The 144,179-nt window shown below is 40.2% G+C and overlaps 1 protein-coding gene across 2 annotated transcripts; it reads right to left on the bottom strand.

Annotated features, from left to right (window-relative positions):
* Window positions 1-32,649: 32,649 nt before the first annotated feature.
* On the bottom strand, window positions 32,650-82,831 carry MTPN (myotrophin). Of its 2 annotated transcripts, none has more exons than XM_090287556.1 (4): window positions 82,483-82,828; window positions 52,317-52,430; window positions 50,917-51,000; window positions 32,650-35,828 (listed from the first exon to the last, which is right to left on the bottom strand). In XM_090287556.1, the coding sequence occupies exons 1-4, from the start codon at window positions 82,552-82,554 to the stop codon at window positions 35,742-35,744; spliced, it is 357 nt and encodes a 118-aa protein (XP_090143682.1). In that variant the 5' UTR covers window positions 82,555-82,828; the 3' UTR covers window positions 32,650-35,741. The 2 variants fall into 2 exon arrangements, with proteins under 2 accessions (XP_090143682.1, XP_090143683.1); XM_090287557.1 differs by lacking the exon at window positions 32,650-35,828 and adding an exon at window positions 49,273-49,838 and having other exon boundaries at window positions 82,483-82,831.
* Window positions 82,832-144,179: the final 61,348 nt, after the last annotated feature.

A 144,179-nucleotide genomic window follows, 5' to 3' on the forward strand; every position in this document is an offset into this window, starting at 1 on the left:
CTGTCCAAGAAGATGCCATGAGCTGAGACATGATAGTGACAAAGAGCCAACCTCTGGAAGATCTGAAGGAAGAACACTCTGGGCAGGGTGAATAGGAAGTAGAAGGGTGCTGAGGCAGGCTCATGTTTGGTGTGGCTGGATGGAGCATGTCAGGTGAAGGGAAGAATAGTCTGGATGGGGCCAGATTGTGTTGGACCTTTATAGGCCATGGAATGGGATTGGGAATGGACAATGTAACGAGGACCCTTTGAGGGACTTTTGTCAGAAGAGGGACATGATCTGATTTACCTTCTAAGCAGGTAGCTCCAGCTGCTGCATGAAAAACGGGTTGCAGGAGTATAGTTGAAGGTGGTTAGGTGGTGAATGAATGATCCCAGGTAAGAAATGATGATGGTTGGCCTAAGGGGGTAGCAGTGGAGATGGAAAGAAGTGGATGGAATTGTGATATAATCTGATGCAGAATCAATAGGACTTGAAAGGAAAGGATCAAGGATGTCTTCTCCAGCCTCCATCACTGGCTCCTGAGTGATCTTCTAAACACAACGCAAGCCATATTGCTTCCATGATTCCACAGTAATCCTTGGTGGTTCCTTACTGCTTATCAAGAAAATTCTAAACACTGTAGCCAGAGGTACAAGGCCACCCCTGGTTTGTTCCTGCTTTTCTCTGCAGAAGACTTCCTTGGCACCCCTTCATCCCTAGCTGTTCTCTGTCTCTTCTGTGGGCCTTTGGTGCATCATAGCACTAACATTGTATTGAAATTCTCTCTGTATATGTGTACATATAAGATCCTAAGGAATGATGACTTGGTCTTGTTGATCATTTTATTTCCATTGTCTAGCTCCTTGCTACTCGAAGTGTGGTTCTCAGAGCAGCAGAATAGGCATCACCTGGGAGCATGTTTGAATATGGTTTTTAGCAAAGAGATCTCCATGGGACTCACCTTATGTCTGAGAAGCTGGTTCGTTTCCTGGATGCAGTAGGCACTCACTGAATATTGAAGTGAATGGAACCAGCAATCCAATCTAGACTCCCTCAGAGCACAATGATTTCCTTTCACTGAAATAGAGCCAGGTCATGACATTAGCTTCTTTGAGGTGGATTAAACTCTACTAGATGCTGTGGATGCATTGAAAGCATGTGCCACCACATGGCTGGTGACATTAGTTTAAAGTAACATAGAACCAATGGTTACATTTACTTCAAGCATAAAAACTAGAATATTAGTCATTTCAGACTGGATTGACTCAAATGTACTTTTCTTATAGAATACACTGTAATTTTTTGTAAAGTCACCAAATAACCTAACACCTAACTTTTTCCTTTGAATAGTCAATTATTAAGTTAAACTGTTGAGAACAAATTTCTAAGTACCAAAGGCAGGTACTCCATTCATATTTGAACTATTAGCAAAGAATGCACAAGTGCTAATTAGCTCATTAACACTTCACTGTTATTCTTCGAAATGCTCTCATGATTTTGCAGCCCAAGTTACATCCATAAAGTCCAAAGTTCCCAGTTTTGTCTTGTCTTTCTTATAAACCTGGATAACTTGCTGTACCTTCTCTGTCATAAACCACAAAATGGGACCAAATGTCATTCCCTACCAAGTGCCCCGGGCCCTCAGGGTTTGAAGGTTTAAGGTTCTCCCCCATGGGAATTCTGCTGTGCTTCCCACCCTCAGTCACTCAGAGTCCAGGCACCAGTGGTCAACACCAGACCTGAGGACAGCTGCCAGGTCACCTTGGAGTAGAAGGGGATGTTGTATTAAATGTGGTCGAGGACGCAGAAGTAATTCCAGCAAGGAGAATGAGTCGGTTGGAGGGCTGCCGCACGCTCTGGCAGGTCAGCGAGGAGCTGTGCAGAGACCTCTCCTTTTATTGAGTTTTGCAAGTATAGAAATCAATAGGGAGGGTAAAGAATGAGCTCACAGGCCCATTCTAATATTGATTACAATATACAATTACTTACTTGGGATTACAACAAAAGGAGGTTAATATATAAACTATAAAGAATGATTTCTATCAAAAACAAAAAATAGGAATTCAATCATCTATTCTTTTAAGACTATGGGAATGGCCACACTGTTCCTTGAACATTAACAGAAAGCACGCAGGGTTAAGCACTACCTGTGCTACCTGTGCTCGGCTTTGTTTGGTTTCCTTGTCAACATCAGGGAAGATAAAGTACTCAGCAAGATTCTTTTTAAGTCACAGGATGTCTTGAAATCCTGAGGCCTGATCAGTCAAAGACTGTCAGCGCCAGTGAGTCCAGCTCACCAGCTTGGGTCGTAGAACAACTGGACCGAGAGACAAGAGAACATGCCTCGGTTTAGGAACCTTGATTTCCAGCATCAAGGGGAAGGATAATATCCCCTTGGGGAATTCAGTGTTGCTTGAACTCATGGGTGTCTCTTTGATATTAACTCTTATGGCTCCAGCAACCTTAACTAGCCCTGCAATGGACTGAACATATGTGTCCTCCAAAATTCATATGTTGAAATCCTAACCCTCAAATGTGATTGTATTAGGAGGTGGGACCTTTGGGAGGTGATTAGGTCATGATGGTGGAGCCCTCATGAATGGGATTAGTGCCCTTATAAAATGACCCCAGAGAACTCTCCCCTCCCTTTGGGAAGTCAGAGGTCTACAACCAGGGAGAGGGTCCTCACCAGAACCCGATCATGCTGGCATCTTGGTTGTGAATTTCCAGCCTCCAGAACAATAGGGAATAAATGTCTGTTGTTTGTTAGCCCCCCAGCCCGTGGTGCTTTGTCACAGTAGCCCGACCGTCTTTTGTTGTTAGTGGTTTTGTAGAGTTTGTGTAGGATGTGGCAAAGAGCATTGACCTGGAGACAAGGGATCTGGGTTTTGTCCTCCTTGTCTGTAACTGGCAGTGTGACATTCTTGTCACCTGTCCTGGCCACAGTATTCTCACTAGATGTCCTCCAGCACCCCTTCTAATCCCAACATTTTAAGACTCTCTCTTTCTATTTTTCCCAGTTTTCTCTAGGGAGAATTATAAAATGAAATACTCAAGGTCTAACCCTTTCTGAATGTCTGCAAAATCCCAGGGGGTTAATAACAAGCAGTGGCTTCCCGATTTGTAGTAATTGCCAATTTCCATGGTGTAAATAACCTCACCACGGCTGATTCCTAGCAATCAAGGTTGAAATTTAACAATCAGCTGCTATGAGCTGACTTCAGCGCACCATGGGGACCCAGCCTCCTTGTCGAGGGACAGAGTTGCTCACTCGTTACCTTGGCTCTGTGCCTGGCTATTGGGAAAGGTCATTGTGGACATCAGAAAATTACAGAAGATTAGCATTGAAATGTGTGGTTGAACACTGAGAATAGGGTTGATTCCTCTTTATCAGGATGTCTGATAACTCTCTTGGGGCTTTCTGCCAGAAAGGTGTCATTCCCTTATGCTTGTAGAAGGGCACGCAATGACACGAAGAAATTAGATTGCCAGTAAGAAGTGTTCCAAGGAGAGAGACAATCATTCCCCATGTGCCAGATGGAAGACAGTTCGTGAGTGGGGGTAGGGTTTAAGATTATGTTCAGAGGAGTCTCTCTTATTTAGTTTTATGCTTATTAACTAAGATCGACCTTTTATTCTGGGCTGGTATCTCTTTCCTACAGGTATGTCTTCTTCTCTTCTGCAGTTTCTGAGGGCTAGTACTCAAATTTTTTCTGCTTCTGTTAAAAAAATTAATCCCCAGGATATGCTCAGAGAGGGACTCATATTTCACTCTTCTTTCACCAATAATTGAAAGCATAATGGAAGGTCATAGGTCCAGTTCTGCAGCAGCCAGTGAGTTATAATGAGAACAGTCTTATGCCCTGGCCATGGGCTGTGTACTAACTGTAAGAATCTGAAGTAGAAATGGTGTTCTGTACATATTCTGTTTCTGAAGGGGGACACCAGGGCCACGTGGGGCCCAGTCTTCAGTGAACTTGAAATATCAATAGACCCAGGGCTTAGCAGAGCTGCAATGTCAAGCTAGAGTTCAATTTGCAGATGCCAAGTGCCAAAGACTACGCAGGAAGTCTGCTATAATGCACAGCCCTGCAGTTCTTTGTTCCTTTACCAGGACAGCATTGAGCAGCCGCTAAGGTTTTGTCACCTGGAAACTATGCAGGTGAATTATGGGTCTGTATGTGGGTCGACTAGGAGGCAAGGGACAGGGACCCTTACCCAAAGGTAAGTAACCCTTGACATAACCTCAGCCATCCATCTTCTATGTGAATGTTGTTGGGCTCATGGGAAATCTGGCAAGACTAGGTCAACTAGCTCAATGAGCCTCATCGTCTTAATGGACAGACACACCTCTCCCTCAGATGAAAGCACTCATTCCATCTTTTCTGGATTGTGGATGAGGATGCCAGGAATAATTGGTGCCATAAGGATTTGCCTGAAAGGTGGAGATGAAAATTAGCTAGTGTGTGAAGAAGTGTTTTAATGAGAAGGGGAGCCTACAAAATGCTGCCTATGCTGGGATTATGCTCGTTGCAAATATTTATACCAACAGATAAAATCTGAAAGTGGGTAGAGAGAAATGAAATTTAAGGTAGGCTGGCAGGATTGCAAGTGGACATTTTACAAACTTTCCTGATTTTGTAATGTTGTTTGAATATATTTAAATCTTTTGTGAAAAGGATTTTCAATCTTCACAGAGAACAAAATGAGCTGGATTTTCCCTGGAAAAATTGAAATCAAATATAAGGACGAATTTCCCTGTGGAATACATAGATCCTGAGAGTGCGTATAGCAGAACGGAGAAACCACCTTGAAGAATGAGATCCCCACATCACCAAGTGGAGAGTGCTGGCCTCTGGCAGGGGTGGGGTGCAGGGGGAGGGTAAACCAGATGGCCGCTGATGAATTCTCCCATCTGGAGATAGTGGTTCTGACACACTGTATTAACTGAGATGCAAATGTGACTCAGTCACTTGGTGGCAGAGCCGTAAACAGGCAAGTTTATAAAGTAGGGAAAGACCAACTCTGATGGCTGCCTCAGATGTCAAGGTGCGTTTCCCCCATTCCTGTAACTGCTCTAGCCACAGTGGTTAGAAACCAGATTAATCAGTCCTTCCCCAGGGTTAGCCTACCGTGAGAACTTTGCAGAGACTCTTGCAGTCATAAGCATCTTAAATAACCCAAAAGAACACCTCTTGAGCACAGAGAAAGACATTCTAAGCAGCTTTCTAGAGTGGCAAAGAGTTTTCTTTCTCCCTTCATCCCTCCCTCTCTTTCCTTTCTTCCTTCCTTCCTTCCTTCCTTCCTTCCTTCCTTCCCTCCTTCCTTCCTTTCTCCTTACCCAAGGACATTTTTTTCATTGCTTTTAAAGAGAGAGGAATGGAGAGAGAGAAAGAAAGAGAGAGTGAGAAGAAAACATCAATTGGCTGCCTTCTCATATGCAGTTTGAACAGAGATAGAACCTGCAACCTGGGTATGTTCCCTGACTAGGAATCGAACTCATGACCTTTAGGTCTATAGGATGATGCTCCCACCAACTGAGCCACCTGACCGGGTGGAAAGAGTTTTTTTTTTTTTTGCCACCATGGGGTATCACCCCGGCCATTCTTCTGTTCCAATGTTCTCCAGTGTATACTGTTTTGTTTTGGTTTTTGTTTTTTTACAGATAGGAAAGTTATTTTTGTAACTTGGATAATACTGTGGCCATATCCAGTTAGCAAGATGTTATTTTTCTGAGATATAAAGTTCTCCCAGAACTTTTCCCAGAAGGCACAGTTGTGCAGCGGGAAGTTCATACTGAGCTGGAAATGCAGACAAGGCTCCGTTTGAGCCCGGGCCTCAGTTGCAAGCTCGAAGGACCTCAGTTTTCTCATTTGCAAAGCGAAGCTCTCACCAGGGCACCTCACAACGTTATGGAGGTGAAGTGCCCCAACAAAGGACCTGGCACATTACAGGCCCTCATGAAACATTAGTTCCCTTTAAAATGTTAAGAATCAGCAGCGATAAAACACAAGTTTGTTGCTCTTGCACTGTTTCCTGTACCCAGGCATGACTCATTGTCACTGCTGACCACCACACAGAAGGTGTCAAACAACAGACCTCGCTGGCTCCGAAAGGCACACTTCTTTGGTGACTGGCACCACTTGCCATGACACATGGGTTTAGCCACAGATATTAGCAAAGACTGTTTCAAAATAACTGTGGGGGCCTCCTCCCCTAGAGCCACTGTGGAATCCTATGAATGCCTCTGTTCCTGGCTCCCACTCTCTGCCAGGACTTGGTGTCGGCGCTGAGGGTTTGGCACGGCCTTGAGACAAGACGGCTGCTCCAGACGTGACCTTGGGCAAGCAATGTAACCTTCCTCTCTCAGCCTGGCTCCTTCTGTGTGAAAGGGAACAATGATAATGATAACAAACAACTTCAGTAAGGAATAAATTGAGATGATATCCAAGCATGCAGCCCAGTGTACAGCACGCATGTAGCCCATTCTTGATCAATGTTATCTGTTCCCATCAGAAGCAGAGACGAAGCTCCTTATTTCTATGTCAATAGCTGTTGCTCGATGTACTGATTCATTCTTCTTACCAAATCATGGCCACCTTCTACCTCAAGTTAAAATGCCCATCTTCCAAGAAGGGGATGCTCAGCAAACCTTGTAAAATCCACAGCCAACGTCTGCCTTCTTCTCCACCCCCAGGGTGGCCCAGCAGTTCATGGACATGCCTCTGTCCACATGGCAAACACACGCTCATATTTACAGGGTGCAGGCAGCAGCGGAAAGTTATTTATTCAACTAACAGTTACAGAGTGCCTACTGCATCCCAGGCTCCATTCTGGTTTTAGAGATACGGTGATGAAGAGAACAGACAAAAATCCCCATCTTCCTGGAGTGCCCACATTCCAATGTGAAAATAGATAGCAAACAAATGAAGTAAGAAAAATCTACAGTGTACCTAATAGTAACAAATACGAGGGAGAAGACATAAAGCAGGGGAGGGGAGCATGAAAGGCTCTGGGGGCATTTGACCTTGACCTTGTAGGTAGGGTGATGTATTAGGTTGCTAGGGCTGCTGGAACAAAGCATCACAGACTGCAGAGCTTAAACAACAGACATTTATTTTCTCACCAATCTGGAGGCTGCAGGTCTGTGATCAGGCTGGCAGGGCGGTTTCCTCTGAGGCCTCTCTCCTTGCTTGGAGATGGGCACCTTCTCCCTCTGTTCCTTTTTTTTGTTTTTTTTTTTTTTTTAACATACTTAGAGCCTCAAATACTGTGAGTTAACCTGAGCCTTTCTTTCTTTCTTTTTCTTTTTAAAGATTTTATTTATTTATTTTTAGAGAGAGGGGAAGGGAAGGAGAAAGAGAGGGAGAGAAACATCACTGTGTGGTTGCCTCTCACGTGCTCCCAACTGAGAACCTGGCCCGCAACCCAGGCATGTGCCCTGACTGGGAATCGAACTGGTGACCCTTCAGTTCGCAGGCCAGCGCTCAATCCACTGAGCCATACCAGCCAGGGCTCCCTGTGTCTTCACGTGGTCTTTCCTCTGTATGTGTCTACGTCCTAATCTCATCTTATGAGAACACTAGTCCTATTGGGCTAGGGCCTTCACGGATGACCTCATTTAACCTTATTACCTCTTTAAAGACCCTGTTTCCAAATACAGTCACACTCTGAGCTATTGGGGGTTAGGGTTTGAACATATGAACTTTGGGAGGGGACACAGTTCAGCCTATAACACGTGGCAAGGTAAAGTCTTATTGACATGTCACTTTTGAGTAAAGGCTTGAAGGAGGCAAGGAAACCGGCATGCGACTGTCTGGGAGAAGAGCGTTCTAGGTAGAGGGAACAGCAGGTGCAAAGGCCCTGAGGTGAGAGCATGCCTGGCTTATTTCACGAATAGTAAGGAAGCTGGTGTGGCTGGAGCCAAGTGGAAAGGGGAACAGGGGTAGGAAATAAAGTCAGAGGCACCAGGGCAGACAGTGTGGGGCTTGCAGGCCCTAGCGAGGACTTTGTCCCCTCCCAGGGAGAAGAAGCCGGAGGAGTGATGTGGTCTAACTCACAGGACCTCTCTGCTGCGTTGACACAGATGGAGTGGGACTGGAGCAGAAGCAGAGGCTGCTGCGATAACCATGAGGACCAGGGTGGTAGCAGTGGGGGTGGTCAGATGTGCTCAGGCTCTGGATAGATTTTGGAAGAAGAGGACAAGATTTGCTGCTGGGTGAGATGGAGGAAGAAGTGTGAGAGAAAAAAAGTCAAAGCTAACTGCAAGGTTTGGGGCCTGAGCACGGGGAACAAAGGAGTGGTCGTTATTGAGATGGGAAGCCTGGAGGAGAGTTCTTGGGGGGAAACGAGAAGCCCAGTTTGGGGTGTGTGAGGTTTGAGATGCCTGAACAATTCTCGACGGAGTGTGTGAAGATGTGATGTGCAAGCCTGGCTGTCAGGGAAGAGGCTCTGGGATGGAGATACCAGGCTGGGGGCTCTCGGCACACGCATTTCAATTGAACCACGAGACTGGATGGTATGACGTGAGAGAGGGTAACTGCAAAAGCAGAGATTATCTTAGGACAGATTCCAGGGTTCTCCAACATTTACAGAAAGCTATCCAGATGAAAGAGAGTTCTAGGGCTCCTCTGGGGCCTCCAAGTGATAATCTTAGCTGAGGCGGTTATTGTTCACAGTCAGACCAGGAGGCGTTTCTTTGGCTTCTCAGTGGCTTAATGGAAGCACAGCTTCAGAACCTCTCCTCGGTCTCTTGACCACCAGACCTTCCGTGCACCTGTGTCGCGGCTGGAGTCGGTCACGGAAGGCAGACCGTCTTGGAGACTGAGACCTGGCTTACTTAACCTCGCCGGGGCGTGAGCTGAGCACTCTGAGCACACGCCTCTCTGAGGCTGCCTGTCTTAGTCAGGGACCAGCAAGTCTTGGTGTCTCTGGAGACCAGCCTCAGTGGTTGTGTGAACACAGTGTTGCTGGAGAGGACTGTGGAGCTGCCACTTACGTTAGCAGGGGGAGAGCCTGAAGAGGCCACTGTAAGTGGCAGATTGACATGATTTAAATAAACTTGTAGCCGCAGACAGAGGGTTGGTTGAAGCAAGCCCCAGCGTGGGCCTGCAAGGTGAAACCTGCATTTTGGCAGGAAAGGCCCCTTTGGTGTCAGAGCTTTGAAAAACAGACACAGACAGGTTTTTAAAAATCGGACCAAGGTTTAGTGTTCTTGTCTGACCTTAGCCATGGAGTGGGCGGGGCCTAAAGGCCCTTAGTGGTTCTCTATGCATAGGCACAGGCCACCTCGTCATTCCTGACTTTTAAAAAAAAAGATTTTATTTATTTATTTTTTAGAGAGAGAGGAAGGGAGGGAGAAAGAGAGGGAGAGAAACATCGATGTCTGGGAGAAACATTGATCTGTTGCCTCTCGCACGCCCCTAATTGGGGACCTGGCCCACAACCCAGGCATGTGTACCACCAGGACTCGAACCAGTGACCCTTCAGTTTGCAGGATAACACCCGACCCACTGAGCCACACCAGTCTGAACAATCATTCCTAAGACTTGCTTGTAAGCAAGAGGGGACCTCTGTGTTCCTTCTATGCAGAATTTCCAAGAGGAGCTGGTGGAACGGTCAGGAGTGTGGGGTGTAGCTGGTGCACTGAGGCCACATTATATAATGCTGAGTCATAGAGATAATTAGTTCTTTCAAATCTCTTTCAATCTCCTCGATTATGTCAAAAGACACTCCAGGGTGCTGGTCTTTAACACCTCTAATATGGCTTCTCCTGCAGAGAAAAACTCCAGGCTCAGAGTCGTGGGAAGGCAGTGGGAGCCAGTCAGAACTTGAAATCATGGCTTTTATTATATTTATCTTATTTTTATATTTACTTTTTATTTATCATGAGTGACAGCTGGTTTTCCATAATGAATTCCCTAAGTAATTTAAGTTTAAGAAGTGACTCAATTTAAGAAACAGATTAATAAAAGATAGTACAAGCCGTTTGTGGTGATGGAAAAAAAATCATGACAGTGGTAGGTGAATGACTGATTTTTTGCAAAAATACTGCCACGGTGAAATCTCGTGTCTGGGTACATGGAGTGTAAGTGCCTTTAATAACAGTGGAGATCTAGGTTAGAAATCATTGTTCCCAAGAACTTTGAAGATATTATATTCTACTTTCTAGTGTTGCTGGGGAGAAGTCTGAAGTCACCCTGACTTCCCTGGCCAGTGGCTGGAGTATCATCCCATACACCATAAAGGCTGCAGGTTCAATTCCTGATCAGGGCACATATCTAGGTTGTGGGTTCTATCCCCAATCTGGGCACGTGCAGGAGGCAACTGATTGATATTTCTCTCTCACATCAGTTTCTCTGTCTCTCCCCGGTCTTCCTCTCCCTTTAAAATCAATACACATATCATCAGGCGAGGATTAAAGGAAAAAGAAGCCACCTTGACTCCAGATCCCTTTAAAGTGATTTTGTTTTCTTCTCTCCGAAGCTTGCAGGACCTCCTGCTAGTCCTTAGTGTTCTGAAGTTTCAGGAGGGCATGCCTGGGGGGGGGGGGGGTCAGTTTTCATCCTTTGTGCTGAACCCTCGCTCACTTGCGTCAGCTCTGGGAAATTGTCTTTACTTTTTTCTTTTTCTTTTCTTTTCTTTTTAAAATTGAGATGTATTTGACATTCAACATTGGATAAGTTGAAGGTGTACAGTGTATTGATTTGATACATTTATATTGCACTATGATTGCCATTGTAATGTTAGCTAATGCCTCTGTGGTGTCAAATAATTGTCATTTCTTCTAATGTTGAGAATGATTCGGATCTAGTCCCTTAGCAAGTTTAATGATTACAATGTATTTTTGTTGTCTATAATCACTGTACTGTGGAACTAGATCTCTAGGACTTATATATAATACCTACTAGTTGAAAATAGTTACCTTTAAACATCATCAATCCATTCCTCCATCCCTCAGCCCCTGGTAACCACCATTTTGTTCTCTGCTTTTACAATTTCAGTATTTTTTCAGATTCCACATGTAAGAGATATCCATACAGTATTTGTATTTGTCTATCTCACTTAGCATAATGTTCTCAAGGCTCCTCCATGTTGTTGCAAGTGGCAAAATTTCCTTTTTCTCATGGCTGAATAATATTCCATTATTTATATAAAGAAGATGTGATATTTACATCTCCTTTATACATTTATCCACTGATGGACATTCAGGTTGTTTCCATATCTTGGCTACTGTGAATAACACTGCAATAAATGTGGGAGTGTAGATATCTCTCTCCAGTACCCTGTTTTCATTTCCTTTGGACATATACCCCGAAGTGGGGTTGCTGGATTGTACAGTAGTTTCTTAAAAAAAAATTTTTTTTTGAGAAACCTCCATACTGTTCTCCATGGTGGCTGAAGCAGTTTAGAATCTTGCCAATAGTACGCAAGGGTCTGGGATCTTTACTTGAGTATAATGATAATTTATTTTCTATTATGTTATTAATTTTATTATTTTATTATTATTTCTGTTATTTTGTTACTTTCTGTTTTCTCTCTTTACTGTTGAGCTTCGATTTGTTCAGATGCTAAAGCTCTTCAGGTTTTCTGTTTTTCTTCTGTTTTCCTGCCTATTTTTTACCTGTCTTTCTATTTGGGAGGTTGGTTTTCTTAACTTTTAACATGTTTATTTATTTTTTATTTCTGCTCTCATACATTTGTTTTCTAAGAATTACCTTTTTCTTCTTTGAAAGCTCCATTTTTAGAGCATATTTTTCTTATTTTATAGATGCAACATCTTTTTATCTTTCTTAGGATATTCATTATCTTTTGTTTCCTCCAAGTTGATTTTTTTTTTTTTTTTCCTGATTGTGTTTTGCCTTTCATTATAAGTCTGGTGATCCTTAATTATGAGGAACTACAAAGTGATTGGAATACCCCAAACTGAAAAGAAGGACTCAGATACTTGTATGACAATGGTCACAGCAGTGTTATTCACAATAGCCGGAAGGCGGGAAAAAGTCAAGTGTCTGTCAACAGACGAATGGATAAACGAAGTGTGGTATTTGAAGACAATGGTATATTATTTAGTCATTAAAGAAGTGACATTTTGATACATGCTACAACTTGGATGAATCTTGAAAATATTATACTGAGTGAAATAAGCCAGATACAAAAGGACAAATATGGTATGATTCTACTTCTATGAAATATTTAGAATAAGCAAATTCATAGAGACAGAAAGTAGACTAGAGGTTACCAGGAACTGGGGGGCGAGGGAGGATTATTGCTTAATAAGTATAGAGTTTCACTTTGGGGTGAAGAAAAGTAGAAATAGTGGTGGCAATTGCAGAACACTGTGAATGTACTTCATGCCACTGAACTATAAACTTAAGCATGGTTAAAGTGGCATATTTTATGTAATATATATCTTACCATAACAGGGGGAAAAAGGCATTTGGGAAGTCCTGAGCCCATTGGTAGTGCATATTAACTGTGGGGGCCACTGTGAGGAGTTCTGGGGGACCCTGGATTTCAGAACCCTTAGATTGAGGTTCCCCAGTGAAGCCTCTTTCCAGGTCTTGTCTGACACACACACACCTGACTGCTAGTTCTGAGAGTGAGTGAGGGGAGAACTCTGGGACGAGATCACGTCAGTAGTCAGTGTAAGTTTCCCCTGGATCGGCTGCTTTCAGTAGGTGAAAACTTCAGCCATGCCTCGTGTTCCCTGGTGACTGTCTCCAGATAATGCACGTCCAGGCTGCCCAGAGGGGAGGACAGGGGAGGGGTGGGTGCCTGGCTGTGCAGAGGGGAAGGAGCCCTGGGGTCTAAGTGCCACTGCTATTTTTAGACCTTTCTCCATCCTCACTTCCAGAGCCTCCTGATTTCTATCACATCCTGATTTCTGATCTGTTGAGAGTCCCGAAGTAAAAAAGTAGGCTGCTTCTCAGTTTTCCCCACGGCAGCTTAGGAATTTAATTTTGTGGATTTATATCTTTAAAAAAAATTACTTTGCTGTTTTAATGACTTACTTTTTATAACTTATGACTTATTTATGAGTATATTAGTTTAAAACAAGTTTCAAATATCTTTTTCTAATAGCTGATTTCTGATTTAGCTGCATTATGGCCAAAGATGTGGTCTCTCTATAGAGTCCGTGAAATTTTAGGGAAAGTTTTCTTTGTGATCCACCCAGTGTTCAATGTGCATGAATGTTGTCTTGTGTAATGGACCCTCTGAAGCAGGCAAAATGGGATTGTTATGCCTGTATTATAGGCAGGTAATGAGCAGCCCAGAGTATCTTGAAGACCTCCTCCAAGTCCCGCTGTGAGGCAGGACCAGAACGGAGAGCTGTAAAAGGACATGAGCATGAATGAAGGCTAAGGGTGTGGGTGGACTCCTGTCCAGTTACCTGGGCTGCATCTGGGCTCTGCCATATACCAGCCATCTGTCCACTGGGCGTTATAACCGTTACTACTCCATGGGACTGTCGGGAGGTTTACAAATACGGCACATGCTAAATGCCCAGTAAAAGCTGACTACCATTAATATTTCTATTTTTACTTTTAATCCAAGGTTCGTGGTACATTTTGGGTAGAAGAGTCATTCCATGGAAGAGTATGTCTTCAGAAATGTTTTCAGCTACTTCTCAGTCCAGTAATTTATATTGTATTCTAGGCACTGTGCTCGAGAGAAATTAGTGATAATCAGAAATCCCAGAATCTAAATGTAGAAAAGCTTTCTGGATATAATCCATAAAGGACACTCAAATCAATTCAGCAAGCTGTTTTTTTTTTTTTTTTTAATCTTCACATGAAGATATATTTATTGACTTTAGAGAGAAAGAGATAGGAAGAAACATTGATATGAGAGAGAAACATGGATTGGTTGCCTCCCGCATGTGCCCTGACCAGTAATGGAACCCGCAACCTTTTGGTGCATGGGATGATGCTCCAATCAAGTGAGCCACCGGCCCGGGCAATTCAGCAAGCTCTTTATTGAACATCTACTATGTGTCAGTGCTCCATTCCTAACCAAGAACCATTTCCTATCTTCTATAGCTCATTTATGCCTTAAACCAAATAAATACTGAAAAAAAAAACCTTTATAAAATGAACAGCAATAAAATGTTTAGAACCACAAGATTGAAAGATGGTTGGATCTGCCCACCACCAAAAGCATAACTCTCAATACCAGTTTGGTGAAAAGAAAAAGAATTGTTTATTTAAAGGTTAAACACATTTAGATTATTGGCAGATTTCTGCCATTAAGTCTTATTTTCTTTAAAACACCCACAAACACCTAGTTCTGCCTCCCTCTGCCAAACCAGGCTATTTTTAGAAAAGTCAGAGATACTGTGTTTTTCTCCTTCCCAGACACAGGTCAGCATTACCAGCAGCTCCCAATCATTCGAGCCTGATTGGGGAGGTTTTGCCTGTGTTGCGGTGCTCTTCAGCCCTTAATGCAGAACCATGTGGAGCTCCCAGCCTCCTCGTAAACCGCATGGAGCTTTCCCTTCCCTTTCAAAGCCGCATGGGACTCTCCTAGCCAAAGTGCCTGCTGCCTTATTTTTAAGTCCCTGACTGCGTCCTGTGATGCAGTGGGCAGGGTGACCATCCACGTTATGGTAGATCATCTAAATAGGAGACACTCTTGGGGCTGCCCAGACTCTCAGGTGCTAATCCTGACAATAATCAGCCTCGAAGCCCTCAGAGCCTCAGGACCACTTAGCAGAGAGAATGTCCATTGGGCTGTTCTGTGGGAGCAGAGTCTTCTCTCTCTTCCGTGGACACGGACAGCTGAAAGCCTTCTAAATGAAGGCACCTGGCCTGCCTCTTAGCCGGACACGTGGGAATAGGCCAACCCCCACCTCCTTTACCGCAGGTCCTGTGTCCCGCATCTGTCTCCATGAAACCAGCTTTCAAAATCTGCCTTTCACTTTGAAACGTACCAACCCCTGCCCCCTCTTTCTTCCTGTCGGTGGAGAAATCCTGCAGTCACTTCCTTCTGCCCCCTCTCTCCCCATCCCCCAAGGAAAATGTGGTTGATTATATATTTCTTCACTTCACCACTATTGCAAGGCATGTGACACGCAGGGACATGTTTTAATGTCCTTTCTCCGTTACAGGATGCAATCCCAGACCCCAGCTTGCATTTAATTGTCATGCCTCCTAGTGTCCTCTAATCTATGACAGTTCCCAGGTTTTCTTTGTCTTTTATGGCCTTCACACTTTTGAAGAGTACTGGTCAATTTTGTGGATAATTGGGGATGGTTTAATGTTTTTCCATGATTAGATTGTGGTCATGTAGTTTTGGCAAGTGCTAAGGATTAAACTGTGTTCCTTGCTCCCAATTTATATATTGAAGCCCTAAACCCGGAGGTGACTATCAGAAGAACTTTTAGAAGGTAATAAAATTCAAATGAGGTCAGAAGGCTGGGATGGTAATCTGATAGCAGGAGGTACAGGATGTCAATAGGTCTTATTACTGGTGCTTTGAGGGTTTTTTTCCACTGTAAAGTTATACTATGTTTCCTTGTATAATTAATAAATATTTGGGGGGAGATACTTTTAGAGTATTCAATTATTCTGTCTTCCCTCAAACTTTTGCACACTAATTTTAGCATGCTTGGTGGGTTTCTGTCCACAGTAGTCATAGCATGTTGATTTTGTATTTCCTTCTTTCTTTCTACATTCATTAATTGGCGTTCTTCTTGCCAACTTACTTATTTGTTCAATTATTTTTAAATATCAGAGTAGACTCATGTACGTCTATTTTATTCTAGGATTACAGTTAAGTATTGTTACTTATTTTATTGCTCAAATTGTTCCAGCTTTGGCCATTGGGAACTCTTTTAGGTTGATTTCTTTGCTCTGTCATCCGTTTTGAGCAGTTCCTTGCTTTCTGGTGCCAAAAAATGCTCCAGAATCACCTCTTCTTGCCCAGACCTGGAATCAAGCCCTTCAAGGAGCTCTGGCCCCTTTTGTTGGAGAGTGGTATTGACAAAGCAAGATCTGAGTGCGGGGTATGCTCATTGCTACCGGGGTGCCAGTGATAAAGGCACGATTTTTCTTTCTAAAAGTATTTTCTTTGTTTGCATCTGCTGTAGTGCCTGAAATTCTGAGTCTTCTAGAAGCCTGTGTGATTGAAAATAAGATGTCCCACTACACTCCAGCCACCTTAGTGATGGACTGTTATGTCTGGGAGGTTTTTCCAGTTCCCAGTTAAATTGCAAGCATCCCTGGACTGTAGGATGATGTGAAGGGGGCCCAGGAGCAGCCCAAGCCCAAGCACAGCCAGGACACAGTGACAGGGAGGGACATGGGAGAGGAAGTGACTGTTAGGGCTTCCTCCCCGGCTTTCCGAAGGCCTAATCTACCCCGCATCCCAGCTTTTCACATCCCTAAAGCAGAGAATAGTCCTTCTTCGCTCTCCATTTTGAGTATATAAAAAGTATTTTGAGTGTTTTGAGTCTGAAAATCGCTGAGAACTGGAAAAAATACCTAGGAAATAACTTACTTTAATAACTTATTTTAAGCCACCAAAGGCCTAGATATCTACTTTCTAAAATGTGTTCCTGCCCTGGCCAGCTGGCTCAGTTGGTTGGAGCATCGTCTTGTACACCCAAAAGGTTGTGGGTTCGATTCCCGGTCAGAAAGCAACCAATCAATGTTTTTCTCTCTCTCTCTCTTTGGTCTCTCTCTCTCTTTCTCTCTCTCTCTCTTTAAAAAAATCAGTGGAAACGTATCCTTCGGTAAAGATTTAATAAATAATAAAATAAAATAATATGTCTTTCTTTGCCAAATTCTGTCCCTTATTTGCCCTACTCATATAATTCCAGTCCTTTAATTGGTCTCAACTGCTTTCTTCTCTTTCAAGTGCATTTGCTCATCTATAAACTCTTCTGATGACCTGTACTTCCTTTCTTCTTAATGTCAGCATGGTATAGTTCCCTCCATTCATTTACTATTCGTCGGCAGCCGTCCGTCTCGAGAGACGATGGTGTAGCTTCTTAAGAGTCTATCTGCACCGCCGAGAATGGCTGTGCAGTCCGACTCGGGAGTGACATGGTATCTGTCTCCTCCCGTGTTGAATCGACATCTTGTGATGACGCTGAAGCTACAGAGCCTGGGCAGGGTAATATGGAGGGTCTGCTGTTGCCCATGCAGCAGACCCCCCCTCTCTTCGCAGCTGAAGGGTCCAAGGGAAAGACGGAGTCGATACAGCTTGGGTTCAGGTGCGCTGCAGGAGTTGCCGGTGTTGACTACAACGTCAAACCGCCTTAGGGACTCCGGCTCCGGATTTTCTGTCGGGGTTTACTCCCTTAGCCTTTCCCCTGAAGAGGTATGCCGCAAGGCAGCGGAGGTTTTTTGGAGTCAGAGTTTTCCTTCTCTGATGTACCCTGACTGGAAGATCGAACCAGCGACACTTAGCTCGCAGGCCGACGCTCAATCCACTGAGCTAAACCAGCCAGGGCTGGTTTACACATATACTATTACTATATGTGTATTCACAGGTCAAGTGGGTTTCTTAGACAATACATAATTGGGTCATATTTTTTGATCCATCCTGATAATCTCTGCCTTTTAGTTAATGCATTTAGACCATTAATGTTCAAAGTGATTATATAGTGAATTAATACCTACCATATTCACTACTGTATTCTATTTGTTACCCTTGTTCTTTATTTCCATTTATTTATTTTTAAACTAAAAAACTTTTAATTATCCTTGACATACAACATTATATTCATTTCATGTGAACTGCATTGCCTTTTGTGGTTTCAATTGAGAATTTTATATTTTTTCTCCTTTTTTTTAGCATATCAGTTATGCTTTTATTCTCTTTAGTGCTTGCCCTAGAATTTACAAGAAACATTTATAATGAATCCAATTCCACTTTCAAATTATACTATATCACTTCACTAGGAGTGCAAGAAACTTATAATACCCTAATTTTTTCCTGTCCCTTATATTATTGCTGTTATTTGTTTAATTTATATATAAGCATGCATAAGCATATACAGATATCCATAAGTTATATGCATAAATATACATAATTGAATACATTGTTGCTATTATTCTTTTGAACACACTGTTATCTGTTGGATCAATTCAAAATAAGAAAAGTGACAGTTTTGGGGGGAGATTTTTCAATCATTGTTGTTCCAAATATTTCTTTTCTATCTTCTCTTTCTGATACTCCCATTATGCGTATATTATACCGTTTGTAGCTGTTTCATAGTCCTTGGATATTCTATTCTGGTTTTTTTTTCCCCCTTGTTCTCTGCTTTTTGGTTTCTGAGGATTCTGCTGATACATCCTCAGCTCAGAGTCTCTTTCCTTAGCCATCAAAGACCCTCTTCATTTCTGTTACAGTACAGAGGTTTTTATCTCTAGCATTTTGGGGGCTGTTTCTTTGGATTTCCATCTCGCTGCTCCCATTGCCCATCTGTTCTTGCATGTCACCTTCTTTATTTATTAGGGCCCTTAGCACATTAATCATAGTTGTTTTAAATTCCCGGTCTGAAAATTCCAACATCTCTGCCATGTCTGCCTCTGATGTTCGCTCTGTCTGTTTAAATTGGGTATTTTGCCTTTTGTCTGTTTGATCATTTTTTTCTTGATAGCTTGACATGGTGTACCAGGGAACAGGAACAGCTGTCAGTAGGCCTTTAGTGATGTGGTGGTGCAGTGTGTGTGTGTGTGCACGTGTGTGTGGAGAGTACTCTGCGGCCCTATGTATGATCAGGTCTCAGTCTTTCAGTGAATTTCTGCCTCTGGACTGCGAGCTTCACAGATGTTTCCCATTTGTGGGACAGGATGCCCAGAGCCCACGGGTGTTGGGTGTTTCCCTCCCCCCAGGTCAGCTGGGCTCTGATTATACCTCAGCAGGCCAGGCTCTGCTTAACTAGTCTCACCCGAGGGCAGGCTGGTCCCGCACGGCCTGCTCCGCAGTATTTCAGAATGGCTCCTTTCCCTTCTCCCTGCTGGGAACTTTTCTCAGGTACTCACTGTGGGAATAGGTTGAGCTCCTGGAGGAAATTTCAGGATATAGGCACACGTGGGAGGTACACGGGTTTGGTTGCAGACCACTGTGGTAATCAGTGTAGCCCCAACGGGAGCTGTAATCTTCCTGCTGGGGGAGGGCCTTGCCTCGCGTCTGTGAAACCCGCAACATCAGTGCGGCGCAATAAAACGAGGTGCGCCCGCGTCGTGGGCGCGCCCCTGTGCGGGGTCCTCCTGGAGCTTTGGGCCGCCAGCAAGGGGTCCGTGGTGAGGTCCGGTTTTGCAGCCCTGCGCTGGTTCCTGCCGACGTCTCTGCTCCGGTGAGTCCTGACTTGTCTGTTTGTCCCTCCCGTCTCGGGGACAGCAAGTTGCCGTGTGTCCTCCCGTCCCTTACAGATTCAGGCAGAGCGGTTGATGTTCCCGTCGGATCAGCGTTTATGATACTTGTTGGGGTGGAGTGGTGACTAAGTTCCTTACGCGTGGAACTGAAAACGGGAGGTCTTTTTGGGCTTTTAACTAACTTCCAAGTTTGGATTCCCCCCACCCCCCACTTGCACGGCACCTCTCCTCCCCCATCCTACCCCTCTAAACATCCAGTGGGTTTGTATTTGAGGGTCAAGATCACTGCCAAGGTAATATGTTTCTCAGACAGGCTGACTGACATGCTTTGGAGAATGTGGTAGAGGAGGTGAGTTGGGGTGGGGAGCGGTGGCAGACAGAGTTGGAACAACCACCGTCCTGTGGCTCCTTCCCTGGCCTGACCCCCAGAGGTTCAGGTGGCCCTCGTAGGCTCTTAGATCTGGCATCTTGGAGATCCTAACGACTTGCCTGCTGAGCAAAGGCCTTCCTTCCACCCTGGAAAGAAAGTTCGGGCTCTTTGAAAAGCCCCGCCCAGCTCTACTACCTGGACGCTGGGACAGCGCAGGAGTCTGGCTGCCTCTGTTGCGGGGCAGCGACACGCTGCGTTATCAAGCATCTCTATGCCTAGGAGAGGACAGGGGCTCCCCGCCTGGCATTTGTAGAGGCAGATCATGTTTGGGGACGCTGTGGGGGTTCTCAGCATTGAGAAAGTCCTGGGGAAAGGAGCCCAGCCAGTTATCATTTATTTATGCTACCGAAGGGCAATGGCAACACAGGTGACAATGGGACGGAAGGACAAGCCCTGTTATGTATTCATAAACAGAAAGCCTGACAATGGGGAGGGGGATGGGTCACGGAGGACTAATAGGCTCCCTGGGCCCCAGATTGGGGCCCTTCTGATGACTCCTTAGTGAGGCTGCTGAGAAGGAGAAAGGATTTTTTAAATTTTTCCCTCTTCAGCCACCTGTGTCTGTGGAACGTAAAGGTATTTAATTAGCAAGTTCTTTATAAGAAGGCAGCCACTGCATTACCTGGATGGATGCAGAACAGATACACCTGGAGGCTGGATTTTTAAAGCAAATTTCCGTATTTTTCGCACTATAAGATGCACCTGACCGTAAGATGCACCTAGGTTTAGAGGAGGAAAACAAGGAAAAAAAAATACTCTGAACCAAATGGTGTACTAAAATATTTAATAAAATATAACAGAATACTATTTCAACCATGTAAAGTGAACAGCAGTCAACAGCAGTATTAAGAACCATCATCACTGTCATTAACAAATGAGGAGAGGCTTTAAGGTTCAAGTGCTCTTCTAGTTTTCTGGGAACCCCAAGAACTCATCATTGCTAGTGTCAGAATTTATGAAGCTCAGTTGCTCACAATCACTGATACCACTTTCTTCACTATCTTCATATATGATACTATCTTCAGTTCCATCTAAGGCATTGCTAATGCCACATTTTTTGAATGACTGTACAACGGTTTCATCCTTCACTGAGAGGTAACACACATCACGGTCTGTGACACAATATTTGTTCCATAAGACGCACAAACATTTCCCCCCACTTTTTGGGGGTAAAAAGTGCGTCTTATGGAGCAAAAAATACGGTAAGTAAAAGATTTATTGACAGTCTACAAAATGCCAGCTCTGGTCTAGGTACTGGGATCACAAAAATTACAACAATGGTCCCTGGCATGTAGCTCACAGCCTACCTGGCTATTCCAGGTCAAGGGCAAAGCAGTGAAGAGGTTGCTAGATCAATCTGTAAGTACTTTTGTAGTGTTGTGTGCTCAGGGGAGATTTAAAAAATTGTAGCATATTTCTCAAGGGGCTCATGGACTGGTAGAGAAGGCAAAAATAAACGTAGGTGGTGTAGTTAAAAGAATATTTTAGTGGAAATACAGGCAGCAGGACTTGGAAAAAGGGAAAGATCATGGCGGTTGGAGTCTAGAGAAGGTCATGAAGAGATAGTGGGAGACTCATTTCTAAAGAGAGGATGAGAAGGCAAAGCCCAGGGCTCAGGAGCCAGGTCAGATATTGACCTTGACATGGTCAGGGACTAGGAAGCCACTGAAGGCCTTTGAAGCCAAGAGGGTTGTATTTGTTTCCTGGGGCTGCCCTCACGAAACCCACCCCAGATCACTTAGCAGAAAGGTATAGGCCCATTGTTCTGGGGGTAGAAGTCAGCAATCCAGGTGTGAGCAGGACCATGTTTTCACTGAGACTCTGGATGGAGTCCTTCCATGCCTCTTCCCAGCGTCAGGTGATGGCCACCCATCCTCGGCGTTCCTTCGCTTACAGTTACCTCACTCCTGTCTTCACCTCCATCTTCCCACGGTATCCCCCCTCATGGTTTCTCATGACCTTCTTATGGACAGCAGATGCATTGGAGTAAGGACTTGTCCTCCTTCAGCGTGACCTCATCGTAATGAGTTATATCAACAGCCCTATTTCCAAAGAAAGTCACATTCTGAGGTATTGGGGGTTAGGACTTCAACATATTTTGGGGAGACACATTTCAACCCATATGATGGGTGAGTTGGTGGAAGTGGGATCTTGAGAAAGTCTGAATGGAGCGTGTTAATGGGTTGGAGTGGGAGGGCCTCCTGGCTGGCGTTTGTGGCCATCTCAGGGCCTGCAAGGGCCAGTGGTGTGGAGAGTTAAGCTTGGCAATGGGAGAAATGACAGCAGGAGAAGGTGGAACTATGTGTGCCATCAGGCCAGCTCGGCTAGGTTTTAAATCTACGTGACCAAGAGAATGATATTGTGACATATGTTCAATTAATTGAGTTTGATAAGTGTACTAGTTGGAAGGAAGGAATGTTTTCTCTGGGTGGGTGGCCAGTAGAGATTGTGAGTTTAGTTTTGGACGTAGAAGGTGGTTGGAAGGCAGGGCCCAGAGCTTGGGTGAGATTTCAAGAAAGAGGTAGATTTGGGGCTCATTGCCATGGGGAACAGGGGTGTCCCGGAGCCCTTGAGTTATTGCCTGTGTCCCAGACCAGCCTTTGGATTGACGTTTCTTATTTTGATATTGAGCACTGTCCACTTGATCATGACTTCTCTCGCCAATGGGGTCGGAACTCCTCTTGTAGCAGGAACACTAGGTGCACTGTGTTGATGACGTGACAGGCTTATTGTGGGGACTGGGTCCTTGAGGATGAGGTGGAAGTGCCTTAAGAGTTAGGATGCAGAAGGACTGCATCCATTGACCCCCTTCTTGTTTCCAGGGTATTCTTATTTATGCCTCTAAACTCTCAGTCCCGATACCGTCCCTTGTTGCGATTAGAAATGGTATATTTTCAGATTTCCTAAAACCTGGCATAACTGCTTTCTTAAAACAGTGTCTGTCTTTAAACATTTGAATCATTTTATAATCATTCGGTGCTGCAAATGGGTCTTAGAGGAGGGCTCTCAGTGCTTGCTCCTGGCTGGCTGAGCCACAGGTGTTTCTGGTTGCATTAGTCAATCTCGCTTACATTTCACTGGCCCTGCTGCCCATCAGCTATTCGTGTTTGCTATGGAGGCCTGGGTGGTCTTAATTGAACCTTTTTTAGGTCCATCATCAGGGGAGAAAGCAGGATTGAGCAAGGAGGACCTTCAGTTTTCATTGGATGGATTTACTTATGTGTACAAGGAACTCAATCATTGGTTTCAGAAGTGTTCCTGGGTTCCCAGCAGACACACTTCAGCTCAGCTAAGGGGGAGAACAAGAGACCTGGGAAGTTCATCTAGGATGCAAGTTCAGTGTGTGCAGAGAACATCACACAGCGTGGTGAAAGGAATAGCTACTCTGTGGCGATCAACCTCATGCAGCCCATCATCCTATATCTGGACACCTTTTTCTTTGACAAAATTAGCCCAGAAGCTTATGAAAGCAAATAGTTGTTTCTTCTTAACAAGGAGACAACCTCAAAGAGGAAGAATGGAGCCAAAACTATGGATGTGATTTTTGGCAGAAAAGATTATCAAGTTGACATGTGAAACTCTAAACATAATTTCTTCCTAAAATATGTCAGGAAGCACAAGGCAATCTTTAACCCAAATAAATGACTCTGGCAAGAGAAAAATAAGAAACAAAGAGACTTTCCCCATGTTTAGCACTCTGTAATTTTCAGGCGTGTTAAGTCATGTATTTGACTCATAATAAAATAGTGAATAGCTCATAAAAAATTAATTTAATCAAATAAAAATGTTCTGGGTCAGAGGTACTAGATTTATTTATTTATTTAATTCCCTAATATTTAATCCGTAAGACCTCCTTTTAAAAGTCAATGCCCTTTTAATCTTCTGAAATGAGGGCATTGAAACTTTTAAAAGCTAACCAACATGTGAAACATATGCAGTTGGTTACGCTGTCCTCAGAGAAGAATTCCTTTTTTCTTCCCACTTTCAAACCATAGCAAGACTTCCTGCGTGAGCAGCTCAGTCGCCCATGGCAACTGGGTGGCAAACATCCAGGTTTTAATGGGGTATTTTTATTGATTATTACCATTATGAAGAGAATTGCCAACAGTGGCAGGTCACAAGATTTAAACTCACAGTTATTGTCATGAGATGAACTACAGGGTTTCTGTAATGCACATTCAAAAAGAAAAGGAGTGAGAAAAAGGGCTTCTGTGCTGAGTGCAGGGAGTAGATATTCGGAAACACAGCCTCCTTGGGGAGATCAAGCCTGGCCACCACATTTCTGCTTTATACCGCAAGCGAAATGCTGGCTGGCCTCTCCCTGGACTTGGAAGCTCCCTACACAGAGAGCCATGCTTCCCCTTAGGGCAGCAGTGTTAGAGGGCGCTGGGGCAGAATGCATCAGGGTGGGGCCTGCTGCTAGTCCTTGATGAGGGAGAGGACACAGAGCCGGAGGTGGCCCTGGGGCAGTGTCATGAGCTGGGCGGCAGGTGATCCCCTGGGGGGCCTGCTCAGCATCTCCTCTCATCTCCATGCTGCTGCCACCTGCGACCTCCCTCCCGTGTCTTAGCCTGCACCAGGGTTATACACCACCATCCACTGCAAAGTGGAGAGCGTCTAACCGCATGGAGTTTTGTACACCATTTCATGCAAATGCACAAACCCCATGAGAGAGGCGCCCACCCGAGTAAGACACGGGTGCTTGCCCTCCATGAGCAGGGAGGTCCTCTCCACCACCCTCTCGTGTGTGTCCTAGCTGTTTCCTCATTTCTTCCCAGCACCCATCACGACCGTTTTCTGTGAAGGCCAGAGAGTAAATATTTTAGGCTTTGTGAGCCAGATAGCCTGTGACAACACTTGTATCTGTTGTCGTGCTATGGGAGCAGCCGCCCACAATATGTACACGAAGGGGCACACTGCATTCCAGTAAAACTTTACCAAACAGGTGGTAGGCCAGGGTTGGCTTGCGAGCCATGGTTGGCTGAGATTATGGTAAAATACCATAACATTTTAGACTGCCAACAAAAAGTACATTAACTTAAGTATTGCTACTTGTCAAACTTGAAAATTAAATGCCATCTTTGTAGAATTTGATTTCATCAAGAGAAGTGATTGATAGATGCGTGTTACATAATTTTTTCACCTAATTGTTTAAAGTCATAAATCCATAAACATTTTTCTAAGAATTTTTTTAATAATTTGGTAAAACCTGTGTTCATAAAATACAATGCTATGAGTTGATTCAGTGAAAGGGGGAGGGGCAATATAATAAGGTGTAGAGAGCAGACACTTTAGAGTCAGACTGCCTGAGTTCAAACCCTGGCTCTACCACTAACTGGCTGTGTGGCCACAGGCAACTGAACTTCTCTGAGCTTTTAGTTTTCTCATCTGATAATAGGGATGACTATAGTGCTACCTCATAGGGTTATTATACAAATTGTCAGTTCATGTAAAAAACTTAGAATGATGTCCAGATCACAGTAAATGCTCAGTTAAAGTGGTGAAACAAATATTAAAATATCATAAAACTCAACTCCCTTAAATAGTAATTTTTAATAAGCAGGGGCATAGTTTTTAGGTTCATCATGTTGTATAGTCTGAAGAACTCTTTGTTAGAATAAATAAATTTAGTTAAGTCAGAGGATACAAAAATCCATTGCGTTTTTATACACTAACAACGATCCAAAAAGAAAAAACAATTCCATTTTCAATAGCATCATAAAGAATAAAATACTTAGAAATAAGCTTAACCTAGGAGGTGAAATACATATACAATAAGAACTACAAAGCATTAACAAAAGAAATAAAAGACAAAGAATAGATGGAAGGGCAACTCATGTTCATGAATTGGAAGAATATTGTTAAAATGTCCATGTTTCCCAAAGTGATATATGGATTCAATGCAATTCCTAACAAGATCCCATTAAAATTTTTAGAGACATAGGTAAACAATCCTTAAATTAATCTGGAACCACAAAACACTCCAGATAGCCAAAGCAACTTTGAGCAAGAAGAACAAAACTGGAAACATCACACTCCCTTATTTCAAAATATACTACAAAGGTACAATAATAAAAACAGATTGGTCCCGTCATAAAAATAGACATATAGACCAATGTAACAGACTAGAGAGCCAGAAATAACCCTCACATCTACAATCAACTAATATTTGACAATGGAGCCAAGAATACTCAGTGGGGAAAGGATAGTCTCTTTGATAAATGGTGTTGGGAAAATTGGATAACCCCATGCAAAAGAATAAAATTAGACTTTTATGCGATATCATATACAAAAATCAACTCAAAATAGATAAAAGTTAAATTTAAACCCTGAAAAAAAGAACTCTTAAAGGGAAACATAGGGAAAAAGCTATTGACATTGGACTGGACAATGATTTCTTTGACACCAAACGCACAGGCCACGAACTCAGAAACGTCAGACAAGTGGGACAATATCACTCTAAAAAGCTTCTGCAGAGCAAGGGAAACCACTGACAAAATGAAAATGCAACCTATAAAACTAAAGAAAATATTTTCAGACCAGATATCTGATAAGTGGGTTATATCTAAAATATATGAAGAACTTCTATAACTCAATAGTAGAAAAACAAGCAAACCCAATAACTGGATTGAAAAATGGGCAAAGAACCTAAACAGACATTTTTTTTTTTTTCCAAAGAAGACATACAAATGTCCAACAGATATATGAAAAAGTGTTCAATGTCAGTAACCACTAGGGACATGAAAAATACAACCTCAATAAGATATCATCTCACACCAGTTAGGTTGGCTATTAGCAAAAAAACAAAGGACAAGTGTTGGCAAGGATGTGTGGAGAAAGGGGCGCCCTTGCACTCTGTTGGTGGGGAGTCTAATTGGTGCAGCCACTATGGAAAACAGTGCCAGGTGGCGCCAAAGTAATTTTATAGCTGTTTGTATGGAAAATAATACAATAACTAAGAATAATACAAGAATAAACTGATTTGTGTACTCATAACTGTAAACCTACTTCTGCCCCCACCTTGTAAAGAGATTCCTCCAAATATTAAAAATAGAGTTAACACTTGATTCAGCAATCCCATTTCTTTTTTAAATAAATTTTATTTTTCAATTACGGCTGACAGACAATGTTATATTATTTTCAGGTGTACAACATATTAATTAGACATTTATATAACTTACAAAGTGATCACGCCATTAAACCTAACACCCACTGGCACCATACATGATATTATTGACTATATTCCTTCCCCATAGCTGTTTTTATAACTGGCGGTTTGTACGTCTTAATTCCTTCCCTGTTTTCACCCAGTGCCCAGCTCCCCCATCCATCTGGCAACCACTGATTTGTTCTCTGTATCTGTTTTGTTAGTTTTACATTCCACATGTAAGTGAAGTCACATGGAATTTGTCTTTCTCTGACTTATTTCACTAAGTCTATCCATGTTGCTGCAAATGGTAAGATTTCATTCCTTTTTATGGCCGAATAATATTCCATTATAATATTGTATATATACAATATATGTAATATTTCATTATATAATACTGTGCCACATCTTCTTTACCCATATGTCTGTTGATGGACACGTAAGTTGCTTTCATACCTCAGCTACTGTATGCTGCATTGAACAGAAGGGTGCGTATGTCTTCTGGATCTCTATTGGATAAATACCCAGAAATGGAATTGCTGAGTCATATGGTAGTTCTCTTTTTAACTTTTTGAAGAACCTTCATACTGTTTTCTACAGTGGCCGCACCAGATTACAATTTAAATTTCCACCAACAGTGCACGAGGGTTCACTTTTCTTCACATTCTCACCAATGCTATTTTGTTGATTTAGTGATGGTAGCCATTCTGACAGGTGTGAGGTGATATCTCATTGTGGTTTTAATTTGCATTTTCTTAATGATTGGTGATGTTGAGCATCTTTTCATATTACTACTGGTCATCTGTGTGTCCTCCCTCTTTTGAGAAATATCTACTCAGGTCCTCTGCCCATTTTTTAATTGAATTGTTTGTTTTGGTGTTAAGTTGTACGGATTTCTTATATATTTTGGATATTAACCCCTTACCAGATGTATCATTAGTGAATTTCTCCTATTCAGTACACCGTCTTTTTTTTAATGGTTTCCTTCATTATGCAAAACTTTTCAGTTTGATATAGTCTCATTTATTTATTTTTTCTTTTGTTTCCCTTGCCCAAGAAGACGTAGCCAAAAAAAATTACTAAAAGAGATGTCAAAGAGTTTTCTGCCTATGTTTTCTTTCAGGAGTTTTATGGTTTTGAGTCTTAAATGTAAATCTATAATCTATTTGAGTTTATTCTTATTCTATTGGTGTAAGAAAATGACCCAGTTTCATTCTTTTGCGTGTGTCTGTTCAGTTTTCCTAACACTGTTTATTGAATAGACAGTCTTTACCCCATTGTATGTTGTTCCCTTTGTTGTAGATTAACTGACCACAAAAGGTGTGGGTTTTGCCAGCTTTCTCTATTTCGTTCCATAGATCTGTGTGTCAGTTTTTATGCTCGTACCATACTGTTTTGTTCACTATAGCCTTGTAGATTGTTTTGTTATCAGGTGGAGTGATGCCTCCAATTTTATTCTTCCTTTTCAAGATTACTCTTCCTATCTGGGGTCTTCTGTGGTTCCATATAAATTTTAGGATTATTTGTTCTAGTTCCGTGGAAAACACCATTGGTATTTTGATAGGTATTGTGTTGAATCTGTAGATTGCTTTGGGTAGTATAGACATTTTAATGATGTTAATTCTTTCTACCCATGAGTATGGTACATGCTTTCGTTTATCTGCATCTTTTTCAATTTCTTTCTTCAGTGTTTTATAGTTTTTCAAGTACAGGTCTTTTGTCCCCTTTGTTAAATTTATTTCTTGGTATTTTATTTATTTTTTGATGCAGTTGCAAATGGGATTATTTTCTTAATTTCTCTTTTTAATAGTTTGTTATTGGGCTATAAAAATGCAACCTATTTGTGAATAATTTGTATCCTATTTCTTTACTGAATTCATTTATTAGTTTTAATAGTTTTTTTTTTTGGTGTGTGAATTCTTTAGGGTTTTCTCTATATAGCATTCCAACAATTCCATTTCTGGGTTTATATCCAAAGTAATTGAATTTTAAACCTCAAAGAGGTCTGATCTACATTCTCATGTTTATTGTAGTATTCACAATAGCCAAGACATGGAAACAACTTAAATGTTCATCAATGCACACATAGGTAAAGGAAATGTGGTTGCAGGGTGGGGCATAAGTAGATTGACAGTTGTGAGTATGCAAAAGAGTTTATTCTTGTATTATTAGTAGTAATTTTATTTTTCATAGAACTGTAGACCTACTTTTGCCCCACCGTGTATACATACTATGTAACATTATCTAGCCTTACTAAAGAAGGAAATCCTGATATTTACGACAACATAGATGGATGGACCTTGAGGGTATTATGCTACATGACACAAAGCAGACCCAACAAATTATGCATGATCTCACTTGTATGTGACATCTAAATTACACTGGTCTCCCCACTTACCCGTGGTTTTGCTTTCTGAGGTTTCAGTTACGTGCAATCAACTGTGGTCCAAAAATATTAAAATGAAAAATTCCAGAAATAAACAATTCATAAGTTTTAAATTGCGTGCCATTCTGAGTAGCATGATGAGATCTCCTGCTCTCCCGCTCTGGGATATGAATCATCTGTCCCCCAACCCCCTGTCCCCACCCCCACCCCCCCGCACATGCTCCCTGCCATTAGTCACTTAGTAATCCAGTTATCAAATCAACTGTCACGGTATCACAGTGCTTCTGTGCCACTCATTTTCCTTTTACTTACTAGCCCCAAAGCCATTCACATAATCTTTATTACAGCATATTGTCATAATTGTTCTATTTTATTAGTTGCTATAATTTATAAATTAATCAGAGGTAGGTATGTATAGGAAAAATGTATAGACTCTACAGGGGTTAGTACTACACATGGTTTCAGGCATCCACTGGCAGACTTGGAACATATCTGCCATGGATAAGGGGGCGCTACTGTAGTCAAACTCATAGAAGCAGAGTAGAATGGCAACCGCCAAGGGCTGGGGGAGACAGAAGTCGGGAGGTGTTGGTTCAGGTGTACAATGTTTTAGTTCATAAATTCTGGAGATCAACTGTTTAAAAAGAAAGAAAAAAAAGCACCGTGTCACAGAGACTTCCCATAGATCGAAGCAGCATCCTGTAAGGGAGCAGGTCTGAGCATTGTTTTTGAATATCTGGGTGAGCAGCTTTTATTTTGACTTAATTTGGGGGCGCATGGGCTCTAGGAGACACTGTTCACGTGCTATTTACTGGCTGTGAGCAAGATACTTAACCTCGCTAACATCTCACTACTGTGGAAATTGAATAAGGTAAAACCGTTCTCAGCCGTGTTAAATTAAAAAAATTAGTTGTAAAATGACAGCTTAGACCAGAGTACTTTCAAGACTACTGAAATCTGACTAGCAAATCACAAGCAGTGGCAAAGGAGCCAGGCTTGGTGGGTTCTCACAGGGGATGTATAGAACATATGGGACATTATTAGAAGTCAGGAAGGGACATACAGATATATAATACATATCCAGACTCATTAGTAAACCCTTAGAAAAAGGTGGCTTTAAAAATGACTCTAGTTACCTAGTAGTATCCTCGACACTGGCACCCCATGGCTGGGGAATCGTCTATGCATGGTTTTCCTTTGTGCAATGAGATTCTGTGGCTACGAGTGTTGCCTGGCATGTGAGCCGTCCTTCTATCCAGACCGTGTAAATGAGACTCTCTGCTGCTGCAGCTGCACAATGCCTCGGAGTTGCTAGGGTGGCCAGACACTCCTCTGCTTTGCTCCTCTATTTACAGCTGGGTTTCAGGATATGCTGCTACAATGGCTCCACCACCTGCATTTGATGCCAGGTCCCCATTTTCTCAATGAATCATTGACTTGGTGGTATTTGTCTTATACTTCATTGATTTCAGTTGGCAATACCAGTAAGTGCCTCTGAGGCTAGTTGGCCAGCATTTGGGTACAATGACACTTAGGCCCCGTGGTCATCCTTTAGTCAGGATTCACGGAAACAAAGCTTATTTCACATTTGACGGTAGAATGGCTTGACATCAGTAGTTCAGAACAAATACAGTGAATGTCTACCATGTGTCAGGTGCTATCAAAGCTGCTAAGTTTTTTCAATCAGTAATTATATTTCAATGGAGTAAAAGCCTTGGGGAAAAAAATATCCTAACGCTGATGTGTGATGATCTGGCTGGCATCTGGGACAGCTGACCTGAAACAGAATAGTTAGTTGGCAGCGGAGAGTCCCTAGTCACAGCGCTGATACCAGCACAGGGCGGCGGGGTTGAGAAAGAAGTCACTGGCCTCACAGACAGCTTCTCTCCGGCTGCAGGACCAGCAGGCAGAAGCCAGCAGGGACGTAGTTAAGTGACGGCAGCAATCCCACAGTGACCTGTAATGTGGCAAGCACAATGCTGCTCCCCAAATTCCTTGATGTTTCCCTCTTTGGAGCCACTGTTGTGGCCCCAAAAGAAGTCTTACCCTGACTTCTTTTGCCCTGAACATACCTTTGAAGATCACCTTAAGACTTTCTTGCACTGTATCCAGAGGTCCAGGCCTTGGCCAGTTTTGCTATGACTCCCGTATTAAAGGCTTCTGCCTACTCTCTAGGAAGCCAGCCTTGATGATCATATTTTCAGGCTTTTGGACCAGTGTTTCTTTCTCCCTTTATGGTCTCTACACTGGTCCTCAAACTTGGGTGTAGATCAGAATCACCTGGAGGGCTTGTTGCACGGGAATTGCTGGACCCAGCCCCAGTTTGATTTGGGAGGTCCAGGCTGGGCATTTCTATCAAGTTCTCAGGATATGGCGCGGTTACTAGTCCAGGAACCACCTTTTAAGCATCACTGGTCTTGCAGAAAGAGGAAAGAAAAAATGTCTCCTAACAGCCTGATACACCGTGCTGCGTGTTACATCTTGTGAGAGCTGGCTGCTCTCTAATCACAAAAGAATTTCATAGTAACTCACCCTCAGCTTTCTTTCCTATAGTTGTGTGCCCTCCATCAGCGACACTGGTCTGCTCTTCAATTATTATACAAGAGGGCCCTTGTCTCTCCTTTAAAACATTTTAACCAGACTTTTATAGACCTTAATTCTTAAAATGAGAACTTCAATGCTTATAAACTTTTCTATGGACACTCCCACCTACGGCCACAGTACCCACATTTATACATGAAAGCTCTGCAGGGGCTTCTGCTGTTATTTTAGCATCTGTACATATTTTTTCCCATCATTAAAGGACCATTTCAAAACTAAACTACACAATAGTCTTGGGGTGCTGACAAAATTACAGTAGAATCACAAATTTTACATATAATCTTGTTCAGTTTTAAGGTTCAAGTGATTTAATGTTAAATCCGAACATTTATACTGAAGAGTACACCCTAAACAAGTGCTCTTGGTCAAGTGAGTTTGGAAAAAAATGGCGACCCGCCAAGGACCAGGCAGCAACTTAAATGAGCACATGGAAGGACCAACTTTAGCACCTGCTTAGATCCTCATGTTCCAAGATGTGCCATTGCTGGTTGCCCTGTCCCTTGTAATGTGACCCACTGTTTATGGCAAAACAATTTGTACCAGGAAACTGACACAAAAGCAAAACTTCCCAATGAGCAGGATAGTTTATTTCAGTTACGTTGTCCTTTTGTCTTATTTTTCTTTGAACTTATTTTTTTCTAGAAGTGGGATTCTGGGAGGAAATTTAGTTTAATTAAAAGTTTGGGTCTATCAAAGTACTGGTCCACTTGTGAGAAGGCTGGAAAAGGATGGCGACAGTGACCGAGGGAGAAAAATGCTGCTGGCACGTCACCGGTAGCACAATTCAAGTTTATTCCATTTGTTCTTGCAACACAAAACTTAAACACAGTATTATTTAGCATTCTGATGTACATGAACTAGAGTAATATGAGAAACCCAATTGTGTCAAAAGTATTACATTGTGGAAAAAATGAACTCAAATATATCAAAATGCACAAAGCACTAGTCTTCCTCTGTTACTGCTTAGAAAGATATGATTGTTTCTCCATTTACAAAATAGAACCAGGACCATTGAAATTTTTTAAATTTTGCATGCAAAACACTGCAGTTGCTTACGTAGGAGGAGGGCACTCTCACCAGCTTCTGTACACAGTCGAGTTACGATACCGCATGGAAGAAAACAGCAGCTCAGTTGAACTTTTAAGAAAAATAAAATCAGATATGTACATACAGATTTGAACTGCACTATTTGGGAGAAAGAAATCCATGAATAAAGGGGCTACTTGCAGCTCCCACACACCGCCCCACCCCCGCTCTTTCCCACCCGCTGGGTGTGGAAGGCGAGTTATGCGTGGAAGGCCTCCTCGGGCGCCCTTGGGTGCTGGACTTCCACTGTGGGCCTCTAGGTGCCGGTCTGAAGCTGCAAGGGGGCGTCTGTTAGTACACTGATAGTAAACACTCAGGTGTTCTCATACACCTTGTTTAAGTTGCTACAGTGCACACGAAATGACTGACTTGATACGAAACTAGAGAACATGCAAGGCTTTCTGCTGAGCTGGTATTACTATGGTGGAGAAAAAAACTTAACTCTTTCACTAATGCATGTAGTACCAAAGAGCAGACATGGTTTTAACTTCCTGTACTCAAAGTATGAACATGAAGTGTTGTGAATTTCTCTGCCAAGTGGTTCAGAAATACATTATAAATAACCTAGCTTAAAAAAAAGAAATTGTAAACCATCTTGGCCAGTCTATTCTATGTCTTTATGTTATTTCCTCAAGCAACCTCTTCATAATTATGGGGTTTACAAAGGGGCCGAGAAAGAAGGTGAAGCAGCCTCCACTGCATCACAAGAACATCAGGGTCAACTGTACAAATGGTCACGGGGCTTCTGTACCAGGCGACTGTGGAAAGCAGACCAGGTTTAGGAAGGACAGGTCAGTGCCCTCTCCGCAACTGCAAACTACACAAAACACTTGGGATGTAAAGGTAAAAACTGTGTAGAGGGCCGAATCCAAGCCTTTTAGATCACACTGTGCCGAGAGGTGAGAACAAAGGTATCAGAACACCTTGTCACTACACTGACAATGAAAGACTGACAGAGCGCCCACCGTCTTAAGTGCGGACTCCAGGTTTCAGCTCAGTGATGCAATCATGTACTGATTACTGACTTTGAATCGGACTCTGATAGGCTGCATTAAGGCAGCAGGATTAGCCAAACGTATCGAAGTATTTAAGCCACCATTTTGTGATTGTTTTCTTGGATGCAGAAAAATTACAGGGTTAGGCTAGTTTTAAGTGAAAAAAGCCACAGGATAAAAAAGGGGTCATGGGGAAACACACACACACACACACACACCAACCAGCAACTGATCAATAAGGTTTCTTATTAACCAGGCTGACTGTTCTTGATAGTTTAACTCTGCTGTTGAATGCTACAATCCCTTAAAAAAAATCATTCATAATTCTTTATTATCCACAATTTGAATACAAGTCCCTAACCCCCTCTCCCCTCTTTTTAAAAATTTGAGGTACATTCAATTATTGCATGATGTAGCTAAGGAAAAATCCTAACATTTTTAGTAAGCTTGTATGAGTGGCAGTCAAAGGAATCTTAGTATTTTAAATGCAAAACAGCAAAATTTAAGTATATGTTTTAATTAGTCATACTGCTCATGAAATAAACATTTGAAAATGTGTCTATTTTCTGCAGGTCGTAAGAACCATTTTAGGACATGTATTTAAGGACACAGAATACACTGTGAAGGTGTGACACTTTATGCAATGCATGATTTAGAAAAGAAACAAAAATATACTATGTAAGTGGGTCAGCATATGTTCAGCAGAAGTTTATCAACAACTTGGGGAAATCTGGGTACAAGCATGTTTTTGAAGAGATGGGGTTGACTGTGTCCAAATAGTCAATGTGATCCCGTGCTAACATTGGTGCAGGGAGTAATCAGCACCCAAGGTGGTCTGGGAGGCATCAGCAGTGTCCCTGTTCTGCACACATAACTGAGGCCAATACACTCCAACAGCAAATGAAGGACACCCACAGGTACTCCGACAACCGTTCTCTCTTTGTGTGATACTAACAGGCGTATGGCTATGATTCTACTTTTACATACCCTTTTACGACCAGCAGGAGTTTAAACGTGTTTCAATGTTATATAAATGTGTGAATCTAGAGGAGAAAAAAAATAGGCATACTGGAATGGTTTCTCCTATAGACTTCCAAAATTTAAGATTTTATAAATAAAACTAGTCAGTTTTACCTAAAGATACATGAAATCCATGTGAAAGGGGAGAGGAAATCCAAAGTTCAGTCATCTAGTAATTTAAGAGTGTGCCCCTCCTGACCTGAACTGAGCTTTCAGTGAAGCGAAAAGTCACCGAGGGAAGATTTGGTCACCAACCACAGGCAGCGCTCTTAACTACCCCAGGAGAGTCCCCAAAGAGTGCACCTTAAGGCAGAAGGCTAGAGCTAATTGCTTATCTCAGCACCCTAGGTTTACATCATAGCAGCCCCTACCGCTCGCAGTTAGGGCTACCAAGTATGTATAGTTGGCCTTTGTATAATCAGACCCTCGACACAATCTAATTAATAAATTAACTAGGGGGCTGAGAAGGTCAAATGTTACAGCATTATTTTGTTTTTGCTCTCCCTTGGGTATAAGCTGGGTACTTTTTTGGAAATGGAAGAGAGGATGACTTGATCAGAGTCCTAGTAAAAGTCTGATCGTGATTTTTTCCTCTATTCCGAAACATTGGTTTTCCTGGTAGTCTGATTTGTTATGAATTTCTCTCCCCCCTCACCCTTCTTAAAGTATTTAGCTGAAGAAGCTGGCAGATAGAGTGACAGACAGACAGGCAGCAGTGTGAGGCCACAGGAGAGTCATTCTTCAGAGCTGTCAGCCCATCTGCCCATCACTGAAGCAGAGCTTTGATTGCCTGGTTGTCAGTGGCTTCAAAGGCAGTTAGTCCATCTGGACCTTTCACAGTCTTATCAGCACCCTGGAAAAGAGCGGAAAAAGCCTTTGTCATTAAATGAGCACATGACAGAGAGAGAGAAACAAAAGACAAGATTACACAGCATATGCTAGTGTTTACACCTAGAATTAAAAACTCTTTTACTTAAAAGAGTTCATTCTACTGGAGAAAAAACTCTATAAACACTTGGCAAGGTTATGGATTAAGTTATAAAAGTGTCAGATGATTTTTCAGGTACCAGAAATTTTAAACTACACAGACAACTTGCCAATAACATCGGCCATAACTGGCTTTTATTTATACTAGCCTATATTTACCCAATTAACTAAGCTTTAAAAATGAATATCCCTAAGTGTAATATAAAATAGGGGAAATCCCTTTTGCTAAAGAAGAAAGTTTATGGTGATATAATTATCTTTTTTCTCCTTGCAACACTTTTTGGAGAGTGCCTAGGTGTTAAACATATTATTTCTAAAATCCGGAGCTTACAAAACTTACGTTAGACCAATCCCTAAAGAACACACGTAATACTGATCGTTCCCCTCATACGAACTTAGCAGGAAGCGGCTGGGGTGTGGGCTGGGAAAGCGTCCCGTCCGCACTCCGGGAAATCCCTCCAGCCCGCTCCTGACGCCTCACCTGGAGAGCGACGTTCTGGAGCACTTTCCTTGGTGTTTCAGGTTTCAGAATATGAGCACAGACCTTTCTGTACCTCTCCTGTTTTAATCTGCCTTCCTTTACTAGAATAAAAGGTTCACGGAAGTAGGAATCTTGTCCGTATCACTCACCACCGTGTCCCCAGCGCCTAGAAAAGTGCCTGGCGCGTGGCAGGTGAATGAGCTCCCTGAACTCCCAGGAACAGCAGCACCCCACCGGCTGAGGGCTCTCTGCTAGCTCCAGCCCAACCAGGACTCGGCCCCGGCCCCCAGCGTCCTCCCCTCGTCCCCTCGCCCAGTCTCACTGTTTGTTCCGAAGGCCCACAGGGCTGGCGCCGCTCGGCACTCGGAGACCAGCTCTAGTCCACTCATCTTTCTGTGCTCTAACCCTGTGGCGTTCCGCGCCATTCCTGAGCATGCCTGTGCCTTGCCACAAATTACTCATTTTGATAGGTTTTATGACTAGCATTGTAAGTGATAACTCTGCATTAACACAAACTTAAATATTTTAATGAACAGCTGCTGCTTCTTTAGCTTCCAGAGTTCATTTCCCTTCTTTTGATAACTGCATTCTCATTTCATTTTGGGTAATCACTTGTTCCCATTGTGTGGAGTCCTGGGACTATATAACTCAAGGTGCTATGTACTTTCGTTGCCAAGACTAATTTGACTGACACAGGACGCTGGCTTCTGGATTCTGAATATTGATTGGAGAGATCAAAGAGAGAACAAGAAGTTGGAACTCATTTATTTCTATGGCATCAAACAGAAGAGACAGCTGAGAAGTTTCATCTCTCTAGAGGGCTACAGCTGCCATACCTCTGGCCTCTTCTGGGCCTGATCCTCCAGCTTTTCTGTTCTATGACTGGTCCACTATCTTTAAAATTCTTTCTACTTGTTAGAGCCAATTTTTGCTATCTGCAACCCCCAAAATCTAGCTTATAAAATACTGTAAAAATTTATACAAATCATTTTTTCTGATTATAATAAAAAATCAGAGAACTCAGAATACACAGGAAAACATAAAACTCATGATTTAATAAGTCAGATACAACTTAACACTTTAGTGTTTCTACTCTTTTCTAAATATGTATTATATGTATTTTAAAAATAAATGAATAATCATAAAAGAACTAGTGTGACTATAAGACAAAATACAAACAAAAACCAAAAAACTTTAGGACAAAGAAATATTACTACAAAGAGAAACATTTCATAATGATAAAAGATTTAACATACAAATTTCAAAAATGAAACTTAGGCAAGAATTCCATTTGTAATAGCATCAAAAAGAATAAAATACTTAGAAATAATTTTAGCAAAGTCAAACCAGTTCTTCTAAAGAAGATGAACTATCTTTGTCAATGTGGGTAAGAATGTTAGAAGGAAATGCTTTTTTTGGTACTTGAGGCAGTTATTGGAGAACTTAAATATACCTGGTCTCCTCCCTTCCTTGAGGAAACCACTTTAATAAATTGTCATTCGTTCTAGTGGTTATTCCCACAGCTGCTGACTGACGTCTAGAAGCTTACAGCCTATGTGTATTCCTCCAGGACTTTCATGGTTTCAGTTTTTAGGTTCAAGACTTCCATACATTGTGAGTTCATTTTGTGTATGGTAGACGCTAGTGGTCCAGTTTCATTCTTTTGCATGTGACTGACCAGTTTTTCCAACAGCATTTATTGAAGAGACTGGATGAAGAAAAGATTGCTATGGCTAAGTTAAGTGGTCCAAGTAGATAGCTAGGCTGTTTGTCATTTCTGGGGAGGAAAAGCTTTGAGAATAATGTCCGTCCCTTCATCTACCTATTACTTTAAATAGCCCAATTCTGTTTTATAATAACAGTTCTTTTTTATTTTCAACTACAGTCAACACACAATATTATGTTAGTTTCAGATGTATATCATAGTGATTAGACATTTATTAACTTACATATTGATGACCCCACTCAGTGTAGTACCCATCTGACACCATACATAGTTGTTACAATGTTACTGTATTTTCCTAGGCAGTACTTTATAATCTCATGATTGTATTTTATAACTGGCATCTTGTGCTTCTTAATCCCTTCCCCCTTTTTAACCCCCTCCCCACCGCCCTCCAGTAACCATCAATTTGTTCTCTGTGTCTATGAGCTTGTTTCTGCTTTGTTTGAATATTTTTTAAGATTCCCCATATAAGTGAAATCACGTAGTATATTTCTCTGACTTATTTCACTTAGACTAATACCCTCTAGGTCCAGCCATGTTGAGGCAAATGGCAAGATTTCATTTTTTTTTTTTTATGGCCAATTAATATTCTATTGTACTCGTATATATGTGTGTGTACACATACACACACACGCGCGCGCGGTTATTAAATGCCATACTGTTTGAATTTTTTAAAAAGACTGGAACAGTCAACATGTCATAGGGGTCTGGTTAAACAACAGAAATCTGGTTAAGTATCTCACAACTGTAAAATGACAGCTAATGAAAAAGAACGAGGCAGGAGCTACATGAGCTGATGAGAGAAGATCTCCAAGACAGAACAGAAAAAGATGTTACAGAGCAGTGTGTGTGGTATGATTTCACTTGTGTGAGGAGGGGAAAATTTTACACACACCTGCATATTTCCTAGAAAAAGAAATTAAGTTGATATCTGGTTCCTTATATTTGTTTTTAAAATATATTTTATCGATTATGCTATTAAGAGTTGTCCAAATCCCCCCCCCCTTTGCCCCTCTCTGCCCAGTACCCACCTTCCCTCCAGTAATTCCCCTCCTTAGTTCATGTCCATGGGAGGTGCACATAAATTCTTTGGCTTCTCCATTTCCTATACTATTCTTAACACCCCTTGTCTATTTTGTACCTACCAGTTATGCTTCTCAGTCTCCAGACCACTTCCCCTTTTCTCCCCCTCCCCCCTCCCAGCTGATAACCCTCCAAATGATCCCCATACCTATAATTCTGCTCCTGCTCTGGTTGTTTGTTTTTTTAGACTCAGTTGTTGATAGTGGTGAATTTGTTGCCTTTTTAATGTTCATGGTTTTGAGTTTTTTTAAAAAATAAGTCCCTTTAACATTTCATGTAATAATGGCTTGGTGATGATGAAATCCTTCAGCTTTACCTTGTCTGGGAAGCACTTGATCTACCCTTCCATTCTAAATGCTAGCTTTGCTGGATAGAGTAATCTGGGTTATAGGTCCTTGTTCTTCTTTACGTGAATACTTCTTGAAAACCCAACCAGTTTCATATTTCTGTACCTGTCTGTCCATTTTTCCTAGCACCATTTATTGAAGAGACTGTCTTTACTCCATTCTATATCCTAGCCTCCTTTGTCATAGGTCAACTGACCATAAAGGCATGGGTTTATTTCTGGCCTGTCCATTCTATTCCATTAATTATGTGTCTGTGTTTATGCCAGTACTATGCTGTTTGAGTTACTGTATCTTGCTATCAGGTAGTGTGATACCTCCAATTCTGTTCTTTCTCAGGTTTGCTTTGGCTATGTGAGGTCTTTTGTGGTTCCATATACATTTTAGAATTTTTTGTTTTTGTTATTTGAAAAATGTCATTGGTATTTTGATGGGGAATGCACTAAATCTGTATATGGCTTTGGTAGTATGGACAATGTTAAATATTCCTATTTGTGAGCATGGTACATGCTTCCATTTATTTGTATCCCCTTCAATTTCTTTCTTCAATGTCTTACAGTTTTCCAAGTACAGGTCTTTTACCTCCTTGGTAAAATTTATTCCTAGGTATTTTATTTTTTGGTGCAATTGTAAATGGGAGAGAAAGAGAAACATCAATTGGTTGCCTCTTGTATGTGCCCCGACTAGGGACTAAGCCCGCAACCCAGGTATGTGCCCTGACCGAGTATCAAACCAGTGACACTTTGCTGTGCAGGACGACACCCAACAACTGAGCCACATCGGTCAGGGCTTAGTTTCTTTTTCTGATGGTCTGTTATTGGTGTATAAAAAGACAACCAATTTCTGAATATTTATTTTGTGTTCTGCTACTTTACCGAATTCACTTACTTATTCTAAATTGTTTTTCTTTTTTTGGTGGCTTCTTTAGGGTTCTCTCTATACAGTATCATTCTGCAAACAATGACAGTTTTATTTCTTCCTTTCCAATTTGGATACCTTTTCTTTTTCTTGTCTGTTTACTGTGGCTAGAACTTCCAATGCCAAGTTGAATGGAAGTGGTGAAAATGGACATCCTTGTCTTGTTCCTGATCTTAAGGAAAATGCTTTAGCTTTTCACCATTGACATGTTAGCTGTCGGGTTTATCATATATGGCCTTCATTATGTTGAGATATGTTCCATTTCCACTCTGCTGACATTTTTTTTATCATAAATAGATGCTGGATGTTGTCAAATGCTTTCTTTGCATCTACTGTTATGATCATATGCTTTTCATCCTTTATTTCGTTTATGTGGTAAATCATGTTAATAGTTTTTGTGGATACTGAACCAACCTTGCAGTCTGGGAATAAATCCCACTTGACCATGGTGTAAAATCTTTTTTGAAGTACTGCTGAATTCAGTATGCTAATATTTTGTTGAGGATTTACGCATCTATGTTCATTAGGGATATTGGCCTATAATTTTTTTTTTTTTTTTTTTTTTTGGTAATATCTTTGGTTTGGGTACGAGGATAAGGTGTGCCTCATAACATAAGTTTGGGAGTCTCCTCTTTTCAACTTTTTGAAAGTTTGAGAAGGATATGTGTTAATTCTTCTTTGAATGTTTGGCAAAAGTCGCCTGTGAGGCCATCTGATCCAGTGCTTTTGTTTATTGAGAGTTTTTTTGATAACTTAAGTCAATTTCATTAGCAGTTATTGGTCTGTTCAGAATGTCTCTTTCTTCCTGGTTTGGCCCTGGAAGGTAGTATGTTTCCAGTAATTTATCAATTTCTTTCAGGTTGTCTAATTTGTAGGCATATAATGGTTTGTAATATTTCCTTATACTCCTTTGTATATTACGGTGTCAGTTGTGACTTCTCTTTCACTTCTCATTTATTTGGGCTCTTTTTTTGAAGAGTCTGGCTAAAAAGTTTATCAATTTTGTTTATATTTTCAAAGAACCTGCTCTTAGTTTCACTGATTATTTTTTTTAGCCTATTTTGTTTATTTCTGTTCTGATCTTTATTATTTCCTTTCTTCTACTCACTTTGAGTATTGCTTGTTCTTCTGTATTCTAGTTCCGTTAGGTGTCAGGTTAAATGGCCTATTTGAAATTGCTGTTGTTTCCTGAGGTAGGCCTATACAGCTAAATTTCCCTCTTAGAACTTCACTGTGCCCCACAGGTTTGGGGTCATTGTATTTTCATTTTCATTTTTTTCAAGCTGTCTTTTCTTTCTTGAGCTTACTAGCTTACTGTTAACCCATTCATTGTTTAGTAGCATGGCATTTGGCCTTCACATCATTGTGTGTTTTTCAGTTTTCTTCTTGTAATTGATTTGTAGTTTCATATTGTGATTGAAGAAGATGCTTGGTATGATTCTAATCTTAAATTGAGATGTATTTTGTGGTCTAACATGTGATCTATCCTGGAAAATGTTCCATGTGCACTTGAAAAGAATGTATATTCTGAGGCTTTTGGGTGAAATGTCCTAAAAGTATCAATTAAGCTGCTTTGATGTGAAGTGTCATTAAGGCCGCCATCTCCTTGTTGATCTTCTGTCTGGATGATTATCCACTGATGTCAATGGGGTATTAAAATCTCCTACTATTACTGCAATACATAAATTTCTCCTGTTTCAATATTTGCTTTATATATTTAGGTGCTCCTACTTTGGATGTGCAATGTTTATGAGAGTTGGTCCTCTTGTGCAATCGATCCCTTTATCATTATGAAATGTCTTTATCCTGTTACAGCCCTTGTTTTAGAGTTTACTTTGTCTGAAACATATATATTGCGACCCCAGCTATTTTTTCATTTCCATTTGCATGAAATATCCTTTTCCATCCCTTTACTTTCAGTCTGTGTCTTTCTTTCTGAAGTGGGACTTGATTAGGCAGCTCAGGTAAGTTTTTCTTTATAATCCAGTCAGCCATCATGTCTCTTGAAAAATCCTTACCTGAGGATATATGCATTGATTTCAGAGAGACGAAGGCAGGGAAGAAAGGAGAGAGGGGTAAAGAGAGAAAGAAAGAAACACATCCATCTGATGTGACAGAAACATCGAGTAGCTGCCTCACAAACGTGCCCTGACCGGGAATTGAACCTGCAGCCTTCCGGCTTATGGGCCGACACTCCAACAAACTGAGCCACACTGGCCCCCTATGTCTTTTGATGAAAGATTTAGTTTATTTCCATTAAAAATAATTATTGGTAACTATCTAGTTTATTCCCATGTAATTGTTTTCTGTTTGTTTTTGTAGTTCTCTGTTCCTATTTTCTTTTACGTTAATGACTTTCCAGTGTTGTGTTTGGATTCCTTTCTCTATTTCCTGTAAAACTCTTACAGGTTTTTTGGTTGGTGGTTATCATGTGCTTCATATTTGTCAAACTATATTTATAGAATTCTATTTTTAACTTGCTGGTCACAAGTTCAAACACATCCCAAAATCTCCATTTATACTTACCTCCACTATATTTATTTTTGTCATTTTTTAACTTCTTTTGTGTTTGTGTATATCCCTTAATTTAGTTGTAATAACATGATTTTCCCACTTTTGCCTTTTGACATTTTACCTTTACAGTTGCTTGATTCATTGCTTTTTACTAAGAATTTGCCTTTGTCAGTGAGAATTTCTTTCTTATATTTTCTTATTCATATTTTTATCTTTTCTATTTAAATAAGTCCCTTTAACACTTCTTGTAATACTAGTTTAGTGGTGATTAATTTCCTTAGCTTTTTCTTGTCTGGGAAACTCTTTAACTCTCTGTTGATTCTAAATGATCGCATCCTGGGTAATCCTGGTTGGAGGTCTTTGCTTTTCATTACTTTGAATATCTCATGCCAATCTCTTCTGGCCTAAAAAGTGTCTGTTGAGAAATCAGCTGACAGTCTTATGGGAGCTCCGTTGTATATAAGGGAATGCTTTACTTTGGCTACGTTTTAGATTCTCTTCGTATTTAATCTTTGGCATTTTAATTATAATGCATATTGTGGGCCTCTTTGTGTTCCTCTTGTTTGGAATTCTCTGCACTTTCTGGACTTGTATGTCTATTTCCTTCCCCAGGTTAGGGAATTTTTCAGTCATTATCTCTTTAAACGGGTTTTCAATCCCGTGCTCTCTTTCTTCTCCTTCCTGTACCACTATGATGCAGATGTTGGAATGCTTAATGTTGCCCCAGAGGTCCCTTAAACTATCCTTATTTTAAACCACAATCCCCCCCATTCCAATTTGGTATTTTCTGCTACCTTGTATTCCAGATCATTGCTTGAATCCTCTGCTTCACCTAATCTGCTGCTGATTCCCTCTAATATATTCTTCGTTTCAGTTATTGTATTCTTCGTTTCTAATTTTTATGGTGTTTATCTCTTGTTGAAGTTCTCACTACTTCAGTACTCTTCCCCTAAGTTCCCTGAGCATCCTTACAGTCAATATTAGTAACTCTGTATCTGGTAGATTGCTTGTCTTAATTTTGTTCTTTTTTGAAGTTTTGTTCTGTACTTCGCGACATGTTTCTTTGTCTCCTCATTTTGCCTGACTCCCTGTGTTTTTTCTATGCATTAGGTAGACCTGCATTTTCATCCATCAAGGCAGAGTGGCTTTATGTAGCAGGTATCCGATGAGGCCCTTGGTAGTTTCCCTGTTCACCTGAGGCGGGTGCTCTAGGTCATCTCTTCTGGAGTTGTGTGTGCCCTCCTGTTGTACTTGCGCCTTGACTGCTGTTGGCCTATCAGTGGGTGGGACTGACTCTCAGGCTGACGGGCTGTGAGGACTGGCCCTAACTACAGCAGACAAGCCATTGTTTGGGGACTGAGCCTGTGGAACAGAAAAGTCTGTTCACTAGGGGTCTGGTGCCGGCCAAACTGGCCCTTCATATGTGTTGATGTGGAGGTATTTGGGCGGTGTGGTATGAAGCCAGCCATTGCAGGTGTTCTTTCTGGAGCCTCTTAGGAAGGGCTCTGGTGCAGGCCAAGACCAGCTGCTGTTTGTGCCCAGCTTAGGGCCACCCGGTGGGAACTACAAAGTGATCTGCAATTGGCTGCTGCTTGCGCTGGGTTTCTCCAAACCCTTAGGAGACACTATGCTGTGTACCGAGGCTGGCTGCCTCTAGTGCCAGGCTTGGGACCCTTTGGTGGGTACCAAGATGTGAGCTGAGGCTAGCCACCATCAGTGTTGGCTTGGGGATACCTGATGGGAATGACAGTGCAAGGTGAGACCAGCTGCTGCTTGTGCTAGACCTGGGGCTGCTTTACAAGCAGTACAGGACATGCCGATGACAGCTGCTTCTTGCTTGGGGTTATAGACCTTGGAGAGATTTTAGGAAAGTCCACAGTATGAGCCAAGGTAGGCTGTCGTGTGCAAAAGCCACCAGAAGTGGCTTGGGGGCAAGGTTTCAGGGAATCACCAGGGCAGAGGGAATGGTGTTAGCTAGGTTAATGGAGAGCTCAGATTTGGCACCTGCCTTCAATTCCATCCCTGGAGAGATGCCCTGCTCCTCTAGCCCTCACCCCGAAAATAGTCAATTCAGTTTATCTCATACGTCTCTGGTGCTTTTCAAACTGCTATCCTCTGCAAGCTGAGGGTAAGTCTGTGAGCCACCAAGCCCATGCGTGTGTGCATGGGCCCCTCAAGAGGGACAACAAGCACCTGGGACTCCAGCAGACCTCGGTCTCATTCTGATCTGCACTCCCTGCTGGTTTTCACACCCAGATGTCATGGGGCTTGTCTTCCTGGCTCTGGAGCCCCAGGCTAGGAAGCCTGGAGTGGGGCTGGGATTCCTGGACCTCAAAGGGGACCTCTGCAGCCCAGATAGCCTCCTAGTTCTTAATTCCCACAACCAGGGTGTAGGACCTGCCTGTTCTGTCTCCATCCCTCCTACCAGTTTGGACATGGCTGCTTCTTTATATTCGTAACTATAGGACTTCTGTTCAGCTAGTCTTCAGGTGGTTCTCAGTGATGGTTGTTCTGTAATTTAATAGTAATTTTGATGTGATCACGGGAGGAGGTGAGCACAGTGTTTACCTACTCTGCCATTTTTATTGGAACAGTATCGTATTTGATTCTGAATCCCAACAGCAAAATGTGTACCAGAGGCTTCTGAGGATTTGATAGTGCTGGTATTTGAGAGGGGTCGGCGGCGGCGGCGGCAGCCGTCCGTCTTGAGAGACGATGGTGTAGCTTCTTAAGAGTCTATCTGCACCGCCGAGAATGGCTGTGCAGTCCGACTTGGGAGTGACACGGTATCTGTCTCCTCCCATGTTGAATCGACATCTTGCGATAACGCTGGAGTGTCCTCTCCAGTGAAGCTGAAGCTACAGAGCCTGGGCAGGGTGATATGGAGGGTCTGCTGTTGCCCATGCAGCAGACCCCCCCTCTCTTCGCAGCTGAAGGGTCCAAGGGAAAGACGGAGTCAATACAGCTTGGCTTCAGGTGTTTTATCATTAAATGGCTGCTTGACTTTTTAAAAAATATAGCACAGGTAATATACTGAACAAAACATGAATGCTATCTGATAGGGCGGTTTTCTACATTTTCTTAAGACGAATTTTTAATACTTTTTTTACTCTACGGCAATTGTACATCAGACATTAAACATTCTGACTTGTTATAAAAGGAAGGCATTGAGTAACCTTTGTTCTGACCGCACTCATCTATCCCCAAACCAGGAGCAGTAAACCCTGAGCGGTCCGAGACAGCTGAGTCAATAAGATTAGTGTTGCCCAATAATCAGTGGTTACATATTTTTTTTTGTTTTAAGGTCACAGTACACTTCCTAAGGAGATAAATTCTTTGATAGTATGGCACAGGAAAAGACCGGTCTCACCTGGCCTTCTTCCGCCTCTGCTACTGCTGCATTTCCCAGGGTGCTTCTTAGGCCTGGGTTCATCTGTCGCCTCTTCCCTTTCTCTTTTCTCTAGTTTACTAATGTTTTCATGTACTCTGGATTTGGTGGGAGTACTGGAGCTGATTGTCCTGCTTCTATTTTATACGTTATTATTTAACAACTCTGCAGTTTTAACTTAGTAAAAAAAGCTTTAGTATTTTGAATTTTAATATTTGTTTAGATTTATTCACATACTAACTTCTTGCTCACAATCCTTCCTGCATCTCAGCCTTTCCCTTTGGGCTTGTTTCTTCGTGAAACACATCCCGCTCTTCACTTCGCTGCGCAGGGCACTGGGCTGGCAGCAGCCTTGGATCAGCCCCAACCTTTTGCAACAAATACTCTCTTGCTCATGTTAGGGAATGAATGCTCTTCAACCCTATCCTGCCTGCTTTCTGGGTCTCAAAGACTCATTATAATTTCTTGTCTAATGAGTCCCTTCTTATGGTCCAAACCAAATACTGATTCATTCATTTCTTTAAAAACAAAAAAAACAAAAACACATCTTTTCTGTGTTGGGGGGACCAGGGGGGTATTTTGACATGTGCTCAGACCTCAGTCTTGAAGTGAAAGTCCCACATGTGTTGTTCTCTACAGTACTAGCTCATCAATTAAAAATCAGCCCAAATAGCTTCTACATACAGAAATAGACACACATTTTCAATTTCTCATAACTGTCCCTAACAGCAACTCTGAAAGGCCATCTTAAGTAGTAGAAAAAACATTGGCTTTTGAGTCATAATCTTGATTCTATTACATTCTGATTGTTACTAACCTCCTTGAGAAAAATGGTGTCCTTATCCATAAATTATAGATAAATATATCTGTGTTTTGTGTTGACAGGAATTAAAGATTATATATACAAAGTGCTTAATACATATTAGATTTTCCATAGATGTTAATTCTTAACTATCCATATAGCAAAAGAATAAACTAAGTGTTTTAAATTCATACTTGTGCCGTAAGTTTCATGTTCCACTGCATTAAATTTAAAAAATAGTTACCCAGTAAGTATTACATATTTTAATTTCAAATATTCTAGCAATCTTCTTCTGGTTTTTGTGATATTTTCCCCCCTATTAGTTGTGATCATACTGACTTCTTGAATTTCTGTTTATTGTTTTGGCTTTTTTTCCTGTGTTAATAAAACATACCAGATGGATAATATACTAAGAATGTCAATGAATCTGGTAAACTTCTTAAATGAAATACTTTTAAAATGAATTTATAACAATCCTTAAGGATTCCACTTTTGATAAAAACCAGAACAAACCAGATTTCATAATACTGACATTGATTGTAATGTAAAAAAACATGCACTGGAATAGTCTCATTTTAGCAACGATGGATTTTTAGAAGAGCGCAATCAATTAAAAAATAAAAAGATCGGCCAATGTTAGGGTATCCATTAAAGAGGCTTATGCAATAATAAAATGAAAGTAATTTTGAAAAAGCAGAACTAAATTTTACTAGGCTGCTTTGATAAAGGTTAAAAAAAAAATCTTTCATTTAGAATAAATAACAGCTCCCTCGACATGGTTACAATTGATCTAGCATTAATAGAGCCATCTCTGAATGTCACTTAACTTAGGTACAAAATTCAAGGCTCAAACACAAGTGAAAAAACATTACAGGCACAAGTAAAAGAAAAAATAAGCTAGTTAAAAGCCAGACAACTTACAACCAGTAACACATTAGGGCCTAATGTATATGCAAATCAAGCCAGAAGTCTATAACAAAGGAACCCACTCAGTGACCTGGAACATATTATAGGAATAAGGGCTAGAGAACAATGAACAGTTCGGGGTCCTTTCTAGCATAAGAATCATTATGTCCCATTTTGTTTGTCCCACAGGAAGGAGAGGTATATCGGAAAGAAACACAGTTGGGACCCACAGTTTGAGATATGGCTAAAAAGAGCCCGCTTAGGGGCACCTCATTTAGTGAATGACAGACATGAGCCTAAGGACGGACCTAAGCTAAAAACGGATCCCATGAAGGTTTTTATTTTCAGAGAGAACACCTTTGGTGGGTAGAAAAGGTCATGAAAGGGGGGGTGGGCAGGGAGAAGGAATCATTTCTTGTTTTTATTCTGACTTATGAATTTGTTTTTCATTGAGATAACAGGTAACACAGTATTAGCTTAAGGTACACACCACAATGATTTGATATTTGTACATATTGTGAAATGATCACCATAGTTAGTTAACCTCTATCACCTCTCATCCTTACAAATTTTTTTCTGTGAGTGTGAAGGGAACTTTTAAGATTTTCCCTCTAATAAGCAACTTTCAAATATACAATACACTATTTGTTAACTGTTTCTTTTACTGTACACGCAGCAGATAGGCTGCGGCCAGGGGAATTAAGAGTCCACACCAGAGGAAGAGAGATGACGGGCAAAAAGAAATCAGACCCTGGTGGGGTGACGTAAGCCCAGGGTCAGGCTGTGCCTCACCTGTAGAGTTACGTGTGTCAGCAAGATCTCTTTAAGTCTATCTGAGCTGGGTTTAGTTATTTGCAATATAAATAGTTCAAACTAATAAAACATGGGAGTTATACAAATCCTTCATGAACTGAAAATCAGTATTTGTAGCCTGTAGCCTACAGTAAGCAAATATAGTAAACAGAAATAATCCCCCCAGGGATGAAATTAGGTAGTAGTTTACAAACTACTTTTCATGAGTGTGGGGGAGGAACAGAGAGTAACTGGAAATCTTTGTGAGCATACACTACCACAGATTCTGAATCTACTACAGTGGCAAAAATATTTTTAATTTTATCTTTTGGAGAATTTAGTATGCTGTGTAGTACCTAAGAATTACTGTTGCTATATACCAAAATCCCCCCAAAACTCACAAAATGGCACATTTAACACATCCAGCAATTGTGTTTAACACGGAGTTTTAGAGGACCCAAAGTAACTGCTTTCAGAATAGTATCTTTAAAAAGTTCTCAAGACATATGCTACCTTCTTTCCCAATTTTCTCAATTTTACTGAAGCTGACTCTATGAAGCATAAAATCCTCTTCAGACTTGTTATAATAAAGCTATTTATTAAGCACTTACGTACCAGGCACAATGCAAAATGCTTTACTTGCATTTACTCATTTAATTTCTCTTTCTTGCTTCTTTTAGCAGGGCTTTATTTTAACATACCAAATGAACGTTATAATTAACACTTCCCCGAGTATGGGCATGAAATAAGCTTGGGATTAATACTAGCGCCTTATTCTATGAAGATTTCTTGTTTCCCAATTTCCTGTCTCCCAGCATTTGCAGGTCCTGTTGAGTACGGCTAGAATGGCCGCAAATGGTGCGTTAATTTCTGAGGATGAATTTTGAACTCCGTCTCAGCTTATAACAGCAAAGACAAAACCCTGGAAAACACCATATTTACCATGATCTCAGTAACATGAAGAAACCAGGTGACTTGGAGAGCCTTTCCTTAAAGCATACTGCCTCTAATACCTTACTCAGTATGTGCTACAGAAAAAGAAGTTTACAATTTCCAACCACAGTTCCCCAAAGTGTGGTCTGTGAACACGTTACTCATCCACCACCTCTTCTATAGCATTAAGTACAATGCTTACCTCAGCTCACTTTTTCTTTGCAGCAAACTATTCCTTTAAAATTTGTTTTTATTGATTGATTATAGAGAGAGAAACATCAATTTGTTGTTCCACTTACAGTATTCCCTTACTTATCGCAAGTATTATGTACTAGATGCCCCGCGATAGGTGAAAATCCGCTAAGTAGGAACCTTACATTTATTTTAGTATTTATATATATTTTAAGGCTTTATAAACCCTTCCCACACACTTATAAACTGTTTCCAGTCTCTTATTAACCTTTCCCACTCCCTTATTAACCTTTCCCACACTTTTATAAACACTACTTATGTTCTTAAACATATTCTACACTCTTAAACCTATATATAACCTTAATAACATATGTATACAGTACTGCAAAATCTCACAATATAGCGAAAAATCCGCGATAAATAATTAAATATAATATTTTAAAAAGTCCCGCGATACAGTGAGGCTACGATAAGTGAACCGCGATATAGAGAGGGACTACTGTATTTATGTATTCATTGGTTGATCCTTGTACGTGCCCTGACTGGGGTCAAACCCGCAACCTTGGCCTATTGGAACAACAGTAAGCAACTGAAGTACCTAGCCAGGGCCATTCACAGCAAAGTATTCTTGATGAAGGAGACTGTGTTGTTTTATATTCTAACCCAAGTTTCCTACCCATCATGGACTAGTAACAAATAGTTTGTGGACCAGCTATTTTGAGTTACAATGTTCTAGACCTCAGTTTTGAATACTACCAGTTTTCTGTGCCTGAGGCCAAACAAAATTTAAATTAACCAAATACTGAGCTGAAACACTTAACTGAAACAGTCACACAGTAATGAAAAAGCAGTAAAAATTAAGAGATTGATCTCACCTTCGACAGAAGCAATTTCACGCAAGAAATGTGACCTTCATAGACAGCAGACAGAAGAGGGGTAATATGGTGTTTATCTGGAGCCTGTGAAATAATAAAGGTAAACCACCTTATTCATTTTTCATTTCTGCTTTCTCGATCTAATTGGGGAATATGTGAATATTTTAAACTTTTCTATTCTACTTTATGTTTAGAGAGAGGGGAAAGGGGAGAGAAAAACATCAGTGTGTGAGAGAACCATTGTGTGGTTACCTCTTGTACACCTCCAACTGGCCCACAACCCAGGCATGTGCCCTGACTGGGAATTGAACGAGCAACCTTTCAGTTTGTGGGATGACACTCATCCCCTTGAGCCACACTGGTTAGAACCACTTGTGAATATTTTAAAGTCAATGTTTACCTATTTGCCTTTCTATACAAAATCACTTCACAGCTACAAGGTTCTATTCTTTGGAGAGGTGCCCTCTAGATGCCGAAGCCCACAAAGTTTCTCCTTGGGAGTCAGTGTGAAGTAGAGGGAGTAGGGCTTTTACCCTAGTTCAAATCTTGGCTCTGTCACTTACTGTGTGACTAGTTACTCATTCTCACTGAGCCTCTACTCCCCACTAGTATAGAGATGCCAATGAGGTCCTGGAAGGAAAGAACATAGCCAATGAAAAGGTAAAGATTGCCCTGGCTGGTGTGGCTCAGTGGATTGAGTGCCAGCCTATGAACCAAAAGGTTGCCAGTTCTATTCCCAGTCAGGGTACATGCCTAGGTTGCGGGCCACATTCCTGGCTGGGGGGCGCATGAGGGGCAACCACAGATTGATGTTTGTCTCCATCTCTTTCTCCCTCCCTCCCCATCTCTCTAAAAATAAATAAAATCTTTAAAAAAATTTAAAAAAGGTAAAAGACTGCCACAGCTGGGCCAGGTGACAGTGTTCCCTGAAATGTGACAAATTCATCTCACTTGCTGTCATGGTTATTTAAACATTTTTCTAAAACTCTGAAATGCAGAAGCCACAAAAGGCAAGAATTAGAAAATGATTTCTGCTGTCTGACCACTTGCCTACTGACCTTGGTCCAGAAATGCATTTTAGATTTTACCATGTGACTGCAGAGTCCTAAGCTCCATCGGCTACCTACAAGTCGTGCTAACTCTGAAGTTGCGATAGAACTTGAGAATCAACAGTCAAGGGGGAAACATCCTGACCCTCAGCTTACAAGTTAGTTTGTTCTGCTTATTATTAAAAATCCCCAACTAGAGATTTCTAAGTTACAGAAATTCTGGTATAATTTCAGACTGTATTTTTTAAAATGAGATTTCCACAATAACTATTTTGCACATCTATATAAGATAATCACACAAAACATACATCAGGGATTATTTTTTCTAGAAGGACAATGTTCTTTACATACATTAATATCTGCTCCTTTCAGCAGCAAGAATTCCAGTATTTCAAGCTGACCACAATCTGCCGCATAATGAAGAGGTTTCCTTCCACCCTCTAGTGTCCGGTTGACATCTTCTCCCTTTTAAAAAAAGTCAAACGAACACAATATTTATATGGATTGTAGATTGAAGGAGGGAAGGTACTTGATCCTTTTACTTTCTTAAAGCTCCAAGAGTCATGAAATGATTGCATTTCTTGCAAAGTAACCAAAACACTGAAATGAAATTCTTCACAGTACAGCAGTTAGCACACAGTATTACAGTAACTCAAACCATAATCTGTCAAGCTGAAAACAATATGCAATAATGCTAAATGTAATAAGTTGTTCCATTTCTAACTTCAATCAGCATAATGTCAAGAGGTGGCCACATGAGACTTGTGAGTTCAAATACTGACACTTACCTTATATTGTATGTATTTTAATTCTTCAAAGAAATTATCACTAATTGAGTCAGACATCATTATCACAAGGTAATCAGTATTAGCTATTAAAAATTAATTTCATTCATTCATTCAACATTCACAGAAGTCCTACTGTATGGCAGGCACTGTACACAGTGGACAATGGTGAGCAAAATCAGACATGGCTTCTGACTGCATGGAGCTTATCATACGTCTAGTGTAATCACATGTTTAAATGCATTTCAAACTGTAACTGCTATGAAGGAAAGGAACTCAGTGTTACGCATGTACTGTTCTGAAGAACGTAACAATCTTGGTGATGGACAGGGTGGGCATAGTATCAGAAAAATGAACTTAAGGCCTCAAAAATCAGTCCTCATTCACTGAGGATCAAAGGAGATTCTAACACTCATAAAAATAATTACCATCTCTGCTGACCAGCTACAACAGGTTTGGCCCTGTGCTACATGCATTATCTCTTATCTTTAACCCTAAAAGGAGAAAACGTCCACTTAACATATGAAAAGTAATGCTGAATGAGGTTAAATAACTTTTTAATGAGGCTCAGTAACAGAGTGGAGATCTAACTCCAAAAACTACCACCCACATTGTCTCCAATTCAGTATTTCCCCTTTCATCTTAAGGAAAAGATTTAGATTTTACGTAGTAGCAAAATGTCTGAAAATTTATTTTTTTTGGTCGACTCATCAAAGCATATCCTGAACTGAGACATCCAGAGCTCTGTCATTTTAGAGCCACGGTGAGCTGTCCTTGCACGCACACTCTATATGGACACAGAAGGAAGGTGTACAATGGGCTAAGGTCACTGGAGGCTGCGTTACCCTAGTAACTAACTCCGCCTCTTGTCAGGCTATTTTCTAAACCTTAGTTTCCTTATCTGTAAACTGGGAATGAAAACTCATCTCACAGGGTTTTAGTATATCATTAAAGGAGATACTTCATGCAAAGTATGTAACAGAGTGCCTGACCCAAGGTAAAATGCAAAAGATTAACTGTGGTTTCTGAGGATCCCTGACGTTTTTATACTAAGTTTAAGACTATTCAAACTTGGGTTAAGACAGGTTTCTGCATTAACAGTTGAAATATAAACAAAGATATGACTTCATGTAATATACTTTATATTTAAAAACAGATTTAAGTAGTAAGGGCAAGTCAGTATACCACCTTAGTCTTTATTCACAACTGCAGAAATATAGAGCTCTGAAGTGAAGATAGATATTGCTTAAATGATTCACAGATAAAAGTAGTTTAACTTTCATTATTAAGACTTCCTTTCCATTATTAATATTAACTGGATAGGTCTCTTTAGTGAAACAAAGCAAAGAAATACCTGCAGTGTATTTCTGCAACAGGATACCTTTGCCAAAAAGATATTTTCCTGAGTCGAAATATCTTAACAGCTTCCTTCCCTTAGTACAAATATGCAAAATGCATACAAAACGGAGCTTTGTGTTGAAACGTTTTTCTTTAGCCCTGCAGACATTGACTTTATAATTCTCACTCCAGCAGACAAAAAATGACACCACTGGAAGGGCTTTTTGTTACTGACAGGGAAGAAAGGATCGTTTTCTGTAGGGCCTGAGCAAAAGCAGTACTTATGTAAAATCCATAGTACTAAATGCCTGTATTGGAAAAGAGAAGGGTCTCAAATAAATGATCTTTTTACTTTCACTTTCAGAAACTAGGGGGAAAAGGTATATGGAAACCTCTGCATTTTCTGCCCCATATTGCTGTGAACCTAAAAATGCTCTAAAAGATAGTCTATTTAAAAACAACTTAAATCCAAAGTAAGCAGGAGAGAAAAGAATAAAAGTCAGAGCAGGAACCAATGAAATGGAAAAGAGAAAAATGGTAGAAATCAAAAGCTAAATTTCTAGCCAGTTATCATTAAAAAAATAAAAGAGTGAAGACACACACACACTCACAAACTCCTAAGCCCCAGATGGCAACACTGCTAAATCTTACCAAACTTTTAAGAAAAAAAGTAATATAAATTCTAGATATTACTCCAGAAAATAGAAAGCATCCAACGCATTCTATGAGGTCAGCACTATTCTGATTCTAAAACAGGACAAAGACATTCCCAGAAAAGAACCCCTCAGACAGATTTAAATCACAAATGCAAATTCTGAACAAAATTTTAGTAAACTGAACCCAACAGTATATAAAAAGGATAATTAATATACCACGACCAAGTCAGATTCATCCCGGGAATACAGAGTTGGTTAAATATCTGAAAAGTCAGTCAACATAATCTGCCATTTTAACAAACTATTATAAAAAAGAACAAAACATAGGATTATTTGAGTAGACGAAGCAGCAACTGATAAAATTCAACATCCATTCCTGCTAGAAACTCAGTAAAGTACAAAAAGAAGGAAATATCCTTGGCCTAATAAGGGCTTTCTACAAAAAATCTAGAACTAACATCATACTTAACTGGTGAAAGATTGAATGCTTTTCCCCTAAAAACCAGGGAAAAGGTATCTATTTTTACCACCCTTAGTCAATGTTGAACTGGAGGTTCCAGCACAATCAGGAAAGAAACATAAAGGCATCCATTTTGAAAAGGAAGAAGTAAAACTATCTTTGCAAATGACATGATGGTCTATGTAGAAAATCCAAAGGCATCTAGCAGAAAGCTCCCCAGAACTATTAAGTAATTTTAGCAATGCTGCAGTACAGATTAATATACAAAAATCAACTGCATTTTATACTAGCAATGAATAACTGCAAGTCAAAACTAAAAATAGTATTTATAATAGCATCTCCCAGTGCTTTGTATTGTTTGTGACCCATAGTAAACATTTATGTTACAGAAGCTTTTTGACTGAACAAATGGTTACGTTGCTCTAGCAACAGACTTGGACGTAAGTCATACATGACAGCTTCCATTTCCACCGAACATGGGTAAGGCATTTGTAATCTACTAACAGCAGTAGTAACTTGAGAGCAGTGATATGTTTACCAACATGTCGGGAGTCTGAATGACAATTTTACCAGGTTTTCCGCAGTCTGGACACACAGTAGCGTGAGCAGTGGTGGTGCAATAGGAAAGGAAGGTGGTGCTCTGTCTAGTTCCTTCCTCCCCACCCTCCACCGTATGCTAGGCCTTAGTGCTATCACCAGAGAGGAAGTTAACACCTGCTCTGTAATCTTGATTCTAACTTCATGAAACGTTACCAGTTACTGAGAAAAATCTAATCCTAATTTTGTGTTCTGCACAATGTCATTCCATGACAATCTAACCATGTTTTCCTTTTCATCCTGCTCTTTCACTTTCCATGGAGACTATTTAAATCTCTTCCACTATTTATAAACCTTCAACTTTTCTACCTCCTCCTACACTGTCTTTCTCAGCAGATTCACGAACTCCCTCAGGAACTTCTCTCTACCATTCCTTCCTGCCACTGACAAATCCTCTCACACTGAAAGCCAACCTCTCACCTGTATGTTTTGGACACTATCCTTTCTTGTTTTCTTAGAAAGATTACTCCTTTGTTTATCCATTTTCTTGCCTGTGTTTTCAACCTTTCCAGCTCTGCTGGTTCCTTCTCATCAGCATATGCTGTTCACAACTCTTCCACTAAAAAAGCAAACAGCAACACAAGAACCTCTCTTTGGCCCTGACATCCACCTTTGAGCTACTGTTCTCTTTCCTCTCCCTTCAAGGCTAAACTTTCTAAAAAAACATTGTAAGTAGTTGCTATCTCCAATTTCTCACCTTCCATTCTAATCGGACTTCACCCTGAACACCCTACCACAACCATTTTTGCTGAGGTCAATGACCTCCTGATTGTGACTAGTGACAAGGGTGACTACTCCCTCCTTTTTTAAACACTTTTCTATAGGCTTCGGTGACGTCACATTTTTGTAATTTTCCTCCTACTCTCTGCCCGGTCTTCGCAGTTTCCTGTCCTGACTCATCCACTTCAATCGGATCTTTTGAAAACAAATTTTTGGAATCTTAATTATCATTTCAGATTGTCATCATATAGAACTCAGTTGATAGATTTCGTTGTCTTTATACAGTCTTGTAATAATAGCTACATAGAAATACCTTGATTATAGAATTTTTAGGGAATAATACTTTCGTAGAGATCAAGTTTATAAAATAGTTTTTAAAGACATCATGCAGTAACATGTGCCACAGAATCTGGCTGTAATAACATTCTTACCATGATGCGTGTGTGAATTACCAGGAAGGTCACAAATAACTGCACACAGCTCCTATCTGCCATATACAATTGAGGTAAAGCAGGCTGACAAACCTAACTTGTCATCACATCCAGGCCTATTCTAGCTTCACCTTTTCCTTTTAGCAAGAATAATTTATCCAGTTTCACTTTACTCTCCTTCCTTTCATTGCAGCATGAACCCTGTCTGTCGGTCGTTGAATATAGAACATAGTTTTTTATTATATTAAATTTGTATTTTTACCATATTTTTCTTGTAAGTTGTTTTGAAGCTATTTTCTCTAAATATGGTTTATTCCATATATGTAATATACATGTCTGCCCTGGCTGGTTTAGCTCAGTGGATTGAGCGTCGGCCTGCGAGCTAAGTGTCGCTGGTTCGATCTTCCAGTCAGGGTACATCAGAGAAGGAAAACTCTGACTCCAAAAAACCTCTGCTGCCTTGCGGCATACCTCTTCAGGGGAAAGGCTAAGGGAGTAAACCCCGACAGAAAATCCGGAGCCGGAGTCCCTAAGGCGGTTTGACGTTGTAGTCAACACCGGCAACTCCTGCGGCGCACCTGAACCCAAGCTGTATCGACTCCGTCTTTCCCTTGGACCCTTCAGCTGCGAAGAGAGTGGGGGGTCTGCTGCATGGGCAACAGCGGACCCTCCATATTACCCTGCCCAGGCTCTGTAGCTTCAGCGTCATCACAAGATGTCGATTCAACACGGGAGGAGACAGATACCATGTCACTCCCGAGTCGGACTGCACAGCCATTCTCAGCGGTGCAGATAGACTCTTAAGAAGCTACACCATCGTCTCTCGAGACGGACGGCTGCCGACGACGAATATACATGTCATACTGCCGATATGAAATATTACCTCATATTTCCTGGTGAGTTTAAATACAATCTACCCACAACCACTGTGGTGACCATGCTCTCTGCACCTCTCAAATAAGAAGGGGGTTTAGATTATTGTGGGAAGGAGAATGTCCATGTGAAATTGTAAATCAAATGGAACCCAGTAAGAGTCATTAGATTACTCTATTTTCTAACAACTCAAGATTAGCTCCTCCGAGTCTTCACCAGTCCTAACCGGAATTATTCTTAGAATTAAAAGAAGAAAAAGGAGTGATAATGCATGACTAGATTATATCAATAAGTTGGTGAGGTCAATATTGGGGGTAGAATCTAATTATTATACTATGCTTTATTCCAATGCCAAAGCATGATATTTTAGGTCTGGACACTGGACAAGTTTTTCAACTTTTGGAAAATTAAATGGCATTATTGGCATTTGAGAAAGCTAGTCATATTTCATTTCTTGGGTAATAAATAACCAAAAGCCTCAGTGTTATACCAATAAATTCTCCTATTTGCCAAGCAACTTACTGGTATAATGGTCTAGTTCTATCTTTAATATCAATGAAGCAACTAGTATATACTGAGAAACCAGGTTCCTAGCCTTGTTCTGTGCACACTAAGGACAAAAAAAGTGGGATAGAGGGTCTCTGCCCACAAAAACATATACTCTTCACTGATAAACTAGTTTGACAAAGCATTAATTGCTATATATCTCACTCACAAAATATAAAATAGCCTGCAGGGCTATTTTCCCTACCCAGTACTTCTCAAACTTTTTCATAGAAGTACTCCAAATAACAAGAAGAAAAAATATATGCTTCCCTGAATCTGAAAGTAGAACCTTACACAGCCAGTTAAAAATTCATATAAATATATCTGCATGAATATGTATCATATGTACATATATGTGTTGTTTGTTTTAATATAAAAGCCACAATCCAAAATCCATAGCTAGTGCTCCCCCTCCTGACTGCCCATAGAATCTGGTCCATGTTTACTCTATGGCTTATACAGCACCTCCTAGGAAGAAACACAGCTGACCATTAAAGAGCACAATACTCTAAGATCTAATTCTGTCTCATCTCTTTCTGATGCCATGATACAGTATGATAATTACTGATTTGTACCTTTCCTCTTGAGATCTACAGACCACTAGACAATCTATGAATCAACTTTCAGAGTCTATAAATTCTTTTGTATATGTATAATTTTCTAGGTAGAATCCTTGTCATTTTTCATTAAATCTCAAAGGGGGCCATGACCCCTGAGACATTAGTAACCCTCTCCTCTATGAGAATGCATTTTCCTAGGTATCTAAGTCTTACTTACCTTTCACTGCCTACTTAAGTTCTACTTTTATGCAGAGAAGTGGTATTAACACGTTAACTGTCATGTGAGCTATATTTAACTCACCCCAGTTTTCAGCTGGGAGCCTTGAGAAGCATACACAATCCACATGTCACTTTACCTTGTGTACCTCGTGGTGCACAGGCAATTCACGCTCCCATGCTAGCACATGCATACTACGTGAAGAGTGGCCTCATGGATAAAACCCTGCAGATGGTTCGTGAAAATCTTACTTACTGATGGTGTTATTGTTAATACTGGAAATTAAAAAAAAAAAATGTGGATCAAATGAATAGAAGCTAATTAACTTTCCATTTATTTTAACCTTTATATTTCATTAAATCTGACATAAAAGAAAAACACTTCTTTTATGAACCGTTTCTAGGTTTTCCCATTACTTTTTCATCAAATCACAAAGAAATATTTTACTTTCAATGTTTTTATTCTATTTTTGTGATAAAACATCGTGGCTTCAGGGAAAACTCTCTTTTCTAGTGTGGCAGTCAGTGTGTTAAATAGTGAGTAAAAAGAACACCAGACAGAGCCCTTGGCTCTGTCAAACCCTGCCACTGCCCACAAGCTTGGCAGACCTCATTTCCTTGCTGAAAAATCAGTGACTGGAGAAGATATCCTCTGAAGTCTTTCACAGTTAGTTTTCGTGCCCTTTACTTTTATGGGCTAAACACATCTGGTGATGGTGTCAGCCTACAATTGTTCCCCCATCCCACTCTTACATTCTAGACCAAGAAAATAGGTTTCTCTGTACTTCTGGCTATAAGAACAAAATAGATGTTGAATATGGCCGCTACAGCCTACTTAATTTTCCACACAAGGTGGAATCAAGCAGGAAGATTAGTATATGAACAATGGAAAAAAGATTATGTACATACCTTTCAAAGTCAATTTTTATTACTCTGAGTTGTTTTACTAACAAAACTAGGTATTAATTTAAAAAGAGAAATACAGCATCAGAAAGACACGTTATTTACGATTAGATTTAATTTAGCAAACATTTACTGAGCCTACCATAAATTATGCACTAAGCTATTTACTTGGAATAAAATAGGATGGTCTAACTTAACGAATTTGCTGCCTCGTCGGCAGCCGTCCGTCTCGAGAGACGATGGTGTAGCTTCTTAAGAGTCTATCTGCACCGCTGAGAATGGCTGTGCAGTCCAACTCGGGAGTGACATCGTATCTGTCTCCTCCCGTGTTGAATCGACATCTTGCGATGACGCTGAAGCTACAGAGCCTGGGCAGGGTGATATGGAGGGTCTGCTGTTGCCCATGCAGCAGACCCCCCCTCTCTTCGCAGCTGAAGGGTCCAAGGGAAAGACGGAGTCAATACAGCTTGGCTTCAGGTGCGCCGCAGGAGTTGCCGGTGTTGACTACAACGTCAAACCGCCTTAGGGACTCCGGCTCCGGATTTTCTGTCAGGGTTTACTCCCTTAGCCTTTCCCCTGAAGAGGTATGCCGCAAGGCAGCGGAGGTTTTTTGGAGTCAGAGTTTTCCTTCTCTGATGTGCCCTGACTGGAAGATCGAACCAGCGACACTTAGCTCGCAGGCCGACTCTCAATCCACTGAGCTAAACCAGCCAGGGCCAAGTATATATGTAGGACCACCATATTAATTGTATTAAATTTTATCTTATAATGTTCATTTTATTTTTCCAGGCTCCAAGTACTTTCCAGATTCTTATTAAAAGGAATTTGTTAGTCCTTATCCTCCCCACCCCACCTCCAGCTGCACCTCACCTATCTTCATCATCATCACCTAAGGTATTTCTAAAATAATTAAATAAGAAAGACTGAAGGATGAGTCCCATCAGTGTTCAGGAAACTTCCCTCTTCCTTATATAAAGAGGTAGTGTACTTGGGTACTACCATTCAAACAGTCTTGAATTTAGTTCATTATACTCTCCTCGAATCATCCTTTCCCATCATTCCCCCCAAGCATAAAATTAAAACATCCAAATCTGAATGCAGTGCTTGAGGTTTCTCTTTATCTAACAATCTAGGAACTGTAATAAAGAAAATTAGTATAGCAGGACTTATTTCTAAGCACTCCCTTGGTAAGTGTTACAAACAATCCCACTACCACACACACACTGAAAAAGTAACACGTGCATTAGATGAAATTTGGAAATTTTAAACTGAAATATTAAACTGAAAACTCAAGAAACAATTTTAGAAAGCATTTACAGCACGATGAAAATGGAATCCAAAAGACATGGTTTCTATGAAGAAGTTATCTGAAGAAGGGAACAGGCAAACACATAAAAGTGAATAAAATGAGATGCAGGCTGATCGGAAAAGGGAGCTAGCAGGCTGAGAAAGTAAAATATAGCAAGGAGATTAAAACTGCAGTTGCAAAATTAAAATGTGCACCAAAGTCTGCAGAGTTGGGTAACACTACTCAAATTAGAAAACCCAATTAAATAAAGAATTGAGAACAAACCTCCCAGAATAGTGAGGCGATAAAAAAATAAAATGATTAAAAAAGGATCATTATTATAACGAGTGTGAAGTTCAAACCTATAAATGAGACGTAACCAGAACAAATGAAACAAATCGTTATAAAAGTAAACTTTGAACTCAACAAAGACCTGAGCCTGCACATTGTAGAAGCTCATTGTATTACATATGAAAATCAGGAGATATCCACCCATTAATACAGCTTCAGAATTTGCTTTACAAGGGTGAAGCAAGCAAAAACGAAAGAAAAAGTAAAAAAGACATTACTGCTAAAGAAAATTAAATTACCCTGGTCTCCTGCAACACTGAATTTCAGAAGACAAGAGAGAGAAATTTATCTTATAGTAATGATGTTTGGAGCTTGGGGATCAGGTATGATCCTTTACACATGCTGGAGGTAGGCAGAAGATGGAGAATCTGATCTACAATTTGAAAAGAATAAATTAGGATTTGTGCATTTCACAATAATCATTATTCATATGTCAAGGCAGTCTGGAGTATCAGCAAATCAGAAACCACCACCCACACTGCGTGGAGGGTGGGAGGGGGCTGCGAAGAGCACCTCAAGACTTCTAGTGCAACAGTTCTCTAACATTTCAGTCTAAGGATCCCAGAGTTTTTTTTTTATTTATATGGGTTATATCTGTGGGTATTTATGAAATTAGGAATTAAAGTAGAAAATCTTTTAAATATTTATCAATTCAGTTAGAAATAAAAAATAATTACATGTTAACATAACTAAGCGTTTTAAAAATAATAACTGTATGTTCCTCCAGAAAGGTGGGAACGTGGCCCTGTATTATTTTTTTTTTCCCAAATCTTTTTAATGTTTGTTTTAATGGAAGAGTACTGGATTCTCATATCTGCTTCCACATTCAATTTGTTTTGGCTGACCTGTAGAAAGAAAATTTGGCTTCCCACAGGTATTTAGTTGAACAGGTAAAACATTTTTAGCAGTTTCCCAGTTATTTATGAATATTCTTCTTTGACACTACCCCAAAACTCAGTAGGTGGCAGTTCGTTAAAGGTTATTTGCAGTGAGGAACCTTAACTATCAATGAACTTCATACTCTGTTAACTAAAACCTATCAGTCTACTTGCACTTTGAATGGACCTTTCACCCATGCAAGATTTTGTGACGTTATGCACTGGTCATTTAGAAAACATTGGTTTATGGAGTTATGAACCTTCCAGATGTTGAAAAATTTCTTTAATACAATATCAAAACAATCACATTCATTGATATCATTTCTAATATCACCACAAAGGCCCGTATGTACCGGAAAGCTGTCAGGCTCAAAATGGCAGATATAAATGTTCCAAAATTGAATTTTGTCTTGAAAACTCGAAGTTTACCATTGGAAATATAAAGAATCAGTTGCTTTCCATGAACCAACAGGTCCACTAAATTCATTTTTAAGAAAATGTCAGCCAAACATTCAAGTCTGAATAACCGAACTTACTGTTTATCAAGTTGTTTTTCTTTTCAGATAAAAATTGTATTCCAAAAAAATGTAATAAAATACAAGGGCAGCCAGCTCACTGCAGCCACTGCAGACGTGCTTTATGAACACTTTCCGTTTCTTCAAACAGAATATTAAAGGAACGTACTGCATTATTGTAACAAAAGTGAATTTTCAGTAGCTTCATCAAGGGCATTCGGAAGTGAATCCGGCAGATTTTTTAACCGCACACAAGTGGGGGTTAAGTTCACGACGACTAGCAGTTGTGCTGTTGGGTGTCCCTGCTTTGTTTCACAAAGGTTTGCCTCGCTTTTGCTTTTGTACCATCAGTAGGAGTGCCATCACAGTGAAAAGAACAAATAAAAGTCTTAATATAGTATAGAAATAGTTTGGAAATCATGAATGAATAATAGATCCATTCAAAGTGTACTTGGACTGGTAGATTTTAATGTAACAGAGTATGAAGTTCACTGACGTCTTGAAAAGGTCTCCAGGGCCCCAAGAGATCTACAGTCCTTTGAGAACGGTGGCTCTAGTGAAGCAAAAGCTATGAAGTCAAAATCAGGACACAGAATGAGGAGGTTGGGCATAAAAGAATTAATGATGAAAAGTAAAGCGAGCCTTTACTTAAGCAAATATGGTTTAAAAATGTAGATGTCAAAAATAAGTCTTGAGGGAGGAGATAACACAATTTAACAAGCATATGTAATCATGCAGTTATATAAAACAAAAAGCAGTGGGGAGCATTTGAGATCTTGCTCCCAGCATATGTTGTCAGTTTGGTTCAAATAAACTTTTATAAAAATTCTCTTAAAAATAAAAAGTAGGTGAGGACATAAAAACCGTATTAGATTCTGTCAGACATTGGGTCTTATTAAGTGACAAATTTATGCAAAATACTGAATGCTGAAGGCTTTTACATGAATGATGACATATCCTCTATGAAATACTACGTAGGATCAGTTAAAATAAAAATAAAAATAGCTTATACTCCTTGACTGCTTATCATGTGCCAGGCACTGTTGTAAGTACTTTCCAGATGTCAATTTATTAATTATCACAAAAGCTTTAGGAGGCTAATGCTACTATTACTGTACAAGGAAACAGAGGCACAGAGAAGGTAACTTGCCCCAAATTTTAACTTAGAAGAAGCATATGCATATATATATATATAAAATCATAAAATTTCAAAGAATGTATAGAACAAATTTGTTAGCAGTCATTTTTAGACAACAGGATTATGAGAATACTTTGCCTTTCTGAATTTCAATAATATATATATTTTTAAATGAGCATGCATTGCTTTTATAATCAGTTAAAGCAACTCAGATATTTTTGTACTGAAAAACTAAAACCAAAGGCTATTGCTTATTTGTTAACTTAGCAAAACTTAAACTCAAACATTTTTTCCTGATGAAATTTAAGGTCTAGTAGACCTAAAAAAGATCAATACCTCCAAGTGATGCGGGAAAAAACCCAAGAAAATAAATCCCTAAAGCTAAAAAAAAAAAAAAAAAAAGGCGGGGGGGGGTTTGGGGATAAAATGAAACTTTAGACAAAATAAATTCAAGGTATAAAAGCAGAAAATTTTAAATGATCATTTATGACAATAATGTGAACTATGTATGAAATTTCAAGATAAAGAACCTTAGATTTTGTGAACAACAAAACACAGCAACTATCCAACCAGAAGCTGCTATTCAACACCTAAAACTAAGTGAAACAAGGAAATGTGAAAAAGATAAAAGAATGGGCAAAAATATATCAGGCACATAGAGCTAAACAAAACTAATAACGTAATATTAATATATGACAAAGTAGAATTGAAAGCAAAAAAAGTAAATGGAGAAAAATGTCCATTTTACATTTTACGAATGTGTTAGTTATGAATCTGTATCTGAAGAATAGCCAAAAAAAGAAAAAAGAAAAAAAGAGAAAGAAAAAAGACAGTGTAGTAAGGGACTATCATTATAATTTCCATTTGAGGATACTGCAGGCTTGATTAATGAGACTAGATTAATATATATCAAACTTTGGACTCCATGGAAACTACGCCTTCTACTTCCACTGAATATTAACAAAACTTCATAACTGATCAAAGAAAATCTCAATACATTCGAAAGTTTAAAACCTTATGTAACCCATTCTCTAAACCTAATGCAATAAAACTGAAAATACCAAAAGCTTTAGCACAAGCACAACACAGAACAGAAAACCCAAAGGAATAAGTAACAAAAATAACAACAAACAAAAACACACAATACACAGCACATACACAACCAAACCAATACTAAATGTCCTAAATTACTGATGGGAGCAAAGAGAAACTCGATATTAGACTTTGAAAATAAAGATAAAAATATTATATTAAAGGTAAGAATATTACTTACAGATAGTCAACACTAAAAAACCATGTAAGCTTTTTATAGTTAAAATTAATACGAAATTACGTGACTTTTTAAAGTCTACCATAGTTCTTTTACTTTACATTAGATTTTGAATACATTTATAATTTTGCCTACATCTTGCAATGATAAAAAAAATTTCAGTATACTAATTCTGATAACTTTTCATAGTGATGATTTTTACAAATTTAAAAGTCCTTCAAAAACTTCAGTATAGAAACACCATCTAATTTACCTTCCTTCCAAAGAACACTAACCTCAGAATCTGAATTCAAATTCAAAGATCTATTTTTCTAGTTTTATAAAAACCAGTATAAAAAGTGCATTTAACAGTTTTTAATGCTTGAGGAAAAAACCCAATATTCATAATATAAAAGTATATATATGTACACACACATATATACATACATATTTACTCCATTACTCTTTCCAATAGAATAATTATTCCCAAACCTAATAGTATTCAAAATATATCCCTACAAAAATGAATATTAGAATGAAAACAAAAGAAAAACAACATACAGTACTTTCATGACTAACTGCAGAAAATTTCCAAGCTTCTTTTTAAAAATTAGTCTTAATATTTTGGGTCAAAGTCTAGAAGCTAAACTAATTGCTGAATTCATCTTTCATCTTAAACAGAACTGGCAAACTGTTATCTAGCTTTGGTGGTATTGCATAATAATCTGATTGCTTCCTCTTGAATAACAAATTAGGAAGAAAATAATCAGCAACATTCTGTGTCAAGGGCAGAGAGGTCTTATAATGATTTAAGTTAAATTTTGAAGCTTGATATGATGAACCACATTTGTAAGTGACTAACTCAGAGGCCTGGCATCTTTTTTATTTGATTTCCTTGTCGTTTGTACTACACAAGTAGTTAACAGCACCTAAGAACACAAACACCCTTAAGTACTGGGTGACGAGAGTAAAGCCTATGACGATGTTACACCTCCCCCACTGAGACCTCTTTTCTGCCAGTTTGCTAATGCCAAGATAAAGGTGAACTGGTTCACTTAGTCTCTGTCTCAACTAACACCCTTTTTTTCCTGTTCAGACTTTGGACAATCTTCTTTGCCTACCAAAGACTTTCATGTCGAACTGATATTGCTTAATCTGATCTTGATTTGCCTTCTGGATAGAGAATAAATGCAAGCTCTTTCTATTATTATTCTCATATACACAGCTCTAGATCTTAATTCTTCACTAACCAATCATTTATTTGGTCAGTCATTCACTCAACAAACATTTATGAGCTCCCACTATGAGCTAGACATTACTCAAGTGGTAGAAATACAGAAGAGAACAAAAAGGACAGAGTTCATCTGGTCAAGCAACAGCTGCAACACACTCAGTGTGAGCTGGACTATGATTACTGAGGTTCCAAAAGTTTCTTTTGACAATAGGTTTGTGCTAAGTCATGCAAACAAAAATTCAAACTCCATTCCTCCTCTACCTGTTCAATCTTTCTTTTTTTAAAAAATTTTCACCCGAGTACATTTTTTCATTGCTGAGAGAGAGGAAGGGAGAGAAACATGGATGTGAGAGAGGAGCACCAACCAGCTGCCTCCCATACGTGCCCCAACCATGGATGGAACCCACAATCTAGGCGTGTGTCCTGACCGGAAATCAAAATGCAACCTTTTGGTCATGGGACAATGTTCCAACCAACTAAGCCAAACTGGCCAGGGCTCTACCTGCTCAATCTTTTAAAAAGTACTCATGTTCATGCAAAAAAAAAAAAGAAAAAAGAAAAAGAAAAAGAGAGAGAAGAGAACAAACTAGACCGTCTTCCTACACATATACAAGAATAAACTCAAAATGGATTAGATCCTTAAATGTAATACTCAAAACCATAACACTCCTAGAAGAAAACATAGGTAGTAAAATCTCGGACATTCTCTTAGCAATATTTTTTCTGATCTATTTCTGTGGGCAAGGAAAACAAAAGAAAAAACAAATGAGACTATAGTAAACTAAAAAAATTTGCACAGCAAAGGAAACCATCAACAAAGCAAGAAAACAACCTACTGAATGGGAGAAGATGTTCGCCAATAATACATCTGATAAGGGGTTAATATCCAAAATTTATAAAGAACTCATATAGTTCAACACCAAAAAAAAAAAAAAAAAAAAATCCAGTTAAAAATGGGCAGAGAACCTGAATAGACGTTTCTCCAAAGAGGACATCCAGATGGCCAATAGACATATGAAAAGATGTGCTCAATGTCACTAATCTTCAGAGATGCAAATGAAAACTATCACACCGGTCAGAATGGCTATCATCAATAAATGAACACACAAGTGTTGGTGAGGATGTGGAGAAAAGAGAACCCTGTTACGTTATTGGTGGGAATGCAAATTGGTGCCACTATTATGGCAGACAATATGGAGGGTTCTCAAAAAATTAAATACATAACTGCCTTATGACCCAGCAATTTCACTTCTGGGTATATATCTGAAGTAACACAAAACACTAATCTGAAAGAATATATGCATCCGTACGTTCAGTGCAGTGTTATTTACAGTAGCCAAGATATGGAAGCAACTCATATGCCCATCAATAGATGAGTGGATAAAAAAGTTGTGGTACATTTACACAATGGAATATATCACTCAGCCATAAAAAAATGAAATCTTACCACATGGAACAGCATAGATGGACCTAAGGAGCACTATGCTAAGTGAAATAAGTCAGTCAGAGAAAGACAAGCAGCATATGGTTTCACTTATGTGGAATCTAAACAAAGTAAACAAACAAAATTGAAGCGGACTCAGAGACACAGAGAATAGACTGATGGTTGCCAGAGGGGAGTGGGTTTGGGAGACTGGGTGAAAAAGGGGAAGGAATTAAGAACAAACTGGTAGTCACAAAATAGTCACAGGGAAGTAAAGCACAGCACAGGAAATACAGTCAATGATATTGTAGTAACTATGTATGGTGCCAGGGGGGTACTGGAAATATGGGGGAGGGTAGAAAACCCTTTGTCAAGTATATGATTATCCAACCACTTTGCTGTACATCTGAAACTAAAACAAAGTAATACTGAATGTAAACTGTAAATAAAAAATAAATTTTTTAAAGAAGTACTCTGTTCATGTAATGAAATACGATTGGTTTTGGGAATCTAACAGATCCTTAGTTAACCTGGGCAAGTTACCTGAATTTCATCATATCTTATTTACACCACCTGCAAAAACAATCTTTCATGATGTCTTTTTTAAAATCAACTTTTTATGACACATGAGAAAATGTAGACAAAATACTCAGCAAATAATATTAAATGTTGACCATTAGAGCATCATTATTATTATGCTTATTTTGTAACACAGGGCAAGCATTAGGTCTTTGGTTTCCTTTATCTGTATTATAATGATATTATTATTCTAACTACTTATATGGTTCAGACAATAAATTCTCTTCTAGTGGGCTGCTATTTACTATCATTGCAAGTAGAGCTTCCAGAAATTTAAGATAAACAAGGGACAACAGGTTCGGTACACACTGGTGAAGAAAAACAGTTATTTTAAGGGGCTCTGTGATAAGAAGCATCAGGAGCTCTAACATCTACAATACAAATACAGAATACTTCAGGAAGAGTCTAGTGTACTTAGTATTTCTATCTTTCTAGATGTCTTACTCTTCCTTTCACCAGATTTTCCCCAGCTTTTTTTAACCTTCAAATAGTTTTTCTAAAACTATTCTCCTAAATAGCCTTAATGTGGAATAAAAACATATCTACAAATATGAGGTATATTTTTAATAGTTTCAGATTTCCTGCCCTTAATGACAAAATCTTTTATATGTATCTCAAAAGTGTAGTTTAGTGGGGATACTTCCTATATTCAGTGCTTCTCACAGGACTCTGTTACACAATATTGGTTTCTCTGAATAATAAACATTCAGATGGGATAGCATTCTTTATACTATTTCTAAATGAAATGGTCATCTGATTTCTGCAGAGAACTTTTTTAAAGCCATTCTTCAGGAGAAAAGAAACAATTCTCTTCCTTTGATCTACAAGATATGTACACGTTGCTGCAACTGAATTCTAAGGCATAAGTACATACTGTACTGTCACAAGAAACCAGTGTCCTCAAAAGCTACTCAACAAACAGTAGACTAAATTAGCATATGTGTGACCATTTTGTAGCACAGCAAGTAAATTAATACTGGACAAGACTGATAGAAGAATGCAGCAAAACCATTACACTTAACAAATTTTATATAGTTGACTCTGTGTCCCCAATAATTCAGTTATAGCTCAGCGCAGCGATAGATTCTAATGGATAATCTATGATTGAGGGGCAAAGCAAGCAAGGGTGACAACACTTTAATACGTCATCTGGAACTTGACAATGCAGATGAGAACAGATGGATGGCATGAAGAAAGGTGGAAGATCTGAGAAGTATAAAATCAACTTGCTTACTCTACATATTTTCTACAAAGTTAACATGAAAGGTCTGTCACAGCAAATGCATCAAACTCTCAGTATCGTAAATATGTATTTCCAAGAAATGAATAATAATACCCGTAACAATCACTTATTTAATGAGTACCTATTGAATAAATATAAGATAATGCATGCTCATGAAACACTTTATATGTGTTCTGAAGAAAAGTTTCTTATTACTAGTTAAAATCCATCCTAGGCTGATCCTAAACAAAATGATCACCTAAAACAAATCAGACATGTTCCCAATTGAGTTATTTTCATTGACAAAATTACAAGACACATGTGAATGGTAGTGATGGCTGAGACTCAGGCAAAAAGTGAAAAGGGTTAAAATTAAAAAACAAAAAATAGAAAAGCATACATATTAAGAAGGAAAACTCCAAAATAAAGTCCTTTGCTTTTAACACAGTAATACAAATAACTATGTATTTCTATCTCTGGGATTCCGAGGACCACTCAATGTTCTATAAAACACACAAATTATAGGTTCATTTTCTTTTATTTACTTAACAATATCACACAGAACTAATAGAAATCAAAGAAATAAAATGTGAGCTACAAAAATTTTAAGGGCAAAGTAATGTATAACTTTTTAAGTATTTTTTTAAAATATATTTTCTATTGTTTCTTTATTATTATTTTTTAGATTGTTTTTATTTATTTTCAGAGCAAAGGGAAGGGAGGGAGAAAGAGAAAGAGAGGGAAACATCACTGTGTGGCTGCCTCTCATGCATCCCCCAACTGGGGACCTGGCCCACAACCCAGGCATGTGCCCTCACTGGGAATCGAACCAGTGACACTTGGCTCACAGGCCGACGCTCAAGCTACTGAGCCACAGCAGCCAGGGCCCTAACTTTTAAAGTATTTTTAAGCAATAAAAATTGTCAAGCATCTCCTTTTCTTACTGACAAAAAATTTTAAATGTAAGTTCACATTCCAAATCTTATGGTATATTTCCCCATCTACGTACACATCTACATAGAACTTTTAATCTAAGCTCTTTTCTCCCCAAAATGACTACTTCAGTGATTTAAATTTATTTTATATAATTAATTTACTTATTAAATGCACACTTTATGTTTCTTCTTTGGAAAGTTTAAAAGCAATCACAGATATTTTCTAACTGAAAATAGTAAAGCTTTAAAAGATATTTTGACTGGTGGCATGAAGTTAAAATTATAACTTAACAAAGTATATTTATCGAAAGAAAAACTACCAAAATTAAGAAAATCCATTCAAAACGTTGTAACAATATTTCAATTTGGACAAAAGATTAATAGGATCAAAAGTTGCTTCATTTGCAAGAAAATAATTTGAGGCTCCACAGTTGGAATTTAAATCTTATGTAGCCTGGGAAATCTCTCATGTCCTTATCCAATGGTTTACATTCCCAAAGGCTGTAACTGTAAATAAACCCACGAGACAGTAGAGAGGGAAAAAGGAAGGGGGGTGGGGGCAGATGCAAAAGAGGAAAGAGGGAAAGAATAATTCAGTCCCTAAGGTTTCAGATGTAGTCTCTGCAGGAAGCTAGCTAGTGGGAAGGGGGATATATACAGGGTGGGGCAAAAGTATGTTTACCTTTGTTCATATGGAAAACAGTGCAATAATTAATAATAGAAGAATAAACTGTTTCATGTACTCACAACTATAAACCCACTTTTGCCCCACCTACTATTTTAAGATTCTTCTTGTTGCCATCCTCCATGAATGGCAGCTTGAATATATTTCTTCACTTCTTTATTCCTAACACAACTGCTTGTTTCATGCTCTTCCAGTACTATCACAGAAAATAATCTAAAGGTACGTCCATTTTACTCCTTGAAATGATTTTGTCCAAAAGTATGCAGATTAAAAAAAAATCTCTGTAGTTAATAATTTTAGCTAGGATGTTGTCTTGCTCTTCATCTGTGTTTATTAATTTTTGACCGGAAGTGTAAAGATCCTCTTTTTCCAATCTTGGCTCTTCTCAGTTCAGAAAACTTCTATTTCTATTTATCAGTTCAAACTTATATGTTCTTCCCTATCTTGTTCAATCTCAATGCTTTATCTACTATACTACTTAATTTTCGTTTAGCTGTAGGATCTCAGGTAAGTTATGTAATTTCTATTTTCCTAACTATAAAATGGAAAGAAATCCTATCCGGGTAGTTGTGAGGACCGAGTTATATCCATATCTATAGGTATATTAATTTACTAGGTAGGACTGTATCTGACATGAGTAAGTACTCTTTACAGAAAGCATTCAGTTCCCATTATATTCCATTTTGATTTTGATTGATTTGGTATTGACTCACCTACTAAAATTTCTACCTGAATTTGATTTGGTGTTGGTTCTTCTCTATACTGCAACCAAATATGACGTTTTCTTTTTCTTGGCTCTTACAAGTAGTGTCTTCCTTTTATGCAGTTGTATGTTTTCTTAACACAGCTGGATAGTTGCTTCTAAGTTTTATTCATGTCCTCCATTAAAACAGGGAAACTATTCAGAACCCATACAAATATCTTATTTGTTGTTTGTTCTGAAGAAAACTTATTCTCCGAGGAATTATTCATTATTGTATTTCCACAGCTGCAGAATACAGGGTCAGGCACTGTAGGTGCTCAAATGATATTTGCTGAATGAATTATGAATGAACCAGTGAAAACTGTGCTAACTGCCTTCTCTTTCACTTCTGGAGTTGGACATTAAGCCAGGTTACAGGACTGACACTGGGGCTGGGGAAAAAAAATTCTGGAACATTTTTGGTGAAGGATGACCTCCAATAGCTGGAAAGATTTTGTAGAAGTCCCTTTCAGTGCAAGGATCTAAATTAGTTCCTTTTTGCATATTTACAAGGAACAATTCCTGATTTTCAAAATAATCTAGGTCTCTTGCCTAAGGTTCAAATATACTGTAGAGATTCTATGCTTTTTCTTTAACAGATCTTCATTCAACCTCTCTCTTTCCCCATCCACACATGGCTTTCTATGCCTAGCTTTTCCTTACAGTTCAGTATCTTTTAACAATAAAGATTTTTGAACCATTATTTTGGAAATGCTGATCCCCAAAATAAGTTTTATATTTGATCATATAAATTATTTTTGATTTCAAGAAGTTGAGGGGAAAAGAAATTAGACAACCTGGTTTTTGCAACTTCAATGTCATGCAGAAGTGGGTAAACAAGAACCCACTGGCTAAATCGAGCCTACTCCCTGTTTTTGTAAATAAAGTGTTACTAGAAAATAGACATGCTAATTTGTTTGCATATCATCTATGGCTGCTTCTGCACAACAGCAGACATGGCTCACAAACCATACAGTCTCTCTCACAACTATGCATTTCTTAGGAAAGGGTCTACGCAAAACACAAATGGCAAATATTTACAGTTAGAATGTATGAGGCAGTGCTTTGTAAATTTTACATCCACTACTTCTTTTAAAAATTAGATAGGACATATGAATTGGGTACTATTACAACCCCTATTTGCAGAAGAGAAAGCTGAGGTTTGATGAAATTAAATTACTTATCAAGGCTATTAAGTGGTAAGGTTGGTAGTCAAACCCAAAGTATACTGGAATGTAAAGTGAAAGTATAATTACTCTCCCACAGATGGCTTTAAAAAAATAATAATGGTGTTTTCTAAGGACTTAGTTTGCAGCTAGAAAGCTTTCAATTTTATTGGTGTGACGGTCCACATGTTTTTGTATTGTTATAAGTAATATGGTGGTAGGAATAGTGTTAATATTTATTTGTTAATAAAAAAGAACTGATGATTCATATTCTTCACAAGGGAACCAGCATAGAAACTATCTTTCTTTTACTGAGATGGTATGGTTTTAAAAATTCTGAACTGATAGTCTAAAATTAGCTTTTGCCTTTTGGCTCAGAGGCGGCTTAGGTGCAACTTTCTTTGGTTATCCCGAATCCGGGTTCACCTGATACCAGCTGATTCCACCATGCCACCAAAGTTCGACCCCATCAAGATGGGGAGGTCGGCGCCACACCTGCCCTGGCCCCCAAGATCAACCCCCTGGGTCTGTCTCCAAAAAAGGTTGGTGGTGATATCGCCAAAGCAACTGCTGACCAGAAGGGTCTGAGGATTACAGTGAACCTGACCATTCAGAACAGACAGGCCCAGACTGAGGCAGTGTCTTCTGCCTCAGCCCTATCATCAATGCCCTCAAAGAACTGCCAAGAGAAAGAAGCAAGCAAAAACAAAACATTAAGCACAGTAGAAATATCACTTTTGATGAGCCTGCCTACACTGCTTGACAGATGCAGCACTGCTGTTTAGCTATAGAACTCTCTAGAACCCTTAAAGAGATCTTGGCCACTGCCCTGTCTGTGGGCTGCAATGCCGACGGTCGTCACACGCATGACATCACAGATGCCATCAGCAGTGGTGCAGTGGCATGCCCAGCTAGTTAACAACTACAGAGGAAAATATTTCAATTAAAGACCATTTGACAACCAAAAAGAAAAAAAAAGAAAAAAGAAATTCTAAAATGGCCATGAGAAATTACAAGTGGAAACTGGTGTTAATATTTATACTATTGTCAAAACTGTATTCCACAACTATTTTAGCAGTGTGGAAAAGTTCAGGGTCAGTGAGTTTAAAACAATAAAGAATTTGAAAAGTTAGAGCTATTTTCAAAAGAAGAAATGACACATCATTTATATTAAGAACACCTATTACAAATAGGTATATGGTAAAAACAATCTGAAAACAACAAAAGAAGGGTTAATTCTGAGAACTAACAATTCAGCCCAAATTTAACTAAACTATGTGGCAGGTAAGAGATAATGTGATAAATATTGGGAATATGAAGATAATTTCTATCTTCAATAAGCTTACAGCACAACAGGGGAGATAGGTAAAAATTAATATGGGGTTCTTAAGTACAAGAACAGAAACCAATACATTCTGATAAACAGAAATGTAATGGCATTAAGTAAGTAGATGTTACAAGTAGCTCTTGCAATTGCTGGGAAGGCTGAAGAATCAGGCTCAGTAAACGGGCAGGAACCAAGGATGTTTAAAAGTAAGAAAGAAGATGAAAACTTGTCCCAAGAACCACCTGGGCACAGAAGAGATGCTACAATGGGCACACTGCTGCTTCTGTTTTGAGGAAGATGTTTTACTGCTGCCACTACATCCTTTACTATACTTAAGTCTTTGTATCAGCTCCAGATAAAAGCACCCAATTAGCAATGTTTGGGTTACAAGCCCATTTCCTAAGTGTGGGCAGAAGAAAACAGTTTATTTGTCCTTTTTTTGGCTTTTGTGGTGGGAGGAGCCAGGCCTTGCATTTCACGGAGATCCACACAACATACCAGGAACTCCTCAAACACAGGAAGGAATTTGAAATGCTGGGAAACCCACCCTCCAAAAGACAAATGCCCCATCACAAATACCATCTTCAACCAAGATCTGCAGAAAAATGTGGGGGGAGAAATTCTTTTAAGTAAGTGAATTTCCAGTGTTCTCCTGAAATTAATTACGTGAACCTGTTAAGAAAGGGCTGCTTTGTTCACTGGGACTGGGGAAGGGAGTCATAGCTGTTGCATTTTCTACTCCGTAACCGAATTAATTTCACCTTTAAAGTTACTAGAAATTACCTACACAGTAGAATCATGGGCTAATTTTTATCCTTTTCAATACTTTTCCACCTTAAAAATAGCTATGAATTTTACATTTTAAGGAAAGATAACACCTGTGTAAGGAAAATGGGCAATGGGACACTAGTTTCACTTATTTCTTCTATTCAGTGCAGCTTAATCTTTTAAATAATAAGCACATATTATTTTTATAATTTAACTCAGCTTTATTAACACCTTTCACTGTCTGTACTAGTGTAAGGATAATGTTTAAAATCTCAAAGCAAAACCCTATATACAGCCTATGGATACCTGAGTGAACATTTGCCTTCCAATATAAAAAAACTCCTTTATTTTACATTAAAAGAAAGAGTACAAGTAATAGAAAGAAAGGTATCTATATTAACCTTTCTGTATTTATTGCAGGCACCTATATCTGATACAAGCTGATATATTCTCTTTCTGCCTGGGTCACCAGCTCTGCTGTAGAAAGTAGAAACTTTTTATAATATGGAAACTGATAATTTCAAAAAGAAGGAAAAGGAAATTGCATAAAACTAATAATTGCAAGACAGACTGAATTAGGACCCCTTTTAAAAGGCTTGTTATTAGGAAGTGAAAAGTGACCCCAATAAGGCCTCGCAATTTCTGAAGATCAGAGCTGATACTTTTCTCAGGTTCAGGAGATCCTATCCTCTCACAGGGCACACCATTGTGGCTTTTCAAACCTATCAGCGTGTCAAAGGCAGATGTAATTAGAATGGGGGCTGGAGAGGGAAAGGAAACCACAGAGAAAGGGAAGTTAGAGACCTGGTGTATAGTATTTCACAGCAAGTGAAACAGAAGCACATAGTAAACAAAAGAGGACATATACCAGACCCACTGGAGCTTATATGGGACTACTTGTCAATACAACTCATAAGCATTCACCTCCAAGAGAGCTGGATCCTCAAAATCTACCACAAAACTCACCTCTATACTTAGTCTCAATGAATAAATACCATTCTGATGTGATTATTTTTAAGCCTTATAGACTCAATTAGATAGCAGCCCCTGAGTAACTAGCCTTATTGAGAAATGAAGGTCAGTGGTTTGAAGTATAAGAGCAAGAAGCTTTGAAGTAAGAGAGGCTGAGTTAAAATCGGCTTCACTACTCAAAGAGATTTATGACCTCAGGCAAGTTAATGTTTGTCTTGGTCTCTTCATCTCCAAAATCTCTAAAATGAGGTTATGCTTATGGGTTGATGTGGTCAGTGAGTGATATATTTGCACACAGCATCACAGTACTCAAAATACATAAAATTCTAAGAACATATTTTTTGAAAAAAGAGCTATTTAATTTAAACCAGTCTGAATAGTAATCACAGTGCAGTACTTCAGTTACTTTTGTTTCTTCCTAAAGCAAACAGATATAATTTGACTTTTTCTGTGCTGCACAGGATCACAATTACAAACCAATTATAACACAAAACTATGTGGGACTAAAAACACAAGTTTCCACAAGCTATCAAATAGTCTCTTGTGCAAAGATAGCCTCTTATAAGATTTAAAGTTTACAGAGCTGTTGTCTCTATGCTAATTATTTTCAAATTGTTACATTAAAAATGTTTAATTGTAGCCACCTTTCTACTTTTTATTCACAGAGATAATTTGTGCCTGTCTCTTGCAAGCCCCTTTCTCACTTTCCTAATGTGCTGATTCTAATCTGTGAGCTAAGAAACCAGAAAACCATTTCAAGGCAGACTGATATGGTGAAAAATACATGGGGCTGTAAATTCAGGCAGTTTCTGGGTTTAAATCCCAGTGTGCTACTTACTTAGTGACCTTGTTAAGTTACTTAATTCCTCTAACTTCAATTTCCTCATCCTTAAAATGGGAATACTATTACCTATATTGAAATACTGTGGTAAAAAGCAAATGAAAATTTCAGGAAAAACCTTGTAGAGTGCTTTACAGTACCTGGCAATGTAAGTCATTCTGTCAATGGTGATTATCATTCTATAACTAATAAAGTATGCTGTCACTGAAGCTAAGTTATGATGAAAAAGGATTTCTTACTTGGAGCATATGCTTTTAATGTGTGAGATTCCTTGGCACTATACTGGAGATGCAAAGATGAAAAAGAATGTAGCATCTAGCCTCCAGAGGCTCAGAGCCTAATTAAACACAGCCATGTAAACAAAATCACAGCAATCTGCTAAGTAAAACACTAAAAGCAGCAGCACACCATTTAAAGTCAAAATGGTTTACTGGAAGAGGTGATGTCTGAGCTAAGAGGATAAGCAGGAGCTCACCACACTGGGGGTTAGGACTGAGGTGAGCGGACTTGGCCAAGGAGGGTGACAGTCCACGTAAAGACAGACAAGAAAGGAACAGGGCAGGGCAGGGCAGGGGCTGGAGCGGGGCGCTGCCTGCAGAGAGGCCAGCTCAGAAAGGCAGGCAACGCTGATGAGAACGGCCGAGGATGCCGAACCAAGGAGGAGCTGGCCATTTAAAAATAATGGGGAGTCACAAAAGTATTTTAAGAAAGTGAAGAAGGTTGGCTGAAAAGGATAGCACACTCAGATTCACATCACGGACAGATCCTTCCAGCTAAAATGTGCAAGGTGACCAGGAAGGAGGGGAAAACTGTAGTCGAGGAAAATACATTCCAGGCAGGAAAAGAGGCAACAACTAATCTAAAGTAGTAGCAAAAGAGTGGAGAGTAAGGAGTTAATGAGAGAGACTAAGAAGGTAGTCTCGATAATACTCAAGAAATTTGGGAAAATTCCCCAGTTTCTAGTTTGGACAAATGGCTGGGTCATGATGCCATTAGTCAAAATGGATACAACAGGAATGATTTCTGAAAAGAAAAAGGGTGCTCAATTTGGAATTTATCTGAACAGAGCTATCCATTCTGGAACTCAGGTGAGGGCTGAATTAACTCCAATGGGAGAAATTCACATAAAGGCAGAAACGGAAGATGAAGGCAAAAATAACGTCACCTAGAAGAAGCATACCGACTGAAAATGGGGCCATGGATATCTACTATCGCTGCTCATGAATATCTTACTTTCTGGCTTTCACTTCTTTTTCAATTGGCGTGAGATGTTACTTATAATTTGCATACTAATTGAAAAGTATGAAAGCTTTTTCACACAGGTCTGCTGATACAGATGCTTAAGTTTCCCAAGCGTTTATTTCATCCCTCCTCTTTACTAGCATGCCAGGCCTAGCAAAGTGCCTGGGACCTGGAAGGTGCCCAATAAATTAACTAAATACCGTCTCAGGTCGGTCGAGAAGCCAGGTTTCAGATATTGTTTTAATGTTACAAATGAACATTTAATAGGGACTAATCTAAATTTTTCTTTATATGCTGTTTTTCTCCCCCATTTAGAACCATACAATTTTCAATGGTATAGGAATTCTGGACTGATTTTTCAGAGTTCAGAAATTCACCCCAAACCAACATCTTATGCCTATCTATACTTCAGATTTCTGTATAGAAGTCAGAAGCAGGTAGAAAAGTACAAATGTGAAAGATAAACAGAGAACCCTAAAAGCAGCAAGAGAGAAGCGGAGAGTTGCCTACAAAGGGGTGCCTATAAGACTATTAGCTAATTTCTCAAAAGAAACTTTACAGGCAATAAGGGACTGGCAAGAAGTATTCAATGTGATGAAAAGCAAGGACCTACAACCACGATTATTCTATCTAGCAAAGCTATCATTTAGAATGGAAGGGCAGATCAAGTGCTTCCCAGACAAGGTACATCTAAAGGAGTTCATCATCACCAAGCCATTACTACATGAAATGTTAAAGGGACTTAAGAAAAAGAAGTTAAAAACTATGAACACTAAAAGACAACAAACTCACAACTATCAACAACTGAATCTAAAAAATAATAACAAAATCCAACTAAGCAAACCAGAATAAGAACAGAATCATAGTTATGGGGATCATTTGGAGGGTTATCAGCTGGGAGGGGGAAGGGGGGAAATAGGGAAATGGTGCAGGGATTAGAAGCACAATTGGCTGGTACAAAATAGATTGGGGGGAAGTTAAGAATAGTACAGGAAAGGGTGAAGGCAAAGAACTTATATGTATGACCCATGGACATGAACTAAGGGGGGTGGGACTGCTGTAGGGAAGGGGGTACTTGGCAGAGGGGAGCAAAGGGAAAAAATGGAACTACTGTAGCAACATAATCAACAAAATATACTTTAAAAAAGAAGTACAATAATTGATTTTTAAAAAATATTAATTTTGAAAAGGGAGACTACTAAAGTGCTTCACTTATGTTAACAATGAAAGATCTTCACAGGAGGACAGAGGAGAGAGTGTTTTAAAGACTAACCCCATAGGAGGAAAACTTGACAAGACCAATTTTTAATATTCTTTCTTTGCACACACTCAGATAAAGGCACACTACATAAACTCAGACAATGGTAACGAGTGTTCTTAGATTTTAGATTGATTGGTGGATGAAAAAGGTGAGTCCAGGAATAAGCGGGGAGATGGCTGCTGAGCAGAAGAAACTGTTACATGAACTTGAGAGTGAGCAGGCACAGTAAGGGAGCACAGTCAGTAGAAACTGGAGTGCTAGTTGTTGGTTGTTTGGTGTTGTTATTTTTCAATAACAAAGCAAAACATATTTTAAGAGACTCAAGTTACTCAGTAAAACCTAAGAAAGGAGTCCTGGCCAGCATGGCTGTTGGTCGGAATGTTGTCCCATAGACCAGAAGGTCGCGGGTTGGAGTCCCAGTGAGGGCACAGGCCTAGGTTGTGGGTTTGGTCCCCATTCAGGGAGCAGGCGGGAGGCATCTAATCAATGTCCCCCCGCACCCCCTTTCCTTTCTCTCTGAAAGCAATGAAAAAAAATATCTCTAGTTGAGGACAGGAAAAAAAAACACCTAAGAAAGGAAAAAGCCCAATGACCTATTCATAGGATCACATTACAGTCCAACCTTTTTGGATCAAAAGTTCTTAATACTTCCTTTTACTTTTCTTTGAATGTCCATCCTCCCTTTTGTGCACACCTTCTTTGTTAAGAGCAGGCAGTTTGGTAGTAATAGGAAAAAGCCAAAATCAAGCTGCACATAATGACCTAATTTAAAACACTGACTTGGCACATGTTTTTTCATAAGTGTCTTTGTGCGACTGGCAATTCTTTATGAATAATGTATCTGCCTGGACGTGGACCTTGGGAATGTCCTACTAGAAATCTTGGTATCGCATGCTTTGCAGCTACATTGTAGCTTGGGAGAGACTGCATGGACCAGTTAAAGAGTCTATGTTCTGGAGTCAGCAGTTCAGTTCTGGCTTCCATTTTTTTTTTTTTTTTTTTTATCGCTGTAACTTTGGATTTTTTTTCTGATGAACCCTGCATCTCAGTAATCTTATCTGTAAAATGGGACTAATAAAAGGGCTTCACAAGGCACACAAGGATAATAAAAAGTAACGTGACAGGAAAACACTACATAAATTGTGTTATTTCTTGTAACTGTAAGCTCGCTACTTATCAACTTTTTGTGTTTCAAGGCTTCGCAATAACAGAAAAAACAAAAGCCACTCACTTCGGGAGTATTGCGGTGTCCTGCCCCACCACTGGACAGTGTAACATGGATTGACGTGTTCCAAGTGATCTCTTCCCTATAAGCTTACACTGAAACTTCCAATAAGTCAGGTTTCACTGCTACCAGCTGAGAAGGCAGGGAACAGTGTCCTAAAGAGCCACTGAAATGAACAGCTAAGCAGATAAGTTGCATGCAAAAGGGCTACATAGTGATGGTATTAAGGAGACTAAGAACCACCAGTAGATTGCCTTGCACAATCTTACAGATTTTAAGAAACCCTGCTTCTGCTTACTTGCTCCCTACCACGGGATCTCCGAAGCAAAAACACACCACCCCATTAGTGGTCACATCTCTGAAGAACTAAAACCTAACTGGGTTCTCACTCTCTTAGGTGAGCAAGAGGCCCTCCCTGGTTATGTTATAAAATTATACTTTTGTCTGGGAAGATTTCTTTGTAGATCATCATCATCCCAAAATTACATGTAAGCTCTCTCGTGATTACAAAAGGCACGATTTTTAGGATCCAAAGGCAGGGCACCTTGGATTTTCACCAATCGACCACAATGTGGATTCAGCTTTAGCTTGTGAGCTGAACTTTGAGGTTAGCTGTCTTCATCATGGTTTTTTTTACCCTCAAATATACTGCAACTAAACTTGCGTTGCTATTTATTACACCTGTAAGCATTTCCGAGGGACTCAAGGGGAAAGGCGGGAGCAAGGAAAGTTAACACGCTTGTTTCCAAACTACTCAGGTTGTCTTAAAACACTCAGACGCTAACTGACAACCTTCCCCACGGAAGGCAAATAAGTATTTGTCGTGGAGGGGGAGAGGAAAAGGGCCACACCCAAAGTTAAGACTCAAGTGATACCAAGTTTCATAATTGCTATTTTCGGTGCTCTTCTTCACGGTCAGTGAATACGTTCAATTCACTAACGGGCCCACAGTTAAAACAAACAGAAAAAAAAAAAGTTCTGATTCTAATCACTCAGGACACTTCCTTCACCAACAAGCAGGCTCAAGATGGAGAATTACTTCATTCAAAGAAAGATTTCAGTAACTCTGGCTTAGACGGGGGCCCCACTCCAACGATCAGTACCCCAAAGTGAGGCCGCCAGAGCCGGCGGCCACTTCTCCCCTCCCCCAAGGGGTCAGGAAGGCACGGAGCGCCCGGCGGTAGCCGCACAGCAGGTACCTGACAGAGAGCCGAGTTATCTGGGCTCTCCTTCCAGTGTCCACTCTCCCCGACTCCCCTGTCTCCGGAGCCACCAACATCAAGTATGTCTTCTCCCCCACCCCCACCCGCGCCAGCCCAGCGCCCATCAGCTTCCTCAGCCGCCTCCCCATCCCACCGCCGCGCTTGCCCACTCCACTCGCAGCCCCTTACCTTGGCCACATAGTCCTTCACTTCATCCAAGTCTCCGTTTTTCAGGGCCCACATGAACTCCTTGTCGCACATCACTGCAGCGGGGCGGGCCGGCTGACCGGGCAGAAGACGAGGAGGTGGTGGCAGGAGCAAGCGGTTGCTGCCGGGCGAGAGGGAGACAGGGCCGCGCTGAGCCGGAGAGGAGAAGAAGAGAAGGCGGGGGAGGCTGCCAGGCGGGCAAGGCAGTTGGCCGCGGCGACCGTTGGGGCGGGAGAAAGTTCTTTTGCGGCCACCGGGCCCAGCAGAGGAGGTTCCGCCTGGCCGAGAAGAAGCTCGAGCGCTTACACTTCCGGTTCACTCCCAGCTAGGACCCTCCCCCAACTTCCTCTTCCTCTTCCTCCGGGAGTTTGCGACCCCGCCCCGAGGGCCCTTGGTGGAGCTACTGTGTGCGCAGGCGCAGTGGCAAGGCGGGCTAGGCAAGCGGGCTGAGCCTGGAGCGGGAGGAGTGGGCGGGGCCGGAGGCCAGTGAAGGGGGTCACAGGCCAAGGAGCACAGACCGCAAGTGAAGGGAAGCTTAACACAGAATTTCAGATGGGATCAGGACGTTTCTGTGCACCATAAATGGGAAAAACTTAAAAACAAAAGCAAAAGCCAGGATGCTCTAGAAGGGCATCGTGCTCACCTAAAAGTGTCCAGTAGAACTGTTTGACTTGAATTTCCTCTTGTCTTTTATTACCCTCCCTCCCTCCTTCTCTTTCTTTTATGGGCTGCCAAGCATCCTTTGGGCTCCCAGACTGCTAGGATAGAGTTAAAAAAAATAAAGGTCAAATAAAAGTTTCTGCGCTGAAGGAACTCTTCAATACTTACGCCAGCAATGTGAATTTAGTGTCAGCACTGTGTATATTTCCGTGGAGGGAAAAGTTTTAGTGTGTATTAGTGAACAAATTTTATCAGCTCCCTGACAGCAGATGATGTCCAGGAGCAGAACTTCAGTTTGATGCCACAGGGCACAGCAAACCTGTCCTGTACAACTGCATTTTTTAAATCTTGTGTTCATTTGTTTTTAAGGGTTTAAAGCTTCAAGACTGGTCTAGTGAAGCCAGTTTACATAGAATTTGTCTCAAAAACCCTGAGGTACAGCCACCAGGTGAACAGTGCTTCAACATTAATGATCCAGACATGCACACATGAGCATAGAGATCATGTAAAAGCTGTTATTGGAACTACTATATATATATATATATAATATATATATAATATAACATATACATAATATACTATATATAGTTTATTATTTATGACCCATTCAATAAATAAACCAAACCACTTTACTATGCTTATTGCCATATAGTGTAAGGGTTCAGAACACAGACTCTGGAACCAGATTTCTTAGTTTTGAATAGGGGACACAACTCTTACTAATTTTGTGTCACCTTGGGCAAACTGACTTCAGAAGACTCATAAGGATGTTCAGTTTTTCTTGTAAAATGGGGATAACAATAGTGTCATTTGGGGGCTATCATTTAGAAATAGAAAATAGAGAGAGATCTGAAATAAAAAGAAAGACCTCCAAACATTTAACAGCAGCATGGTTGTTCTCTACATTTTCCTTTGTGACCATTAGACATACAACCATATACCTAACGATGATACACTTCTGGAAACAAATCTCAAGGAGGAATTGGTTAGGCAAATCTGGGAGTCTCCCTCTCATCTCTAACTCCCACTCCCAGCTGTGTGATCTTTGAGTTATATCACATTGACAGCTCTTGATTTATAGCTCCAGCCCAGGCTTCTCTTGGTGATCCATTCTTATGTTTTAACTTGTTACCCATTTCAATGTCTCAGACTTAACATACCCAAAATAGGATTAAGTCTTCTCTAGATTCTAAACCTGGTTGTCCCTTGGATTACCCTGTCTCTGTGAATGACTCCACCACCAATCACCCTCGCACCAAAACCAGAAACATGATGACAAAGTTTCTCTCCTTGACCAAACTCTAGATAGCCTCCTCTGAGCCTTCTTCTCAAGTAGGCCTCAACCTTGGTCTATAAAGACTGAACAAACACTAACATAATTCCTAATAGCTCAAGACCACATCCTTCAGATGCCCCCCCCCCCAAGTTCCTGCTTGAGAAAACTCAAAATTGCTTTATTTTTAAAATTAATTAGTTAATTAATTTTACCATTTGTTTCAGCCAACGCCTGAGGTCGGGGCCTCTGTCTCCCAGTCTCTGTAGGAGGGTAGAATCCTAACTCTGATCATTGCCAGCTAGCAGACATGGCTGGCCTAATTGCATTCACACTGACTAACCACTTACATTTTTTCATTTCCCTGACTTTACTGAGACCCTGCTCATCCTATTCCCTCATTTTTCCTTTAGAACACGCCATCACCTCTGTACCAATCAAAGTTGAATAACTACTGTTAGTAGTTATACTGTTGCAGGAACACAGATCTCTGGGTAGGGGCATTCTCATGCCCCTCCACCCAGGTGTCGTCCCATGACCCAGGAGATGATAAGCGAATCTTGTCTCCGCCTTCAGCTTTAGGCTGTTGAGGCCACTGAGTCATGGAATCCTGGGAACAGCGAGTTCTGTTGTGTACTCCATCTGCCTCATTATTAATAAAGTCTTAAAATGGAGCTGGCATTGAGGATTAGTGTGTCTGCCTTGCTTCCTTGATAGGTGCTAGCTAAACCGGGAGTTACCCTGGCTGTATTTTACATATTAATGACACTTTGTAAGAACTCTTTCACTTGTAAAATTCTCCTGTTGTTGGCTGGAATGTCACACACTGTTCTAGTAACTTTTGAAATCCTAATAAAAGGAGGATGAGACTTCCCGCTCTTCGCTATTGGTCAGAGCGAGCCACAGTCCTCCGTTCGTTACTGGCCAATAATCCTGCTTGCCGGATTTATTTCAGCGTCCGAGATCATAATTAACACTACAATTACTGATATAAAAAACAAACAAACAAACACAAAATTAGTGTCCACCTTTATCTTCGACAATGGGAGTCATAAATAACTCCTACCGTTCCCTCTTACTCAATCCACCAGTAAGTCCTTCAGAATATGTCATTCCCTTCTTGTTATCTTCACTACTGTCTACCCCACCCCAGATGGTCTTATCATCTGTCTGCACTGCTATAACAGCCTCCTAGCGGGCCTTTCGATTCTCACTCTTACCCTTTTCCAAGTTATTCTCCACGCAGCCAGAATTAATTTTTTAAAACATAAACCAAACATGTATTTCTCATTCTAAGACCTTTCAATGGCTTTATTTAGGATAAAATCCTGATTAGCTGTTATGGCTCTCCAGGCCCTCTATGATCTGACATTGATAGTCTCTCCTTCGTCATAACATGCCCCTCCCACCTCCGTTGTTTCTTTGGTTCCCATGGATCTCATCTTCTGTCATCGTCAGGAAAAACCAAGTTTATTCCACCCGAGGGCCATGATGCTTATTGTTTCCTGTCTGAAATGTTCTTTTAATTCTTGCTCATGCCTTCTGACCTTTAAGGTTTCAATTCGAATGTTACCACCCACTTTAAGTAGGTCCCTCAATGACTTCTACCATACAGCCCAGTTTTATTTCCCCATTCACCTCACTTATCACAAATATTTTCATTATTTTTTGTTTACCTATTTTGTTCGGTATTCGTGGTATTGCAGAAGTATTTCCTGTTGTTTGCCATCCTGGGCACTACAGAGAATTGCTCTTCCTGGCTTCCTTGTGATTGAGTAATGTCACGTAACTAATTTGAGGCTATTAGTTACGAGCAGAAGTAATATGAGTCACATTAGTTATGAGCAGAATATGAGTCAATGCAAGACCTTCCAGAGCTCTTTAATCCCTCTGCTACAGCAACCAGCAACTTGAAAGACAGTGGCTACAGTTGGTTTGGGTTGCTGAGGGACTAGAATGAACAGAGGTACACTGCCATCTCTTAATGGATGTGTAGTAAAATAATAATTAAGTTTTTGTAGTTTCAAGCCACTGAGATTTTGGTGTTTATTACTGCAGCAACACTGAGCCAATCTTGACTGATAACAGAAATTTTTGTCAGGAGCGACCTATTACTAGAACAAAAACCTTAATTACGCTAAGAGAATTCACCCCTCCACTGATTCAAGAAATATTTATTGAGCACCTACTATGAGCCAGCATAGTGACAAATATCTGGCATATAATCTACAGCAAGATAGGCAGGATTCTGGTCCTCATTAAGCCTAATTTCTGATGCAAGAGGCAGACAATAAATAGGTATTCTGTTCAGGATAGGCTACTCTGGACAAAATATATTCAGCAATAACATATAACTCCCCAAGTCATAGTGGCTTAAAACAAAAAGGTTATTTCTTATTTTTTTTTTCTTTTTCTTTTTTTTATTTTGGTTTTTCAATTACAGTTGTCCCCTTTTCCCCTAATTTCTCTCCCCCACCCAACCCACCCCCTCTCCCGCAATCATATCCCTCCCCGTTGTCCATGTCCATGAGTCTTTTATACAGGTTCTTTGACTAATCCCTTCCCTTACTTATCCCCCTTCTCTCCCTCTCCCCTCCCCCCTATTGACTGCTATTCTGCTCTTTGTTCTATTTAGTTCCTTTGTTTGTGTTGTTCTTTAGTTTCCTGTATTAGGTGATATCATATGGTATTTTTCTTTCTTTGCCTGGCTTATTTCACTAAGCATAATTCTCTCTAGTTCCATCCATGTTGTCGCAAATGGCAGGAGTTCCTTCTTTCTTTCTGCTGCATAGTACTCCATTGTGTAAATGTACCACAGTTTTTTGATCCACTCATCTACAGATGGGCACTTAGGTTGTTTCCAGCACTTAGCTATTGTAAACAGTGCTGCAATGAACATAGGGGTGCATAAGTTCTTTTGAATTGGGGTTTCAAGATTCTTCGGGTATAATCCTAGTAGTGGAGTCATTGGTTCAAAAGGCAGTTCCATTTTTAATCTTTTGAGGTAATTCCATACTGTTCTCCATAGTGGCTGCACCAGTCTGCATTCCCACCAACAGTGCAGTAGGGTTCCCGTTTCTCCACATCCTCGCCAGCACTTGTTGCTTGTTGATTTGTTGATGATGGCCATTCTGACTGGTGTAAAATGGTATCTCATTGTGGTTTTTATTTGCATCTCCCTGATGGCTAATGATGTTGAGCATTTTTTCATGTGTCTATGGACCTTCTGTATGTCCTCTTCGGAGAAGTGTTTGTTCAGGTCCCTTGCCCATTTTTTAATTGGGTTGTTTGTTTTCTTGATGTTGAGTCGTATCAGCTCTTTATATATTTTGGAAATCAGTCCCCTGTCTGTGATGTCATTGGCAAATATGTTTTCCCATATGGTTGGTTTCCTTTTCATCTTGCTGATGTTTTCTTTTGCTGAGCAGAAACTCTTCAGTTTGATGTAATCCCATTTATTTATTTTTTTCCTTTATTTCTCTTGCTTTAGGAGATGTATCCGTGAAGAGATTGTTACGTGAAATATCTGATATTTTCTTGCCTATGTTTTCCTCTAGGACTTTTATGGTGTCACGGCTTACATTTAAGTCTTTGATCCATCTTGAGTTTATTCTTGTGTGTGGTGTAAGTTGGTGGTCTAGTTTCATTTTTTTGCAGGTCCCTATCCAGTTCTCCCAGCACCATTTGTTAAAGAGGCTCTTCTCACTCCATTTTATGTTCCTTCCTCCTTTATCAAAGATTAGTTGACCATAGAGGTCTGGGTTTATTTCTGGACTCTCTCTTCTGTTCCACTGATCTATATGTCTGTTCTTATGCCAGTACCATACTGTTTTGATTACAGTGGCTTTATAGTATTGTTTGATATCTGGTGTTGTGATTCCTCCTGCTGTGTTCTTCTGTCTCAAGATTGCTTTTGCTATTCGGGGTCTTTTTTGGTTCCATATGAATTTACGGAGTATTTGTTCTAGGTCTGTGAAATATGTCATTGGTATTTTAATAGGGATTGCATTGAATCTGTAAATTGCTTTGGGTAGTATGGCCATTTTGATGATGTTGATTCTTCCCATCCAAGAACATGGTATTTGCTTCCATTTATTTGTTTCTTCCTTAATTTCTTTCTTCAGTGTTATGTAATTTTCAGAGTACAGGTCTTTTATCTCTTTGGTTAAGTTTACTCCTAGGTACTTTATTTTTCTTGTTGCTATAGTAAATGGTATTTTCTTTTTTGTCTCTGTCTCTGCTATTTTATTGTTGGTGTACAGAAATGCCTTAGATTTCTGTATATTTATTTTGTACCCTGCGATTTTGCCAAATTCACTTATTATATCGAGTAGTCTTTTAGTGGAGTTTATAGGATTTTCTAGGTATACTATCATGTCATCTGCATATAATGAAAGTTTTACTTCCTCTTTCCCAGGTTATTTCTTATTGATGTTACCTGTCTACTGTGGGTTGCAGCAGAATTTGTTTCTCATCATTACATAGTAACTCAGGCTGAGGGTTGCCACCCTGTTTACTGGAAAAACTACATTGGAGGAACTCACAATGACAATTACATGTTTAAATGGTCTCTTATGTTCACAACTCATGTGCTGAAACTAGTCACAACCCCCCTACCCCTGCTGTGTACCACTCACTAGGAGCCCAGAAAGTGCCCCAAAGGATGAAAGGGTGAAGCATGAGCAGGTAAGATCAGTGACAATGACCTTCAGCCCTTCCGATCATTAGTTATTAGGTTTACCTTCCCACATGCAAAATATATGCAAACTCTTTTCTGGAGAAATAGCCTAAAAAGTTCTCTTATCACAATATCAAGTTCAAAGTTCATGATCTCACAGTGGCTGGGCCTGGATGTATCTTCCCTTGCTATAGAGACACATGAACTAAACAAACAAATGTCTGTGTTGCCCCACCCCCTCCATACTTCATATATAATGGTAGGGTAAGAATAGGATAAACACCATACGCTTCTCCCAAAAGGAGAATGCAATTCAGATAGCGATCAGTAGTCTGGGGCAAGTCTGGAATCCTGCCAGGCAGACATTGCAAGGGTCTCTGTACTAGGGTGGGAATATTCCTCGATTAGGCCCCAATTCTGACCCATAGTAGGCTGCCCCTCACTGAGTTGTATTCTGTGGTCCTACTAGAGGAGTTCTCTTTCATTATCCTACATGTTCTTATGTCAGAATTGAGTTGAACGGCAGGATGCCTGGCTGGTGTTCTAGTACTGCCTGCTGGTGCGGGGAAACTGCTCCCCCACGCACACATGGTGGAATTGGGTATAGAACCCGTAATTTTGTGTGTTTTGTGTATGTGTGTGTGTATGTATACGTGTACATGTATACATATACTTATATGTATATACATGTATACCTATATTTAGAAAAAATTCTAGAAGGAACACATATTTATCATGCCATGTCTGAGTGTGGTAGTATGGTTGATTTCTTGTTTACTTCCCTATACTATGCTATATTTTCTAAATGTTCTATTAACAAATATTAATTTAAGAATGAGAAAAATAACATTACTTTGTCGTATATTTGTGTAGTGCAGAACTTATGTCCAATTCAATAGAAGGAGTTTCAGTCATTGCAACAGGTTTATAAAAGTGAGGTGACAAGAAAGAGTAATAAAGTGGGCATAGCTCTACCAGACATTAAAACATAATATGAATTAACAACAAATAGTTAATTTAAAAAATATGAATTCAGTGCCCATCTCTGTTTGAAGATCAAGAAGAGAGCAGTAACTAAGATGAGATTTCTGTTCTCATGGAGGTAAATATTCTAGTGGGGGAGACAGATAATAAACAAGTAAATGAATAAGATAATTTTGGTAACATTGCTGTGAAGAAATTAGAGAAGGATGGTATTTCAGTGAATGTTGTTGGCGGGGGTGGGTGGGGGGTAACCTTAGCTAGATAGGGCAGTCAAAGGTGTTGGGTCCCCCTGGGAAAGTATCGAGACTTGGAGCCCCACGCAGGCCAGGGAGAGGAAACGAAGTCTGTAAGACCCGGGAAACTGGGAAAGCGGGGTGCATATGTGCCTTGATGCTATAGCCAGTGGGCCCTGGTGGGAATCGGGCCATGAGAAAATGCTTTATGTCCTTTGAAGCTTGCTCTGTTCTTTTACTTCGCCTGATCGCTTTATTGTACCAGAGCAGAGGTTTTAACTTTTAACTCAAAATGAACTCACTCTCCCTATTTTATGGCCATCTGAAGTCTATGACAACACACCCTGACCTGAGGGAGATCTCAATGCTCCTTCAATTGTTATCCCTGAGCAATATCCGTTTTCTGTAATCAGCACTGTTCAGCATTGGTTGATGAGCTTTACATGCAAGCTGTATGCCCTTAAGCTGACTGCACTCAGTCAAAGACCTTGGAGGAAGGCAATCGGAGCATTTGTCTCTCAGACATTTGCGGGCCTTCTCTCCCCCAGCACAAGCTGCTTGGGAAATCATTTCATCGGGACACCAGGGGATCTCTGTGGATCGAGGGTGCCCAACACCAAGGTGTCCCCTCTGCAAGGAGAACATCTGAGCTGAAACTTGAATGAGTGTGAGCCACTCAACCTTTTGCAGGGAGAGCATTCCAGGCAATTGCAAAGGTCAAGGCAGTTATAGGCTTGGTAGAATCAGGAATTGGGTGGGCTCAGCTAGCAGCAAAGTGTGTAAGTGAAAAGTCGGGGCAAGTCCTGAGAATAATGTGGACTTGCTGAATATGTTATAGGAATTCTCCTGGGGGAGAAGAAATTATGACGTATAGAATATTACTGGCAAACTTTAAATTTGGTCAGGGGAATGCAGTGCTACACTGGTATTAACATCACACAGAAAGTCTATGCGAGTATGAAATTCAATTGTCCATTTCTCTTGCATCTCTCACATTCTCATTTAGGTCACATGCCTTGTGCAGATTTGCTGTCATGAACAGCTAAGACCCTTACAGTCAAACGTTTTCAGGATGAGATTTCAAGGAACCCTGTTCTTCATCATGCTCTGATAAAACCCTCTAAAGTTAATGCAGGGCATCAGCACCAATGAGTCAATAAGTAATAGTTAAGGACCAGAGCTGGGCCGGAGGGGCAGTCTACAGAAGTACAGGCCATGTTGTGTGTATGGGTATGGGGGAGGGGTGGCCATGAATCTGGGAGGCCACAATATTTGGGCTGGGCACACAACATCAAGTCTGGTGCTGGGTACTTCTGTCTCAAAGGATCTAGGTTCATTTTAGAATGGGAGTGAGCTGAACTTAAACAGGCTCTGCTTTAGAAGGTGAAGAATGACAGAGGACAGGAAATTATAGCCCTGATCCTTCAGAAACTTTTGTCCAAGGGCTGGGTCATGATGGCAGCAGCAGACTCAGAGGCTGGCTGGCTTTGCAGAGAGGAGATGAGTCATTTTAGAAAGATAGTGAGGTAACCAAACAGAGCAGTTTTAGTTCAGTGACAAGGGGGTATCTTGACTTACTATAGATGCTTATTTGTAAGAATTGACTCTACTGAAAAGTTTGAGTTTCTTCTTTGTTCTGAATTACATGTCGTTTTTTAGATTTTATGATTAAGGATGATTTATCAGTATTGCTTTGATTATGGAAACAAATGTCTTGCTCAGACAAAATACTATTGATTGAAAGTAGACTGTTTTTTTCCTCTTTTTAATCCATACCTTTGTGGATTCTCGTGCCAGGCCGTATCACTCACCTTTGTCAGTACCTGAATTTTAGGTCACATCCCTGGGTTGAAATGAATGGTCTCTGAAGTGTTCACGTCACAATCCTGAACCTGTAATAGAAAAGACAAATGCCACACTGTCACAAGGGACAGCAATTGCTGAAAGGGACCCTTAGGGAACTATCCCAGACTGGATGGGTTAAGGGACTGACTTAGCCTGCAAAGCCTGCCACCGTGAATTGAGTTAGTAACGCAAGGAAAGACCCAAGAGCCAAAATCTCACTGGACTACTGAACAACCACCTGCCTTCAAGAGCAGGCCTTAGTAAATCGCCAGTGCTGACGACAGAGGCAATATGGAGACAGTATCAAGTCTGATCAGCGCATCCGGAATCACTTCCAAAAATATGCTTCTAGCTGGAGGGATATGGATTTTTGATTTACTATTCACACATCTAAATGTCTGCCTTTATAACATTCCCAACTATAATAATTCTGAAATGTTCTCCTTCATATATACTTCCTAAAGACTATGTACAGGATGAAGAAACCATATTTTATAAAACTGAAAGGCAGGTTACTAGGAAATATAGACAGACAGGTGTGTATGTGTGTGTAAACAGATAATTAATATCTACTAATTCACTTCTTTGTGAACAGCCTCATGCATTCCACAGTGTCTGAAGTACTGTCTCATGCTGTTGACTCTGGGTAGTAGCTCAGGGCAGTGGTAGGGGAAGGGGAAATGAGTGTGTTTCAATGACATGCTCCTCAGAAAGTTCTGTACCTCATCAACAGTCAACTCATTAATACCTTCCAATGCTCAACGCCCAAGGGCCATAACTGTTTCTATGCCACTCATTTCTTTATAGCTCTCCTTGTGTGATTTGCTTTGCCATTCAATGCTGCGGGAGAGAGACAATGGGGAACTCAATTTCTTTGGGAAAGCTTCAAATGCTTAGATTCTGCAGTGACTTTGTGACTCATAGTTTCAGCATTGCCAGGTCCTTCAGGGTAGGTGGAAAGACTGATTATTTCTGCTAACTTTTCGGAAATTTACTAAGGGAAAAAGAGGACAGCAATTTAAACTTCCAAGAGCTGTGTTTTCATAAAATGTGAACTATCCAAGTCCTCAATAAATAAGCCTTGTAAATGTTAAGACTAACAAAAATAGCATGCAGCAATGTGTGCTACACATAATTTATATTTATTTTCTATGGCTTGACATATATTTATTTTTTTAATTAAAAAAAAAAGATTTTATTTACATTTACAGACAGGGGAAGGAAGGGAGAAAGAGAGGGAGAGAAACGTCAATGTGTGGTTGCCTCTTGCACACCCCCAACTAGGGAACCTGGCCTGCAACTCAGGAATGTGCCGTGACTGGGAATTGAACTGGTGACCCTTTGGTTCGCAGGCCAATTCTTAATCCACTGAACCATACCAGTCAGGGCAACTGGCTTTGTTTTGAATGTTACCTAATTGACTTTATCTTTCAAGGAAGCTTCCAGCCCATAGCCAGCCAGGAACTGAGACCCTCATTCTAAGAGAACTGAGCTTTTCCAACAACCACATGAGCCTGCAAGCAGACCTTCCCCGGTTGATCTTTCAGATGAGAAAGACCCCAGCCCTGGGCAACACCCTGATTGCAGACCGGTGACAGGCACAGAAGCAGAGCACCCAGCTTACTCATGCCTAGGATTCCTGACTCACAGGAAACGTGATATCGCAGACCTGTGTTGTTTTAAGTTGCTGGGTTTGTGCTAAATTGTTATGCAGCAATAGAGGTAACCCACACAATATCTTTTGTGTGTTCAGCACTTTTTCTAGGTAGACCAGGTCCCTGCCCTCGTGGAACTGATGAAAGGAATGAACATGATAACTTCAGATAGTTATTAATGCTCTGGAGGCAAATAAAATATGGCGATGTTATAGGGCTGTCCTATTCAACAGGGCAGCGCCTATCTGCACACAGGACTATTTATCTTAGCATAAATTAATATTAGATAAAATAAAAAATCAGTTGCTTAGCTGCAGGGCCACATTTCAAGTGCTCAATTAGGCACCTGTAGCTTAGCTTGTCGATACTGTATTGAACAGCACTAATGAGAGAACATTTCCATCTCAGGAAGTTCTATTGGGTGGTGCTGTTGCAGACAATGACCGGGGGGATGGGGGACTTTAAAATGAGATGCCAGGGGAGGCTTCCCTGAGAGGCATTATCAGAAGGACAAGAAAAAGCCAGATCTACAAAGGTGGGGACAAGGTGTGAGGCAGAGGGAACAAGGTGCCTACAGACTATCAGGTGGGAACTATCATGGTGCATTGGAGGACAGTGTGGCCTGATCTTACTGATACAGGAGGAGAGTAGTTGAGGGAGGAGAGGGAACCTAAGGGCCAGGTGACGTAGGGTCTCATGGTCCAGGGTCAGGGGCTTAGATTGTGTTCTAAGTTCAGTGGGAAGCTTTGCAGGTTTTAAGCCAGGGACTAACATAATGCGATTTATGTTCACTTTCTGAACAGATCACTTTGGCTGGTCTGTGGAGAACTGATCACTGGGGGTAACAATCAACAATTGATTGCTAGGAGAAATAGATCACTGGGGAGACTGTTGCAGTAGCCCAGGTAGCCCAGGTGATTGTAGATTGACCTGGGGAGGTGGACAGCTGTTGAGATAAAGAACTAGATGGATAAGGGGTCTACTTTAGATGCACTGTTGGCAGGACTTGATGGGTTGCATGGGGAAGGGAGTAGTAGTCAAGGGTTGTATCTACAATTTTGACTTAAAGAAAAGGTTGGATGGTGGTAGGGAAGACAGAGAGAAGAACAGGTTTGGAGGGAAAAATGAAGGGCTTTCTTCTGGTCATAGTAACCTTGAGATGCCTATTGAACACTGAAGTAGATAGGCATCTAGAGTTCTGCAAAGTCAGAGCCTGAGATATAAACTGGAATCAGCAGCATAAAAATGCTACATAAAGTCATGGGACTCAAGGAGATTACAGCCAAAGCTCAGAGATAGGACTGAACCCCCAGGGCAGCCAGCATTTGAAGAGAAGGAGAAAAACAGAAGAACATTATGCAAGTCACACTGTCCTTCTCTCCCTTTCCATAAAGAACTGGATTTGCAGTAACAAGAGTAATTGCTAAGCAGAGATCTACTTGACTTTTGTGTAGCAGTACCTATTAGTTATTTACAAAGTGAAACTGGGGGTTAGAGGTGGTGGTAGGAGGAAGAAAAGTTAAATTACAAGAAAATTTCAAACCATTTTTGGATGGAGGCCTAGATGGTTCACCTCTCCAAGCTCTACTTGTGCTTCTCCACCCCTGGATCACAGGTTCTAGCCAGTGAGGTCCTCAAACATGCTAATTTTTCCTACCTCAGGACCTTTGCACATGCTCCTCCTTCTGATTCCCTCTTTTTTTCCTATCTTGACCACTGTATGTATAGTAAGTCCTCCTTGTTTTTCTATCTCAGCAAGTTCTTTGTTTCCTATATAGTACTTATTACATTTACATTATTTTGGTGCCTCTCCTGATAGAATATAATCTTCACAAATGAAGAAACCAATTTATGTATTTTTTTACCCTTGGATCCTCAGAGCCTGTACTTGTTGGATAAAGATCCTTGGTGACTGGGGAATAAATATTTGTTGTATAAAGAAATTTATTTATTGTGTGTTGGACATTAAAAGTTGTTTAAGAGGTTATATCTTATTTAAGCCACTCAACTATGGTATATTTTTATTCTCATTTTTACAGGTTGAGAAAGGTTGAGTAACTGGTAACCCTCACTGAGCTAATAATCAGTCGAAGCAGCATTTGAAGCAGATCCAGTTATTCTAAAGTGGGTGGGTTAGAAGTAGCAGGAATATGGGCAACATGAGGAAGCAGAAGCTGGAATAATATGCCAAACAATAAGATGCAACAGCCAAACAAAACAAAATAAAACAAAACCAAAGGACTAGAAAACAAAACAAAAAAAGACTCAACAACCATCCAAGCAATAGAGCCCAAGAGGACTGCAGATTGAGACAGAATCAGGGCCTGGGCTGAGTTTCAAAGGGGCAGCTCAGGGATGGTGGGAGCATGAGATGTAGATTGTACTGTTGACCAGAGCTGTTCAAAACTAGGACGGGAAGGAGTGGGAACCAGGTCTCTGCTTGGAAATAGAGCGCAAAGGAGTCAGATGAGCAAGTCATTCCTAGTTCACTGACTGCAGTAGCTGAGCAGACTCCCTCCTGTCACCTGAAAAAAAATAGAAGGACTGCAAACCTGAATAAATCTGATAGATAGGCCCATAGTTTTTAGGGCTGCAGTTATCTCTCATGTATTTATATCATGTCTATTATTATATATTTGGTAGATTGTGTCTGTCTCTCTAAACTCCATAAGGGCTATTTGTGGTTTGCTTTATTTAATGTTGTATTACAATGCAACAGCATTAGCAGAGACTAGTAATTATTTAATGAATAAATAATAACAAAAACAATAGTACGACTAATAGAAAACACATTGGGTATATGCTATGCACCAGGCACTATTTAAGTATTTCACACATATAAATTCAACTACTTCTTGCAACAACTCTATGAGGTATAATCATTTCCCACATCTTATAGATAAAGAACCTGAAGCTCAGAGAGGTTAAGTAAGTCAGCCAAGGTCACACAGCTGGTAAGTGGCAGAGTTGGGAATGGAACGTTGTTCTAGAGCCCATTTTGCTGCATCACCTTTAAATGAATGAAGGCATGCACAAATGACTGTTCTCGAACCAGCTGGCATCTCTGCTTTTGGACAGGGAACATTCTAAGACTATTTTCAAAGCCAGCCTTTTATTGTGAGAATAAAGATTGCTGATACCCTGTCTGCCTGGCCTTTTGTTGGTCCCACGAAGGGAGAACTTCGGCCTGAAGATAACTGTATGCACAGAGCAAACAGCTGGGATACAGCTAGGATAAGGGGCATACCACAAATAACAGTAGACTTCAAGTAAGGAAATTCAGAGAATATAGTTCAGGACTACTGTAAAATCAGAGGAGGTGAGTGCGAGGCACCTGAACATGTGGATCAGATGGTAGGGCTGGGAAGGAGTAAATTGAAGGGCATTTCTTAAACATAATATATATTTTTTCAGACATAGAGATAAATAAGAAAATACAAAGATGAAAGAAGTTCAGTGATATGTCAGCATCAAAATGAACACATATGCATTTTACTTTAAAAAAACCTTGGATTGAAATCTACATTTAAAATTGTTATATAAAAAATAAAGCTATTATAACAGAGTACATCTAACTGTATAAAACAGTACAAAATGTGATTGATAATCTTACTTCAGTAAGAAACGCTGTGGTCCTCATTATGGTTTATGAAATAATGAGAGTTTAAGGTCCAATGCGTTTAAAAATTCATTTTCTTTTATCTGTGACTCTGCTTCCATTTCCTAATCTATTTCTGATACTGGGAATTTTACTAAAGACTATTAGAGATAATATAATTTAGTTCTCCACATTTCTCTGAAGTCTAAATTGAAACAAATATTTATTAAAAAGTGTTAGATACTTCAGTGCATATTACTCGCTCCACATATATTATAAAAGTTGAGTGTTTTATGTTAGAGAAGTTAGTCTGAAGACATTCTTAGCTAAATGCATTATTCTCTGTACTTATAGGAACATGTAATATAAAATGATAGGAATATTAGAATTTAAGCATTTTTATTGTATGTTTGGCAAACTATGAAAATGAACATTTGAAAATTCCTTCACTTTGTTGACACTTTGTATCATTTAACCATAATAATGGTAAAATAGGGAAATATTCCCGATGGCTCCAACTTATGAATAAAGTGGAAAATTATATCAACAAAGACAAAGCATAATAATAATTATAAAGTTTGCATAGGATTTTGAAAAATAGTTTTCACATGTATTATTCTTAATTAATACTTGTAGTACTCTAGGAAGTTGATAACTTCATTATTTTCATTTTAGGATTAAGGGAATAAATTCCAAGGAATGACTTATCCATAAAAGGAGATGGTGAGGTTGGAATTAGAGCCCAGTTTTCTGATTTCCAACTCAGTACAATTCTCATTGCATGAAGCTGCCTTCATAGAGAAGAACGAATGGGGGCAAGAAACTAGTAGATTAAGAGAAATGAATGAATTTGTATCTCAGCATTGGGTTAAAGGTGATTTAGGATTTTCAAAAATAAGTGTGTAGGAAGTGGGTATAGATATTTAGGTTGGTGTTTAAGAAAATGATGAAAAGTGAAATGAGTCCTCCCCAGCCCACGTACTTTTACTCTTTCCATACAAAGCCATAACCGAGACCCTTTCTTCCTTAATAAGAAGCATACTCTGAGGACTGTGGTACTTGGCATTAGCTTTGGAGGCAGACCTGGGATCCAATCGGTCGCCTCCTAGCTAAGCAAACATGGACAGAGCAGTCACTCTTCTAAAGCTCAGTCACCTCATCTGCCAAATGCGAATGAATCAGGTACCTATGTGAAGTTTTTTGTTTTTTGTTTTTTTTTTTAATTAATGCAGAATGAAGTAGTTTATGTAAAGGTACCCAACAAATTACATTACGTATATTATTAAATATTATCTTCATGTCCCATTTGGAGGCTAAAATGCCTCCAAAGAAAGTAAATTGAGTGTATGTAAAATATTTCAATAGCATACACATTAAGGCACGATCTCAGGTCATCGATCATGGCTCACGTCCAAATGGGGACAAATACTAGTAAACTGACTTCTAAGTTTTCTGAGGATACTAATTCAAATATTTTGTGTCATTGTTTGCATAAGTCAACTTGTTTTTGACTCAGTAAATACGGTCATTCTAAGTCTCTGAAATGCTCCCATGACACACTGAAAATAAGGTGGGCCTGGGGCTGGTTTCTGACTGAAAAGATAGAGGACACTGCCTGGAAATCATTGGGGGCCGGTGTAAAAATTCTGAGCTTCTGCCGATATTGGCTTTCTGGCCTCAATCTGGGACTGTTTTGAGTGACTGCTGAGCTGCTCAGTGTCAAAAAGAGTTTCAGCAGAATTGTGGACAATGGGTTAGTTTTTACCACCGTCAATGAGCTAAAACTAGTTTGAGGAACTGGACATTATTTGAAAATTGTTACAATGGGTATGTGGTAGTCATTGATTTGCATAAATACATCCATATCCATATATTATTTTTTAATAGAAGCAATTTGCATTGTTGACTCCTTAGTGGGTTTCTTGGTATGCTTATTACGTGAACCCAAAGAGCCCGTAGAGCTGTATCTCTGGACACTGGAGAAAATGTGCTTCATGACAAGGTAATATATCACCAAGAGAGCACTGAACCCATAGACATTCATTCATCCACTTAAACCCAGTTCATGCAGAGCCCAGGCCCTGGGACGCGCGGGCGAGAAGAATGAATGGTGCTTGGAATTTCTTGGTTGATTTGTATTGCTAGCATATGAATGAAATGTCTCAGTTTTTCTTTTCTAAGTTAATTCATTCTTTAAATTAGAGAACTGGCTACACTGAAAAGCCAGTTTATAGAGTGAAATGGCACAAAAGGCAGTTTTTATTTTTTATTGCTCAGAGTGAGTACTCTTCATTCTCTCATCTGCAGGTAGATTACATTTTCTGGGAAATGAACATGCTTTGTATCTTTGTATATCCCGCTGTGCTCACTGCCTGTCAGATTCATCTGAAATAATTCCACATTTGACATCACATTTTAGGTTTCAAATGGGATCTGGAGGATGTTAGAAGAAACTGCAGCATATGGAAAACAGCTGAAAAATTGAGGATGTTTGGTGTGGAAAAGAGACCTGGTGTTATGATCATTGTTCTTAAATAACTGCAGTGCAACTCTTTATACAGATGCAGACAATAAAACCAGAATCAATGAGAAATTAGCTTTGGGCCTGATGCACAACTTTTATATGGTGAGAATTCTCAGGATGGAGTAGGCCCCTTTGAAGGGTGATACCTTTTCAGGGGTGCTACCAAAGTGGCTTCCGCTTTGGGTAGAAGGTTGGATTGGTTGACTTCCTAGGATTCATTTTAACTCTGAGATACTATGATTTCACAGTCTTTAAGAAAATTTCCTGAAAAAAGGTGCTCTGAGAACTTCCCATGTGACCATGGACAAGTCAAGTCCTTCCTCGTCTCTGGGTTCTAGATCCCTCATCTGCAAAATGAGATGGTTGGATATTAGATTAATAAAGTACACCCTTTGGCCTTTGCATGAGCCTGGTGTTAAGAAACATTAGAAGTGGCCTCCACCTCTTGAATGTGTTCAGATATTAATATTTTAGTAGTTTATAAGACAGTCCCAATCTTCTTATTTACATTTCAGAAATTCACTAAAGTGGATAATCCAAGTTGTAGGCGTAGGTCTTCTCCCACTTGATACAATGATGTCACTTTTATATTTGGAAGAGAAAAAAATGTAATTCAGGAAAAAATTTCCTGCCTGTCAGATTCATATGAAGTCATCTCACATTTGCCATCACATTGTAGGGTACAAATGGGATCTGAGGATGTCCGAAGAAACTATAGCCTATGGAAAACAGTTGTCCAAAATGTTTACAACTGTTGTGCTGGATGATGTTTATGGTCTCTGCAACCTGAATATTGTTTCTAATTTCCTCATCGCTCTTAGAATGATAGATTCTAAGACTAGAGGTTTGAAATTGGTGGAATAGGAAGCTTCTACGTTTCAGAATCCAGCGTTGGTTAGATCTGAAGAGGCTATCGGGGACAGAGGCAATTTCTCTTCCACTTGTAGGAAGAAATACATCCCTCACAGCACGGAGAACAAAATCAAATTTAATGGATACTCAAAGTCTTTTCCAAAGTACTTACTTTCTCTGCAACTAGAATCATCCTCTCTCCAAATGAATGTCCTAATAATAACAGCTTTTACTTAGGAAACAATGATTACTTCTAGTAGAGGTAGCTAGAATTTAGATAGATTCTAAGTTCTCCTTACTGTATCCCTGGAAAAATAACAGAATTTGGAAATTAGTAGGAACTCAATGACATTCTGGTGAATCAGCAAAGGAATGAACATCTATACTTCTAATGGAGAGAGAGCCCCCTGCTGGAAGAATGGATATTACATGCACTATCTAGAGCTACGCGCAGTGTACTGAAAATATTTCAGTTAATCACTCCTGTTTTTAGACCAGGTCCCAGAGAAAGGGAGGCACCTTATTGGAGGGAGTATTTTAAAAATATCTCTGAAGAAACGCTGGCTATGACAGGACTTAGTTTTTACTAATTGGATATGTTATAGATCAAACAATAGACTCCCAACTAAACCTCATATATCAACATTTCTGATATGATGTTACAACCGTATAACCTGTATTATGAGTAATGCAAGCAGTAGTAAGCATCATGGTCAAGTCAAATTAAAAAATCTGATATACACATGTATATTTATGCAGCACAAAATCATATAGTCTTAATGCTGCATAACAACTATGCAAATGTAAGCGATTCATTAAAGTTACTCGGTATTCCTTTTTACGGAATCAAAACAAAATGTTACAGTTTTTCTTTCCATTAGTTATTCAAAATGAGAACCACTAACATTTTTTACACGTGACGTTTCCCTCTGTCCTTCTCTCTGTCCCTCCCCCACTCCCGGTCCCCATCCTCTGGCAACTAACCTCAGTACTTACAGTTCCTTGTGCACCTGTCTCCTATGTCACAGTCTCTGTCCCCACGTGCACTCAGGGGTCTGTCATCTCAATGTGTCTTCTACTGCTCTGCTCTGTGTACTCTGGATGCCCAAGGGCTGGAACAGAGACTGGGCTGTGTAAGTGGGAATAATCTTTCCACAAAGCAAAAGCACTGATAGCGCTTTGCGGGGAGGCGAGGGCGGGGCAGGAGAGGCTCGGGCAGCGGCTTCTAGCATGAGGTCCTGGGGCGAGAGCTCAGCGAGATGGTGCGCTGGATCCTGGCGACTTGGAGACCCAGGTCTGAATGAGGAGGCAGGAGAACTGGGAGGGAGTGAATAGGTGGGGGTGCCTCTCACCAGGGAATGGAGGGAACAGTCCAGGGTGGAAAATATTTGGAAGCAGGGGGCCGCCAACCAGGAGAGTTCCAGGTTCATTCGGCATTACTAACAATTCCTTCACTGATCACCAAGTACCTATACCAGAGGTTTACAGATTTGGCTGCATGATGGAATTATCCGAGGAACATTGAAAGCTCCTCATGTTTCCCACTTTTGGAGATTCTGATTTAATTGGGCTGGGTGCGCGCTGGGTATCGGCAGGTTTGAAAGCTTCTTAGGTGACTAATGTGCATGGGAACCTGACATACATGAGAGTCAGATATCCCACATACATGAAAAGCTCACAGATGGAAAGGGAAAAGGAGGTCCATATGCTATTCTGAACTCGGGATGAAGTGAGGTACCTTGGGCCCTCAGAAAGTTATTGGAAGCACCGCATAGGTTCAGTCATTAGTTGCCTGCCCTGCCTGATAGGTAGGGTCAAAAAGGTGATCTCATCATTTTTTTAATTCTGGTCAAGGCCCCCAACTAAAATTCCTCTAGACAGCTAATGGGAGGGGGTAGAATTTCTCTTGAGCCTGCAGGGTCTGGGTAGCCTTTAGTTAAAAATAATCCACATACCACAGAGGCATGTCTTGGGGTGACTCCTTCTGAATTCCTACTCCCTAATCCTTGGAACCAGAGACTATGTTATCTGACATGACTGAAGGGATTTGGCAGATGTGGTTAAATTAAGGATCCCAAGACGGAGAGGTTATCCTGGATGATCTGGGTAGACCCACGTGTAAGCACAATGGTCCTTGTAAATAAAAGAAGGAGGAAGGAGAGTCAGAATCCGAGAAGACGTGATGATAGGGCAGAGGGCAGAGTTAGGAGATTTCTGGCTTTGTGGATAGAACAGGAATATGAGCCGAGGAACACTGGCGGTCCCCGGAAGCCAGAGGAAGCAAGGAATGGATTTCCCTCTAGAACCTCCAAAAAGAGCACAGCCCCACCAAGACACACTTCGGCTTTCTAACCTCCAGAACGCTAAGAAAAGAGATGTGTTGTTTTAAGCTACGAAATTTGTGGTAATTGGGTACAGCAGTAACAAGAAACTGATGCAATTACCAATCCCATAAGTCTACACTTCCTTCCTCTTCTACCGTCCTCTGCAGCCACTGTGTGATGTTCACTGCGTCTACTTAGATTCTTGGATTTGCATGTGTCCTTCAAGAATATATACATTTTACCTAAAGAATACATAGTTTGGCTCTGGAGGCTTTTCCTAAGCTTCCCAAAACCTTTAATAGGAGATGAAAGCTCTCTCTTTTTACTATTTAAAGAAGTTGCAATTAGAAATGCTTCCCATGAGCCTTGGCTCGCTTTTACTGATGCATAACAGACAGGAGTAAGGAGGTGCTACCAAGTGACCTCTGCTTTTACTGGGGGAGTAGGATGAAGGATCACTCAAGAGCAGGACAGGAAATGTGAAGGGCTGGGAAGCAGGGAATGAGGAAAGAAATAAGAAAAGGAAGGCAAGGGAACCCCCAGACAAACGTCCACTACTTACTTCATGGTTAACGATCTTCAGTTGTACGCCAGTCATCAGAAGCCAAGTCCTCCAAGTATAGCTAAACACGCACAGAATTTAGCACAAATGTTGGTTTGCACAGCCTACCACCTTCATATTCAACATTTCGTTTTTCTAAAAATTTTGTTTCACTAAATGTAAGGTCGTTGCAAAACAATACAAGCACTTGATGGGGGTGAAGTAGTGTGGGATATTTGTGGTGAGGGGAGTTGAGGTTTAGGAAAGAGCCAGAATTGTTTACATACGATTACGAGCTATAAATCAACAAGGGGCAGCAGAATGGGTAAAACAGAGGACTCTTAAAATGTAATGCTTTTTTTGCAATGAAAAAAATTCTGTATAAAAACACCAAAATCAAGAGAAAATTATTGATAAGGAAAATAAAAGTTAATCAGACCTCTCTCCCCTTCCCTCCTTTCTTTTTAATAAATTTAAATATGATAGCCATCTGAAAATGTTTTGGCGTAATGGTGTAATTGGTTAGATAACCTTGGGTCTCTCTCTCTCTCTCTCCATTGCAATATTCATTAAAATAATTGTAGATTCACAAACAGCTGTAACAAATAATATAGAGAGATTCCTTACACACTTACCCAGTTACCCCATTTCTTATCTTTTCTTCATTAAATTGCCTTTGCTCTTTTGTCAAAGATCAGTTAACTACTTGTGTGCTGGCTTATTTCTGAGATCTCTATTCTGTTCCAATGATCTATTTGTCTATTCTTTCACCCAAACCTCATTGTCTTGATTACTATAGCTTTATAGTAAGTCTTGAAGTGGGGTCGCTTCAGTCCTCCAACTAAATTCTCACTTTTGGAAGCTCTTTAGATCACTGTTTGGGGCTCTCTCAGTATACAGTCATTTATTTCATTTCCAAATATATTTTTCTTATTTTTTTAAATGGACACCTCTTGTGTTCTTAAGTGTTGGAGCTCTGTAATATGTTTTAACATCTGATAAAGCTGTTCTCTTTTAGTTACTTTAGTTCCAAAATTATCTTGGCTATTTCTAGTTCATTATCACCCCTGCAACATCCACACCTATTTCTTGGGGACTTCTGCAGAAACTAGAGGTAAATTTTTAAAACAATTTTTAGTTTTTCACACCAATATCATCGTCTTATATTTTAAAAAATATTTTACTGCATGAAAATATTTTTAAAGACCTTTTTATATATTAAGGTAATGAGACCTCTGTGTGTTTCAAAAATTTTTTTTTCATTTTGTCTTTTGACTTTTTTATGGCATTTTTTCATGTAAGAATAGAGAATGGAAGGGGGGCAGAAAGGGCTCAACAAATGCAAAGGCCTCTGGGCCAGAGGACTGGAAAGCTGTGATGGAGGAAGAGTAGGGTTTGAGTTGAGAGTGGAGGAGGAAGTAGGGGTCCTACCAGGGAGGGATTTGTTGGCTGTGGTGAAGAGGAGTTTAGATTTGATGCTTCTTTCAAAGGGAAGTCATTCCTTGGAGAACTTTAAGCCGAGGAGTGACAAGATGTGATTTGTGCTTCAAAATAATCACACTGCATGGAGAATGGGCTGTGGGATGGGGGAATTCAACCAGAGCGGAAGCGGGGAGATTCATTAGAGACCGCGACAGTGGCCCCGGTTAGAAATGATGACTTCCACTAGGGTGAGGGCGGTAGAGCTAGGAAAGAAGGAATTTCAAAGGTATTTTGGGGGTACAACCAAAGGGATTGGACAATAAACTGGACATTGGAGGATGCAGGAAAGGGGAGAATCAGGGATAATTCAGTTTTAGACTTCAGCATCTGAGTGTTTGGTGGTGGTGTTTCCTGAAGCAAGTGTGAGATGAATAATAGGTTTGGGAGCAGAAAGAACAAAGAGTCCTATTTTGGATGAGGTGGATCTGAGATGCCAATTTGACGTGCAAGTGGAAATGTCAATAAGGCAGTTGGATATGAGGAAGGGGCTTGGAAGGAAAGCTCAGGTTGGCTTTTTAAATTTAGGATTATATGGATGGATCATATGAGATCACATGGACAAGAGTTTAGATAGAAAGACGCTCTTAGGCACCTCCGACTTTTACATGTCAGATGAGAGAGGCATGGGCAGCAAAGCACCATCAGGAAGGAGAAGGCAGGAGTGGGTGGTGGCTACAGGAAAGTGGGAAAGAAGCTATGCTGACTGCTCTGAAGAAGTTTAGTAAAATGAGAAAATACAGGTGTTGAGTTTATTTTATATAACTCAGAAATTACAGTATGTTTATATTGTACTAGTCCATGTGGGCCTAACTCCCAATGACGAAAAGTATTTCAAGTCAAAGAAATGAGACAATGATAAAAAAATCATCATTATTTCATTTTGTTCTAAAAGAATTGGCCAATACAACTATACAAAAGGACAAAAATTTGCAATTTCACAAGGTTAGAAGCCTTTCCAATATTTTTACTCAGGTCTGACTAAATTTATAGATTAATCTAAGTGAAATTAGATTTGACAAGTTCCAGCTTTTTATCCGAGAACAGAGTATAAGATTCAATTAAGTCTTCTCTTATGGGCCTCAGTAGAGATATAACATTTTTTTTTTCAGGCAGGTTCTGCTTGTTCCTAGTTAAATTTATTCCCAGGTATTTCAAGAAATCTTTCTGTTGCTACTGTTAACATATCTATACATTGTTATTGATATCAATATTGATAGTTACATAGATGATCTTTAAAATATATAATATGTATTTAAATAATTATGCACAGAAAGATTTAATTAGAAATGAGCTGAACGTGTATGGGTATATAGATTTTTATGGATTATGGTATATATACTCATATACCTTCATATATACATATATATCCACACACACACATATATATCCCTTCTGGGGAATATTTAAATCTATCTCTGAGTGAGGGTTTTTTTTTTTTTTTCCTGTCTGGTACCAAAGCCTTTGTCTTTTTCCCTCCCCTCACTGTAACACTTTCCATCTTCATTTCTTTCATGAAGCTCATTGGACACACAGAAATAAAATCCTCAGAAACACACATTGGCATTTCTTGACATGTCCACACTCTTAATGAAGGTATGGAGTTGGGGTCTTCTCCTGTGGGCCTTTCCAAATGAGGAGTATGAGCTGGGGGGATGTACTGGTGTTGGGTCACTGAGGGGGAAGAGTGAGGTTGGTCTTTGGAATGTTATCATCATATTTTCAGCAGAACTCTTAAAAACCCCATGAACTGTGACATTAACTTATATTTAAATTTTAATTCAGCTTTCCTTTTAAATTCCATGTCTTTGGTAACATCTTCTTTTTCTCTCTCTTTCCTTAATGAAACTTCATTTCCATGCAACTTAACTGCTATAGCTCTTCAAGTGATTCCCCTCAAAAACCTTATGGAAAATGTTTTTTAATAAACACTGAAAAATGCAGTTCTATTTTTTAGCTCTTACCTCAAGTGTCTGAACAGTTCCTATGAACTTTCTCCTAGTCTATTTAGTCAAATTTTATACAAAACAGGAAGTTAATAATACAAACTTTTCCCTAAAAGAGTAGAAAACAGATCCTTGATTTAAAATAGATGTAAACATTAACATATTTGATAATATTTGGAATTTAATAAAATAATAATCAGCATATTAAAATAGCACTTGACATATGCATTTTTATAATTTATATTAAAATTATAGTTGGCTGCTCCTTTTTTAAAAAATTAATTAGTTTGTTTATTTATTTATTTTTAGAGAGAGGGGAAAGGAGAAAGAGAAGGAGAGAAACATCACTGTGTGGTTGCCTCTCACTTGTGCCCCCAACTAGGGACCTGATGTGCAACCTAGTCATGTGCCCTGCCTGGGAATCGAACCAGCGACACTTGGTTCGCAGGCCGATGCTCAATCCACTGAGCCACAGCAGCCAGGGCTTTGGCTGCTTCTTTATACAAAACCAATTATTGCAATTTTTTTAAGTTACAAAAAACAATGGGATTAAATATTGAAATATTGTTCTCTCCTGGAATTTTGACTCAAGTTAATTCTCTGAAAGAATGAATATAGGTAGAAAATCAGGTGAACACCACATGCCAAGAGAGGATCAATTGTGATATTTGGTATCTTCAGAATATTGCTGTTAGCAAACTCATTAATCCACAGAATTAAAATTTTACTGAGAACCTCAATAGCAAATGAATTTATGAATCATGCTTGTTGGAAAGCTTGAAAGCTCAAATGGTTTATGGAAAAACAAATGAAAAAATAGCCCAATTTAACTTGACTAGAGATGCAGTCATTATGGCATAATTTCCATGTGATCACATGCTTGTCAACAGCTCCCTGAAGGCAGAGGGAGAAGTAGAAACGGGACCGGGGATTGTAGATTTGATAGATAAACTCCAATGAAGGAGAGAAGACTGAGTGTGCACGGAGGCTTTATCCTTCACTTTTAAACACTTGGTTTGGTTCTGCTGTCTGACATAACTCACTGTTCTAAGTTTCTTACATAATCATAGAGTGGGCCTGGGACAGCATGATTCCATAAGGAAACTCAAGGGAATATGAACGATGCGGTATCACAGTATGTGTGTTCCCTTTCCGTCCTCCAGGTGAGTCATTAATTTTGATAAGTTCAGATTTTGCCTAAGTAGTTTAGGGCTACGAAAAGTTCTGTCTCCAGGGGTTCTCCCACCAATGTCTAGGAGAACTGAGTGAGCATGTGTGACTCAGTACAACTCACAACTGCAGAGGGAAAGTCAGCCCAAGGTATATTTTCTGATATTGGAAGGTTAGTAACATGACATTCTCCTTACTCAGGCTTTCTCATACCCAAACGTTCAGAATGCTACTTAGGTCATTTAAGCCACTGTAGGACAACAGAAACTTATTTTCACCTGGATGCACTGTCTTTAGGTAGTTCTTCCATGTGAAAACAAAAATGTGCTTGTCAAAGTCTTGGAATTACTGACCTGGGCATGAGCAGAGCCTCAAACTTACAAACATAACAGTGTCTTCCAATCCCAAGTGTTGATTTAAATTATTTTGTTAAAATATTAATTAAATGTGAATAGATATAAACACATTATGCTTATAGCTCTTATATAACTATTATACAATCCAAATCAAATTTGCAAACTAATTATACACAACCTGTAAAACCAACAGGACTCAACTCTATAACATTTACTTAATGCTGGTTTGTTATAAACCAAATCACCTTTCATCATGTGAATATAGTACTTGTGTAGGATAAATCTCTTTGTGGCTACCATGTTATTAAAGATGGGTCCTTTCATGAACACCATCGGTGTTGAAATAGGGCTCAGAAATAATTTCCCAGTGCCAGTCAGAATGAATGCGGAGTGGGCTTTGTTGGGGGAAACTTACAAGGCAAGAGTCAGCAAAGAAGAAAGACATATGGTTGCCCATGGAAAGAGATGGGTTGGAGCTGGCAAGCTTTGCTAGACATGCTGTGGATGTATGTTTGAGTGAAGATTCTTTTTTTTACCTATTCCTTTATACCTTTTTATAGTACAAACACAACAATATGGCCATGTTGGAAGTGAGACAAATGGCCTACTCGAACGATTGGGATGTCCAGATTTAGATTCCAGTGTTAAAAGAGTTGTCTGGGAAATCCAGCTACCTGGGGACAAGGGGGCGGGCCCATGTGGAGTTAGGTTTGGGTACAGCTTTTCCTGCTGGGGGAAGGTAGATAACCGCCAAACTGAGTTTGGTGCAGTTCCAACTGGCTTCCAACCCAGAGTAAGTTCACAGGACCATTTCCAGACAATTCTGCTTGTATGTCATAGTGCTACATGCTGCGATACAGGTTCACTTGAGTTTTGTATGTTTAAGTCACCATAAGCTAAGTGATAATTCCATTCTCTCTCTCAATTTTTTTTCTATTTGAACTCTTATAAAACTTATTTCCTATAGCACATCATGATCATTTCATCTTCACTGGGGGAAAAACCTTGTTGATGTATTTGCTTAGAGAGTGTCCATCTAATGGCAAATACAAATGCAGGCCCTAAAACTGTGGGAGAGTATTCATTCATAAAGTGATAGGTGATATTCAATATCATCTGAACATTCTTACTTTTAGATGATCATAAAAACAAAACCACAAAACAAAAAATAAGTCTTGTAGGGGATATTCAGACACCTGCCCATTTGGGAAATGAAAATCAAGGATGTTGGGGCTAGGCCACCTTGAACTTGAATCCTAGCTCTACCAGTTTAGTATGTGGCCTTGGGCAAGTCATCAAACATCTCTAGGCCTCAATTTCTGTATTTGTAAGTGGGGATGACATTCATTCATGCAACATATATTAACTAAGCTGGAACTATTCTAAGAGCCGAGGGTCTAGAAGAGCAAGCTAAGTACCTGCCTTCATAGAGCTCACATTGCTATCTGGGTGGGGAATTTGGAGAGAGAAAATACATATAAAGTAATTTCACATACTGATAACTGGTGTAAAGAATACAGGGCAATAACACAAAAAGTGCCTGGGGTTAAAGGCACAGGTGTTACTTTAGCCAGGAAGACCAGGGTAAAACTCTCAGAGGATGTGTGACATTTGAGCCCAGACCCCAATGATGAGAAGAAGCCAGATGCCTGGAGGAGTCAGGAGATGTGGGAGTGAGCTTGTTGTATCTGCAGGACCAACAGAAAACTAGGGTGATGGCGCACAGAGGAAGAGGCAATGATGAGGTCTGCTTTGCAGGGGTGTTTAAGGATTACATGAGCTAAGTGTATGAAGTGTCCGGTACAGAGTAGCCACCCAACAAATGACAAGCATTGTATGTATTAGAGATTATAAACAGAAAAGTTTTGTTGATCTCACTGAGGTTCATTCCTTTTAGAAATAAAGAGAGAAGCGGCTAGCAAGGTGACCATTTCAGTAATGTGCTTCATTCACATTCATTCTTTATAAAGTTTTTCCTCAATGATGTTTATGGTGCATTTCCCTGACAGTCTCAGGACATACATTATTTACACAGTCATGAATCTTTACTTATATATCAAAGCTGGTGGTTCTTTTGAGATCATCCTGCCTCACTCATTTTTCAGGTAAGCATGATGTAGCCAGAGGAAATGATACTATTTAAGGTCATAGAATTAGTGGCAGAGCTTGTACAAGATCCCAAGGCACTGAACTCATAATTGTCTATTCTTCTTATTATCCTAACTCATTTCCTTCTTCTACTCTCTCTCCCTAATCATACCCTGGCTTTCTTTGCTATTATGATTAGCAAAATAATGCTTAACTATGGGGAGGCTTATACGCACAAGCCAGTGATATTAGCAGCAATTTAAAGCTTTTTAGGTGGGTGACATCATAGATGATGAGGGCATTGTTATCAACTGAGTGTTTATTCCCCTCCACCCCAGTTCATATGTTAAAAGTCCTAATGCCCCCAATGTAATGGTATTCAGAGGTGGGGCCTTTAGGAGGTAATTAGGTTCAGATGAGGTCATGAGGGTGGGTGGTCCTCATGTTAAAACCGATGCCCTCTTATAGGAAGAGACCCAAGAGCCTGCACACACTCTGCCATGTGAGGTGGCCATCTGTAAGCCAAGAAGAGAACTCTCACCAGAACCTGACCTTGGACATCCCAATATCTGTCATTTCATCCACCTAGTTTATGGTATTTTTTTACAGCAACCTGCGAAGTCTAAGACAGGCCTTTATATTGTGACATTCATGATCTGCTATATTGTTCAATATTTACTAAGGTGGAAGAGAATAAAGCAGTAGGCTGGTTGCCCCAGGAAACTGGAGTGGTGAAATTAGGGGAATTTTCTAGGCCAACTTTGCGAAGGTTTCCCACCTTGAAAGTGCAGTATTAATTTCACTTAGCAAATTGCCTTAGAAGATCGGCTTTAGAGCTGGGCACTATTGATTTTAGGATATGAAGGCAAAAGTTGAAGATCTAACAGAAAAATGCAACCTAATAATATGCTCTTGAGGGAACGTCTAAGGTCCTTTAATGATTTGGCCCACTCTGATGAAATACATCACTGTCAGAGAAGAGCTGAACTTGATGGGCTTGATGTATGCTAAAATGTAGGACTGTTTTGTGCTTGTAATTGGGAATTGGATCTTTGCTAGTCATTTTCTCAGTGATGTATGAGCCAGCAGAGAATACAATTCTTTTCTAAAGCTACATTAAAGATATAGTGCTGATACTGGGGAAAAAGGGCTTTGTCAGTAAATAAGCAACAGAGACACAACGAATTGATGAATATGGCAACGATTGCATCCCATTACTTTTATAAAGTCCTCTGGCCTACTGGTGCTTAAGAAAATATACTGCTAAATAGCCCCTTGCAAGGGGTGAACTAGTTGAGATATTGCTTTTCGAAATTTAGATTCAACTGTCTCCTATAGAAGATGCCCAAGTGCTTAGGACTGAATGTCTAACAAATGAAAACCAAAGGAAACCTCAGTGCAAGCATCAGCCAGCAATTACAATACTATTTTTATATCCTCTTATATTTATGAATTTGCTTACAACATATTTATACTAATTCAATATTGGGGTAATGGGAACAGCATATGGAGTTGAAGACCCTACATATTAATCTAGTATTTGGTTTCTCCAATTTTTAAAGTAAGAAAAGTAGTGATACTTACATCTCAGTGTTGTTTAAGTTAAATGAAATAACATATGTGAAATGTGGCCTAAAAACACTAACCAGGCATCATATACCCATATATTTGTTTGACTTCCAAACTGGAAAATTCAACGCAAGGGAAATAAAAAAGGTTTTGGCCACCGACAGTAAGTGAAGAATGGGCGGCTAAAAAGCAATGGAAGTGTGGCTGGAAGGAGAAGAATTCAGTCACCGAAGCTGGTTGAAGGAAGCTGGCTTATGAGGTCTCGTCCTTCAGAGCCAGGACAGAAAAGCATAATTAGCAGAGAAGCTAGTTGCCTTCCGGGGAGTCAGTTTGGAGGCAGAGCTGGGGCCTCTGGACAAGGATGTGGGAAGCAGTGGAGCCTGCCTTTCACCTGGTTCAAAAGTGAGGGCAGCAGACACACACAGCAGGTGCAGGGCCAGGCCTGCGGCGGCCAAGACCATTCAGGTCTGAACAGGAGAGGTCTTCCCGGCCAGGAGAGTGGGCTGGCGCCGGTGGGCCAGGCGTGCCATGTCCATCAGCCTTCTCTCTCCCCGCCCCCATGTACACAGACCTTAGCAAAAAGCTAGCTTGCTCTGCAGCTGGAGCCTTAAGGCAAGTCTCCATGCTACCCAGATTGCCTCGCAGCCCTTCCTAGTCAGAACTTCTGGAGCGGTCCTTCTCTTCTGTCCTGTTTCAGAAGCAAAATGTCTAACTCTGTATCTGTTTGTGGAGAGTTTCTCTTTTTCACCAGACCATAAGCTCCATGGGATGAGCTCCCTGCCAGTTTCACTTCCCATTGGTAGTCCTTGGAGCCGGGCACAGGGTCTGGCACGCAATAGGAACTCACCCACTAGACAGCATAAATATGCAACAGGATGTAAAGAAGATGAGTATGTAAATAGGAAAGGGGTGTGGCCTTGGAGAAGCAGCATTTACTGATCACATCTTTTGCATTCCTTTACTTACGATAACATGTTTGGACCTTCCCACTAACCTGAAGATAGACGTGATTGTCCTATTTAGTAAATGAGGAAACTGAGGCTTGGAGAATGTATCCAACTTGTTTCTGGTCTCACACCTGGTAAGTGACATAGCATTTAGACCAGATTTGACCAATGACAAAATCCTCAGTCTTCCAACTGTTCAGGTTCCCCTTAAATCACTGTGATGATGACAGAGGAGGGGCAGATCTAGATTCTGGTCTCAAGTTGCCCCAAGGGGAACTCAGAACCCTTCAACTGTGATTCTGGGGATGGGTAGAACTCAAATTTCTGTTTGTTATTAAATAAAGTGAGTATCTGTTTGAACCAGCACTAATACATTTGTAATATAATTAATGAAAGAAAAGAATGAATGAACAAAAAGGATAATCAACAAAAGGTAGCTGATGTTAACCTAAAATTCACATAGATGAACATGACTAGCAGCCGGGAAATGAAGATAAGGTCAATGGGGAGGAAACCGTAAAGATGGTAAATTAGAGCAATCTCTGAGCCTGAAAGTAATAGAAGGAAATGAGAAGCAAGGCAAACACATTAAAAAACTCCCATTGTAAAGGCTCTTCTGTCTTCTCTTTAGTTCTCTACACAGTAATAATGAGTTTCTGGTCTTCAGTCCATTACATAATCTGTTTTAAAAACCCAGCTACAGCCTTCAGAGAGTCAATGTAACTTTTCAGGGTGGTTTTCCCGACATCGGAGAAGGAAATCCTATGAAAGCTTTGGTGCCCTGAATGAGTTAGCTCATTCAGACTGCAAATTTTTCTTGGGCTGCAGTTATATTAATTGTGAGCTTTTTAATTTACTTTTAATCATTAGGCAAGAAGTTTGCTATTGGTTGCGCTAGGAAAAGGCCTCCTCACCAAATCCTGGCAAGTTGGGATGAGGATGCATTCCTGTCTCCTAATCAAGGAAATTGGCTTCTAGAGAATATTCGTGTTCCTAAGGAAAGCTGCAGTGCTTCTGAGTGTCCTCTAACATTTTGAGGTGACACCTTTCTGTCCCACACTCCAACCCTTGGTACCATTCCCAGAGGCAGAACCCTAATATGAAAGAATAAGGGACCTAAAGTAACAGGGCACTGTTCATGTCCATTTGCTCTGTCTCCTGTCCTGTGAAAGTGATGGTGAGGATGGTACTGCCTTGTTCCAGCTCAGGCAGTTGCTCAACAGTTCCGGGCTTTAGACACCTGGACTAGAGGAGGAGAGGGAAAGAGCTCAGAGCCTCATAGAACCCTAATTTCAAGTCGTTTTCCATTCATTATCATTATCATTTGAGTTGGTTTCATGCATGTAAAAATGAGAAAATCAAGTACATGCGAGTACTGGTTTATCCATCTTGGTACCAGAAATAGTATTGACATATATAATACAGTAACTACTTAGCAGCATTGTTTACATTTCATGGAAAAACAGCAATAGCTCAGCTAATTGAATAATAGGAAGATGGATTAAGTCATATAATTAATCAATCTTATTTTTAAATCTTATTTATTAATCTCATTGAATGACTTTCGCTACTATACAATTAGGAAGCATTTTGACACATTGATTAAACACATGGGATTTGGAATCAGATAGGCTGGCCTCAAATCTTGGCTTGATTATTTACTAGCTCTGTGGCATTGGGGAAATTACTTAATCTTACCACCTCAGTTTCCTCATTTGTAAAATAGGCATAAGACATAGATTGTAATGAGGATTAAATAAATTAAACCACGTGAAGCACTTAGTTAAAAAAGGACTATCACATATTAAATCTCAGGAAAAGAATACTATATATTTGCTTAATGGCAACATGTACATTTTCCACATTTTGAGATTTCTGAAATTGGGAAATGTCTTAAAATCTTTCCAAAGAGACTCTCCAGGTGTCAGCCAGAGAAACTTTTCCAACATTGCCAGGACAGAAGGTAGGTGTTTACCTCAGTTGAGTTAGGACCATTGGTAGGACCACAGATGCATCTTAATTAAATTAAATTTAGAAGTGTAATTGTAAAAAGTCATCAAAAATATTTTTAAACAAGTTTGCACCATGCTGAAATGTTGAAACAAAGACTTATTGTGTATGCAGAAGTCTGCCTATCACTCATCAGACAATGCAATAAAAGACATCAGAGAAGGCGATCTTTTTCTGTTTGGAAAAAGTCCAGCCATTGTTAATATAATGAGAATGGTCTGGGCGACATTGATGTGACCTGGCAGCCTAGGAGAGTGGACTGAAATGCACATGTGTGAACAATGACAACTTCTCTGTACTAGTCAGTGGTGACAGTAGACACGGTTGAGTGAGCATGTGTACTGTGTGGTCACCACATTCAAAATGACTAGTGAGGAGAGCAATGAAATTTGTGTCAAATTTTGTGTTAAGCTTGGACATTCCTCCATGAAAACTATTTGGATGATTCAGAAGGCTGCAGCTATGGGCCACTGGTGATTGGCAGCTTCATCATGACAATGTACCCTCTCATGCATCATGTCTTGTGCAGAGTTTTTTGATGAAACATCAAGTCACTCAGGTGATTCAGTCCCCCTACAGCCCAGATTTGTCACCCTGTGACTTCTGGCTTTTTCCAAAACTAAAATCACCTTTAAAAGAAAAGAGATTTCAGAGTTGATGAGATTCAGGAAAATACAACGGGGCAGCTGATGGTGACTGGGAGAACTGTATGAGGTCCCAAGGTGCCTACTTTGAAGGGGACTGAGGTGTCATCGTCCTACGTACAATGTTTTTTGTATCTTGTACCTTCTGCAATAAATGTCTCTATTTTTCATAGTACATGGCTGGATACTTTCTGGACAGACCTCATACATCACAGAATTTTCAAAGCTAGGAGAAAGGTGACTATAACTAATTTACAAAGGCCTACCACTCAAGCTCAGAACATCAGATAAAAGCTTTTAGGTGATTTTCAAGGAAAACAGTTAAAATTCCAGGGATGGGGAATTCAATTTTAAAATCCTGTAAGTACAATCAAAGCAGAAATGTAGACAGAATTCCAGATTCTTTGTTATGCTTTTAAATTATTATACATTACCAATTCAAAAATTGCTACATTTGTCAGGAAAAAGAGCATGGGCAACGAATGTTAGAATATCTTTATGACCCAAAAGTAGCTCAGAATTATTTTGATACTTTGTAAAAGAAGCACAGAGTCAAATTTTGATGGTCATATTGATTCCTGGATAAGAAAGCAGTGTGTGATGGTAAGGACAAATACAAACTTTTATAGGCTCTTAAAATAAATACATATATTTAATATGGTGTTTGCTTTTGCTGGAAGAGCTGCCATTAAATGGATGCCTTTTACAATGGATGATGACTTTGAATCAAGGGAATATAATATTATAATCAAGATGACTAAAAATTTCATGCTGGATGTGATAATACCTTTGTGTTGCATGTGCCCTACTCCTAGTGCCTCCGTGGCAGCCATTTTCCACAATGTGACATTATTCCTCTGGCCTTACTTAGTTGATCAGACCACGCATGCACCCCTGGTTCAAGATGGCCACAGTGCCTTCTTCAGGAATCTGGAATTGGGACCTAGAGAAAGTGTCTCTGAACTTAGAAGGGATGACGGCATGCCATCCATACAGAGTGTCAGAGGGGGGCTACTATGCTAAGAAAAAAATAACAAAGCAGGCTACCAAGAGAAGCAGCAATGAGACATGCAGAGAGAAGAATCCTTTTTGCTCGATGATTTTCCATTTCTCAGTTCATTCCAAGCCTTCCCCAGGCCTGGCTGATTTCAGCCCTGTGTCCCTTGAGTTATCCCTATATTGTGGAAGTAAATTCTCCACATTTTTGCTTAAGTTAGCTCAGGCCGTTTTCTAACGTGAAGAGCCTATCTGGATCCATTTGTGTAGTCACGGATGAAGCCAACGAAATACATGGCTGTGGTTTGGTATTCCATAGCTGGAAACCCCAGGCCCCCTGCAATAGGACTCCAAATACCCTCCATGTAGCCCACTATGCCATAAAGCATGTTATTTCCTGCAAGGTCTTGATATAAATGTTTCAAAAGCATTGGTTTAAGGTATGTTCTAAGTCAAATAAATTTTGGGGGCCATGACAAATTGATGTGCCTGAGGCAAATGGACTTCTATCTAGGGCTCCTTAGAGCATAACATTTAGAACTAGAAGAAAGACCATTTCCCTCCTTAGTGTTTTTACTCCCTCAATTTGCATCCTTCTTCACTGGTCACCCACCCCTTTTTAGACTCCTTTGCTTGCTTCTATTCTAATGGTCCTCTGATTTTTTGGGGTGGGGTGTCTCTTAAGGGCTTTCTCTTTGCTAATTTTCTCCCTAGATGAATCTCATTCATTTTTAGGGATTCAAATACTATTGTAATGCTTGTGGATGAAAAGGGGCCACATACGGAATCTGACAAGCTCTGGGGAGGCCTGCCTGGAGGCCTTACAAACTGAGAGACTTATGGTAACCACATAGGATGGTCTGAAATTAAAACTTTCTAGCTAAAAGTGAGCCATGACAGGTAGTCTTGTCCTAGGCCAGTATCTTCGCTGACGAAGGTCAATCTTTACCTTCCCTGAGCCTGTCTATTATCTTTTTGCATCTAAGATAGCAGACCTTTGGAATGTCAGGGTAATTTCCTTTCTCCTCCTCCACCCCCTCAGGGCACAACCACCAGCACTGGAGCAGGGACCAAGAATCCCCTCATTGTCATTGTCAATTGTTGACTGTTAACTATCCTGTGCCCGCCTCTGTGAAAGGAGTATGTGTCTATTTCTTTTATTTTTTATCCAATCTCAGAGATCCCTCTGTTTGGCTTTTTCAAGTCTCCCTAGTTTGTAACCAGTGAATTTCATGTAACCCTCTTAAGCCTCGTCCTTTGACTGTAATGTATAAAATAAGGTGCAAAACTGCCATTTTCCGGAGCATTTTCTCAATCTGTTGAGATTTTGCTTCCTGGCGATTGTCATCAGTTCAGCTCAGATAAACTCATAAAAATTCTTAGCGGTTTGGATGTTTCTTACATTGACAGGCTGAAGACCAAATTAATGCTTCCAGCCCCGATAGCTCATCTGAACTCCAGACATGTAGATGATGGCTGCCAAGGTGACAGTTCCACCTGAATGTAACACAGAGGTGGCACATTCCAGATGGATTCTTGACACCTTTTGTAAATCACTGAATCTCAGAAATGGCTAGCCATCCTCTCTGTTACTTCAACAAGAATACTAAGAGTAATACTGGATTCCTTTCTTTCTCTTCTCTCCCCTTGTGTCTAGTCTATCATAAAATTCTGTTAATTCTATTTCTTAAATACATCTCAATCTCTCTCCTCTACAGCTCCACCGCTACCACTTATTCTAGGTCAGCATCTCCTAGTCTCTTCCCAGACTAATTCACTATTTGCATATTACTCAAGGTGATAGTCTTAAAATAGAAATTACATCAGGTCACTCCCCGCTTTGCTTAAATCCCTTAGCGACTTACCATTAAGCTAAAACAAAGTCTGAAGTCCTAACCACAGCCTCCTGTACTTGCATGATCCTGACCCTTCTTCTCCAATCATGTACCTTGCCTTTCTCCCCTTAGAGTGGATGGGATTCCCTGTCTCAGAAAAGCTGTGATCTTTCCTGCTTCTACATCTTTACACATGCTGTTTTCTCAACCGTAGATTCTCTTTTTCTGACTCTATGGACAAACACTGGTCTATCTTTTCATCTCGGCTTAAGTGATATTTCTGAAGAAAGGTCTTCCTTGACTAATAGAGAGTCCTCTTTGTTATTATATCCCCAAGTCTCTTCCTTGTTTACTTAATAACATTAAATACAACATACAACTATTAAATTGTTTTATTTATTTGACTTTTACCTTTACCCCCCTCATCTTTTTCTCTTCTACCTTGTGAGCTTCTTGATGTTAGGGTCAACATCTATCTTAATGGCTTGTCTGCCCTTCATGCCTATTACAGTGCCTGGCTGAGTTTGCGTGATGAATAAGACATTTGGACAAATTGTATATATATCAGCATTCTTTCCTTTTATGTGGGTGTGATGTTTTCTGATCATTTGAATGGCATGGAAAGGAGTGGTCAGTTTTTAGTTAAGGAAATAGAGAGTTTATAAATAGTAAAGCTGATAGAAGGATGTCTGTATATGTTGTGTTTTAGGAGTCTTTGAAACCTGAGATTGTTGAAATCAGACTTATATAGTTGGCCCTATGAAATAATATTCTTGAAATGCCACGAAATTGCCCTTATATTATCTTTCAGCCGCTAGTGGCATGTTTTATTAAAAAAGAAATCTGTTTTCCTTGAAATTTCTTGAAGAACTAACGAACACTCTTCTCTCTGATTTTGGTAATTGCTACAGTTCTGTTTATTTTTCTCCTAATGAATGTGGGCAGGAGGTAGAAGCTTATTAATGGCTATGACATTTCTTTCTAATATATTTCAAGCACAGGTGTTGAAGCAAGCATGTGTCAGGTTTTAGTTAGTGGCACCTGTTTGCCACATAGGCCATATTGCTATTTGTGTCTTTGGTTATAAGATATTAATCTTCTTCCACAGGTCTCTCTCTCTCTCTCTCTCTCTCTTTTACATTATTAATTCTTTGGTTTTATAAAGTATGATTTTCAACCTAGGTGCAAAGATCTTCCTAGACACTTTAATGCATAGAAGAGGATTTTCCCTGTTGATTTTTAGGGAGAAGCAAAACTTATCCTAAGGTTATTTAATGGCAGGTGGTCTTAGTTTTATTATGAGCTGCCGATTCCATTGAACATCTCATCAAAGCCGTGTAATCATTGGATAGAAAAATGCATATACATGCATACACATGTATGTTGGATGTGCGTTTAAGAGTTAGTGGGCTGGCTGACAATCATTTATGGACCTTAAGCTAAAAATCACTGTTTTGCAATGCTTTCATACAGACCTTCCTTGGGAAATTCCTTTAGTTCCCATCTACAAATTTGACAAATGAAGCATTTCTGAGGGAGAAGAAACATTAAAGGCCACAGCACAAGGCTTCAATTCCTCTCACCCCTCAAAGTAAGAGTTAAGGATCTTCCTTCACCCTAAGATTTATACGTTAGTGTTGAGAGTTCCATTATATAACATCTACCCCACTGCAGTGTTCTCCAAGGGTCAAGAACAGTGCAGAGCACTTTAAAGCATTTCATTTTCTGAATACACTTTGAGATAAAAACCATTCTTATTTACAGAGGAGTAAACAAAACAGCAGAACTAAATGCCACGGCCAGAAGAGAACGGGGTTAGGCTAGCAGACAGAAGTGCTTCTGTTCTTGGGAGTCCACGGTCTGCTTGGTTCACGCAACAAATCTCTCCTAAGAGTATACAAGGTATTCATGCTCTGCTGGAGTAGTTGGCTATGACCAAAAAATGCAGGCATAGTTCATGTCTTCAAATAACTCATGGTGCCAGTAGGAAGATGGAAGAAAACAGTTGACTAATCCAGACTCCTTGCTTTGGATGACACCAGAACAAGACCTATTTTTGTACTCAAAACACCTAGGATCTACTGAGAGAATATTGAGGTAGCATATGGCATTGACACAAAGGCAAATAAAATGTGTTGGGACAGGGGTATGAACCCAATGAGTCAGGCTTCATGGGCAAGTGAGAGATAGAAGATGGCAGATTGGACCTCTGTGCTCGCTGTTAAGTCTCTTGGAGGCTCTATGGGGACTCAGGCTAGTACAAGACAGAATGTCTTTATCTGTAGACTTGTAGTACCACCCAAGTCCACTGATCTGTGAGATCTCGAATATAGAGCCTGAATCTTATTTACTTTTTAAAAATATTTCTGCCTGGCTAGAGCGGCTCAGTGGATTGAGCACTGGCCTGTGAACCAAAGGGTCACTGGTTTGATTCCCAATCGGGGCACATGTCTGGGTTGCAGGCCAGGTCCCCAGGGGGGGCACATAAGAGGCAGCCACACATTGATGTTTCTGTCCTTCTCTTTCTTCCTCCCTTCACCTCTCTCTAAAAATAAATAAATAAAATCTTACAAAAAATAAAAATAATGCAGATACTAAGACAAAACAACTTTTCTTCAGGGCTTAGCACAGTTTTTACCAAAGAGGAGGTTGAAACAATACATAAAAAACAAAAATAGCACCCCCCCCCCCAAAAAACAATCATTACCACTATCACCAAGAAAGAAACATAAAAGCCTATTTACATGTACATATGCTATTGTCCTAAATGCTAAGCAAGGAATTACTTTGGTCCTTAATTTCTAGGACTTGACTGCCTACTATAGACACACAGAGGAAGACAGAGGAAATGCTTTGCATGTATCATGGGCCTCCTAACTGTGTAAAGAAATAACCCAGCTCATTGAAGGAAACAGTATAAAAAGGAGGCTCTCTAATTAGTTATTTCTACTTATGTGGCTATGTTTTTTTGTGTGTGTTTTGTCCCTGTTTGGTACATGATAATATAACATTGGCTGATCATTATCTAAAAAATGTTGATTTGCTTTCTAACTGTTATAAATGACTTCTCTATACACAGACTGTCTTTTATTTTAAAATGGAGATGTAACACTTTTGGAGATATAGCTGCTTTTATTTGTTCTTTGCCATACTTTCTAGTTATTTTTTCCATTATTGGCAATGCTCACATAGTCACATACTAACACAAGTGAGAATTAGTTGGTCTGGCAGATTTATGGTGTGCCTACAGGAGAGAATGCTTTAAGTTGCAAACGTTAAGGTTTAAGGGCTCTCCTAAAAGTCCCACAAGCAGACTCTGTCGTTTAGAGGTCAAAAAAAAAAAAATTCTTTTAAACTCTTTTCTTTACTTAAATAATGACACTAGCTAAGGATTGGGACATGCTGTTAGCAAGCAGCTAAGTTATTTATTCACAGCACAGTTGAAGTAGAAAGCTGCCACACATGGGAGTGTCGTGGATCCTTTGAGCAACTAAGCTCTCTCCCCTCTATGCTTTGACCCGCAATAAGAACACAGTTCTGCAGGTTTACTCAGATCCTAGATAGCGCTTCAGAGGAACTACTTTGCCTTCCAACCACCTGCATCTGCCATTGTTCCCAGCTGCGCTGTGTCATTTCCTCCCATTGACGGCTGTCTTCAGCATTCAGTTAGAATTGAGCAGATCTTTTTGTAGGAGCAGGGAAGCTCTGCAGTTATGTTTATGACTTACTCTTTCTTTTCTTGCCCTTTTCCCTTCACCATGGCTTCTCCTCCCTCTCCTGGTCTCTGTGTGTCTTTGCTCCTATTTCTCTCCACCTCTCTTCTCTCTGGCTCTCTGTATGTGTGTCTCTCTGTCTCCTGTCTCCCCTTTTCCATCTTCTTGTCTCTTCGCATATTTATTACATGTCTGCACATGCCAGGCACTGGATTAGGAGTTGGGGATTATAAAGAGGACAAAGAAGACAGTTTATCCTTTCCAGAGTTCTCAGGATAGGCCAAGGGTGGAGAGGAAGGGAATGCCATGAAAAATGTAAGAATGGCAATTCATAGAGGCATAAACAATATGTTATAGCAGCACAAAGAAGTATGTAACTCTTTCTGAAAAGATTAGGATGAATGAAATTTGAATTACGTGTTTAAGTACAATCAGGAGTTTTCCAGGTGAGCAGAGGTGGGGCCAGGAGACAGGCCATGGTAATGGGTGGCACAGGCAAAGGTGTGGAGGTGAGAAAATACTTAACGCTGTGGAAATGGCAAACAGGGCACCATATTTAGTCCATTCAGAACCACACATGGTGGGGGGGCGTGTTTACAGAGCAATGGGACCTACAATCCAATAGTAGTCCTTACCTACATGCCTACATAAATCCTGGTACAATGTGGTTCGTCTTTGTGTTTCTCCCCTCAACCACCCTGAAACATACATACTGTAGCCATACTGGGAGACCATCTCCACCTCAGTCTGAATCAACAAGATTGGGTGAAGGGGAGCCCTCTGTTTCTCTGACCAGATGGGTTTATGCTCATTCTTTTCTAAACTGAAGGTAGAAACCATACGTAGGAAACTTGAGAGGAACCAATATATGATTCCATTCTCCTTTCTATGGAGTTTTGAATCAATTAAGAGCAAGAGAAAGAATAAGGCCAATGGAATTCAAGTAACCTTTATTAGTAATAAAGGCTAGTTTGGGGAATGTGGCATGGGCACACGGGAAACACAAAACTACTCACTTCCTTATCTCAGAACCAGGGAGGCTCACCTACCCATCTTAGGCAGAACTGGGAATCCATGAGCTTCCCTGCAACTTCAAGGAGATGGAGGATCAGACCAGAGCATTCTGTGGGCAGGCAGAGGAATAGGAGAGGAGGTGAAAGTACACACTAGTCATATAAAGTATCCCACCCACCATGAGATAAAATATGTGTGGGGAGAAGTCAGGAGTACTACATTGATGATGTCCCATGGAAACCTAAAGCCAGTAAGATTGCCCTCACCAACTCCAAGTCAAACACTTCTCACCCCTCTTTCTCACCCTAAGAAAATAACACCTGGGTGAAGGTGGTCTTGGGACCATTTTTATTTGAATCCCTAGCATGAGCTGGTGTAGCAAGCAGTGATTGATGCTTTTTGTAAACATGATGTTCATAGCTGCATTTTTCTTCTAAGTGGAGGCTTAATAATTTGACTTTTTAGGAACCTCCAAGATCTGTGAGGTTTAGATTATTATGCACCATTAAAATTAGTGGCTTTGAGAAACACTAATGTTATGGTTTAAAAAATGTGAGAGACTCATGTCTTTCAAGAAATCTAGAATTGAGTACAGGGTTGGAGACGGGGCAGTGGGTCCTTTTGAGTAGGCTGTAAATTTGGAGAGTAGGTTCTCAGGTTGTTGTTGAGACTTCAGGCTCTGTTCAGTACATTTCGTTCTGGTCACATTTAACTGCACTCTGTCACACTAACAACTCTCCTCTCCAGCTCTCAAGGGCTCTTGGCGGTCCCTCCGATGTAGATTTGGTTGGGGTGCTGTGTTCTTTCAAGATTAAGACAGCTGCTCTAGTCTAGTTTAGAGATACCTGTGTTTTAGTGTCTTTGGCTTTCTTAAACAGTTGAAACAAGATTGACGATTTAATTAGTAAGGAGCTGTAATGTGTCGGCACACCATGGCTTTAGTAGCTGCAGAGGCATTCCTGTAGTGGGAAGGACTCCAGCTCCACCAAGGAGGCACTACCCAGGCCCAGAAAATGTACTGAGAGTCCCCAACTTTACCTTCCTTGTTCTGTGGCCTAGTCTTCTGAGTTCCCGTTGTTGCTAGATTTGCCCACAAGCTCTGCCTTACACTGCTGCTTCTGCCCAGAGTAGGCATTATTTTTTTGCATCTTAACTCCCATTTTCCCTGATTCCACTTTCTTTCAAAGTCAATAAACCTCTAGCGTTAGTCAGTGTCCCAATCACTTGAAGGTGGAGAGTGGTGTTTGTTTGAAATGCAGACTCCTGGGCTGCACTGATGCGTTAGGTACATAATGTGGACCAGGGACCTCACTTTGAACTAGCACCCCCAGAGATTCCAAGAAGGTGGCCCATAGACCTTACTTTGCAAAACCCTGCCAAATAGGACACCATATGCCCTGCTTAAGCTTGCTCCAGTATGTGTTGGTCCACCTCCAATTTCTGTCCTTACCACCCTCATTGAGGTGCTGAACACTTAAAGGAACTCAGCTTCCATAGCTTGAGATAAGATGCCTTCCAGGACACATGTTGAGGAAGACAATGAATTGGGGAGGTGTTTTGAGATGAAAGGGACAGTGTAAGTATGTTGTCAGCATGCGTTTTCCATAAGGCTAGAAGTTTATCATGGGGATCCAACCCTCTGAGAGCTTAGGGTTTTAGGCAGGTCACTGGTCGAGTTTTGTTTTTCCCTCCCCAAGCAGTCTGCCAAGATTTTGGTTGGCTTCTGAGATTGTGTTGTATCCATGGTGTGATTATTTGGTTTTGATTAGTAGTTGGAAATGTGTTCTACAAACCTTACTTTGAGACACTCAGTGGACCACCTGCATCCATTTAAAGATATTTTTGCCCAGGGATATCAAGCCTCATGAAAATGTAGTAGTGACCTCAAGTTTGGGGAGAACCATTGATCGTCTTGCTACAAGGGACCCTATTTACTTTTCAGTGGGGTATTAATCACAGGGCTTCAGAATTTCTAGAACCATTGTAATTTTATCTCTTTTCTTTCTGGTATTCTCTTAATTGATTTTTATTTATTTTTAACTATTCTCATACTACTTAATTCTTCTAGAATATTCTTTTTACCTATTTTTCATTTTCCTTGTTTTTAATACTCTTAGCCTACCATTTTATCATTGTCTTTTTGTTTCTTTTGCCTATTTAATCATGCTTCATTTTAAACCATTCAATCTATGTGCTTTGGTAATTTCATAGCTATTGCTTTTTATAAAAAGTAAAATTAAATTCTGGGTGAATTCCTTGCATTTTTTGTTTAGTATAGAAAAATTACTTTTAAGTTAGATTTATTGCATCAGTTTTTATGACTTGCTTTGTCATTACCTCAGCTCCCTATTTATACTTTCTTTATAAGAACCATGTTTCATTCAAGAGTTAATTGAAGTCCTAACTGTTCGCTATATGCTGCGCTTGGAGAAGTGTTATGAGAAGTTATCTCTGCTTAGGCAGGTGCTGGCATGGTGCTGGCATGTCAGGTATTTTCTGTATGGACTGAATCACAAGTGGGTATCACCAGAAGACCAATAACTTAAAATTGTTAAAATTATTATTATTATTTAAAAAATTATGTGTGTCTCAATAAAAGATAAACTAAGTAGTATTAAAAACTATCATACTTTTACTACCCTTATTCAACATAGTACGGGAAGTCCTAGCTACAGGATTCAGACAAGAAGAAGAAATAAAAGGTATCCAATTTGGAAAGGAAGGTGTCAAACTCTCATTATTTGCAGACGACATGATACTATATAGCAAGAACCCTAAAGATTCCACCAAAAATTAAGAGAACTGATAAATGAGTTTACTAGTAAAGTAGTAGGATACAAAAAATATTCAGAAATTGGTTACATTTAATACACTAATAATGAACTATCAGAAAGAGAAACTAAGAAAACAATCCTGTTTACAATTGCATCACAAAAAAATACCTAGGAATAAATTTAACCAAGGACTTAAAAGACCTGTACTCAGAAAATTAGAAGACATTGAAGAATGAAATTGAAGAAGATACAAATAAATTGCAAGCATATATGGTTACCATGGATAACAATAACTTTATTAAAATGTTCAAATTACCCCCAAACAATCTATAGATTCGATGCAATTCTTATCAGAATACCAATGGTGTTTCTCACAGAACAACAACACATAATCAAAAAATGTATATGGAAACACAAAAGACCCTGAACAGTGACACAATCTTGAAAAAGAACAAAGTTGAAGGTATTATGCTACCTGATATCAAATAATACTACAAGGCTATAGTAATCGAAATAGTATGGTACTGGTATAAAAACAGATCAATGAGACAGAATAGAGAGCCCAGAAATAAACCCACACCTATGTGGGCAACTAATCTATGACAAAGGAGGTAAGAGTGTATAATGGGGTAAAGATAGTCTATCCAATGAAAGGTGCTGGGAAAATTGGACAGATACATGAAAAAAAAAAAAAAAAGAAGAAGCTAGATCACCTTCTTACACCATATACAAGAATAAATTTCAAATGGATTAAAGACTTAAATGTGAGACTTGAAACCATAAAACTCCTAGAAGAAAACATAGGTAGTAAAATCTCTGACATCTTTCTTAGCAATATCTTTTCTGGTGTATCTCTTTGGGGAAGGGAAGCAAAAGCAAATAAAAGAACAAATGGGATTATATCAAACTAAAGAGTTTTTGCACAGCAAAGGAAAGTATCAACAAAATGAAAAGACAGCCTACTGAATGAAAGAAGATGTTCATCAATGATACATCCAATACAAGGTTAATATCCAAAACTTATGAAGAACTCATACAACTCAACACCAAAACAAACAAACAACCAAGTAAAAAGGTGGGCAGAGGACCTAAATAGACACTTGTCTGGAGAGGACACATAGACGGCCAATAGACATGTGAAAAGATGCTCAACATCACTAATCATCAGAGAAATGCAAATTAAAACCACAAGGACATTATCACCTCACTCCAGAAGGCCATCATCAATAAATCAACAAACAATAAGTGCTGGTGAGGATGTGGAGTAAAAGGAACCCTTGTGCACTGTTGGTGGGAATGCAGACTACTGCAGCCACTATGAAAAACAGTATAGAGGTTCCTCAAAAATTAAAAATAGAACTGCCTTATGACCCAGCAATTATACTTCTGGATATATATTCAAAGAAATACAAAACACTAAGTCAAAAGAATATATGCACCCCTATGTTTATTGCAGCATTATTTACAATAGCCAAGATAATAAAGCAACCCAAGTGCCCATCAAGAGAGAAATGGATAAAAAATGGTACATCTATACAAGGGAATATCTATCACTCAGTTAAAAAAAAAAAAAAAAAAGAACAATATCTTATAATTTGCTACAACAAGGATGGACCTAGGCGGCATTATGCTAAGTAAAATACGCCAGGCAGAGAAAGAAAAATGCCATATGAACCTAAAGAGCAAAATAAATGAGAAAAACAAAATAAAAACAGATAACAGAAAACAGACTGGTGGATGTTAGATGGGAGGAGTGTTGGGGGAACTTGGTGAAAAGGGAGAGGGATTAAGAAATACTGGTAGTTACAGAATAGTCACAGGGATGTAAAGTACAGCATAGGGAATATAGTGAACAATATTGTAAAAACTATGTATGGTGCCAGGGGGGTACTTCGAATATCGGGGGTCACTTTGTATAAAGTATACGGTTGTCTAACCACTATGCTGCACACCTGCGACTAATACAAAAGAATGTTAAATGCAAACTTTAATTGAAAAATAAAAATAAAAACATAATGAGAAAATAGAAGACGAAAATGATTGTTTACGGTGGGCAAGGAATGTGTGTTCCTAGCTATCGTTGGGAGACATTGCATAGCCAGCTTCCTGCGTGCAAGCTTTGTGTCATAGACTGGAGTGGCCTGGATTAATTAAGACTGTTTCACTCACAACAGTTTGGGTTCCTGTCCAAAGACGTGGAAAAAAGCTGTTCCCATGGTACCCAAAATATTGATACCAATTTTCTCACTTGCAAGGATGCTGGCTGTCGTTTAGTAAAAGAAACATGTTTTCAAGCAAAAGAAACCAAAGCAAGAACGAGATTTTTAACTGGAGGAAGATCAGAGCAGTGGAAGTCTCCATGAAGTTTCTGAGTGAACCTCCCTGGAAGTTCGGTGCACCCCAGGGTCAGCATGGAACTCTCGGCCTGGCTGGGAATCCCATCAGCCACCTCCGCGTCTCCGGGGCCACCTCTGCCCTTTGCTGTTTAGAGGTCTCTGGTCAGCCACGAGGACCATTTAGCCCATGTCTGTCCATTTGCTACTCTGGTGAAGTCTCTAACCTGACTATCTTCTGTTATTTGAAGTAAAATAAAAGGCTGATTTTTAAAGTCACATACTGGTTTATTCACTTTGGATGAATGACACCTTTACCTTTGCATGGGCATTTGTTACCGAGAATTTATGAATACTCATGTTCCTGTTTGCCTATCTAAGGTAGAAATCTTAACCTCATTTTCGAAATCTACCAATTTGCCTCCTGTAACAATAAGTCATCTATCAAGGAGTAGATGTGATGTTTTTTGCCCTTCCCTTACCTTATCTTTATTTTTTTCTTTAGGTAAAAAAATAACTTGTATTTTCCCTGGCTGGTGTGGCTCAGTGGATTGAGTGCTGGCCTGCAAACAAAAGGGTTGCTGAATCGATTCCTGGTCGGGGCATATGCCTGGGTTGCTGGCCAGGTCCCCAGTTGGGGGCACACAAGATGCAACTACACATTGATGTTTCTCTCCCTCTCTCCCTCCCTTCCCCTTTCTCTAAAAATAAATAAATAAAATGTTTTGTTTTTTTTTAATTCTGTATTAGTTAGGGTGCTCCAGAGAAACAGAACCAATACAATATCTCTAGCTATCTCTACCTTAAGAGAGATTTCAAGGAATTTGCTCATACCATTGTTGGAGGCTGGTGAGTCCCAAATCTGCAAGAGAGGCCAGCGGACTGAAGAACCAGCGAGGAGTTTATGTTTCAATTTGAATCTGAAGACAGTCCACGGACAGAATTCTCTCTTTCTTTGGAACAGTGAGACAAAGTTGAGGAAGATGTCAGTTTTTTAAATTTCCTCTTAAGATTTTCAACTGGATGTCTACTGATTTAAATATTAATCTTATCTAAGAAACAATTTTATAGCTACATCTGAACTGGCGTTTGACCAAACAGCTGGGTACCATGGCCTACCCAAGTTGACATCAAAAGTTGACCATCACATACCTCAACATTTTTTGGAGAACTGGTCTCCCAACCTTTGATCCAAATGCCTACGGAGGGATTGGCCTCCTTTTCTTCTCTAAGAGTGAGCAACACAACTTTGGCCAGTCCTGGCATCAAATTACCCTTACAAAGAGACTGCGTTAAGGATGGGCACACAAGCAAACACAGATCAATGAGAGACTTCCCTGGAATTCCTGCTAGAGCTATCAGGACTGAGGTTCTGTCTCATTCTTAGAGTCTGGGTGCTAATGGCCTATAAGCCTGGAGCTGCAGGGGGCCATCCTTGCACCCACGTGGGCAAAGCTGGCTTGAAATTTAAGCCAACCCAGGGGAAAGAAAGCAGGGCTGAGATGGAGAACAAGAGACAAGTTCTTGCACATATTAGGTAAACTTCAGGTATTTTGATCCATGGATTTTGCTGAAGTTACGTAAGCTGATACATCCCTTCCTTTGCTAAAGCTACTTTAATTTGAGTTCCTGTCACTTGCAACTGAAAGTGACAGATTAATATATAATATGCTGGGCATTGTTCTAGGTGCTTCCCAGAGGTAGCCACTTTTAACGGTTTTACTATTCCTTCTTGTATTCATCTCTACACACCTAAACAATACGCCTTCACTGGTTGCTTTTAGTCAGTAAAGATTGATTTCCTGTTACGGTGATGGATTCCCTCCTCCTTCTCCATTTCTCGCTCCCACTCCCACTCCCTCCTCTATAGTTATAACATTTAGTTAAATCACTAGTTAGAAGCTACATTATCCTGACTTAGTAAAGATTGTTTCCAGTTGAACAACTACTGCTCTATGATTGTGTTTTTTTCTTTGTGTGTTAAAAAAATGTTATCTCGTAATTAATAATTGTCCTGCTTTTGCATTTCTTAGTTTTCTATGTACCAACAGGTAGCTATTTCACCTAAGTACTTCAACATATTTGTCAACCACCCAGAACATTTTTCAAACATTCAAAATCATCAGTTCCACTCTGTCATGGCTTCCCCTCATAGCCATCATCATGGCTGTCCACACTCATGCCAAGATGCTGTCCAGAGACGTCCTTCCACTGATGACGTGTGTAGGAAAACCTTTTCTTTGTATTACAAGTTTTCCTCTTGATCTTCCCTCTCAATTTATTAATGCATATACCCTACTTAGTAGCTTCCCTTGAAAGAGGTTTTGAAAAGTAACATTTTTTTAGTTTCTGTATAGCATACATGTTATTATTACACGATTATACAAGCATACCCAGTTTATTTGGTGAGAGAGTTATAGGTTGAAAGTTATAAGCATTTATGACTTACTCTTTTGTACCCAAAGCCTAACTTCATGATTATTTGATTTGCAGTTTCTAGAAAAATTTATTGAGGTGAGTGTTTGGTGGGCTTTTTCAATCTTGTGACTTACTCTTGATTTTGAAATCCTTCTTTTAATATTTCTATTATAATTTCCACTCATCTATTTCTTTGTTCTTTTTTTTAGAACTCTAATGGTCAGATATTGGACCCTTTTGATTGGCTCTCTAATTTTTTAATATATTCTCATTTTCTAACTCTTTACTTTTTGGTTCTACCATTTCAAAGATTTCTTTGGCCTCGTTTCCATCACTTTTATTAAGTGTTTTATCCCAGATATCGTATTTTTAATTTCTAAGAACTTCTGCTTATTGCTTGGTTTAAAAAAAAATACAGTATTGGACTTCCGGCCAAGATGGAGGCTTAGACGGACACGCTAGGTCTCCCTCTACAACTAGAGAGGAATACAACTACTTCAAAACAAAGGATAACTAGAAATTCCAGAAAATAAAACTACACGGAAGCCCAACATATGAAGTTACAAACCAGCGGCGCTCTTTGGGCAGGTAGGACGAGAGAAAGGGGGCGGAGCTGTTTGCGGTCGCACCTGGGACAGCGGCGGGGAGAACAACCCCGGCTGCAGTCGAATCCCCGGCAGCTCGCAACCCCAACGCTGGGGAAAGCAGCCACCACATCGCCTTGAACAGTGAGGCCCAGGGGGGCGGGAGGACAGATCCCGGTCTCCTAGCGGAATAACTGTGTGAATCCATCTTGGACCCCCGCCCCCAAAGAAAGCGCCACAGGGCTGCGAAATAGGTCGCGGACAGGCGCCGGTCGCTGAATTGTGACGCGTACACAGGCACTGCCCCCGACAGCCGGCCCAAGAAAACAAAACGCATCTGTCAAAATGTGGCAGACAGCTATAGAAATCCCGGTGGCACAGCTCACCAGGCAACAGATAGAGAACCTGACAGATGAACAGATAAGAAACCTGTCAGAGGCTCAGTTCTGGGCCATTGTTATCAGGTGGCTTACAGAATTCACAAAAGAGCAGGAAAAAGATAAGAAAGAAGCGAAAAACATTCATAACGAAAGGAACAAAACCACATACGAGACAGATGGTGAGGAAAAAAAATCCAGAGTTCATTTCAACAAACTGGAATATGGAGAAGGAACAAGCAGTCAACCAATGCAGCGAGAGGAAATGGGAAGCAACAATGAGAGGATCAGAAACCTCTGGGACAGCTATAAAAGGCCCAACATAAGAATCATTGGTTTGCCAGAGAGTGAGAAAGATGAACTAGAACTTGAAAAATTGAGTGAAAATATAATAAAGGAGAACTTCCCAGACTTGGGGAAGGGAATAGACTTGCAGGTCCAGGAAGCAAGGAGAGTTCCCAAGAGACTGGACCCAGGGAGAACCACTCCAAGACACATTATAATCAAAATGTCAAAAATTAAAGATAAAGAGAGAATCTTAAAAGCAGCAAGAGAGAAGAAAAGAATTATGTACAAAGGGGTCCCAATTAGACTATCAGCTGACTTCTCAAGAGAGACCCTACAGGCAAGAAGGGACTGGCAAGAAATATTCAAAGTAATGAAAATCCAAAACCTACAACCACGAATACTCTATCCAGCGAAATTGTCATTCAGAATAGAAGGACAGAGAAAGTGTTTCCAGGACAAAATAAAACTGAAAGAGTTCATTAGATCCAAACCACTGTTATATGAGATGTTAAAGGGACTGGTTTAAAAAACAGAAGCTAGGGAGATGAAACAAAGGCAAACTAAACAGGCAACGAGAGTGGAAAAGGAACTGTGGGTACGGGAAGCATATTGGGGGGAGGTCAACAGGGAGGGGGAGTGGGGAGAGGGAGGGAGATGATATAGGAATTGGGGATCATGGTAGGAGGGAATGGAATAGACGGAGAGAGGTTGGGAGGAACTGTATGCACAACTAATGGACATAATCTAAAAGGGGGGGACAACTGGAGGGAGGGGGGCCACCGGGTGGAGGGGAGCAGAGGGAAGGGAAATTGGCACAAATGTAATATTTTAATCAATAAAACACATTAAATCTGAAAAAAAAAATACAGTATTCCCTCACTTATCGCAGGTATTACATTCTAGACCCTCCCCCCCACGGTAGGTGAAAATCTGTGAAGTAGGAACCTTACATTTATTTTAGTATTTATATATATTTTAAGGCTTTATAAACCCTCCCCACACACTTTTAAACCATCCCCACTCCCATATTAACCTTTTCCACACTTTTAGAAAGACTATTTATGTTCTTAAACATATTCTACACTCTTAAACCTACATAACTTTAACAACATATGTATACAGTACTGCAAAATCCCGTGATATAGCAAAAAATCCACAATAAATAATTAAATATAATATTTTTAAAAATCCCGCAATACAGTGAGGCCATGATAAGTGAACTGCGATATAGAGAGGTACCACTGTACTCTTCTCTTCTTAGTTTATAAATGCTTTCTTTACCTAAACTCTCTGATGATATTAATTGAAATTAGCTTTGATTTGAATGTTACCTAACTGACTTTATTTTTCTGGGCTATTGGTTTTGAATTTACTTTTTTATATTGAAGACTTTCTTGTCAAGCATTTATGATCCTGAGTTGTCTATTCATGCATAAGAGTGAGGCTTTAGATTGAAACTGATTGAAGGGGTATGTGTGGGTGTAGGGCGTGACCTTGAAAGTGGGTTTTACTACCAAGCCAACTATTTGGCATCTTCATCAAGGGATCCCCAAGTGTAAACAGTCCCGTTGTTTTTGAGGGTGGTTTAGCTTTTCAAGATGTGACTACTGTGGTCTCCTGTCTCATAGGTAGTGAAGGCAATCCTAAAAGTAGTATCTTCAGCCTGCCAATTTCGGGGGTTGGTGGGGAGGGAGAGAGAGGCTGACATTCTCATTATTAGGTTTGTATTCTTTGCCTAATTCCTTTGTGTTCAGCCTGGTGTCTCACTCCTGGCCTCTCTGTCCTTGGATCCTTCCTTTGGGCTAAACCCTGCCATCAGATTAGAGTCCCTGAGCTGCAGGGGGAAATGTCTTCTTGTTAGTCTTTCTGTCCGTAGGCTCTGAGCACACAACTCCCCTTACTCCAGGTTAGCATACCTCCTTCCACTTTCCATCTTCAAAAGATCTGCTGGAATCTTTCATCAGCAGTTGTCTCCTGTTCTCTGTTCTCTTTACCCTTTTATTATCATTTTGGTGGAATGAGGAGTATAGAGAAGAAAGAACAAAATTGCCATTTGATATCGCTCATTGATTAACCTGCCAATTTCAATCAGAATTCCCTGTGAGACTATTTTCTCACTCTATTAACACCATCTTATAAATAGGGATACTAAAGCTCAAAGAAACAAAGGAACTTGTCACACACCTAGTCAAGTGACTGAGTAGGTAAGGAAAATTCAATACAGATTATATATTAGATGACATAGTAGAATTTTTGTTGCTTTCTTTGGTGAGATAATGGTATTGTGGTTATGTAGGAGAGTATCCTTACTCTTAGGAGATCCATGTTAAAGTATTTTGGGATGAAGTGTCATAATGCCTGTACCTTCCTTTTAAACGGTTGTGCATGTGTGTGTGTGTGTGTGTGTGTGTGTGTGCATGTGTGTACAGAGAGAAAGAGAGAAATCATGTATGGCAAAATGTTAATTATTAGATCTAGGTAGAAGGTATATGAAGGTTCATTGTCTTATTCTTTTAAAATTTCTGAAGTTTGAAAATTTTCACCATAAGTACTTAAGAAAAATAAAAGCAAAATAAAAATAAAACAATACAGTATAGAATGGGGCTTAAGTTTGCCCAACTCCAAATTATAAAAAACAAAAACAAAACACAAAACCAAAAAACAAAACAACTTAAAAAGACTGAATCATGAAGAAATAAAAATCTGAACATATGAATTATTAGTAAGGAGATTGAATCAGTAACCAAAAAACTCCCAACAAACAAAAGTCGAGGACCAGATGGCTTCACTGGTGAGTTCTACCAAACATTCAAAGAGGAATTAACATCAATATTTCTCAAACTCTTCCCAAAAATAGAAGAGGAAACATTTCCAAACTCACTTTATGAGGCTGGCATAACCCAGATACAAGAACCAGACAAGGATGCCACAAGAAAAAAAGAAATTACAGGCCAATCCTGATGAATGTAGATTCAAAAATTCTCTACAAAATATTAGCAAACAAAATTCAATAATACATTAAAAGGATCATACACCATGATACAATGGGATTTATTCCAGCAATTCTAGGATAATCCAATATCTGTAAATTAATCAGTGTGATGTACTACATTAACAAAGTGTAAAATAAAAAATCAGATCATCTCAATAGATACAGAAAAAGCACTTGACAAAATTCAACATCCATTTATGATGAAAAACTCAACACAGTAGGTATAAAGGAAGTGAACCTCAACATGATAAAGGTCATCAACTAACATCATATTCAGCAATGAAAAGCTGGAAGCTTTTCTTCTAAGATTAGAAATAAGACAAAGATGCCCACTCTCACCACTTTTATTCAACACGGTACTGGAATTCCTAGCCAGAACTGGAAATAAATAAAACATGATATTATGTATAAAGAACCCCAAAGACTTCACCGCAAACTCTTCAAGCTAATAAAAGAATTCAGTAAAGTTGCAGGATACAAAAATCAATATACAAATATCTGTTGCATTTTCATACACTAACAATGAAGTACAAGAGAAATTAACAAAACGATCCCATTTATAATTATGTAAAAAAGAATAAAACAACTAGGCATAAATTTAACCAGAAGGTGAAAAACTCATAAACTGAGAACTATAAGACATTAATTAAAGAAATTGAAGAAGACACAAATATATGGAAAGCTATTCTGTGTTCATGGATTGGAAGAATATTGTTGAAATGTCCATACTACACAAAGCAATCAACAAATTCAGTGCCATCCCTATCAAAATTCCAATGGCATTATTCACAGAAATAGAACAAACAATCCTAAAATTTGAATAGAGCCACAAAAGAAATTGCCATCTTGCTTCCACGGTGTAATTGTTATGAGAAGCTAATGAAATATACACGTATAAATGGTTGTGGAGCTCCACTGTTAACATACGTGTAAATTGTGCTCATCTGAGGGTATTCGAAGGACTGGTGTGGGTGTATCTACTAATGATGTGTGTATAGGGTCAGCCACCCAGCACCCTGGAAAATGGCTCCTTTAAGGAGAAAAAAAAAACACTGAAGTACATGTTTGATTCAAGAGTAATGGCCATAGGGAAGGTGTCATAATTCAGAGCATAATACAACTTCTGTTTGTCCTGGGAGGGATGGGGTGAGGGAATAAGGAAGCCAAAACTTAAAACCCCTGGTTTCTCTAAAATATCTGGGAAATATTGAGACTACAAGGAAGGTCTCAGCAGATTGGTGGCAGCAGTTACAGTAGGGATGGGAAAGGAGCTTTAGTGTCATTCAGAGCACTTGAATTTCATCCTGATCACATGAGCACTGGCAAGTGTATCACAGAGAAGAGTGGGGTCTTGGAGACGTGGCACCCCATTCAGCTTTACTAGTGCTGGCTCTGGCGGTTAGCAGCAGCTACTAGAAATTTTAACAGGTGAATAAAAGCGCAAAAGAAGAGAAACATGTTCTTCAGTTACTAAAAAGGTGAGTTCATGTAGCATGTGAAGACATCGCTGTAAAACAATTTTTGTGACATATTTGAAGGTGGGGGTGGGGTGTTTGGCCAGGCAGTCCTCTCAGAGAAACTGGGAGGAGGGTCCCGAAACTGTTTAACCATTTCGTGACTTTTACTGTAATCCTAATTTTATCTCAGCAGGGACATCCAGGAAACTTGAGTGATGTATGTCAGGAAGCTATACAAACATAAGGGGTCATGATGAAGGCATTTTACAAGTACATCTGTGCTTCTATCTGTTAAATAGACCCCAGAATGTGTAAAATAAGGGACCCAAGCCAGCAAGCTTTTATTTTATTGCTCAAAGTTACATTGAGCACTCTTGGAGCTCAGAGTTGTATCTTTAGTTTGCTAGGTTTTGACTATGGCAAATCAGTACTTTGAAATCAGACTTTAATAAGTATTGATCATTAACAGTCATCAAAGTGAGCAGAAGATGCATGAAAACCAATTTGCTACGCACTCATTCATTCAACAAATACTTGCTGAGAACGAGTAATGCATGAGGCAGTGCCAGGAAGCCACTAGCTCACACGTGTATTCTGTGAACATTTAGTGGGGGCCTTGTGCTTGTCACTGGGAGACAGTGGAGACAAGAAAGACCATGTCACTGTTCTCACGAAGCTTAATTTAAATGTAAGGGGAAATCAATCAACAAAGAAACACATAAATAAGAAAAAACAGCATGTGTAGTGAAGTTCCATGCAGAACATTTATAAAGGGGACTATGACAGGGAGTGACTGGGTTGCTACTTTAAACTGTAACATCAGAGGAGGGGACATTGGCTGATATTTGAATGCTGGGAAGGAAATCAGCCCATGAAGAAGGGAGGTGGGAGGCAGTGTGTTCCGGGCAGAGAAGATGAGAACAGAGGCCGTAGGGCTGGAATAAACTTGACCTACTTAGAGGCAGGAAGAAGAAGGTCTAGCATGAGCCAGGCACGGCGTGAGGCTGGAAAGGAAGGCAGAGGTCAGATTTTGCAGGAGTTTGGAAGTCAGATGAAAGGGCCTGGGTTTTATTGTTTTGAGTAATTGCACTTGGTGACTATTGTACCGAGAAGCATTTTAGGTAGCCCGAGGAGAAGTAAATTGCTATGGCAATAACCCAGATAGGAGGGGCGAAGGATTGGCCATTTATAATAACAATGAAGATGGACTATGAGCAGAAGGATCCAGGCTCTAGAGTTGATTGAACTTGTTGATGAGATCCTAGGTGGGGAGTTTAGGGAAGAAAGCAATCAAGGATGATTCCTGGAGGGTAGAATGTGAACCAAGATTGGCATAATCCCTAATTTCGTGAAGGCGGAGGAGATGTTTTAGTTAATAACCCCTTAAATACAATGGAAAAGTATAACAATGTGACCTGACCAGTGTGGCTCAGTTGGTTGGACGTCCGACAAACTGAAAGCTTACGGGTTTGCTTCCTGGTCAGGGCACATGCCTGGGTTGTGGGTTCGGTCCCCAGTCACAGTGCTGACAAAAAGCAACCCATTGATGTTTGCTCTCACATTAATGTTTCCCTCTCTCTCTCTAAAAACAAATAAATAAAAAGTCTTTTTTTTTTTTTTTTTTTAAAAAGAGGTATAACATTGAAAATGTTTCCAAGAAGAGATTTTCAGTGCTGTGAGAAGGTTCAGAGGTAATGCAGTTGGCTGGTTTTGGACTGAACACTAAATCTGCAATGATTCCTGGAGGGACTATCCCATGCCCTCAAGGCTGAGCTCCTCTCTGATCTGGGGGAGGATGTTTAGCAAAGGGAAGTGTCAAACTTGAGCCCAGAGCAACCTCACTCCCCTACTCCCCTTCCCTTATTCCCACGGCCTGCAGAAAGATAGCATTTTTTTTTTTTTTAAGAAAGGGGAACAACTAAAGGGAGCAGCGCTGTGTGAGAGTTCCCAGAAACGGCCTGAGTGCTCCGGCTCCAGGTTGCAGAGGTGGGGGGCAGTTTGTTCTTTTTGTCCAAGGTGATTATTAAAAAGATCAACATCTTCCTTTCCTAGGAGCCTGCCAGCCGGGAGGCAGCAATACTGTTTCTTTGTCTCTTTCTGTCATTATTTCCTCATGAGCCTTTCCTCACTCTCATTTGAGAAAAGTTTGAAATGATTAATTGATTGCATAGAACTTGGCATGAGGATCCTGAATTTGATATCTGGTTCCACCACTAGTTGTGTATGTGTGTGTGCGTGTGTATGTGTGTGTGTGTGCGTGCGTGTGGATGCATGTGTGTGTGTGTGTGAGAGAGAGAGAGGGTGGGGGGAGACCTTGGGTAACCCCCCTAAGGCTCCATGGTCTTATCGGTAAACTAGGGGTAATAGTAACTACCCCATAGAGCTGTGGCACAGAGTGAAAGGAATCAGGTCTAAGCTCTTAACAGCGTCTGCCTCTTGTAAGTGACTAGGACGTGCTACTAAACCAAATGACTACAAACTGGGGGCTAAAACCCATACCCCATTGTCTTATGTTCTGGAGGGCAGCAGTTTGAAAATGGGTGTTACTGGGCCAAAATGAAGGTGTGGCAAGGCTGTGTTCCTCCCAGGGGCCCTGGGGGAAACCCCATATAGTGCCCTTTCCAGCTTCTAGAGGTTGCCTGCATTCTTGGCTTGGGGGCCCCTTTCACCTCAAAACCACTCTGACCTCTGACCTAGTTGAGAGAAGCGTTGGGAATGTCGGGGGCATTCCTGGTGGGAGACAGTCTAAATCCACAGTGGGAATGTAGGTGTAGGGATCTCCATGGCCTGTTTGGGGTGTGGTGGAGGGATGATTAGCAAGGGGTACAATGGTGAATTGCATTGATGTCAGATTTTGGCAGACCTGGAGAGTTTGGACAGTCTCTCCAAGGCAACAGAGAACCTACGAAGATTTTAACCAGGTTGATGGTGTGTTCTGGCAGATAGCGTCTTGAGAAGGTTAGTCTGACTGATGGGCAGGTCTGACTGACAATGGGTGAGACTGAAGCCTGGGAGCCGGAAGACAATGGCTTTAGTGCTGGGGGAGGTCATGAGTTTAGCAGCTGGGGTGGGAGTAGTAAAAGGGAAAGGGTTTATCCCTAAGAATTTAAGGAGACTGGATGTGGGGGAGAGGAAAGGGCTAAAGAAAGCATGGTCTCCAATGACAGGTGTTACTACAGGGACAGGATCAGAATACTTGGGGGTTGGCAGTGAGGGGGTGAGTGTTAGCCTTGAAGATTTCCAGGTAGTTTGCATCATGGCAGTAAACCTGTTTCTACACAGTGCTCTTTCGTGACTTTGCAACGGAAGAGAAACTCAGCATGCCAAAGGCCTGAGTCAGTTCTCTTTCAAACGAGATAAAACTAATACCTTTAATTCTTCTTGAGCCCCTATAAGATCTTCCAACCGTCATCTGTGGAGTAAGCATTCACTTAGGGCAGGAGAGGGTGTTATTTTCCTCCCATGAAGTGCCTAGATGAAAAGAAATTCTACAATAATCAGAGGAAGACTAAAATTCTAATCCCTCTCTTCTCTTGAAAGGGATAGAGATATAAAGCCACTGAGCAGCCTTCTTTGTCATCTGGACGCCCTCGTCCCCAGGTCACTGTGCAAGGACTGAGGGTAGGTTACTGGAATAATTGCTACGGAGCTGCTTTGTGTCTGTAATTCCAAGAGCTGTGACCCCAGGAAGAAGATGCAGATGATTGTGCTCAGGCCTCCCTCAGAGGAGCATGGGAGGAACCATGATATTAACAGGAAGGTAAAATATTGGCAAGACCCCCTTCACCCTGCCCCTTGCAGGTCTGTACTGCGGGAAGGGAGAGGATCAGACTTCTTAAGAATTCTCCGAGGGCATTTTAGCATCTGAGCACTTCGGCCAAACCACCAAGCTGGCCCCACTGAGCATGTGCGTTAGATGGGAGCACAGTGAATCCTCTTCCTCCCACTAGAGCCTCACATTGTGAACAGAAGAACCATGGCTGGAAATAAAGACCCCCTCCCATATATTTTTTCTGGTTCTCCCCAAAGTCACAGAGCCAGTGCCTGTGTGGCACTGGGTGCTGCACTGGCGTCGTGACTGTGTGTGGCAGTGTGGTGACAGTCCAGCGGGGGTGCTGAGGGCTAGAAGAGGCCCTGTGATAGGTTAGTGCTGACTTCTGTGCAGTCACTACTTGATCTGACCAGCATCTCTCACAAGGCCAGGGGAAAAGAAGAAAAAACCTTCCTAAGCCATCAGATAAAGGATTAGCTCTCTCACCACAAGTTACCCAAACTGGTCTGGACCACAAGTGATATGGTCACCTTCCTTTTCATGCTGTCTTAACTCTCGGTACAGCTCATCTGTTTCTGGGTATGGGAGCTGAACCCCGAGTTCCCTATGCCTGGAATTTCCCCTTTGCTCTACCTGCAAATGAGTTGTCCTCCTGGGTCCCATGTTCATCGAGGGTGACTAACAGCTGAGACCTGACTTGAAGAGGTGTCCCTCCGTGGTGGGAGGGGGGATGGAGCACCCAGCACTGTGGCTGTCAAGAAACAGAATTGTCCCCCAGTTGATGCACACTAGGGAGTTAGGCTAATTTGTTTTAGCCAGTGCCTCGAGTCCTGAGGACCCCATTACATTTCTTAGAGGAAGTTTCTGAACTTTTAAGCTGATTCTGGCCACTCCTATGATTGATGTAGGGAGAGACGGGGATTGTCACCACCACCCTGGGTCTTCTTAGTAACCTCCCAGAAGGCAGAGTCCCAAACCTTAATTCTCTGATCCTAGTTATACACAGGGCCTAACAAAATATCAGACGTGGGTAGCAGTTTAATAAGAAATAAATGCAATTACAGCAGCACAAGAATTATTTCAATCTCATGGCTGTGCCCCTCAAACCTCTCTGGGCTTTATTGAACAGACCAAATTCTGTTCAGCAGCCAGAAACGCTGCTTGCAATTTGTCAAATCCAAAGCACGGTTTCCCACCCTGCCCTTCGCACCCAAGGTTATTTATAATTTCCTCTTCCTTTATTGGCAAAAATATGGTTTTATAGTGCAGAGTTTCATAAAGGGGCATTTTATAAAGAATTTTATGGATTAGTACTGAAATTAAGATGAGTAATTAGGACCCCTAATCAATTTAGGAGAATGGTTTGCTTTCAGGAGGGAGCGGCAATTACTGCCGCCTCCCTTGTGGGGACCTCAGGCAGGCAATTAATTGGACTTTGGTGGAAGGAAGCGGCAGCTTAGCTTGAAATGGTTTCCTGGACTGATTATAGTTAGATCTCCAGACAGCGCCTTGAAGAATGTGTTTGTGTACGAACCTGTACTCAGAAGGATAAGACGTCTATTTTAGTGATTAATGAAACTCCATCAGGGTTGGCAAGAAAAAAAATAGTAACGCATCTGATCAATTTAGTATAACAAATATATTTTTTTGGATTTTGAAATACCTTTCCCCTTTATCACCTCCCAACAACAACAAAAAAATGTTTAACTTTGATCAGAGATAAAAGCTCCACTTTTTGCTTCGGAAACTTACTTTGAAAGTAAAATGTAGGGATTAACTTGGTTCCTGTGAGAGCCAGCCTGGCAAAGCTGGCCCAGCCCAGGAAGAGCCCCTTCCTGACGTGGGTGGTCCACAGACATCTACGGAAACTCGGTGATGGGAGATGGACGGCCGAGTCACCCTGTTCGTCCTGGCAAACAGCTGACTAACTGTTGGACGTTTGGGATCCTGTAGGGGAGGACAGACTTCAGAGGGATATCAGGGGTGGGTCGAGCAGGCATCTAAGGCCTGGGACCAGGCTGTAACAGCAGAGGGAGGCCCCAGTGAAAGGAAAATGATATAGTCATCTTCAGTCATTTCACAGTTTCCTGGCTGGCTCGGCATTTCTAAGATTGGCTTCGCAGGTAAAGTGAGGGTCAAAGTGGAAGGGGTCTTCCCTCTCGTAAGCTTTACCTTCTATCATCTCTCTTAAGGCTTTGCCAAATGACAGAAATTCACCCTAATGGATGGGTGGCATGGTGATATTTTTCAATTCTCTCCAAACTATCTGTTTGGGCTCCTTTCCCTCTCACTTCTACTCAAGTATAAGAATAAATTCCAGCTTTCCAATATAATCCTCGTAGGGCCATACCAGATAACTAGTGATGAATATGTGTTTTACAGCAACGACCTATAGACAGGACATCCAGTAAAGCCAGTTCTCCATAGATCAGGTAACTGTCCTCATAGTGGTTTGTGAGATGCCATTGAAATGACCCTGTTCCTGAAGTCTCTCCCCCCTCCCACTTAGCCTCAAATCCCAATCACTGGTGATTAATCCCTATAGATGAAAAGAGGATGTTCCTGGGATTTCCCCTTGAGTGTTAAAACCCTGTGGGTGAGAGGTGAGGTGGGAAGGATGCATTTCATTACCAGTAAATTATTAGCCCCTGGAAACTCAGTTCCGGAACATGGCAAAGGAAGTGGTGGATGGAGCCTGCATGCTGATGAGCAAAGAAGGGAAGAGTCCAGAGAGCGTATGTAGTGCCCTATCAGAGAGAGAAAGTGTAGAGTGTTCTGCAGTGGGGCTGAGTTAGTGGGAGATTATATTGAATACGCAGGAGGGAGGCACCTGATCAGGTTTTGGACAAGCCTAGGAAAAAAAGAGGGGAGAAAAGTTGAAGAACAATTTCACCTGGTTCACAACTTGGCCTACGCTTGTTCCTGCCTTTTCCAGTGTAAATAAAATAAATTTGGACATCTATGGGTCCGTTAATATGTTAGATGTTTTCATAATTTTTAATCACATGCATTAGGCACTGTTCTCAATGCTTTACATATATATCAACTGACTTGATTTTCCAACCACCTTTTGGGTTGCTACGATTCATTTCCCATTTTATAGATGAGGAGACTGAGTAACCCAAGGCCATGTAGCTGGTAAATGGCAGTGCCTGGAGTTGAACCCAAGCTTTCTAGCCCCACCATCACACTCTTTCACGGCCACACCATTCTATCCTTTAGACATGTTATTTCCTTGAGGAATGACACGTGCTACTTCTTACGGCTGTTTCTTCATTCAAACACTGCTTATTGAACTAGGTGCGAGGGTATGGGGAGCAACTGTCCCAGTTTGCCTGCAACTGGGGAGTTTCCTGGGACGCAGGACTTTTTGTACTGAAACTGGGAAAGTGTGCAGCAAACTGGGATTGTCCGTCATCCTACGCCAGGAGCATGACTGTGATAGAAGTAAACAGCAGGTTTACCCTCATAGAGCTTCCAGTCTAGTGGAGAGTAATTGCAAGTGTGGGTATAAATTTAGATAAATGAAAGGAAAGACAATGTTCTAGAAGCACAGATAACACTGGAGTTATAGCAACACTGGGCATGCTGCAGGGGGTGCCTTGTGTCTCTTCTCTGTGTCTGTCTCCTGGTCCAAGAAGAGACAGCGACGGGTTAATTTTTCTCTTCAGAGTGATTTAGATTGTTACTACCTTATAAAATCAGAGAAGAGTAACCAACAACCAAGACTTATACCACTAACGCCTCATT

This window comes from Furipterus horrens, unplaced genomic scaffold, assembly GCF_987537825.1.
Source record: "Furipterus horrens unplaced genomic scaffold, mFurHor1.1.pri manual_scaffold_9, whole genome shotgun sequence".
In the NCBI taxonomy this organism is placed as follows: Eukaryota; Metazoa; Chordata; class Mammalia; order Chiroptera; family Furipteridae; genus Furipterus; species Furipterus horrens.

Bases quoted from the DNA above. Each gene is read 5' to 3' on its own strand.
- MTPN (XM_090287556.1), bottom strand. From the start codon at position 82,554: ATGTGCGACAAGGAGTTCATGTGGGCCCTGAAAAACGGAGACTTGGAT. The intron at 52,431-82,482 runs GTAAGGGGCTGC...TTTTTTTAAAAG, and splicing joins TGAAGGACTATGTGGCCAAG to GGAGAAGATGTCAACCGGAC. The intron at 51,001-52,316 runs GTATGTAAAGAA...ATTATTTCACAG, and splicing joins TGAAAGGAGCAGATATTAAT to GCTCCAGATAAACACCATAT.